The sequence below is a fragment of the Cavia porcellus genome, unplaced genomic scaffold, assembly GCF_034190915.1.
Source record: "Cavia porcellus strain 051 isolate PalLab524CR breed Dunkin Hartley unplaced genomic scaffold, mCavPor4.1 scaffold_25, whole genome shotgun sequence".
In the NCBI taxonomy this organism is placed as follows: Eukaryota; Metazoa; Chordata; class Mammalia; order Rodentia; family Caviidae; genus Cavia; species Cavia porcellus.
Window position 1 is genome coordinate 23,318,048 of NW_026947508.1, and position 144,179 is coordinate 23,462,226.

Here is a 144,179-nt window from a genome sequence, read left to right on the forward strand (position 1 = left end):
AGCCAGTTGCCCACCTTTCCAGGCCTCCAGTTCTCAGCTATAAAAATGTCAACACATGACAAAGTGAGGTGGCAAAGCTCTGTCTCCACCTTGGTTCTCTTCATGGTACAAACCACAGTGTTTGAGGGGGTGGCTGTGTATACACACAGGGTGTGGTGTAGGTGTTGTGTGTGTGTGCACTGGTGTGGATGTTGTGTCTGTATTGTTCATGGTGTGTGTTGTATCTGGTGTCATATGCATGTGAGGTATAGTGTCATATGTATTTTGTGTTTTCTGTGTTTTGTGTGGTATGCTGTGTGTTCTGTGCACTTATTGTGTGCATTGCATATGTGCTGTGTATGTGTTCTTCTTGTGTGAAGCGGGGAGGAGTGGTGTGCTTTTATCTGGATGCCAGCCTATGAGGATGGGAACTATGAGCTCTGTCTCATGCCCAGGCAGTTTCTTGGTCCTCAGCAGATGACCTGGTCTAGAATGGGGCTCAGAATACTGGAGTTAGTGAATGAATTAGCAAATGAATGACTGAATGGATGAATGGATGAGTGAATAGTGAATGGGCATACCACCAGACACCAGCAGGTGCTCAGTCAGCAGTGTCCTTTATCAGCTTCTCCTGATTCCCCAGTCTGTCACCTGCTTCCTGGCCTCTGTCCACTCTGAGGCCCCTGTCCCGCACAGGCCCTGGGAGCAATCACACAATACCTAAGTGGGAACAGGCCATTTCTCCTTATGGAAGCTTCCAAAATTTCATGGGTAGGCACAGGATACCAGGAGGCCAAGTGTGAGGCCCCTCATCACTGCCATCTCCCTCGGCCTCCCCGCCAACTTCCCTCATGGCCTCCTGCACCACGGCTTACTCAGGCAGACCCTGCTCTTATGTTCACATCTGTCTCATCCACGTGTGACACTCATAGTGGGCTGTGTCACACCCAGGCCTTCAGTGTGCAGCCTTAGGAATCTTCACGAATCAGTCCCTCCGCTGCTAAAAGGGAGGTCAAAGGCCTCCTGGGGCTGGGAGCCAGCCACTGTCTCCTTTCTGCCTCCCACCCCACCCCCAGCCATGTCATGTGAAACTGGCTGTTTGTCGCTTAGAGAATGTAAATTTATTCTGCATTTCCAGTGTCACATGCTCGCTTCATCTGCACGTTCCAGTTTCCAGAACAAATATTAGAAGACAAATCTTTGGAGATGTGCTATGTGTTCACAAGTAATTCCTCCAGCAGGACCATCTCAAAACACACCTCACACCTGGGCTCTCCCTTCAAGGCTGGGCAGGGCTGGTGACAGTGGCAGGCAGCCTGGGGCCTGGTGGGCAGGATCCTGTGTCCTCTGGGAATGGCAGGAGAGGGAGGGGGTCTCTGCGAAGCATCTAGTTTAGCAGTTTCCTGAGGTCACAGAATCCACTCAAAGGAAGCAGTCTGGGAGCTCCAAATCCAGCAGCCCAGGACTTCTGACCTGGGCAGCCCAGGTTACCCTGAGGGGTTAACACAGGAATCTCTGGATGCTGAGCGCCCCTCCCCCTCCACGTGGACCCTCTTCCTATTGCTGTGCTGGTGGAAACACTCCTCACATCACAGACCCCACCAGTTCATGCACAGTGACAGTGATTAAATCTGACTTGATTGTAACAGCAACACCTAAGAGGTGAAGGTAACACACGTAGCCACCTGATGACTAACTCAACCCAGAGGTGATGCACGTAGATCTGTGTCACGGCATCACTTGAACTGTCTCCCTGACTTGGAGACTCACTAGCAGCTGCTGAACTCTGAGCAATTAGCAAAGCATTAAAAATCTATAACAGGGTGAACATAACTGGCCACAGTGAGGATGAATTTGACTCTGGCCAAGGGTTAGAGTCCCCACTGAGGCAAGGCTGGGATGGGGGGGAAGGCTGGGATGGAAACACTTGCCTCACAGTCACCCCCAGCTTCCCATAAGAACTCCATCTCAGCAGGTAGGGGCACCCCACCTCTTCCACCAGCAACAAATCCAATCAGACATCTGCCATGGCCCCATCCACCCAGGCAGCCTTAGATCATCGTTCAAGGCCCTTATCCTGCCTCCCCATTCACCTTCCACACACATGGATGGGGCGTGGCCTGAGCACACAAATACTCGGCCTATTTGCAGGGGCTTCCACCCACAACAAACATTTCAGGTCATTTTATGGCTTTGTGCTGATGACCTTTCTGCCACCCCAGGGACGGGGGAGCCCTAGGAGTTTGTCTCGTGGTTCTGATATTCCATCTCCAGAGCCTGGTACCTCTGAGACCACAGAGACATTTTTCTGTCTCCACAGGCATCATTCAGAGACCCGGACCATCCTTATCCAGGGCAGCTCTTTGACCCTAAAACTCTACTTTCCCTTCTCTGTGCCCTCACATAATCTTCCCTGCCCATGGTCTGTATATCCCAGGGGAGGATAGATCTGGATTCCTCAGGTCAAGGCACTCAGGTGACATTAAAAGGCTTCTGGCATGCTAGGTGACGCCGCTGACTAAGACCCAGTAGGCTAGCCCAAACCAGGTCCCAGTGCCTGGCGGTACACCCTCGCAGTGGAGCTTCACTAGGTTGACCTGGAGGGGCAGGCCCAGCATAGGCTGCACAGGTCTGTGTCTCCCTAGTACACTGCAGTGGGTGGGAACACCTCACCAGTGCAATTCAAACAAACTTTAAATGACAAAGAAAAAAACTGGGCCACCTATATACGCTTGCATTGAAGGAACAAAAAGTATAGGAAGAGGGAGCAGCAAGAAAGGGTCTTCAGTCCCCAATCCTGAGAACACTGATCCAGGAAAGGTAAATGCAAAGGAGAATGAGGACAGAAAACACGCAATATCAGGCACGGCACCAATAGACATAAAGTGATATCTCCAGAGCCTCATAGATAAGTTCAAAAGTGAAGTTTTTAACGAAATAAAGCAAGATATAAGTAGAATAGTTAGAGAAATGCTAAGCACCACCCAAGAAAAAACAGATGGTGGAATGGAAGAACAGAAAAAAAAAGGGAGAATTGTTTCATGGGGAAAATAGAGAAAACATAGAATACATGAAGCAGGTTCAAAGAGATTACCAGGAAACTAAAAACTCTATTGAAAGCTGGCATAACAGCTTGAAAGAAACTAAGGACAGATTATCTGAACTGGAGGGCAGATTTGTAATGTGGGAGCATGAAATGAAAAACTTCTTAAAAATAGCAAAAAAACCAAACAGCAATAATACAAAGGCTAGAAGATGATAAGAGGATCTATAACTTAAGAATTAAGAACACAAAAGAAGTAGGGACTCAAACAAATGAACTACAAAAGCTATTCACAGAAATAATCCAGCCGAATTTCCCTAATTTAGCAAAAGGTAAAGATACTCAGATGTATGAGGCATACAGGACCCCAGCCACCTACAACCCAAACAGAGCTACACCCAGGCATATAATAATCAAAATTCCAGAAATCCAATATAAGAACAGAATATTAAAAGCCATCAGAGACAAGAAACAGATCATTTACAAGGGAACACCCATCAGAATTTCAGCAGACTTCTCGGCACAAACGATCAAATCATGAAGAGGGTGGGGGGAAATAATTCAAGCTTTGAAAGATAATAACCTACAGCCAACATTGATATATCCTGCACAACTGTCCCTAGAAATTGATGGAAAAACAAGGTGCTTCCAGGATAATGGAACTAGGGGAATTTGCAGCCACCAATTCAACTCTACAGAGAATACTGCAGGATATTCTAAAAAAGAAAAATACCAAGATCCCAGAAACAGTGGCAGACAGGCCACAATGAATGGAGCAGAAAGCAAAATGAAGAAGACAAACTGACAACTAATGACAGAAAAAGAGCTCAACAGAAATGAGGCAGGGAAGGCTGGATCGTAGGAACAGCTATTTTGGAGAAAACAAGAAATCATAATAGCTAGTGCTGATTTAATATCATCTTGTTTTGAAGTCAATCAAGCTTTTGTTCTTCTGTCTCCAATAGTCTTAACATGTTGTATCTTATTGGATTTTATTATATGTGATAATATAAACAAAAAATTTATAGACAAGGAGATTATACAGAAACCATTGTTCATTTTCTGTTAGTTGATTCTAAATACTCTGTAATACTGTCATTCTCTTGAATGGTTTTACATTGTCTTGATATGTTTGATGCTAGAGTATACAAAGTTATACTCAAAGATTTCAAGGAAAGTGACACTATGGTAACTACTTTTATGTTGGGATATCTTGTGGTGAAACACTATTTTGCTTAAATGGTTGTTTTGACCTATGCTGTTTTGTTGTTATGCCCTCTTCTGTCTCAATCTCCTTTTTTTATTATTTACTTTTCTATCTTTTTAATTAAGGGAAAAATAAATAAAAATAGCAGGATATATTATGGTAACCCACTTTGATTTCCTATTAACTTGATTTGAAACCCTGTATTGCTCTTACCAGCTTGTTTTAACTGATTTTCCTCTATTCTGTTTTGCTTGATAGTACCAAGTTCGAGAGTATAGGCAACAACTGTGAAGACAATAAGATTCTTTATGATGCCCATTCTGCTTGACTATTATCTTCTTACGAAGTGCTGTAATGTCTCCAGTGTTTTGGTTTTATTGGTTTTGTTCTTTACTGTTTTGTTCAATTTTATTATAACTGATGATAAAGGCAATTCTTTTTAAGATAGCAAGAGGCAGTATGGTAACCATTGTTGATCACCTTGTATTTTGTTTTTACATTATGTGTTATGTCCATCCTTTTGATTTGACTGACTCTGTTCTGCTATGTCACATTTGGTTTTACTCTCTTCAAAAAAAGTAATAAGAACTGTGGGAGTAATAAAACCCAAAGTGTGTAATTGTCATTGTACAAAAGAGAGGAAAAGAAAGTGCTCTGAAGGATATAACTGCATGTATATTTAAGTGTATAAGATAGATAACCATATTACTGAGTTTTATTGGATCATTGAACAGAAGTTTGCAGTCTCACTGTTTGAAAGTCCACTTTATATGCTTTAATTTTGTAACTTGAAAAACGATATCTAAGATGACAATATGTAATCTATTAACTAGTGATTTCCTACTGTTTATTTTTTCTGAAATTCTGTATAACTTGTACCCTTTTTCTGTGTTTTTTTTTCTTTTTCTCCTTAAATAAAATTTAAAAAAAAAAAAGAGTTCTGGCATGAAAGCTGAGGCCTGAATGCCACTGTGAGCTCTGTGACAACCTTGTATGTGTCCTTCCCCTCTTTGGGTCTTAGATTTTAATGGTGAGTGAAGGATTTTTAACCTGATATCACAGTATTAAAATTCCGTTATTCTCCGAGGCAGGTGATAGATAACTTTAATGCTTTTGTTATTGATACAGTCCCACTAATTAAGATGACAGTGATGCTGCAGATGAAGATGGAGAGGAGGATGAGGGTTGGTGATGAAGGATGGAGAGGATGATGATGGATAGCCCCACTTGACTGTGGAGCACACACCTTACTTGATGCTGTGGAAGCCACACACACACACACACACACACTTCTCACTGCACATAAACTTGTACAAGACAAGATTTCTCACTCACATTTTATATGAGGAAACTGAGGCACAGAAGTGCCAGATCACCTAGTAGTTCACACAGACCCAACCTTGCAAGCCCAGTTCCTCCCAGGTGGGGTTGTCCCAGCACACTCAGAAATAAAGCTCGGAGCCACCCTCCTCCTTCTTGACTGCTGGGCAGAGTGGAACTCACCATCTGCCCACCCATTTTGAGCTCACCCAAAATGACCTTCCAGACTACAGCGTGCCTGCAGACTGCTTGGGGACCCACCCTTCTCTTGGCCTCAGAGAACTTTCGTGTCACACCTTTTTCATTTGAAAGATTTACTACATTCAGTTAAGGAACCAAACTGTGGACCCAGACAGAAAACTAACAATCGTGAGGGCTCCTAGGACCTCCCTAAAATTTCAGTTCTATATTGGGGTGGCCAGGACTTTAATAGAATTGAAGCCCAGCGGGGAGCCCTGGAAGGCAAGAGGAGGCTTCCTGGGGGGGGCTGACTTACTGTTACTGAGGAGAGAAGAGGGTGGAGGATGCCAACTCCAGCCAGAGGGGGTCAGATGCCAGCTCAGTGCTGTGGAGATGGGACAGAAAGCAGCTCTCCAGGACCTGTGCCCTGCACCCCATGGATGCAGGGTGGTCAGGGAGGGATCTGATCACACCGTGTTCTCTCTGCTGAACCTTCTCTACCAGAGCCCTGTAGTCTGCTCTCTGGACAGTGCCCCGCACAGCAGGCAGCTTCGTAAGTACATGAATTTTATCAATGACAGCTGCCTGGTACAGTAAGATTTCCTCAACTTATTTCTTCCACCTAACTAAAATTCTGTATCTCTTAACCTACATTGCTCCAATCTTACAATATTTAAATGGTTAATTGAAAGTTAACAAATTGGACCAGGGATATAGCTCAGCAGCACAAGCACCTGCTGGCCAGATCGAGGTCTTGAGTTTGATCCTGATTATCAAAAAAAAGCCCAAATCGTTCTATGAAAACAAAGCTGATCATAACAGTGAAAAAGGTGCCCTCCTGTCTTCTCAGAGGACAACTCCAGGTTTATAACTGTCAGCCCCCATTTCCCTATGCGGGCAATGTGCCACCTTCAGCTTTAGTCAAAAGAGGAATGCAACTTTCTCCCTGTGCTAGAGGCTCCAGCAGTGCCCCAAGGTTCAGTCCCTTCCACTGGCGCTAACTCAGGCCCCAAGTCCTGGACTTCCAGCGATTGTTCTTGTCCTTTGTCCCCACATTGGATCCATCAACCACCTCTGAAGCTCTTCTTCCAAAATCCCCCTGGGCCCTGCCCCTTTATGCCTGGCCTGAGCCCCTCAGCTCAGCACAACTTCCCCACGGGTCCCAGGTTTACCCTGACCAGCCCCTTTTTTTCGGACAAGAGGTGAGGTCACATCACCCCTCTGCTTAAAACTTACCCACTGCCTATGACTAAAGATACAAACTCCGGCCCCCTCCCCAGCCCACACTGCCGGAATGAGGTCCTGCCAGCCTTCTGTCCTTTGCCCTGACACTCCGCCACCAGGAGCTTCCTCCCCCTCTGCTCAGGGCCTGATGCCTTCTCAGTGCTGAAGCCACAGGTGTCACTCCAGTGCCATCCCTCCAGCCACCCTCCCTGAGCACTGCAGGCAGGTCACTCCTCCTGAGACTGGAGGCCTTGGTGGGTCCCTCTAGATCCTTCCCAATCCTTACCCGTGTCCTCTGCTCTGTGCTCCAAGGGACCAACCACATGAGCCATACCACGAGACTACTTGCCTCCTGCCTCCAAGGTAGGCTTGGTCAGCAGGAAACCCAAGCAGAGAGGGAAGAGGAGAGGAAATTTGGAGTGTCATCACCCTGGGTTCTGCTCTGAGAAGGCTACCTCTGTCCCCAGGCTGAGGGTGTCAGCAACTGTCAGGTGGCCCCTCTTCCCATAGTCCTTCCTCTAAATCCCAATAACCCTTCTCTGCTGGCCAGTGCAGGCACAGGGCGGTCAAGGAGCCCCTCTACGGCACTCCTCTGGGGGCTCCCTGCTTCTGCCCTCACTGCACGCACAATCTGCTTTCCAAACTGTGCTGGGGCGCCTCGGAGACACTGCCCACCCTGCTGACCTCCGCCTCGACACTCTGCTCAACCCCCTACCAAACTTCATGTTCTCCCAAATTACTGTCCCACCATTTCTAAGCTCCATTGAAGACAAGGAGATTTATAACACATGATGTCATATGCCAGGGGAATAGAGCAGCCACGTGCTCACAACCTCCTAGCAGCCAATTCTGAGAAAGTTCACCCTTAAAGTCACGCTGACTTTTAAATGCCCGAACATGGTATTTCCCAAAGTGGGATCGGGCCACAGTCATCCGGGAGGTGTTAACAGTTGGCAACGCACGCAGACAGATGATGGCGGCCTGATCTTCTGGGTTTCCTGAGTGCCTGTGACAATTTCACCCCACGCTGTCATGACACCAGGTTCTGCCCTGTCCCTGGGCCGGGGAGCCCCGGGGCCCTGCTGGGGCCTGTCCTCCAGGACCCTCTCACCACTGCCCATAAGCCTGCTCCCCCAGCCTCCCTGCCCAGCCCTTAGGCACCACAGCTTGGGATTCTGGCCCAGCTAGTCCTGGACTTGGTATCTCCATGAGCCAATAAAAGTCCAAATAGGACCACAGGTACGATCAAACTCCTGCCTCGTCTTAGCTGACTTAGCTGCAGCCGGTTTCACACCCAGTCTGTGTCAGTTTCCCCAGATGCCCCACTTTTTCTCCTCCCTGGAATTCCTTTCCTGAGCTGGATGGTCTGCTTCCCCCCAAGGGCATCACGGCAGGTGACACTCACTCAGTTCAAGGCTCTGGAGCCATAAGGAGCCATGAGGAGTGATGGGGTGGTCACAGGAGAGCTGGGCAGAGGGCTGCAGACCAGAAAATGCAGCGGGTAAAAAGGCCAAGTGGGTAGCGGTGACTGTCAACAACAGAGCCAACTAGAAGCCAGACAAAGCCCAGCTGAGGGCTGGGAGCAGGCTCTCTCTCTGGTCAGGCTCTCTCGACCCCAGTTCTGCACCTACCATCCACCAGCTCTGTGATCGTGAGCCAGTCACTTAACCTCTCTGTGTCTCAGCCGCCTTGCAAATAACAGAAGTGAAACCATACTCTCTATTCACAGTTCCTAGGAAGGGTAAAGTGAGATAAAAGGCATAAAGTCCCCGGCCAGTGCAGATCATTCACGCACAAAGTCACGGATTCAACACTTGTGCCCTGCCTCTACCTATTTCCTGTGTGTTCCTCAAAGAAAAGCTGTCCCTGGTGCTACACAAAATCACCCCTGCCAAGGATCCCAGTGGTGGGCTCCCAGCACTTCCAGCTGTCGGGCAGTGGTTGGCGGCTAGATGCGGGCTTTCCCAAGAAACTAATCAAAAACATCTCCTTGGGTTCCTTCAGCCCAGTCACAGTGTCACTAATAACACCGTTTTTCATGAGCATAATTTCCACAGGGTCAGGATGAGTTCTGGCCTCACAGGTGAGGGAGAAGGGCTTCAGCAAGGTTGGATCAGGTCCGCTCAGGATGGTGGCAACTACTCAGTGCTGGACTGGGCTACTTATTGCCTCTGAAAGGCACCACTCCTCACATCTGCCATTTGTAGCTCGGCGTTGGAGGACAGAGATGACTTCCCACAGATGTGGCATTGACAGACGCCTGTCTGCGACGAGCGTGGGGCTGCCCTTTCGTGCCTGGCATGAAAGATGTTCATGAACTGCTTCAGAAAGTGGCAAGAATGATGAGATAAACGAGGGGGAGTATTTTGGGAGGAATTAATGGCAATGTGTCTCACACCGTAATGACTTTTTATTTTTAATGTAAACACCATATTTGTTGATTATACCTTGTATAACTCTGCTTCTTTAGAGCTTGCTAAATGCTGGGCATTAGCCTGAATTATTTATAGATACTATTGCCAGCTCTCAAGATAACCTTTGTTGGAGATAATTTATTTTACCAGCTTTTTTGATGTATAATTTATATCCACTGTGCATAATTAAAGTGAAAAATCGCATAACTTTGACCCATGTGTACCCCCATGAAATTATCACAATCTAAATAACAAATATGTGCCTTATCTCCAAAAGTTTTCTCGAGTCCTTAGCAAGCTCCCTTATTCTCTGTCCCCATCCCCAATCACTGATGCACTCTCCATTCCAAGTAGGTTTTAATTCATAAAACAGAATTTCAGTATATTTGATTCTTTCTCTTAACACAATTATTCTGAGGTTCATTCTTGATATCACACACATCACTGGTCCAATCCTTTTTGTTGATGAGTAGTATCCCATTGTGGGCCCTGTCACAATATTTTTACCCACTCACCTGTTAATGGACCCTTGCACTGTGTCTATTTTGGGTCTCTTACAAACGAAGCTGCTGTGAACATTCCTCTCTGGTTCTTTGTAAGGACATAGCTGTACCCATTTGTCTTGGTAAACTCCTAGACACACAATTGCTACACCATCTAATAGGCATATTTTTAACAGTTTAGGAAGCTGACAAACTGTTTTCCAAAGTGATTGTATCATTTTACATCCTCACCAAGAGTGCAAGAGGGCACAATTTCCTCCTGCATTCTTGACAATCAGGGTGCCTTCACTCTTATAATTTTAAACATTCTGATAGGTAAAAAGCACAGAAAGAAAATCTGCTCCTCTAGCTATTTTGAAATATGCAGTGCATTGTTACTATAGTTGGCCTTGATTCTGCAGCACACTAGAAATTATTTACCCAATCTGTACCTGTTAACTTCTTCCTAGCCCCTCCTTTCCCCTACCCTCCCTGGCCTCTGCAGCCAGAATTCTACACCTCTATGAGACCATCCTTTTTACACCCTTTTTTTAAGCCTACACATATGAATGAGAACAAGAAGTATTTGTTTTTCCATACCTGGCTTCTTTTATTTAATATGCTATCTTCCAGGCTCATTCATGTTATTCCAGAGGACATAATTTTTCACCTTTTCTTTTGTTTTTTCTCTTTTTTTCCCACTGTGGCTGATAAATATTCCAGATATGTAAGCATCACATTTGACGGACACTGGCTGATTCCATATCTTAGCTACTGTGAAAAGTGCTGTCAGTGTCTGAGGGGATTCGGTACTCAAACTTCGACTCTGTCCCACTGATTTCTCTGTCTCTCATGATGCTCAGGGTCTTGATTACTGTAACATTTTGAATCAAAACCATGTACTATTATTCCTTCAAGTCTATATTCCTTTTACAACGTTACTGTGGCTTTTGAGGGTCTTGTATCTGCTTGTCAATTTCTACCCAAAAAAAGAAAAATTAAAAAGCCCAAGCAGCATTTTGATTGGAGTCTGTAATAAAGACAGACTGCATAGTTCACTTTGACCTGGTACTTTTCAGATATCTGTCCCCACTTCCCCTTCACCTACATCTGGCAACCTGAGAAGAAAGCCCACTACTCACTTTGCCCCTCGGCACCTGCAAACATCTCAAATTTCTCGGGCCCAGCCCATGCACCAGCGCATCAGCCCAGCTCCTCCTTTTAACAGGAATAAAAATTCAAAGCCACTACTATCACCCTCACTTGCACTTTACTCCAAAACAAACGCAACCCCCAACCCTTGGGAAATTCCTTCTCACTGTTTACCATGGGAATGATGGACTTCATTCACATCCTTTCGTACCTGTGTGATGTTTATCTCAGCACCTATGAATCTCTGTGCAGTGGCTGTCCAGGGCCCAACATGTGAAGCTAGGTTCCTAAATAAACTAGGACTTCATTAAATCTGTGGATAATTGAGGGAAATTTGATATCTTAACACTATGGATCTTCCATGAGCAGGTTACAGTATTTTTCTCCATTTATTTAGGTCTTCTTCAATTTCTCCTAGCAACATTTTATAGTTTTAAGTACTCAGATCTTTCCCATCTCTTGTCAAATTTGTCCCTAAATGTTTCCTGTTTCTATACATTTGAAAAAAATTTTTGTTTCGATTTCTAAGTGTTCAAAGCTACTACATAGAAATACAGTTGATTTTGGTATGATGTTTGTATATCTTGTAATCTTATTAAACTCATTAACTATAATACCTTTTTTTAAAAGCAGATCTCATATTTTTTCATAGACTATCATTCTGTCTATAAGTACAGTTTTACCTCTTCTTTTCCAGTGTGAACACCTCTTTTTTCTTCTTCTTAACCCATTGGATTAGAGTCTCCAGTACAATGTTGAACACAAGTTGTAAGAGAAGTATTAGTGTTCTCTTCCTGATCTTAGAGGGAAGCACTAAGTTCACCACTACACAGAAGGTTAATTGTAGGTTAACTGCAAATGCCATTCATCAAGTGAGAAAATATTTTCCTATCTTACTTTGCTAAGAGTTTTTATCAGAAATGGATGCTAGATATTTTCAAATGCATTTCTGATTCTGTTAAGATGAATATGTAGGAGGTTTTGTTTGTTAATAAAGTGATTACATTGCAAATTGATTATTTTTCAAATCTTCAAATTTTCAAATGTTAAACCAGTCATATACTCTTGTTATAAACTCTACTTAGTCGTGATGATATTATTTTTTGTATTTTTCTTGATTCAATTTGCTCAAATTTTGGCATCAGAAATTTTGTTTCTTTGTTCATGATAGAATCTGCCCTTAAGTTTGCTATATGAGTAATATTCTTTTCTAGTTTGGGTATCAGAGTAATGCTGGTGTATTCTTTATGGTTCTCCTAGAGAAACAGAACCAATAGAACATACATATATGTATAATTATACAAGAAGACATATTAGATGGCAGAGTCCACAACAACTGTCTGTATACTGGAGAGGTGGAGGGCCCAGCTGCTCATCTCAAGAAGACAGAAGCCCCAGAACAAGAGATCAAGGGTGCAGCACCAGACCAAAGTCAAAGACCTGGAATCTCACTAGAGTCCCCAGTACAAGTCTGTGTTGGAACACTGAAGAAACTAGAACCCTGGAAACCTATGTCAAAAGAGCTGGTGAAGACGGGAGCTTTTTCAAAAGTAAAAAACATTTTTTCCCAATTTTACTCCACCCAGGCTATGAGCTCATTGTTGGTGCCGTCATTGTTGGCCCAGCGTGGTCTTCCCCATCAGTGTGCTAGACTACATGTCAATCAACCACAGACACTCTCAGACTATACACTCAGACCTGTGCATTACTAATCTGCTAAGCGTTTCTGAATTCATTCATGTTAAAATATCAGAATAAATGATCACAACTGGCCTCGCTGTTTACATTTAGAAATATTCCCTTCTTTTCATTTACTAGAAGATTTTGTTTAAAATGCACATTGTTCTTTCTTAAATATTTGATGAAAGTCACCAGTGAAGACATCCATGCCTGGAGCGTCCTCTATGAAAGTTTTCAACCATAATTTCAAGTTTTGAAACACACATGGAGCTATTTGGGTTACTTATTTCTCCTTGAGTAAGCTTTGGTAGCTCGTGTCGCTCAAGAAATTTACCCCTTTCTTGACACTATCAAGTTTAATGTTGTAAAATTGTTAATAATATTCATGTAATTATACCTCTAATATCCGGGAATCTGAAGTAACTCCCTCATGCCTGATGTTGGTATTTTTGTCTTCTTTTTCTTCTCTACAATAATGTACATGGCTTTAGGGTTTATCCTTTTCATTAGCTCAGATACTAGACGCCTGGTTTCACTTATTTTCTCCATTGCTTTCCTATGGTTTTTTAATGATATTCAAGTTTGACCTATGTGTGTCTTTATATCTGAAGTCTTGAAAAGCCATTATCTTTGCCTGCCTGCCTTTCCTTCTCCTGCTTCTGGTTTTCATTTAGGAACCTGAACCTGTCCACCTTTCTCTCTGTCCAATGATGCAGATGGGCGCCAGGCTAGCACACACCTAACTGTGGGCTGAATGTAACAGCCTGGCATTGGATGCAGTGCTGGCTCAGAGACAGGCGTGTGACCTGGTAAGCCTCAGAGCAAGCAAGGGGATTGTTGATGGAGGTGGAGATAGACCTTTCTACTTTATAAGTTGATTATCTCAACCTGTGTGTTACAGTACCCACAAGCTAACACCATGTCCTGATCATATTGACTATAAGCCCCACAGAGGTTGGAGAACCTCATCTCTTTCATTCCCTGATGTGTGCTCTATGCCAAAACACTGCCAGCAAAGACCTGTCTCTGAGTTCCTGGATCAAAACAAACCTGAAACTAGCATCTTCTCAGATCATCCAGTTCCACAAGCCAATATATTTCCCTTTTTGAGGCAGCTGGTTTGGGTTGCATTTCTAGACCTGGTGTTCAAAGCTCCTAATGCTGCTGTCTGCCACCAGTACGGGAAGCACCACACATGGCACAGATAGAAGCATTTGTGAAAAGTAAAATAAATAAACTCTGAAAGTCTCTGCCTCCCTGGCCCCTCCATTCACTGCCCTTGGAGGAGGACTGCTGGGCCCAGGAAGGTGGTGGCCTTCCAGTGAAGAATGGAACTCTAGGAGATACATCAGATGCAGACTCAGGGCAGTCAGGTTGGACTGGGCCTGACCCACCTGGGCCAGAGCACACCAGGGTAAAGGGGAATCACATTAATGCTGCCAGGACCCCAGCATTTTACAAGGCACGAGCAGTGAGCCCAGAAGAGAAATCCAGGCCTTAAGCTCATTCTGGCTGCACCCAAATCCCATCTAAAATCTGCTTCTGAACAGCCATGATCTCAGGCCACTGCTATTATTACAAGCTTCATGTGGCAGATGGAATAGGGGATGTAGAAGGTGACAGGACCTTCCCAGGATGATCCACAAGTTTGGAGAGTGCAGTTTGAGACCAGGCTTCTCTGACTCCCAGTCCAGTGCTCCATTGGCTGCATCCTGAGATTTTGGGAAGAGGGTGATGTGCTGTATGGCATCTCCTAGAGGACCAGAGATCCTATGACACACATTCTACATGAAGCCAGTTGCCTGAACATATGTCCCTGCAGCAGGTTCAGGATGCCCAGAAGGACATGATACTGTACATAGGACCCTGAGGGCAGAAGGGAGCCGGGCACACAGTGGCCAGAGCCTTGTCCCCTTTTCTATTTGCATTGGATACTGTGTATTGACAATCACACTAATATCTGCTCATTCATGGACTGATCCAAGAAATACAAAAAAGGATCTGACTTAGCCCCTGCTCTGGAGGACCCACCTCATCATCCCATGAAGCAGGGTGACCTGGAAAAGAAAGGAAACAGCAGAGCAGTCGCCCCACCACCACCTACCCCCATTTTTTTACTGTCCTAATTTAACATGGAGAAAAGAGACATCAAGTGATCGACAAGAGCATACAATTCGGAATGGCAGAGCAAGCTCAGACCCAAGTGTCTGCCACCAGGGTCCTTACTCCTTCCCCTATGCTGCCCTCAGAGCTTGGGAAAAAGAGTTAGGCAAGGAAGAGGCCACGTGGGAGAGGGCACCAGCATGAGGACCCTGCAAAGGGTCCTCAGCTCTCAGGTGTGCAGACCACCAAGACCACTTATCCAGAAAAAGAGTCAAGGTCTTCCTGGGGTAGCTCTAGCCCCAGGACCTCTCCCCAAACTCCAGAGCAGATGGAGCAGTGTCAAGAAAGAAGGTGGCTTCCAGGTAAAGGATGCTGGGCAGGAAGGAGCAGAGCTCCCAGCAGTGTCCTGGTCACTTGGTTTGGGTCAGTTACCCAAATGGGAGCAAGGGGTCAGTGACCTTGTGCTTCTATTGTGAGGAAACCACAGTCTTATGAGTAGTTCTGATGAAGTTATTAGACCATATTGCACCCACCAATCAGCCCCATCAGCCATGCTTACAATTCTACAAAGTATCTCATCAGCTTGAAAACTGCACAGCCTATGTTTTTCCCTGCAATTCCTCTTGTAGATTCCCATATAAGCAGCAACCCTCAAAGGATAGAATCTCCCATTATGCCTAGAGTTGGAGAAATTAGTTCCTTTCTTTTATCTATTCTGCCTCTGAAACCCCTTTCATTATAATGAGGATACAGAAGCGAAACAGTCTCATGTGGGCCACAGCAACTCAATTGCTGGGTGTTCCTGGCATGTGGGTGTGTCTTGGGCCAGGGAAGCTGACACTATTTGGGGAGCCAGATGCCTAGTGGGTGGGGCCACATCCACCTCTGCACAGATCAGCTTTTCCGATGCAACTCAGGAGGCTAAGTCAGCAATTCTTGTACATCTCAGATCCCTTCCCTCCTGCCTGCCCATCCCCGCCTCCCTCCCTGCCATGGATATTTATTGACACCTATAAGGTGCTGACTCTGAGATGGGCACTGGGCTCTGAGACAAGAGTCAGATCTCAGTCCCTGGCAAATCACGTCTTGGAGAGGACACAAATTGAGCAGGCCCCTGCAGTGACAGTACTCGTTTATCGTTAACCATGGCCTTGGCTTCCTGCTCCACCGAGGGCAGTGAAGACTAGGAATGGCTGAGTAGTGGTCCTCCTGGAGAACTGTACAGTGATGGGGCAGAGGGGTTATTCCCCTGGTGAGCACCAGGCCCAGCTCTGTGATAAATAGAGGGTCTTGATAAATTTACTCAACTGCAACTCAGTACATACGACCTTGGAAAGAGTGCCCTGGGGACCCTGATTTGGTACCTACCTATAAATACCAGCTCAGATGTCTTCTCCCCCAGGAGGTTCCTCCTGATCCTTGGTCAGACTTCTGCTTCCACCACAGTGATGGGAGCACTCGTGGGTTGTCGTCAGCTTGGGCCTTTCCCCCTACTCATCCCACTCCCAGAGTCCCCTGAGGGAGCCAGACCCTGGAGAGCAAGCAGGGCTCACACCTTGGTCCCCATCTCCTTCCCCTTCGCTGAAAGGAAGAACTCACAGCTAGGAGGGAAGGGAGCCAGGCTGCAGATGCCGCAGAGGCATCTAGTGAAACTAGCAGAAAAGAAAATTGGCAATTATTAGGTTGTAGGCTGGAAGACATCAGAAAAGATTCAACATTAAACAGGGTGACCTATGGTATTAAGCTTCATCAGGAACAAATCGTTGTGCACCCCAAGCAGATCTGAACACTTTTTGGTGCAGAGTGCTTCTTGCAGGGCTGTTTCATGCTGAACTGGATTGAGGACACAGACAGCAGCAGCCTGGGGAGGCCCCAGCACTACCAGGGAAGAAAGGAGGCTCCATGCCAACAGGTCTAAGCACTGCGCTCCTCTCCACCCTGCAAGCAAAGCAATTTGGACTTCCCCAGCCCTGCCTGGACTCCCTGGGCCTGCTGTGGAGGAGGAGCGCCCAGCTGCAGGAGAGCAGATCAGCTGGGTTTTGTGATCTGCTCCTGGAGAACTCAGGGGTGGTCCCTGGCCTTGGCATCACCTTTCCTCTACTACCCTCATCCTTGAGGGTTGATGTGGCTCCCCTTCTAGAGACAAGAAAGTGTGGAGAAGTTAAGCACAATGTCTGAGGGCAAGCAGCAAGCCAGAGGAAGGTCCAGGTCAGACCTGGGCTGTCATTCTGCCTCCAAAGTTGTCCAGTCCTTGGGGTTCTCTCCCTGGGGGTCAGAGGGTCCTTCCAGGGTGTGCCACAGGACCTTGGCACTAAGACCAGCCAGATCTCCAGGCTCTTCTTCCTGTTGGTCCTGACCCAGCCCTGCTCCATGAGAGTGGCATGGGACCCTGCCTGTTCCTTCACTGCACCTCTCTGAGTCATAGCTCCCTCCCCATAAGACAGGGACAGTGACAGCCTTGTAGGGGTGTGAGGAGCAGTGAATACGGGCCAGCTGGAGCAGCAGCTCCCAGTCAGGCTGCATCTCTGTCCTCTGCAGGAGCCTCCTGCTCCTAAGCCCTCCCCACCCCATCCACCCTCCATATCTGGACTCCTTTCTTATCATCTTTTCTCCCGCATGGCGCTTCTCTCCCCATGTAACTATTCTTCACTTCTCATTTTATCAGCCATGCCCAAGACCTCCATGAAGGCAAGAACCTGGGGTCTCATCCACAGCGGTCCCCTCACTCAGCACAGAGCTCGCCACACTGAAGCCCCTGATGAATCCCCGCTGGGTGAGGGGAAGGATGAGCTGGATCAGCCAGGGTGGGAGGCACAGGCATTGTGTCCAGGCCAAAAAGACCCAGGATGGGCAGTGACTCCTTTTGGTCCCCTCTTGCTCTCCCTCTTGGAAGGTTGTCTTGATGCCAAGACATTCTGGCAAAGGGGGGAACAAAAGGGGCTCTCCACAGAACCACTCCACCCCTTCTCCACGAGGACAGACAGACGGAAAGGAAACCAAGTCTGGCTCAGCAGCTTGCTCTCAGCTGCAGGACCTGAAGACTGGCATGTGTGGGATCAGTATCACCTTAGGTGCACAAGGGTCTTAGAGGTCCTATATCCCATGTGCCAGGTCCCCCAGAGATGAGGAATGGAGCCCCATCTCTGCACAGGTCCTTGCAGGGGGACAGAAAGTGACTGTCAGGCAGTAATCACATTGTCACAGTAGCAGCCATGAATTTGTAACATACTGGCTTCTCAGTCTCAATATTTCTCGCATGAAGTGTTCCACTTGGGCTCATTTCTTCCTTTTTCCTGCAACAAAAGTATGGAGAGCTCTTCCCCGACCTCAGCTCTGTCTGGGAAGTTTGTGTTTCTAATCCCATGGAAAAGTTATTGGAATTCTAGCAAGTTAATTTCCATCTACCACTTTCAGTGCAACCTACAGCAAGAACAAAGAAACTAGGACGTATTCCCAGCTATGGGGAGCCAAGAGGGTCCTAAATCCAGCCAAGATACTGGTTCACCAGAACGAAGGCCTCAACCCAGGATCCAACCTGAATTTTATTAACTCATGAAGAAGGGGTAGTTTGAGCATGAGTGACTCTGTGAAAATGGAAAGAAACACATGATTGCTGTGAGCTGGGCTGGGAAGGTCTGAAGTTACCTCTGCAATATGCAAAGAGAAGGATATGCAGAGAGGCAAATCTACGTAACGCAGTTGAGGTAGCATCTAATGTTTTGGGGACCAGTGCTTCAGTTCTGATATATAAACTTTTCTGCCCTGGAAAGTCTTGGCCTCTTGTCCTGAGGCTCAATCCCTGTTGACAGTGTGGTGGCTCTTCATCCTGCCTGGCTCAACCATGTTTTGGGGGAATCACAGGGCAGAGAAACAGAGAAAATTGAAGGGAGAAGAAGTGGCCTAGCCAGCTCTGCACATATCAGAGCTGTACATGGACATAAGGCCAGTTTTAAACAACATGGAGATAATTGCTCTTTACTCAAGGAGAGTCATCCAGGTGGTCCTCCCCACAAAGTCTTCAGGAAGTCACACAACAAGCAATGAAGGGAAAACACAGGAAACTCTTTTAATTATAGAGGATTCAGTAAACCCTCCTCCAATGCTCACTCCCATAAGCAGAACCAGCAGAAGAAGCTGGGAAGGGCCAGCACAGGAACAGGACTGAGCTGCAGGACTGACAGAAGGCAACCTGCTCTGGTAGAGCACCCATTATGTAGATCTTCTAGGGCTTCAGACTAAGGGCAGGGGGTGCAAGAGGAAATGAGAAGCATTTACACAGGTGCCTTTAAACCAGGTAAGAGGGGTGCCTTGCAGCAGTCCCATCTCTGCAGCCTCCCTCAGCCCATGGGATGAGGGCTCTGCATGGCCAAATGGGAAGGGACCGGCCAGGCTGAGGCCCCTTCAGACTCACCTGGGACCCTGAAATTCTCTACCTATTTGGCCATAGACCAAATGGCCATGAACTACCTCCAGGTACTGCCTCATTCTCTGGCCCAGGCCTTGGTTGATGAGGAAGCCCAAGTGCCTAGGACATCAGTAGCCCAGGTCTGTTCTCTCTACCTCCCCTGGAAACCCTGAGGTGTGCTGAGGGGTGATTATGTGTGGGTCCATCTTTGGAGCTGCTGATGAGGAGGGGTGGGCTGGCATGGCCACACATTTTCCAAACAGGGCCTGAGGACAGATGAGTTAGGGGGACGCAGTATACACTCTGTGCTGAGTCCTCTGGAGTAAGTCTAGGGCCACAGGGGCATTGCCGCCAGTGTGCAACAGTGTGGTATGACCCAGTATGGTGCTGGGAAGTGTGGCTGTTGTACAGTGGGGTGTGGTATGATCTGGGTGTGATGCAGAATGGTGGTGTGGTTGTAGTATGGTGTGCTGTGGTTGGTTGTTACTAGAAGCCTGATCAGATCTGAGTCTTCTAGATGTCTGCACACAAAAGTTGCTGAGAGTAGCTGCCCTCAGGTAAGAACATCTGAGTGTCATCAAATCAATTTCATCTCTCTGTTTCTCTGAAGACCTGGGCCAGAGCCTGCCTAAGCCTTCCAGGCCCCTTTCACCCCTTAGGAGTCTTCAGGCAGGGAGACTTCCTTTGTGTAGACCACATTAGGTCATTAAAAACACACTCAGGAATGAACACCAGGTACAGAGAGACCTGGACCCAAATTCTGGTCCCTTGCAAGCCTCAGATTCCACATCTGCAAAGCAGAAGTGACACCAACCTAGGGCTGAGTGGGGTTACATAAGTCACAGAAACAAGGACCAAAACAGAGGCAACATTGGTCAGAACCGATACAGTGACCTTCCCTTGCCCTGTGACCTCACTTCTATAAACCACAGTTTTCGCATCTGTAAAATGAGGATAATAACATGGCTTTCCTTATAGCTTCATTGTAAGGATGAAGAGAGGTAATTACGTCCTTGATTCCTACAGCTCCCGCCCAGGTCCTTCCTAAGGACACCAGCTGCTGTCATGTCTCCAGGGAAGTGGTGCCCAGGCCCAGTATAAATGGGACCCTCAGCTCTGAGACTGAGGAGTAGGCATAGAGGGTCTCCATGGCCCAGTTCGGTGTAGACAAGTAGTTGGCACAATACTTTACTATCTTCACATCAAGACAAGTGGCCTGTTGCAGAAATATTAGCCTCATCTTGAGTTGCTTTGACATCATTTTAAATGCAGTCATTACCCAAAGGCCCCATAGAAAGCACCACCAGTTTCTGTTCTACCTTGAAGCCCTGAACATATTCCAGGTATTTATTTTAAAACCAAGGGAGTCTCAGCTGTAAGAGGGAGTAGAGACTCAGACACATAAGACAACTAGAAGAGCCTACTACCTGGGAGCTGGACCAGGGATTTAGTTAGAACCCAAGGAATGGCTTAACAGGAGCATTCACCATTGGGTCTGAGTTATGGACAACTCCTTAGCCATCCCTGGGATCTGAGCAACATGATGTGGTTCCAGAAGTCCGCAGAGTAAGTGAGTGGAAACCCTAACATGAAGTTAACAATAGGGCCAGTATTTCTCAAGCACTTACAAAAGACCCTGAGGACTAGGGGCTGGGGATTTAGCTCAGCGGCATAAGCACCTGCCTTGCAAGCAGGCAGTCATGAGTTCGATCCCTGGTACCGATAAAAATGAAAAAGACCAAAAAAAAAAAAAAAAAGACCCTGAGGACTGAAGAGGGCTAGGTTATTGTAAGACTTTCATATTTATTTATCCATTTAATCCTTACTGTAGCCCAGGAAAAGTAGATTCTATTATTGTCCATAGTTAGCTAATGAGGAAGCTGAGGTGAGAAGGCTAAGTCCCTTCTAAATGCTGATGTTGCTAAAGCTATTGCTGAGAGTCTAATCTTCCAAAGAAGATACAAACATTAAACCCCAATATGCAAACATCTCCTCCAGGGACCTTCCAGCCACCAGGACGTAGGTTGACTATATGGTGCTCTTCATCACAGAATGGATACAGAGCCATCCTCACAATAATGGGCACATGTTCTGACCCAGAGTTTTCTTCCCTTGCCATGACTTCTCTTCTATAGTGATCATCCGTGGACTTCCAGAATGCCTTTTCATCACCATGACACCCTTATAACTTTGTTTCTGGTCCATGGGAGTAACTGCTCTTATGATAGTGCCAGAAGTGGCCTAACTGAAATGTGGAGTAACTCAGTTGTGATGCCAATGGAGAGGCCACTCACCAAAAAGATGGTGCTCTTTCTTGAGGTTGCAGAATATGTTTTGATCTTAATACCACTAGATATGATGCTATCCACATCCCAGCCAGAAAACCTGGATCAGGGGACAAGGCCCGGGAAAAGGCACGGCCTCTACCACTGTTACACCTAATGACACACTCACAGTCTTTGTTTCCCATCCTTGCAACATAAGCTCTGGTTTTCTTTCTAGTTGAGCATTTAACCCTTTATGTGGAATGCAAAGAGGTTACAAGGAACACAACAAAATGATTCTACTAAATGAGAAGGTAAAACTGCCACCTTGACATCTGGCACTCGTTATGCCACTAAACCCACAGGTCAGTAAGAAGTTACTCCGGTATCTGGATTGAGTTACCTTGATTACCATGAGAAATTCAGTTTGCTGCTACATAATAGAATTAAGGAGAGTTGTGTACAGAATTCAAGATATTCTTTAGCAAAACTCCAAATGCTTTGTGCCCAATCATAAGGTTAATGGAAACCATTAACAAAAAGAAAGATAAACAAGGATTCAAAACTTTTAGAAATTAATATTTGGGATACATGGGTGGGGGAGCCCTAACCATTATGTTAGTTTTTCATTGTTATGACAAAATACCTGAGATCATCAATTTATACAAAGGAAAGGTTTACTTTGGTCATAGTTTCAGAGGTTTCAGTAAATAGCTCTATCACTATAGAACCATGAAAAGGCAAAACATGGCAGGGAGCAGTAGCTGGTGGAACAGTGCTGCTCACTTCATGGCAGTCAGAAAGCAAAGAGAAATTCCCCTCACCAAAACTCATGAAGCTAATAACCCAACAATGGATTAATCTATTCATGAGGTCAGAGCCCTCATGATCCAATCATTTCTCAAAGGTCTCACTTCTGAACACAACTGCAGTGGGGACTAAGCTTTCAGCACATGAACTCTTACAAGTCTGTCCTGTAAGATTCTGGCTGAGGACAATGGGAAGATGGAATGATCAGTTAAGATGGGAGCCATGGACAACAAATATGGCTTCACTCGCAGTGATGGAATCACAGGAGATAAATGCTTTTGCATATTTTCTCCTGGTGTGTGTGTGTGTGTGTGTGTGTGTGTGTGTGTGTGTGTGCGCGCGCACACACACGTCTTTGTATATATAGTAAATATTTTCTTCTAGCTTTTCCTTCTTCCTCCACTTTTATTTTATATTCAACCTGTTAACTTTACAAATCAGTGACTGGGCCACACAATATTCAAGGGAAACCATCACTCAATTGCAGCACCAATGTGTATAGCCAGGAAAAAACAGAATTACTGCTGGAGGTATACAACTTCTCCACGTGGGAGAGAATTTCCTCCCTCCCAGGAAAGAAGCCAAGGAGAATTTAAGGAGCAGTCCACCGGAGTACAGATGTTCAAACGTGTGTAGAAGTATGCAAAAGCTAAATAACCAAGGGGTGGACTGTGCCAGTTATCAATTTATTGCTTCCACCTCAAGATTTACTCTTAAATAACTGTTCTAAAGATATTAGATGCTTGAAGCATTTATTATTTGCAGTGACCACACTGTTAAAGTTTTTCATTCAAAGGGAATAGAAGGACACCAAAAGAGAAAGGATTTTCTCTTTCTTATCCTGGTTGCTGCATTTTGCTGATCCTTGTTCATGCTGTATAGCTTCTTTATGGCAATACCTAAGTAACCTCAGGATCACTAAGAAACCTCATAGCCCCAGCATATCTCTGGTTGTCACCATGGTGGCCTACTCCCTGACACAGACACCAGTGATCCAGGCCTCATGCTCACAGCACTATAATGACACCCTTTATGCACCTGCCCACCAACCTCAATTTTTCTGGGCCATGAAGTGTTTTGCTTGCTTACTTAGAAAATAAGCAAGCTGCAATTCAGGGCCTTTTAACCTCACCACTTCCAATGAAAATTGAATCCCAGTTTTGGGAAAGGTCCCTCTCCAAGTGTCTGGGGTACCTTTGAGCTCTGGGGTATTTTTACATTTCTCTTTTCAACTTTATAATTGCTGTTTCATTGGAATAAATAATTTCATATTAAACTTTCCTTGTCTAAGTTACTGCATGATTTGTCTCCTGCTTGAAACCATACAGATACAGCTTCCTCCTTCATAGTCCTACAGTGGAGAATGAATGATTTCATTGTCATACAGCAGGAGGCCCATTGACATCATTCTGCAAACATTTGAAATTTTTGCCTTAAACTAGAAAGTCTATTTGCTCATATTTCAGAGTATCTAATGAATTAGAACTTGATTTTTTCCTGTAAGAGAAACTATTGAACAAAACATGTGGCAGGTTTTGAAGTAATTTGACTAAGTATCACAGGGTCTTCTGGAACGGAGCAAACCAGCAGGTCCATTCTTGTTCTTTGAGGTTCAAAGCTCTTAAAACAATCAGAATGATTCTGGTCACTCTGACTAAGGTCCAGAAGCATAAAAGGCAATTAATCCCCTGAAATGACCTCTACTGAGGCAAATCAAGAGGCTAACAATGTTGGCCATGGTGAGCGTGTCAGTGAGGGGTTGGAAAGAAATCCTTGGTCTCACTATGGATAACAGTGTGTGTTCTGAGAGGAGTCTCTAAGTTGTCACATTGGGAGCCTCCCAGGGGTCAAAAACATGTAATATCACCAATGAGAAGAGCACAAAGACAGGCATTGCTCTTCCCTGAGGAACCACTGGTCCAGGAAGACTGGAACCAAAGGCAACGTCTTGTACAATGGCAAGAGATCACTCATGGATGTGTCCCCTAAGGCAGAGATGAGATCCTTTGGATGTTTAGCTCTCAGGAGCTTTCAATTCCATAGTCAAAACCAAAGACCCATGTTGACCCCTTAAAAAATAACCAACTTCTGGCTGTAACCATTTCATAAATCAGAACATGGAATTCCAAGAAAATTAAACAACTGACCAAAGTCCCTGGACAATAGCTGTGACCCCTGGCTCAAGCTCCTCCTTTAAACTTCTGTGCCTGTCAGGCAGGACATCAGGAGACAGGCAGCCTACAGAAGGTCTGTAACTCAGACACCGATGGTGGGGTTCAACCGAGGAAAGTAGCTGGAGAAGCCAAGATAGAGGGGAAAAAAATGAAGAATGTTGTGAAGCATATACAGGAAAATACAGGAAAAGAATAAGAGCCACAATTTCCACTTTACAGATGGGGAAACTGAGAATTCGTTCCCTAAAACATGACAATGGTGTAATTTCTTTGATACTTTTTATTAGTGTTAAAGGGAATAAAGCAGAGTTAAAGGGAATAAAACAGTGACCAACCATACCCTTCATAACCAGGCAGTCCAGGGCACCAAGGCCTTGGAACAATGCCACTTATGTTGTTCATCAGCTTAAATACTGCTCTGTCCTTGACCAGCTGACAACTATAAAAAAGTTAAAATTCTTTTATAAAGAAAGAAAACGATATCAAATGGAAATCTGAATCTACATCAAACACTCTACGCAGGCTCTCTCCGAGACCCAGCTTAGAATCCAGGAATGATGCGAAGGGAGGAATCCTAACCAAGAGGAGATATACCCTGCTGACCCAAGAAGGAACTGGGCTGAGAGAAACCAACTGGGAATGCAATCCTGGTGCTATAACAGGAACAGATAAAGCCTGAGTGTGGAAGCTGGAGCCCGCACCATTGAAAGCCACGATTTGGGTTTCCTGCCACTGCAGATGCATCTGAATCATCTCGGCAGGGAGAAAGAGGAGCAAAAGTGCTGAGAACAGGAATTGGTGAACGGAGTTAAGAGCTGGGCGGGTGAGGAGCCATGCATCGACCTCCAGTGAGTGAGGGAAACTGGGACTCTCCCACGGCCTAGGAGGCGCCAACAGAGGACATTCTGGGACCAGGCAGACTTGCTGGAACAGGGAGCTGTAGTGACTTCAGTCACATATCCCCCTCTCAAGAGGGATTGGTGAGCAGTGCCTAGCCTACATGACGCTGCTGGCTGAGACCCAGTAGGTTAACACAACCCAGATCCCAGCGCCTGAAGGTGCATCCTAGCGGTGAGGCCTTTTGGTAGGTTGACCTGGAGGGGCAGGCCCCACATAGACTGCCTGGTCCGTAACTCCCTAGTGCACTTCAGTGGGCAGGAACACCTAGCTGGTGCAATTCAGTCAGACTGTGGCCGACAGGGAAGGAAGCTGGGCCTCCTCTATATGCTTGCATATATAAGGAACAAAGGATATGAGAAGAGGGAGCAACCAGAAAGGCTCCTCGGTCCCCAATCCTGAGAAACAGGCAATAGCAGACACGCCACCAATAGACATAAAAGACTATCTCCAGAGCCTCATGGAGGAGTTCAGGAATGAAGTTATTAATGACCTGAAGCAAGACATAAGCAGAATAGTCAGAGAAATGCTAAGCACCACCCAAGAAAAAGCAGATGGTGGAATGGAAGAACAAAAAAAGAGGGGAGAATTATTTGATGGAGAAAATAGAGAACATGTAGAATACGTGAAGCAGGTTCAAAGAGATTACCAGGAAACTAAAAACTCTATCAAAAACTGGAATAACAGCTTGAAAGAAACTAAGGACAGATTATCTGAACTGGAGGGCAGATTTGTAATATGGGAGCATGAAATGAAAAACTTCTTAAAAATAAAAAAAACAGCAACAATACAAAAACTAGAAGATGATAAGAGGATCTATAACTTAAGAATTAAGAACATAAGAGAAGAAGTGGATACACAAACAAATGGACTACAAAAGCTATTCACAGAAATAATCCAAGAGAATTCCCTAATTTAGCAAAGATACTCAGATATATGAGGCATACAGGACTCCAGCTACCTACAACCCAAATAAAGCTACACCCAGGCATATAATAATCAAAATTCCAGAAATCCAATATAAGAAAAGAATATTAAAAGCTATCAGAGACAAGAAATAAATCACTTACAAGGGAACACCCACCAGAATTACAGCAGACTTCTTGGCACAAACCATCAAATCACAAAGAGCATGAGGGGAAATAATTCAAGCCAAGATTGAGATATCCTGCACAACTATCCCTGGAAATTGATGGAAAAACAAGGTGCTTTCAGGATAAAGAGGAACTAGGGGAATATGCAACCACCAATTCAACTCTACAGAGAATACTGCAGGATATTCTAAAAAAGAAAAACATGAAGAATCCAGAAATAGTGGCAGAGAAGTCACAATGAATGGAGCAGAAAACAAAATGAAGAAGACAAGCTGACAACTAATGACAGAAAAAGAGCTCAAGAGAAATGAGGCAGAGAAGATTGGATGATAGGAACAGCTATCTTGGAGAAAATGACATCATAATAGGTAGTGCTGATTTGGTATCATCTTATTTTGAAGTCCCATCAAGCTTTTGTTCTTCTGTCTCCATAGGTCTTAACATGTTGTATCTTATTGGATTTTATTATATGTGATAGTATAAACAAAAAACTTTTATAGACAAGGAGATTATACAGAAACCATAGTTCATTATCTCTTAGTTGGTTCTAAATACCCTGTAATACCATCATTCTCTTGAATGGTTATACATTGTGTTGATATATTTGATGCTACAGTATACGAAGTTATACTCAAAGATCTCAAGTAAAGAGACAATATGGTAACTACTTTTATGTCAGGATTATCTTGTGGTGAAACACTAATTTGCTTAAATGGTTATGAATTGATCTGCACTGTTTAGTTGTTATGCCCTCTTTAATCTCAATGTCCATTTTATTATTTACTTTTTTATTTTTATCCTTTTAATTAAAGGAAAAATAAATTTTAAAAAAGCAGGATATATTATAGTAACCCACTTTGATATTCTATTAACTTGATTTGAAACCCTGTACTGCTCTCACCACTTTGGTTTGACTGATGTTCCTCTATTCTGCTTTGCTTAATAGTACCAGGTTCGAAAGTTTAGGCCAACAGCTGTGAAGATAGTGGGATTCATTATGACGCCCATACTGGTTGATTATTATCTACTAGGGGCTGGGGATTTAGCTCAGCGGCATAAGTACCTGCCTTGCAAGCAGGCGGTCGTGAGTTCGATCCCTGGTACCGATAAAAAGGAAAAAGATTATTATCTACTTTTGAAGACCTGTAATGTCTCCAATGTTTTGGTTTTGTTAGTTTCATTCTTTACTGTTTTGTTCAACTTTATTATAACTGATGATATAGGCAATTCTATTTGAGATAGCAGGAGGCATTATGGTAACCATTGTTGATCACCTTGTATTATGTTTTTACATTATCTATTATGTCCACCCTTTTGATTTAACCGATTCTGTTCTGTTAAGTCACATTTGGTTTTACTCTCTTCCAAAAAAAGCAATAAGAACAGTGGGAGCAATAAAACCCAAAATGTGTAATAGTCATTGTACAAAAGAGAGGAAAAGAAAGTGCTCTACTGCATGTAAATTTAAGTGTATAAGATAAACAACGATATTACTGAGTTTTGTTGGATCAATGAACAGAACTGTTTGCAGTCTCGCTGTTTGAATGTCCACTTTATATGCTTTAATCTTGTAACTTGAACAAATATTTCTAAGATGACAATATGTAATCCATTAACTAGTGATTTCCTACTGTTTATTTTTTCTGAAATTCTGTATAACTTGTACCCTTTTGCTGCTTTTTTTTCCTTTTTCTCCTTAAATAAAAAAAATGTTTTTTTCGGGGAACTGTGCAGTTTTCTGACCATTCCACACTGTGTCAGGAATGCAGCGAAGGCAAGCGGCATAGTGTGCAGTAGACTCAAGAGGAAGACCTGCACTGAGTCCTGGTGAGTACGGGGGACTGGGTCCCATGGCTGCTGTGGCTGGCTGGAAGACATCTTGGAATTGGGCAGAGTTCACCACCATGGCAACATCAATAACGCGGAGAGTCTGGTGGAAGACATCTTGAAGTTGGGCAGAGCCCATGGCTCAGTGATATCAGACAGTTGCCCCTGGCATAGAGAGGTCTGGTGGAGGAGATCTTGAAAGTGGGCAGAGCCTGGCGCCATATCGGCATCAGTGACATAGAGAGAACTAGTGGAGGACATCTTGGAATTGGCTAGACCTTCAGCTGCGGTGACATTAGATAGTTGCTCCTGGCACAGAGAGGTCTTGGAAGAGGACAGCTGGGATTTGGGCAGAGCCCTGTGCCACAGTGACATTAGCCACCTGCTCTGGCACAGAGAGAACTGGCAGGATCTGCTGGGGCTGAACCAAGCCTCTGGTTGGGACCCAATAAGCAGATACAAAATAGTCATGACTCTGTGACATTCACAAAGTACAGCCTAATTTGAAGATTGACTGGCACAGAGGCTGGAGGCTAGCCTGCACCATCCCTGCATCCCTGCCTACCCCAGATAACAGCAAATTAGGGAGGACAGCAAAAGCTCAAGTCAACACACTTCTGAAAGGCCCTAAGCAATACGGAGAGGGCCAGAGACCCCCAGAACACTCCAGTCTGAAAGAAACCAGAAACATGACAAGAGATAGAAATTTTAAAAAAATCTCCTGCTGCCCAACATGAGAAAATAAGCCCAGGAGAAGTAAACACTGAAGAGAACAAGCACCGTAACCATCCAATACTGGACACAGCATCAGCCAAAATAAAAAAAGACCTCCATGACCTCATAGATGAATTTAAAGCTGTACTCCTGATCCAAGTGAGGCAAGATATAAAGAGATTAATTAAAGAAATCACAAGCCCCATCCAAGAGAACACAGATGGAAGAACTGAGGAATCAGAAAAGAAAGAGAAACTTCTGAAGAATTTAAACGTAACTTAGAATACATGAAACAGATCCAAAGAGATTATCAGGAAACTAAAAACTCCATTGAACACTGGCAAAATGCCTTGACAGAAACTAAAGTCAGCCTTTTGAAACTTGAAGAGTGATTTATGACATATGATCATGAAAGAAAAAAACCTCTTAAAAATAACAAGGAACCAGAAAGAAACAATTCAAAGGCTAGAAGATGACAAAAGGATACATAACTTAAGAATAAAGAATGTGAGTGAGGAAGCAGGAGCAACCAAAAATGAAATACAAAGAATATTCACAGATATATTAAAGCAAAATTTCCCATGTATAGCAAAAAGAAATGATATCCAGATAAGAGGCATACAGAACACCAGCTACCTACAACCAAAACAGAACTACACCCAGACATATAATAATCAAGATTCCAGAAATCCACCAAAAGAACAGAATATTAAAAGCAGCCAGAGAAAAAAAGCAGATTACCTACAATGAGAAAATTATCAAAATAACAGCAGACTTATCAACACAAACTCTTAAATCAAGAAGGGAATGGGGAGAAATATTCCAAGTCCTGAAAGAAAATAATATGCAACCAAGATTCATATACCCATCAAAACTCTCTCTCTCAAAATTAATGGAGAAATAAGATGTTTCCAAGACAAGGAAGAACTGTGGGAGTTCGTGGCCACCAACCCAACCCTACAGAGAGTGTTGAAGGACATTCCAGAGAAAGAGAGGAAGGGATACCAGGATTCCAGCAACAGTGGCAGAGAGGCCTCAATGAATGGGGCAGACAGTGGAATGAGGGAGTAAGGTGGACAAATTATAGCAGTAAAGTGGAGTAGCAGGCATGAGGCAGAGATGGTAAGCTATAGGCTTTAGTATAGATAGCTTTGATACACTATAAAAAAAGGCAGAGGTCATTGTTAATAGTGTATCAGGATTTAAAATCATAGTAGTCTTATCACCCTGTTTAGTTTGAGTTTAATTTGTTCTGGTCTGTCCACTCATATTGGATTTGAGGGCACAGACATCTGACCCAAAAATAGCAGGTTATACCATGGTAACTATCCTTAATTTCCTACTAACTTAAGCTGAAATCCTGTACTACTTATATTGTCTTACTATGACTGATCTTATTTGAATCCGATTCATAAGACCACGGTTTTGCCTTGGCTGATTTTATTTGAACTTGATATGCTTGATAGTATCAACCCTAAAAGTAGAGGCAACTACTCTGAAGATGACAAGATGTAAAAGATATCCATACCGGTATTAATTATTAACAGCTCTCAAGGCCTACAATGTTTTCAAAGTTGTGCTAGTATAAAAATAGCTAGGTAATATTTTGTTCAACTATATTAAGCCCCATGATGTGTACAAGTGTATTGAAAATAACAAGAGAAAGCATAGTAACTACAGTAGCTCACCTAATATTGTGGTCTTATGTGTCTTTTTCACTGCATCTTTTTCTAGGAATTTGTTTTGCTGTCTTGTTATGATTTGTTTTTCCCTATAATACAGAGAGGATAGATATACATGTAGAAATTCACACATGAGAAGATTTTTTTAAAAAATCTATTTACGGGAACAGATTATATAATACAATATGTAATGAACAGATACTCTGAAGAAGAAGAGACACTAAGAAACCCAATGCTAATTTTGTAGCATTATGATATTAAACCTAGCAATACTATTATTCACTGATCAGAGTGATATTAGTCTAGTCTCTTAAGTTCAATTTCAGCATATATAAAGATAAAGACAGCTACTACAAAGAGAATGAGAAATGTGATGGTAGTTATTATTGACTTCCCCAATGTCAGATCTTGAAGACCTAAAAAGCCTTCATCATCCTGTAATGATTTGATTAGTTCTGTAATATACAGTATGTATTTAATGTGTGTGAAGATGGGGACAACTATTTGGAAGAAACTAGAGACAATTAGACAATGAAGATCTCCAGTGGACTTGCTTTGAAATCTGTATTTCCTTAAATTGTTTTTTTTTAACTGTTTTGTTCTGTTTTGATATGTTTAATCTTACCCTCTTTAAGATATAAAACAAGTGTGTAGGACTGATAACCATATTACTAAGTGTTTGTTGGATCATTGAGCAGAACTGTTGGCAGTGTCACTATTTGAATGTCACTTTACATACTTTAATTTTGTAACCTGAACAGCTATTTCTAAGATGACAATATGTAACTTATCAACTGGAGATTTCTTACCATTTATTTTTCTGTAATTCTGTATTATTTCTACCCTTTTTTATCTCCATGTATTTTTGTTTCTTTCTCTTTAAATAATGAAAAATAAAAAATAATCTTTTTTTCCTTTTCAAAATGACTTTAAAACATAATCAAGTAGCTAAAGAAAACATGATAATAATTTATTTTAAGGTTTGTATCACATAGAAAAGTAAAATATATAACCAAAGCAGCAATAAGTTAAGAGAAAGGAAAATGAAAATACAATTCATCAAGATCTTTATTATGGGAGAAGTGACTTATTATCTGAAAACAGATGAAACTGTATAATGTAAACTCTAGGGCAATAAAAATTTTTAAAAGATATAATTTATAAATGAGAAATGAGATAAAATTGAACCACAAAAACTATCCAATTAATCCAAACAAAGGCAGAGAGGAAAAAAAGCAAATAAAATAAGAAGCAAACCATTAGATGCTATTTTTAAATCCAACTATGTCAAGTCACAGTAGATGTAAATGGTCTATGCACACTTCTAATTAAAAAGCAGAGACCGTTAGAGTAACTTTTAAAAACAATCAACTATACAGACTGTCTTATTCTCCCCTATATCCCTACTTGAATATTACATGAAATGTGGTAGATATCAATAAGTGTTTGTGAAATAAATAATAAATGAACTTCAGTAGTTGGCCTCTTGCTGATTTTGAAAAGACGTCTGCTTCCCATACGTCATGGTTCCTAGGGAGATGACCTTGCCCCAAAACCATTGTAATTGAACTCCTACAGAAGCCCCTTTCCCTCCATTTTGGCTCAGTTTCCTCATTTGTGAAAGACATTGGACCATCAGCTTTCCTGTTGGTTCTTGTACTTGAGGACTTAAAAAACACCAAGCTTGGGCCAATGAGGTAACTCAGCACAGCTAGGAGAACCCAAGAACCTTGTTTACTAGGAGAATTCATACAGGGGTGTGAGAAAGCTCTGAGTGCATACGATGAGAATTAAACTGAATTCACAAACTCCTCTAACACTGTACTCTGAGAAGAGCCTTCTAAAACTCTGGCCTTTCTAGATATTGAAATGAATTTTGTTCTCATGGGCCATATTAAAAGATTTGCCTTTAAAAATTCAATAAAATCTGATTAAATCAAGTCAATCTTAGTTCTGGTCATCTTTGCATTATCTAGAAAAAATGCTTTGCTAAACCTCTTAAGAATGTAAACAGGACAGGAAGCGTCAATATTTACCTTACTTAAGTGAGCAAATCATTTTCAGGCCTTTAATTTGGAAATTCTCCAACCCAGAAGGACTTCAGTGATCATCTGACTGACCTCCACCCTTTGCTGTGCGTGCCCAAATGAACTTTCAGAAACACAACAAGAGCACCTTCTATGTGCCAGGATCTGAAGCAGGCACTGCACATAGATTATATTTTTAATTCTCACTACAGGACCGTGATTCTATTACCCACCTCATCTTACAGGTCAAGGAACTGAGGTGCTGTAAGGTGGAGTAACCTCTACAAAGTTATAATTAACAGTTGGCTTGGGATCAAACCCAGAAAGCTGTCCTACATAGCGCATTCTTGATTCATTTCCTGTGCAATCTCCCATTTCAGAGGTAGCCATTGCTTCTCCTCCATAAAAAGCCTTTAAGACATCCTTCAGAAAACTTCATCTCAGTCAGTGCATTTACCGTGCCCGTATTCAGAAGTCTCTGCTCCAAAGTTCACAAGTCTATCTCCCTCCCACCAAGCCAGTCTCTTGGTCTCCTGTTAAACCTTGCTGTCCCTCCACCCATACCCACCACCAGCCCACAGCTCCCAGGCCCACTTCTTTCAGCTGTCCTTGGGTTGTTTGCCTGAGACACATCCTTGCAGTCTAAAGCCAATCTGTTATTGTTGACTGATTAATTAGCTGTCTACTCCTCTGGAATGCTCCAGCAGGGTATAATTCATGGCTGTAATGTTAGGCTCTAGAACAGTAATTGACATACAGCCAGTGCAGGATATCTATTGGATGGATGGATGGATGGATGGATAGCTGAATGAAATAATAAGTGAATTAACTCCTTTATTCCACAGCCAGCATAGCACCTGAACTACGTGGTCTACTTTCCATACAGGAAGAATAACAATCTCAGAAAGTACCACAGACCAGGCATAAAATTAATTTTGGGTCTGTTCATGAAATAAGTTTTGCTAAACTATTAGAGATGCAGAGAGTTAAGGGGATGTTTGCCCTGTTCAGGAAAGATACGGTTTTCTGGCCATTTCTATTCATGAATTCATTGGCCTAGAAGCAGTGATGGTGGTTGTATAGAACAATGGCCTCCTTTATTAGATGAGAAAACTGAGACTCAGGGTAAGGTGAAAAACTCAGTCAAGATTGTATGTTGAGTTACAAATAGACCGGATGCAAGAGGCCACTTCCCTTACTCTTTCATATTTATTTCTGAGGCTGTCAGGAACTAATGGCATAATCTGTTTATGAGTACATAAATCATTACTGCTCTTCTTGACAGTATAATTACAGAAACAATAATAGTTTTAAAACAATAATAATAGCTGCTAATTTAGGATGCTAAACACTTTAAACCCTCACAACAATTGTAGAGTACTATTATTATTCCCATTTTACAGATGAGGAAACTGAGATGCAAAGAGGTGAAATATTTTGTCCAAAATCATATAGTTATTCTGGTAAAGCAATGAGTATTAAAAGTATTCAGTTTGATAGGCTCACTTCTTGGAAGTCCCCCTAAGAAGAAGACTATGATGAAGAATTACACCAACATGCTTAAAATCAATGACAGAGTGTCTGAGGAAACAGAGACACTCCATTGACACTGGTCAAAAAGTGAATGGATGGATGAATATCTGAATTAATTTCATGCCTGGTTTGTGGTGCTTTCTGAGATTCTTGTTCTTCCTGTATGGAAAGTAAACCATGTAGCTCAGGTGCTAGGCTGGCTGTGGGGTATAGGAATTCAGTCACTTATTCTTTCATTCAGCTATTCATCCATCCATCCAATTTTTGACCAGTGCCACCAACCCGTAGATATCTGCTCCTGGTCCCCTCTCCCAGTGTGAGCATCACCACCATGGTTTGCCTCTTGCTTTGACATTGAACATTTAGTCTTTTACTTCTTGTGGTCAGGGCCAAAGACTCCCTCTCTCAGCCCTGCCTATTCTTGGCCTCAGGGTGATTTGAAACCTCCCCACTGTGTGTCAGAAATGAGAGGCAGATGCTCAGCCATGGAAGGAAGGTCGGCAGGAAAAGACACATTTCTTTGGCCAAAAAGCTGTTTTGCAGGCAGGCAATGGTGACAGAGGGACAGCCAGCAGGGTTGAAATGGCACCAAGGCTTGTGAATAAATGTGATGGCCTCTGTGCTTAATATGGATGGGGGTTGACAGACAAGGTGGACAGAGGATAAAATTCCTGCTCCTGCCTACTTCCTGGGACAGGGACACAAGAGCCCACTGCTCAGGGGCAGTGCTGGCACAGGTGCCACTTTCTCTCTTCACCTGGTCTCATTTTGCCAGCTACTAAGGAGACTCTATGAATTTCCTGGAATCTCTCCATCCTTTGGTTTCCACTGAACGTTATATCTCTCTCAAATTGGTATATTTTTTTCCTTCTTTGCTCTCACCTGAAATGTCAAGTATCTCCTTTCCAAAAGCACTGAAGTGAGATAAAAAGGATTAGGGGATATTTTTATCCTGTTCAAAGATCACCTAGAGTGACTGAGAGTAAACAGATCCCTTTAGAGGCTACCATACCCTTCCACTACACCCTCCTGGTCCCTCCTGCCCAATCCCCAGTGGTTGCCTCACCAAGTTTATCAGGGCTGCCTTGCAGAAATCAGTTCCCACATGAACCCTAATCCAAGGCACATGACCAATAAAAAGCTCTGATTTCACAGAATCTGGAGAGAAGGCAGAGGCTGCTTCTGCCTTGGAATGAGATTCCAGTAAAATCTACTCTGTGGCCACCTTTGGAAACCACAGGTCCCTGGGGCTACATAAGAAGAAGCTTGGTTTTAAATGGGTCAACAGCAGGAGGTAAAATCAGCTGAAAAGAGCTCAATAGAAACTTATTAACTTTTAATGATGAACAGCCAAGGGTGCTTAAATATTTAGCAGTACATTTCATCACTTGAAAGGCCAGTTATGGCTGCAGAGAAATGCGAGGCTTCTGGGATCTTTACACCTGGGATTTTAGCTATTGCTGCATCTTGCAGAAACCTGTGAACCATGTAATTTTTTTAATAAAACTTTCCACTTACTGAACATCTATTAATGTGCCAGATGCTATAAGAGGAGCTGTCTTACTTTTCCCATTGCTGAGACAAAATATTCAACACTTACAAGTTAAAGGATGAAAAATTGTTTAGCTCACAGTTTATAGAGGTTTCAGTCCACAATCGGCTGCCTTCGAGGCAGAGTGGAATGGTAGAGGAGCATAACAGAAGAGAAACAGCTCATGGCAGACAGAAGGCAGCAAAACACGCAAGTAAGGGACAAGACGAGACTCTTTCTGTACCTTATATTGGATACTGGGGTGAAGGCAGTGCCAACCAATCAACGGATCGATTTAGTAATCACCCCACCCTTAATCCTAGCACCCTTAACCCTAGCATTGTGCCATGAATCACACTCTTTAGATTCACCCACCTCTGAGAAAGCTCCACCTATGATCACCTGAGGCTTCTGGGGACACCTAAACACAAACCATAACGTTTCACCTTCCCCTCCCGACAAAGACTCATGCATATCCCTTTATGCATAAGGCATTTAGTGCATCTCCAAGTTATTAAAGTTCTAACAATTTCAGCATTGCTGAAAAGTCCAAGTCCAAAGTCTCCTCTGAGATTTAAGGCAAACTCTTAGCTGCAAGCCCTTGCACCAATGAAAAGAAAGTTAAACACTTCCAACATTCAAGGGCACAAGACAGACATTCCAAAAAATACAAAGATGGAGATAGAAAGGAATGGGACCTAAGCAAGTCCAAAATCCAGCAGGCAAACTGTAGTTCCATGTGTATCATGTGAGGTAATATGAAGCAAAGATATGAACTCCAAAAGACTTAGGTGGCTCTACCCTTACTGCACTTCTAGCGATTGTCTCTCACATGGCTTCTCTCATGGGCCAGCTCTGCTCCCTCCTTGCAGGTTTCCTCAGACAATTTACATTCCTGGCTTCTCCAAACTTCTGAGGCACCTTTGGCTTCATACTCATAAGTTCATACACTGTCCTCTTGGGGGCACACTGACTGGCCTCCAAAACCGGCTTCTAAAATCTGGGTGGAAGCCTTCCTGACCCCTAAACTCTTGCATTCTGCATGCACCTAAAACTAGCACTACATGGATAGTGCCAAGGTCTGCCTGGAGCAGTAGCCAGGTTTCATTCTCTCTTGGCTGTAAGGGTAGATTGTCTGTGAATCAAATCCCCAAGAATAACTTCCCTAGGCCACCATCATTCTAGAACATTGTACTCTGGGATCCTCAAAGCAAAATCTTTCACCTTTGTAACTTTGAGACTGCAAAGGCTGAAGCTCTAGTGTGTTTGGGGGTCACAAATTCACAATGGCTAATTTTGCATATTTCCCTATGAGATAAAAGGGACATTTGGAATTAATTATTGGTATCACCCATTTGAGACTTTCCATTGACTCTTCTAAGCAAAAGATCATCTACATCTTTTTGATTCATCCCAGGATTGCACTGCAGGACCTTTCTCAGCATATGATCATCTACACTTTCTTGAGTCTGCATCTTTTGATGAATTTTAACCATGTACTAGCCCTACCTAGTATATACCTAATAAATGGGAGTGGAAATTGGGAGTGGAAAAAGTCAGATCCAGAGAACACTGACTTCCTAGTCATGGATGCAATACTGTAATTGTCTCTGTTTTTTACTTTTACTAGACATATTCTTAGGACAGACAATAAGAACTCTTGGACAGGCTCACAATGCTGCCGGTTCTTGTGAAGCCCTCAGGCCATCTTTTGTTGTCTTCTAAAATACTTGGCTTTTGCTTTCCACTCTTTTCCATGACCAATTTCTCCTCTTTTCCATCTTTTCAGGCCCCAACTTTACTGGAGGTTTCTTTCTGGCCAAACAAAGAACATTTAAAATCATTCTGCTGGGCTCTTTGCTCTTGATTCTCACCATAAATCCTGTTAAAAACCCCAGCACTAAACATGCTACTGCCCCAACATTAGGCTGTTTTGAAATTTCTTCTTCCAGATTAATTAGTTCACCCCCTTACTCTCAGTTTCATGCAAAGTCTCTATAAATGAGCAAAGTTCAAACAAACTTTCTGCCAAGCCATAACATGCATCATCTGGAGTCCAAAAACTAATGCAATCCTTCTTCTCAGCAGCCCTGAGCCTAGTCTTTATTGGCATCACTTCAGTCAGCATTCTGGTCTTCTGAGCCCTGACCAGAATCTCCCATCAAGTACAAACTAAGACATTCCAGCTCTACTTTTTCAACTGACACCTCCAACCATTTCCTAAGTCCTCCTTCCCACAAGCCAGCTCCAAAGGCTCCTAAACCATATAAGGTCAGGTACATTGAAACAACAAACCCACTTCTCTGGTACCAAATTCTGCCTTAGTTAATTTTCACATTGCTGAGACAAAATAACCAACAATCATGAGTTAAGAGTGGAAAGGTTTAATTTGGCTCACAGTTTGCAGAGGTTTCAGTCCATTGTTGGCAGGATGGTGTGGCAGAGGGCCATCACAGAAGAAAAACAGTTCATGACAGGCAGAAGGTAGCAAAAGTTTGCAAGGGACAAGACAAGCCTCTTCCTGTTCCTTATATGGTATCTAGCTATTAGGATGATGGCAGTACCAAACCAATAGTGAGTTGATTTAGTGATCACCCATACCTAATCCTAACACTCTTTATCCTACCATTGCACTGTGACTCAGTCACACACACTAGATTCACTTACCTCTGAGAAAGCCCCACCCATTACTGAATGAAGCTTTAGGGGTGCATCTAGACACAACTCATAACAAGAACTTTATACTGATGCTATTACAAAATAACTCTCAGAAGTCAACCATTTTACATATGTAAGTAAATAAATATACACAAAAATGAGGTTTCAGAGATGTGTCCATCAGTCACACAGATAATAACTCACAGTCAGAACCTAAAGTCAAGTGTGTTAGACTCAAAGATCCACACTTTTTGCTTTTTCATTGATCATGACAGAATGAGTAGTATCATATATGCCTCATCACTACCCTGTAAACAAATGAAAAAATAATCAAAACACATAAAAGAGTTAAACTGAATTATCAATTTGATTGGCTTGAGAGTCATGTAAGTTAGTAAAGCACACTTCTGGGTACATCTCGGTGGGTCATGCAGATGTGATTTTGGGGTCCGTATCTGGTACCTCGTCCCTTCTTCTCTACCACTGCTCCCCTACCCTGCTTTCCAGCTGCCATGAACCAGATAAACAATTTTGCACCACTGTGTTCTTCTGCCATGATTTTCCTGCTTTGGAGCCAGTTCACCATAACTAAATCCACCGGAACCACGAGTCAAACAAATCTCTCTTCCTTTAGTTGAGGGTGTAAAATACTACATCCAACAGCAGGAAAGCTGATTGATACAGCATGTGCAACAGTTAGTTTAAATATTGGACAGCAAGCAGAAAAAAAACCTATTAATGATTTTTAAAAATGAATAAGGTGAGTCCAGTGATCAATCAGGAGACACTTTTCAGACCACAGCACAGGAAGCTGTCACAGACGTAGAACATGCCTGTTTCACTGAGTTAAGGAAGCAGACCTGAGTTTGGAGGAGCAGAGTTTCCTAGAATCTCTAAAAAAAGAATAGAAAAGAAGATGTAGCTGCACATAAACATGCAACGCAGGACAGCGTATGGAGGGCTGGTGACACAGGCAGTAAAAAAATTCATTAACAGTCAAGAAATATAGAAAATACAAGGGTTCATTCAGATTAGAGTACACTGCCAATAGTGAATGCAGGCAAGCTTCCAAGAGAGGAATTGTGCAGTCAGGGTGAGAGGCTGAGGTGTTTAAAAGAGATTGAAGATGTGGCGAGGAGCTCAGTTAGCAAATTTAGGTATCTCAGAAATGTTTCTCTCAGGGCTCCTGTTTCTGCTGATGCTTTCAAAACATCTTCACTGTTTTTAAAGTTGTACACTAAAATTGAAAACTGTCAAGACCTTTCACTTAGTCCTCAGCAAAAAAAAAACTCTTCAGACTTAGATAAGGATGTCTGTACAATTTGACACCTTTTTTGGGAAAGATGGGGTATTAGATCATTGAAAAGAAAGAATGGTTTTTCTTTTTTTTTCTCAAGCTGTTTGTAGTCAGCATTACTGACGTACACAGGAGGCTGGATTGTATGACTGGAGAAATTTGGGTGCTGAGAATTTTAATCCTTTTGTCACCACAAAACCTGGACACAGGTCCCCCTGAGTGTGTTGCTGCGTATAAAACCATACGTGTGTGTGATGAAAGTCCATGAGGCCCCACAAGAAAAACTGAACAGTAAAACTCTCAGAATTCATATGGGGTTGTGCAACTCTTGAATTCTGATCATCTGGAGTGAAGAGATCTTACTGAATACTTGAGGTAGTAACAGCAACCTTTCAGGATCCTACCCCAGCAGTGCAGCTCTAGTAAGAAGGTTGCGTTAGACTCCTCCCATCAAAACTGGAAAACAAGCTCAGATGCATGGAACTGACCACTAAGTAACCCAACTTCTTGCCAAAACAAATTTCAGTACTCCTTAGAAGAAGACCACAAAATCCAGAGACTCAAAAATAAAACACTGAATCATGAATAAGCAGGTATGAAAGTGTTATCCAAACTGGGAATGGGAGGAATCAACATAAACCAACAGTCATATATGGATATGAAGGAATTGGCAGCCTATCATACTACATATCTTATTTGTATTTGCAGGCTTTAGTAAGTAAAGCATGTATATAATAGAGAAATACAATTATTAAGAAGATCACACAGAACTGAAATGGGAAACACACTAGGGGGAGCTATTAACAAAACAGGCACTGCAGAAGAAAAGTTTCGTAAACAGAAAGACATAGCAAATAAAAATCACTCACACTAAAGCACCTAGAAAAGAAGCCTTTAACACTTACTAGAGCATCGGTAACCTATGGGACTGTACATGTGAAATTAGAGGGACAACACAGGGAGAGAAGTACAGAAAAACTATTTAAATGGTCAGATATTGTCCAAATGTTATGAAAACTACAAATGCATAGATGTACAGATCTTGATAAACCATGAACAGGAATTTTTAACAATGCCAGGATATCGGAGACCCTGCATGAGCCCCAGTCTCCTGCCAGGTATTATGGCACATGGCCAGAAAGAAAAAAGAAAGAGACAAAGTGGCAGTACAGTGGGCATCAGGGATGACTAGTTGTTCATGAGGAGCAAAAGGCCACGAGGCAGCCAGAGCAATTCAATTGGCAAACAAAAGCCTTCATCAAAATTTTGCTTCCAATGGCAAATTAGGCACAAACATGACCAAGACCATCTTCCCCACATAGACACAAATGTGACCATCTTCCCCAAAATAGTAAAACAGATTAAGCTTGTAAGTGGCAGTATGATGGTAAGTAAGTGTGTGAATAAGTTTAGCTCTTCTCCTTTTTGTCAAGATTTCTTTAGGACAAAGGCACTTAGAAACAAAATAATGACAGTGAATCATATGTTTCTAACACATGTGGAAGTAAAAGATTTAAAAACAGCAGCACAAAGGATGAAACAAGAAATAAACATGCACTGTAGTAAAGCTCTTGTATCACATACAATATGGTGTAATATTTGAATATAAGCTTGTGTTAAGATCATATGGTGTAGGTGTAGAAGATTTTCTAAACATAAACTGTAAAAAAGTATAACCAATGTGATAATAAGGTACAAGAGATGAAAAACACACTATTCAAAAGTGGAAAGAAGGGTCTCGGGATTTAGCTCAGCAGCATAAGCACCTGCCTTGCAAGCAGGCAGTCGTGAGTTCGATCCCCGGTACTGATAGAAAAAAAAAAAAAAACCAAAAGTGGAAAGAAAAGAAAAAATGAAGTAAAAATAAATAGCACTTAATAGAATTGATAAATTTAAATCTAATCATGTTATTATTACATACAAATAACCTAAACATTCACATTAAAAAACAGAAATTGTCATACTAGGTAAAAATTTTTTAAAACTCTACATTGTTTATAAGAAAACCATTTTATATATGAAAGTAAAAATTAGTTAAAAAGAAAAAGATGAGAAAATATATACCGTGCAAACAGTAATTATAAAAAAAGAAAAGCTATTATGTTAGTATCAGCAATGTAGGCATCAGGACAAGGATGTTAAAAGAGACCTTAAAGGACATTTTATGATGAAAGGTTCAATTCAGGTAATGATATATAACATTTCTGAAGATGCATATGCATCAAATTACTAAGTGACAGAGCTTCAAAATACAGGGACCAGGAACTAAGAAAACCAAAGGTGAAACATGTGAGTCTCTGATTGAATCAATAAAATGATAGACTCACAGGACACCATTTGAGCTTCACTGACATTTACAGAACATTTGACTCAGCAACAGGAAGATACAGATGCTCTGGAAGCTTACGTAGAACATGCACCAAGACAGAGTGTGTGCTGAACCACATGCTATTTTATTTTAGGGATTGAGAATTGAACCTGAGACCTCATTATCGGAGGCAAAAACTCTACCACCAAGCTACCTCTGCAGCTCAAGGCATTTGAAAGGGTTAAAATCCTATTGATTTTGACCACAACATAACATCAATAACCAACAAATATCGCAAGTAAAAATTTTTAAATATTTTAAAGTGAATGGCAACAAAAAGACAACACACCAGGTTTGTGGATTCTGTATGTAATAAATATTAATTTCAGGAAAATTTAGTCTAATTACCTAGGAAAGAATAAAATAATAATTTATTATTTTTCTTCTAGCATTTTGGTGAGTAAATCCTCAAATAAGAAGGACATATATAATAAGTATGAGCTTGGAAATCATTTTCTGATAAAGATAATTTATAGAGAAAAATCTAAAAATACAGAAACAGATTCTTTGAAAAGACTAATAAAATCAATAAAACTTTAGGAAAAGTGATTTTAAAAAGGACATGTTTCAAATCACAAGCATTGAAATTTTAAAAAGAATATTACTACAGATCCTGTCAAAATATAAAGAATATTAAGAAAAATTATTAATAATACATCAATAAATTCAACAACTTAGACAAAATAGTCAAATTCTCTTAAAGACAAAAATCACCAAAACTAAGGCAGTAAGAAACAGAAATTCTGGTAACAGTGTATCTAACATACAAATTTAATCCTCATTAAAAACCTTTTCACAGGGAAAACTCCAGACCAGATTGGCTCAGTGGCAAATTCTACTCACCATTTAGGGTTTTAAAAAAATAGCAATCTTACACACACGCTTTTGGCAAACAGAGGGAACCATTCTCACCCATTCCTTGATAGTAAATTCAAAGGAATTTCTAAAAAAAAGTAAACTAGAGACTATAATGCTTCTCATAAATTTGTCCACGACAAAATCTTTTAAAAATACGGGACTGAGTATGGTGGCATACACCTATAATCTCAGCACTTGGGAGGCTGAGGCAGGAAGATCATTTCAAGTTCAAGGCCAGCAAGAACTACAAACTGAATTCAAAGCCAGTCTGAACTATACAGTGAAACCCTGTCTCTCACACACACACACACACACACACACACACAAATCCAGCACTGTGTACCAACAATCATCATCCAGTGGATGACAGGCAGAAGGATAAAGTTGCTGTCACGTGTAACCAATTTCCCTCAGCCAGCTATGCTCCTGATCACATTGATACAAGGGAATGAAACTCCCAACCTCCTATGTCTGGTACCAGTTCATGTTCTCTAAAACCGAAGAGTGAATTTTAGGAACAATGGAGATTAAGAGCAGAATATATTGGTTGAGAGAGAGAAAGCTTCTGTCTGAGAGAGACAGGAGTCCTGAGTGGGTTGCCAAAGACCCTGTCTTTTCCAGGGACTTTCATAGAGTAAAATTATGGGGTGAGACAGATTCAAGGTGGGGAAAACTGGGAACTCACAAGGCAGATGGGCATAGGGCGGGACAGAACTATAGTTAGCCAATAAGATTAATTGTTCGGGTAAAACTGATTAAATTGGGGACAAATGGGGAAGCGAGTCACACAGAAAGCAGGCATTCTTAGAGAGCAGTGACTCTTCCTGTAGGGGTTGGAATGGTGACTCCTGACTTCCTCAGGGTGATAGGGAACTATTTAGAATATCTGTCCTTAGGATATGGATGCATTTGTTTGATATTTTGTCTTGAGGCCTGGTCCCCAGCAGGAAGTGTCTGTCTCCCCATAGTTGCAAGGTATCTGGGCTTCTGCACTGGCTCCGAGGACCCAGCCCTGTCTCACTACCTGTAGTATTTCTAGCTAACTCAGCTGCCTGCAACAACATTGTTCCATTACTCCCGATGTCTCCTTCTGTCACCCGCTCTTCTTGTTCACTCCACAGAGGTTTGTTGAAGATCTACAGTGGCCAGACAGAACTAGGCAACAGATGCACAGGCCACCATGGCTTTCCTGAGGTCCTTCATCATGCAGTGTAGACACCCGACACACAAGAAAATGAATATAAGAAGAAAGTGGCCAAGAGAAATGGCTCATGCCTGTAATTCCTGCATTCCAGGAGCCTGACGCAGAAAGATCACAAGTTTGAGTCCTGTCTGGCCAATTCAGTGAGACTTTGTCTCAAACTAAAAACTAAAAAATGATTGAGGATATAGCTCAGTGGAAAGGCCCTGGGTTCATTCTCCAGTGTGGGAGAGAGTGAGTGTGGGAACAAGGTGCTTTGGAAAGACTTGGAGACAGAGGGGACTGAATGCCTGGAATGGAGCTTGTGATGATATATTAATAAATATATCTCAGGTCATGGCCAGCAAGAACTTAGACTGTTGGCAGCCAAGATATAGACTGGAGGAGACCAATGTCCTTTATCTGGTCTTCTAGATTCAGAGCTGTGTCCCACTGTGTGGAGAGCCCTAGAGGCCAGGAGGCCACAGAACGGAAGATGCGTTGACTGCTGATTTGAATCCCACCACCCTCTGAACATTCCTGTATCCCTTCAAAAGCCAGTGCCATGCCAGGACAGAGCAGATGGTCACTAGGGACAGAGAACCAACTTTGGACATGATTCGTCCTATCACTGAGGGTAGCTCAGTCTCCACAGGTGGGCCCAGGATCTAAGAGCTGATTAAGGACAACGCTTTCATTCTGTGAGGCCCAGACCCTTCCCTGCTGCCTCCTTACCCACTGACCCTGGGCATTGTGCCCGAGGACAGGATGCTGACTCAGGCCTGGGCAGCTACCTAAGCTCTCATTCACTGCAAGAGACCACAGGCCTCCTAACAGGGAACTTACCACACCTGGAAATGTCTTTAACAATAGTCTACTTACTGATGACTCCCACTGGGTCTCCAAGCCAAAGATGAAACAGCAAAAAGCATCAATTTCCCAGGATGGAGCTAGGACACCAAGCCCAAAGCTAGAGTGGGGGATATGTGGTATGAGAAGGTAGATTTCACCATGAAATTGTGGCTCCTTTCTGGTGGCAGTTCTTCCCTGCTGAAGACAGCCCTCTAAGTAACGAAAACATATTTTTTTGACGACTTGTTAGGCAAAAGATCAATGATGCTTCACCAAACCTCTGAAGACTCCAGGGCAGATGAGCTGGGCAAGAAGGCTGCAGGATCCAGCTAAAATCAGGTAGCAGACACACACTGGATGCACAATTGAGTTCCAAAATAAGCCTTCACCCAAAGAACCTAATTGGCTTGTGTTCTTTATGATAAGAGGTCTTTTGTTATGAAGCTGTTCCCTCCAGGGTAATGGAGCTACTAAGGGACAAGCTGGGGATTTGCCAAGAGGTGGGGTGAAGTATGTTGATCAGTAATGGAGACTTCTGCGGTCTAAACATTCATGGTGGCCTGGACTTTAGTCTCCAGCTCTGGAGTCAGTCCCTAAGGAAATGCCAAGTGAACACACCGAGCTGCTCACCAGGGCAGGGCTCTCAGGTATCAACCTCTTTGGCCTCCTGTGAAAAGAGTGTAATAGTGGAGCTTGTGAGATTCCTTTGTGCAGAGGAGGACCTGGCACAAGGGATCCAGCACTGACGCAGAAGGCGATCACCCTCTGTTCTGAGTCCCCACTGCATACCCACCACTGCCTGTGTGTCTGCCATCCCTCAGCTCCTTCTGTTCCCAAACTGCCTCTCCAAGTATAATTTCCATATCAAGGATGAATCACAGCCAGCGAGGCTCAGTTAGCTAAGCAAAAACACTAAATGGGCTAGGAGATAATAGTGTAAGTTTCAAGCCTAGCCTAGGTGAAAGACTCAAAGTGTGATCACTAGTCTAGCAACACAGGCATGTCCTAGGACCTTCATAGAAATACAGAGTTGCCTGCCAAGACACTGGGAGCAAAGCTGTGGTTTAACAAGGTTTCAGGGTTTCCTGTACTCCTTCCTTTCTGAGCAGCCTGGCATACCTCTTCCTCCCACTTCCACCCAATCAGGCCTCCTCCATCCATCCACTGGAGCCTTCTCCCCTCTGCCTGACCAGCTACCATCCCTTCCTGCTTCTGCCCTCGTGGCCTGCCATGTGCCTCTCTGTCCAGGGTAGCATGCCTCCTGGACTTAGCCATAGTTCCCTGGGTTATGATGACCTGTGACACTGTCTGCTCTCAATGGTTCATCCAGCCTTGTAGCTTTTCTGGTAGTTTTAGAGACACACTGACTTGGGCAGAGGTGGACCAACCTAAGAGCTGAGCAGAGTGACTGCAAGCCTAACATTTCCAAGTTGAGATCTTGGCAAGGCATTCAGGTGCTCTGAGCCTTGGTCTCAGGGTAATTCTACCTTCCAAGACTACTGGGATTATACCGGATGGGACAGGGGCCAGAAGAGACACACTCATTCTTCAAGAAATTGCGAGCAACTGAGAATGGGCCAAAATGTAGAAGCTGGAGACAGGAAGAGGTAGGGTATATTTGGCAGTATTTTCAAAAGTTTCATGGACCCTCTGGGGCCTAGAGTAGAGAAAGCTGCTTATCCCATTGGCAGCCCAAAAGCAGTGTATGAAGCATCACGCCAGGTCCTGTTATCCATATCTTGTGACCAGGCCCCACTTCCAATACTTGGCTCTGAACTCATCCATAGATTATTCTACTGCTGAGTGCAGCACCCTCTGTGATCCAATAACCTGATAAAAGTACAACCTCTGAACCCATAAGGCCTTTGGGGGACCTTTAGATTCTAGACTAAACCATAATACTGCCTCCAAAGAATTTATAGTCTACTGGGAAAATAAGTTGTTAGAGAATCAAGTGCATTCATAAACAATCTGTGCCAAGAAGTCACAAGCAGAGCCTAACCTTGGGGTTAGTAGCACTGTACTCTGGGACCACATAACCTGCATCAACTCCCGGCTCCTTGCTGACAGCAGTCACCTGGAGCAAGCATGTAGCCCCTCTGTGCCTCGATTTCCTCATCTATAAACTAGGGAAGACACGCTGGCCTCACAGGTGTGTTGTGAAACTGGTACCAGTGAATGCAAAGCCCACAGGGCAGTGTCCTGACACCGCAAGAGCTTAAAATCACAGTTTCTGCTGTTATTTCTGGTGTTGTCAATCGTGTAACTGTTGACTGTTAAAAGCTTAAGTTTGATTGCCCACATAATTGACTTGGAGGAAGTCTATAACCCAAAATCATGTCACCAACAAGGATGCAACAGTTAACTACTATAAAAAGATTATTTCAAAAATGTTACCCCAGAGATCAATGACTTTAAACAATAATCCAAGTTTGAGACCATATATCTCCCATTCACCTGCCACCTCACTACCCACTGGCCACATTCCTCTCTCTCACAGGCACATCCTAAGCCCCGGTCCCATTAGTCAGAGCAGGCCACATGACTGAGCCCAAGGACAAAAATGGAGGAAATGCCCTTTTCCCAGGACACTGGGAGGACTGCAAATTTATATCACAAAAGGCACAGATGCCAGGGGGTGTGGTAGCACTTCCCTTACTATAGTGAAATACCTGAGGCTCAGTTTTGTTAAGAGATTCAGCTCAGTTCTAGATGTTTCAGGCCACCACACCTGGCTTAGCTCAGCCTCAGTGAGGCTGACCTTCTGGCCACATCAGATGACACATGGCATCGCAATGGTGAAAGACACAAACTAGAAATGGAGAAGGGCCAACAATGACTTCTCAGGAGGCTCCACCTCTTAAAGGTCCCTCCGCCCCTTCACACTTAGGACCAAGCCTCGGATTTTGGGAACACATTCAAACCATGGGGGTAAAGATCACATGCAATAACTAATCACAGGAGGGGAAAATTCAGAACTGGCAAGGAAGCCAGGCGTGAGGGCTGCATACCTGTAATCCCAGCACTCTACAAGAGCATCAAAAGTTTGAGCCCAACCTGGACAACTTACTGACTTAGCAAGACTGTCACACACAGTGTTAAAGGCAATACCTCAGCGGACCAATTGCCACGCTCAGGAAAACAAAGCTAACTGTGAAAGGTCAGGATCTATCAGCATTCAGTCAGTACTAATTTACATGTACACCTGACAGGGTACACAAAGTAAGCCACAAAAGTCTTTTAGAGTCACAATTATTTTTATGGCCTTACAAATTTGATAAATTGAAATAAAAACAATCTCCATTCCACATCCCATCTTTTCTCCCTCAATTCAAGATGAAGTCTATTCTTCTCAAGGCTGTGCTTAAAGAGTCCACGTTTCCTAAGCCCTAAGTCATCTTTCACTATCCGTGGGCTCCGTTTCCCACACAAAACTCCAGCTTCAGCTTCGATCTTCATTAGCGTTGTCAAGAGCACAGCCAGGAACTGAGCGAAGAGCTGGTTTTCCCTATCACGTTGATCTTCTTAGATGTCATTTCCCCTGCGTTTCTAAAGATGGGTTGCAGAAGTGAAGATGTTTCCAGGCTTCGGTTTAACAGTGGTGATGGAGAAGAAAGGACAGCGACAAGACGAGAAGGCTGACGGAAGACTGTAGAGCGCTGACACTACTGGGCTTGCTGCCAGCAGCAGCAGGACCAGCCGCTAATGTGGTGTTGTTGGCATCCAGTTGCAGAGGCAGAAACACAGCCAGGAGCAGCAGCCCCAGGCCTAGCCTGAGCATCATGCTTCCTTCCATGCCTTGGCACGCGTCGGGTTCCCCGCTCCTTGCTCCAGGTGTTGGAGGCCAAAAGTGAATGCCAGATGCAGGCGAAGTGGTGAACCTGCGCGCGCAGCGGGTTTTTATTAGCAAAGGCGTCACAATGCGGTGACGTCACAGAGCCGTCAGCACGCGCGTGCGCCCTCCTGCAGAGGCTTGGGGAGGGGGGGGAGGGACGCTGCACCAGGCACCAGGTCACAGCCACGATGCTTCATACTAGGACCAAACATGCAAAGCTTTCAATGTTCACAGCGCCCCATAACTTAGAAGTATAAATAAGGTTTCCAGTGTCTCTGTTTCTAGTGACTTGTCTTTGAAAGTTGGTTGACAAGCAGTTTATACCCAGCAGTTATCACTGTTCGTGTTTGGCATGCTTTTTCTTTTTCAGTGCACAGACACCTTAGACTATACAGAGAGACTTATTTTGTATTTTCAGGAACTCATTTTTAAAGGAACGCATGCATTTCCTTGAAAGAGTGCATGCAAAACTGTGCTGTTTTACCCTCACTGTAAGTTGTAAAAATTCATAGAATTATAGTGAAAAGGAAAATGAGATTTCTGTATTTTTTTCAAGTTTTCTACACTTATTATACATATATAGAGATCAAACTAGTAATTTTGGAGTGGAGAGAGGGAATATTTTGTTTTCCAGGCGTGAGGTCGGTGGCATTGAAATTAGAATAAACTAAGGTGAAATTGTTCTTTAAAAGTTAGAAAAAGTTGACACTGAAAAGTAAATAATGACATGGTTCATGGTTAATAATGAGTACTTAAAGCCTGAATAGCAAGTGATCTCTTTGGAAGGACCAGAATGAATAAAAAGCAATATGTTTCCTGATGCTTAAAAATTGGAATATGACTTTAATAAGAAATTCAATAGAAGTTTTTAAACCTTTGCCTGCATTTCTGCATGGCATGAGAAGATGCCTTAAAGTTCCTCACTATCCTGTCATTTGTTTTCCAGTATGTAAATATTTTCTTTGTATTGCAGAAAATGAAAACCTACTTTCTCTTTGCTTACTCCTAATTGAATTTCCTCTTTAGGAATCCATCTCTTCCTGAGCGTTTAGGGATTGCTGACGAAGTCTCAAATTTTTTGCTACTTGGGAACTGATCTCATACTAGCTAGGTCCCCTCCTGTATATGGATTATTTTTTTCAGAAAGAGATAGGAAGTGGAGGCAGGAACCTTCCTGGGGATGGACCCCAGAGGCCACCCACTGGGGTAGGTACCTGCCTCCAGTCTACACCATAGTCAGAGATGAAAGCCACAAACTGATTCCTTTGCCAGAGTGTTTCAGTGGCAAAGATCCTGTTGGCTGTATCTTTTGTTTTTTCAGTATCTTTTTAACAAATACTTGAAATCCACCTGCCTGGCCCCAGTCTCCTCTATTTCTCTGACCACACAGAAAACCATGATGCATGTTTTGGGTAAGGTTAGAACTTGGTGTTACTTGCTTTCTCTGTCCCAGGAAACAGAGACACTGACCAATCGACAAATAGGAGCTTTCCCCTCTACCATCTTGCATTTTGACCTGCACTTCTCAAATGTCCTCCTTCACAATGGGGAATAAGCGCACGGTGCCCATGGTCACCCAGCAACAGAAATTTTTTCCCATTGTCACCAGGTAGCTTATAAATGGGTGCTTGGTTTTTGTGATAACAGAAATTAAAACTAAAATGGCAGAGTGACCCTGCAGTCAACCTTGACCTTCACCTTACCCATTAGGTGGGGCCTCCACTCTGCCTTATCTTGACTGATACAAAGTTTATAAATCCCTGTGAGCTGCCCACCTGCTGTGGGCTGCATGGGTATTGATCCCCTGGATCACTGGGCTTACCAGGGTTTCTCTCTTTCAAAGTCAGCCTCAGTGCTTCCCTCCTCCTCCAATAGCCTAAGATCCCTGAGAACAAACTTCATATTTGGTTGATAGTGGACTCTCAGTTTCTAGTCTAGCACGTAGGAGGTGCACCCTAATGAGATGGATAAGAGCTACTTTTCATTAAGCTTCCACTATGTAGCAGGCATTGTTTAATTTGTCCCCTCCCCAGCATCCCCATGATGTAGGTACTAACATGATCCCTATTTGTGGTAACAAGTGAGGGTCTTGCCTGGGTAATTAACCCAGAGTCCCCCAGCTAATCTGTGAAAGAGCTCGGTTTCTTGTTCATGTCACTTAACCATGTACTGCTACTGAAAAGTTGCTTTAAATCTTATGCTTATATGACAAAAAGGCCACTATCCTGCATCACAATTGTCCCTTCAAGTACCTGCCTCTGTCACCAGGCTGTGAGGCCCTGAAGGTAGATACCTGATTTGTATCCCCCTTCCCACCCCAGCTGAGGTCTAAGTGCTCAATACAGGAGAGGTAAGGATGGACTGGGGTCCTGCCTCATTTATGCCTGATGGGCCTGGATCCCAGCTGGGCTGTGACTGACAAAGGGGCATAAAAAACCTCAAGAAGGGCAGGAAGCCCCCCAGGGCCTCAACTCAGGTAGTAAGTGGACCAAGGCCATCCCAGGGCAGACTGAACTTTAAGGCACATTTCCACCAGCACAGGGACCCAGCCTTGTGTTCAGACACTGACATTCAGCAGTACCCACGGGTCCATGTCCAGGTGCTCATAAAGACCCAGCAAAGAGCAGAGATGACATCCCAGCTGCCCATTCTCAGCCTCTCCAGAGCCACCACTGTTGGCTGGTCAAGAGAATCCAGGGGAGTGTGCACGCAGCCAAATCACATGGGAATGAACTTTTGTCTCCTTCAAAACCCCTCTTGTGCTTTGTACACAGAGCAGCCGCAGATCAGAGCCTCCCATGCCTCCCTCAGACATCCTGCTAAATCTATAGATAATAGAAGCTGGGGTTAGGGAACAAACCAGGGTGAACCAGAGCAGCAGGAAGACACCTAGCAAATGGATCATGAACCCCAAAGCTTCCGGGTAGGGCCACGGTGGAACATGGGTCAGTAAGCATCCTGGAACAGGCAACCCTTCCCTATGGTGAGCAGCGTGTGACCATCAGACACAGATGTAGATAAGTGCCTTTGCTGGCTTTTATAAGTCCCACTGGGTAGGCACTCTATATGGGATGACCTGTAGGCTGGTCATGCCCAAGGAACAGATCCCTAGCAGGTCTACTAACCCTGTGCTCACGTGACCACAAGGCTTCTATCCTGCAACACAACTGTCCAGGCACCTGCTTCTGTCACCAGGCTGTGAGGTCCTAAAGGTGGGCACCTGATCTGTATCCCAGTGCCGACTCCCCGATCAAGCCTGAGGGCTGAATACCAGAGAGAATTGCTACCTGCTCTGCCATCTCTAGAGAGAAAGTAGATGAGTCTGTCACCTCTCTGGGTCTCCATCTCCACAACTGGGGACTGCAGCGAGGCTGGAAGGACTTGTATAGAAGCTGAGCCTCTGTGATTTTAGGAATTCCTGGTCCTTAGATGCAGCCTTTGCCTTAGCATTAGTGAGGCCCTGAGGAGCTCTAAGTAGCAGGGGGACAGGAGGGTTTTACATTTCCAGTAGTTCACTAAGGACCTTTATCTCAGGCCCTCTGTGTGTTGTGAGAACAAAACAACATGAAAAGCTTGGACCAGTGAGAGCTCAGAGCTGCTTCTAGCAAATGCCATCAGGGTGGAGGGGGACAGAGTGTCTTAGCAGCCCAGAGGTCCTGACAGATGCCGCTGCATCATAGCTGCAGTCACGCCCACATCAGCAGTCCCACCCATTGCAGTGGGGGGATCTGAGACTTGCTTGAGAGAAGCAGAGCTGGGCACACACATCCCCTCACAGTGTCCTCACAGCATCTGGTGACGCAGGTGTTATCGCCACCCCATTCTGAAGAAGGAGAAACCTGAAACTTGAGAGGGTTGCTGACTTATTAGATCATCCAGTCCTAGATTGGGAAAAAAACTCTGAAACAGTACTCCCTTTCCATTACACAGAGAGGAAAACTGAGGCCCAGAAAAGGCAGTGGCTTTCCAGGAGAAAAATATCCGTTAAACAAGTAGTTTGATGCAGTAACCAAGCAAAACCCATTCATGGTACCTGCATGTACCAAACAAATATCCATCACCTCCACTGTTCCCCTGGCACTTCCAAGGCCCCTGGCACAGAGTCCTGGCTGGAAGAGTCTGTCCAACATCATTGGGACCTCACTGAAATTGGGAATAGACAATTCTGTAGGAACTCTCAGCCCCTGGGGCCACCGTCTACCCAGAGTATGCAGGGAGACTCCTACTGATTTACAGCCCACCCGCCCAGTTCCTGGTTCCCAGGGCCTGTTGCCTTTCAAGGCCTCTGAAAAAGAAGCCCGGGCTGAAGGGCTGAGGATCTAAAGATCCTCTGTCAGGCCCAGGACCCAGGTCCCAAATAGGGCACCAAGTGTTACCTTCAGCTGAGAAGAGTGGGAAGCCTTGCTGGGAAGGAGGAGAGTTTCCAGCTCCCAGGGTACACAGGGAACCCAACATTCTCACTTCCACAAGCGAGTGCAAAGAAGAGGAGGGTGGCCAGGTCCTTGGGACCGTGTCATGTAGGGCCAAGCTGAAAAGACTATGGCTTAAAACAGGGAGGCCTTCACGGAGCTGCCCAGAAGGCAGCTGAGACAGCAGCGAGGACTCAGATTCACAGCATGGTTTCCCTAGATCTAACTCTGGTGAGCAGACCCGATTGCTCACAGTGCTGGATAGAAAGCCCACCATCAAGGCACCGACAGATTTGGTATCTAAGGAAGGCTGTTTCCTCTATTTCCAAGGTGTCTTCTTGCAATGTCTTCACCTGACAGGAGGCAGAAAGGCAAAAGCGACCAACTCTCTTTCTCAAACCCTTTTGTAAGGACTTTCAACCTGCTCACCAGGGCAGGCCCCTCATGACCCGGTCACCTCCCAGAGATGCCACCTCTTGCTGTCACAGCATAAGATAAGCAAGCATTTCGACATGAATTCTGGAGGAACACAAGCATGCATGTCATAGAACATCCCCACTTCAGAATGCTCAGGGATACCTGCCTCCTTTACCCCAGAAACTTAGGAAAGCTCTGCTTCTGGGATCACTCTGGACCTGAAATCGTACCATCTCTGCTTAAGTGACAAGCTGGGGTTTGGAGAGTTCAGGGCTTTCTGGAATGAATGGGGGCCTCCAGGTGTGCCATCCTCCTGCTATAGCAAGAAGAATTCATCCTAAACACTTCACCTAGAGTCTGAAATGAGGCTGCTTTTTAAATCAAACTAAACTGAGAACTCCTCTATGGATGCACTCAGTGCTTACCCAGGAAAGTATCACCTCAAAATGCCAAGGCCCTGAGAGCTTATCCCAGGAATCGGCCTTTATAACAGACAGCTGAGCCTCAACAATCCCAGCAGGTGGACCAGTAGGTCACAAGTGGCCAGCTGTTCATAGCTGCTCAGGTGAGGCAGACCCTGGGCTGTAACCGCTCCAGCCAGGCCCTCCCCCTCACTTCTCTGTCCTGAAAGGCATTCCTCTTTTCTGTCTGTAAATGTCATCCAGCCCCCCTGGTTGCCTCAGGATCTTTCTGCACCTGTTCTGATCTGAAGCTTCCTGATTTGCAAACTGTTCTTTGTTCAGTTAAACTCTTAAATTTAGTTGATTTCAAGTTTTTCTTTTTTGCACCCCTTAGAATCCTCACCCTATCCCTCTTCTCCCTGGGCCCCATTTCAGATGCAGATCCCGCAGTGGTCTCCTCTAAAAGTGTCCTAACCACAGGCACACCAAGGAGATCTTTGGACACTGCACCCTAGAGACAGACTGGGCCTGAGTCCAAGGACAGGACCTCTACAGCCATCTGGTCACCCCACTACCCCTTATTCTCCGGGTAAACAGACTCCTGGAGGAGAAGTGACTCCTCCATATTCACCCACAACTTAAAGGCAAGATGTCTCCTTTCCTTCCCTTCTCTTGCCATTTCTTTACCCATTTCCTTCTCCTCAGCTGTTTTTTTTTTTTTTTTCTGCTTTGTTTGTGTACGTGTATGTTTGTTTGTTTTGCTATCATTTTCTTTTTGCATCTTTTGCTCCAGGTCTCATAGCAAGGGCAGGAGAGCTCTACCCTGTGATAATCACAGGGCCTTGGGAGTGACGCAGACTTGGGTTCAAATTTCAGCCCTGACTCTTTCTGATCACTTTATCCTACAGGAATCTCTGAGCTTGTGGCAGCCTAGACCCCTGCCGGGAAAACTGGGCTGGTCTGAGAGCCTGCCTGAGAAGATTCTGGGGAGGATTAAATGAGGTAATTCAGGGAAAGGGCTTAGCACGATGCCTGATCTGCATTGATGCCTTTACAGAGGGGCCAAGGGTGGGGATGGGCAGGCAGAGACACACAGACAACCACGAGCAGAGTTGGAGCTTGGTCCCAAGTCCTCCTCCCCAGCCACTGTGGTGAAGGACAACTTCTGTATTGGCTGTTCCGTGTGTCTGAACAATGAGTAAAGGTTTTAGTTACTTTCTTTGGCTCAAGGGAAAGACAATGGGCTCATTGACCCTACATCAGTGTCAAGGTGATTGCAGTACCTGTCTGTAGAGAAGCAGAAGCAGCCTTCTGTGCTCTCCTCTGTGCCTCCAGGCTGGCCTTTATTGGGAACAAATCCCTTACTGATTTCAGGTGGCTCTGAGGGGCCTTCACTGCTCAGAACAAGAAGAGGATGGCCCTTCATCAGCCACTGGATCCTGTGAAGCGCAGACAGCTGACCTCGCCACAGCTCCTGCCTCTCCTCGTTGTGTCCTGTAGAGCAAAGGGATGAAGGAGGAAGAGAAGAGGGACTACTTTGTCTTGGGTGGTCAAGAAAACCCTCCTGAGGAGGTGGGCTGGGGGGTCTGTGTCCATGCAAAGAACCCAAAGCTCACCTGCAAGGGCAGAAGCTGCCCACCTCCAGCCCACAGCCCAGGCTACACCCCGCATAGCCAGACCTCCCAACGTCCAAGAAAAGATCAGTTTTTTATATGCAGTAATCCAGTTTCTAAACATGCACCGCGCCCTCCATCCCCTTGTTCTCTGCTGTTTCTTTTCTTCCCTTCTATGAGCAATGTTTATTTTCAGAATCCTTCCCCAGTCCCTGACATTTGCACATTGGAATTAGAATATTTTCTATTTTTCTTCCCAGAATGAGGCTGCTGGATACAATTTCCTTAGAGTTTGTTCCTCTTTGCTTGATGGAGATGGAGAGCCAGGAGCAGCCCGGGCTTTCACGAACCAGTTACAGCAACCAGCATTTGTGAGCACCTACTGTGCACCGGGCCCTTGTCGCTTCTGCACGGGCCACATGAACAGCAGAGGCTGGGGCAGTTTAGGGTCTGTGCTGCACTGTAGGCTGAGGTGGAGCTGGTACAGAGCAGCGAGACAGGAGGCCCATGTGAGGTGCAATTCAGACTCCCCGAGTCATGTAGCCTGTGCTGGAGGGACAAGTAGTGGGTGCCCTGTAAGGGCTTGTGGATAGCTGGCCACTGGCTCTGCAAGGGCCATCATGTCTGGCTCGTCCTCCTCCTTTCCAGAAGAATGAGTCCAGCTGTACAAGTCACCATCCTCTGCTGGGGTGAGATGACCCCTGGTCTGGCTGCGCAGAGGCTGCTGTGACCATGACGGAGGGTGTATTTTCATCATCCTTCCTAAGTACTCTGTTTCCAGGAATTTCTGAAGGGTTAGGCCCTCAAGGATCAGAAAGAGCCACTGACCAGTGATATCCCTTTCCTAGATTTAGAGAAGCCCCCAAAAGACCAGCTCAGCCTCACTGCTGGTCTTAGATATTTTTATCCCATCTTCTCAGATAAAAACCCACAGACGATATCAAAACATCAAACCATGTGCTTATCAGTAAAGTCAGAAAAAATAATCCAACAGCCCCCACCTCTCTCACATCCACCTTTGCCAACTGGGCACTGGCTGGTACTGAGAGACTGATTTGCAGGCAGCCTCCACAGATGCCCAGCTCCAACACGGACCTGAGCTAGCAAGCAGGGAGACAGGGAACAGGAAGGGAGGGAGGCAGGGAGGTGACAAAGGAAGCCTCACTCCCATGCCCCAGCCAGCACTTGCTTTTCCCTCTTCCCCAAGCCTCAGATTCTTCTGCTTGCCCAGGCAGAGGGGAAAGAGAGTGGAGAGGACACACCTGCTTCCTAATCACCGTGACCACTCCTCCCAGCTCACTAGTGAGAACCAGTCACATGGCCCCACCTACATGCAAGTTGTGCTTGAAATGTAGTCCCCGCCCGGGTGGACCCTTCTCCCCAGAATCTCAGCACCAGCCCTCTCATCTGTCACTACCTTGGCATCATCATCATCGTCATCCCCATGTGACCAGCAGCACCAGGGCTACATCAGGCACCATGGTTCCCTGTACACTGCGGAGCCCTGGAGGAGGGCAGGCAGTGGGCAGAACTGAGATCAAATTCTGGCTCTGCATCTTACCAGGAGGATGGGGTTGGCAGATCCCATCACCTCCAGAGCCTCAGTTTCGTATTTGTAACAGACACCCCGCTGTCCACCCCGAGCAGCTGCTGTGAGGCTCTAATATGGCCCTTCCTGGATAGCGTTCAACTCAGGACCTGGCCCTTAGTGATTTTCCCCACGTAGAAGTGGCAGTTGTAGAAGCAGACCCAGCCCACCATGGCGGGGCGGGGAGCAGGAAGGCACTGAGGAAAAAGCCTGGCTTAGGAAACCACATCTCCAGGTGGTCTTCCATATTGCAGTGATGATTTTGTTTCAACAATAAGGAGAAAGAGCCCACTGAAAGGGGAACATGTTATGACAGCTGGCGCAGCAAGAGAACAGAAACTGCACTCTTTCCAGACATGGTTTGTGTTACACTCAAAATGAAATCTCCTAATGCAAACTGTGTGTCGATCAACTTATAAATGGACAAAGTACAGATGTAATATGGAATATTAGTCTGCCATAACAAGGAATGATGGTCTGATATGTGATGCACTCTGAAGGGACCCTGAAAACATCATGCTAAATTAAAGCAGCCACTCATCAAAGACCCAGTGTTACATCTGATTTCATTTACATGAAATGTCCACTGCAGGCAAGTTATGTAGAGACAGAAAGCCAATTCATGATTGCCTGAGCTGGTCGATATGGAGGACTTTCCGTTGAAGGTGTTAAAAAGATGCCTGGTTGCTTTGTAATGATTGCTGCATCTGAAAACCATTGAGTTGCACACCTTAAGTGAGCAAAGTACAGTTAATTATATCTAATAAGGCTATTACTCAAAAAGCCTAGGAAAAATAATCCAACACCCAGTGAGACAAGACAGATGAAAGCATGCTGAGTCTCCAGGTGAGAAATGCCACCAGTAATGCCATCTCTCACAAGCTTGGCTACCTGTGCTGCGTCCCTGCTGAGAACCAGGCTGCATGAGGGCCTGGAGCGGTGCTCACCTCCACCCTTCCCACTGTGATCCATTTTCTTCCATGAGGGGATAGAATATGACACAGAGAGGATGTGAGTGGCTGAGCCCCAGAGTGTCCGTGGAAGTGACAAAAAAATTGATTCTGTGTCTGAACTGTCACTGCCACTGCCAGGGCCATGCACAGTGGTAGGTAAAGGTGGGAATTCTTCCGGGCAGGAAGTGAAGAGTCACACCAATGTCAGGTTCTCGGAAGACACAGGGGAAAAGGCAAACAAAGTGAACAAAGCAGATTCATCTCCTTCCTCCTCTCACTACCAAACCCCACTCAGTCTCCAGAAACACTCCCCGAGTTTCCATTGAATCTCCGTCAATGTATTCATCTCACAGAACCTCAAGTTCCATGGCTACAAAAAGTAAAGGACTACATTTCCCAGCTTCCTTTGCTGCAAGATGAGGTCACGTGACCATGCACTGTGTGTGAGTGTGTCTGTTTGTGTGATATCTTTGAAGGGCCCCCCCATGTCCTCACATTCCCACTTCCTTCTTACTGAAATGTGGCTGCAGGGGTGAGGTATATCGTATAAAACAGGAGGGCTCTGTGCCTCTGCATGGGCACACCAGCCAGCAGCAATCTGGTCTCTGTACAGTGAGGCCCTCATGTGAGTCCTGATGGTCAGACTAGGATTTGCATAATACAGAAACGTAGTTCTTTGTTGGTTAAGCCACGGATATGGTGAGTACGATTAACCATATCTTAATGTCATACCGAACAAGACATATGGCAGCTATGCTCTCTGAGGAAAAGCTATGCAAAAGTTTTGTGTATCTGTTACTTATTACTGCACAAGTAAACACCCTAGTTCACAGTGTCAACAAGCACTCTTTCCTTTAGTTTGCATTTCTGAGAGTCAGTCATCTAAACTGGGCTTTGCTGGGCAGCTCTTCCTATCTCTACCAAAGTTCCCCACGTATCTGAAGTCAGTTACAGGTAGACAGGTAAGTGGGGCTCAACCTGGGACCAGAGGGTTCCCTGTCTCTTCCTCTAGCAGGCTGCTGGGCTTGCCCTCAAAGTGCAAGCCAGGGCCAACAGAGGGTAGCCGTGCATGTGGCACATGGGTTCAGGCACGTTATTATTTCCACTGCCTTGTGTTAGCCAAAGCAAGTCCCACTCAAGGGCTGGGGTGGGAACTCCACCTGCTGATGGAGGAAGCAAGACTTGTGTTCCTCCCTATGCCCTACCTGTGCCCAGCTTCTCACCGACCCTCTGAATAGACTTGGGAGAGAGTGGATGAGGAGCTGAGAAAATGGTGGCACAAGCTTTGGTACACGACACCCTCGCACCAGGCACAGACAGCGATGCCCAGACAAGGGTCCGAGTCGTCTTCTCACACACAGGCTCTTTCTGCCTGTGCCTGTCCTATGCTATACCCTCTGCCAGGTGCTGTGGGAAGAGACAGATATGGTCCCTGTTCCAGGACAAAACTGGCAGCTGGCTAACCACCAGCCTGGCTGCAGCGACCTTGGCAGGCAGATGGCATTGAATGTACACTCGTCCTTGCTCATCCAGCTGGTCCTTGCTGTGGGGACTACAGGCTGGCCTTGGGCAGAGGTGTGTATTTGTGAGGAGTGGGTGAGAATCCATGCAGGGAGCTCATGGCCAGGCCTGGATGAGGGAGCACTGCCTGTGTTAGTTTTCACTGGTGTAAACAAGGACACCCTGTCCTGCATGTGCTCAACCAGCCAGGAGTCTTCACCTCATAGCTGTGAAATAGTCCCCTCCCCCACCCCCCGGGAATCAGGGTCTCCTTGGAACCGCCCCTCCCAGATAATACGATGGAGAGTTCTCTGCCTGGGCTTAGCCACAGCTGCCTCAGGATGGGGCACTGTCAGCACACAGGACAGGGGAGGGCAGAAGGGGAAGAGGAGGTAGGGGGCAGTGGGTGGGGAAGATGGCTCTGAGCGGCCCACTCACACATCACTTGGAGCTACCTGGCCAATGCTCAGGGACCCAGTGCTCTGAGCACACACTGCCTCCCCACCAGGTCTCGTGGAGCCATCAAATAAATATACCACTTAGACAAGCACAGCCTGCAGAGGACACTTTCCTGAGATGCAGAGGTAATGAAAGAGAAAAATGGGCCGGCTCCATCCAGATTATCACCGTGAGAGAAGTAATTACACTGCTGCTGTCTGAGCCAGGGCGCTGGTGGCAGAGGCACCTTCCCAGGTGATCTATCTGCAAAGATTTATGGATCCCTCATGAGCTCCCTGTGTATACCCCCATCTACATTGCTCAGGACACCTCCATCAGATTTCATCAGAACTGTCTTCCCCACCGCCATCCCCAGTGGCACAATTGGACAGTGATTTGCTGCCAATGATAGGGGGAAAAACAGTCTCAAGTGAACCAGCTGCTCAAGACCTCCCCAGGGCCTTGATTTCTCCATGAGATGTTAGGCCTCAGGCAATAGAGGGTCCAACTACACATCCATAGGAAATCATTTCTGCACGTTGTTGAACGAGCAGGAACAGCAAGAGAAAGTAGAAAGTATCTTGAGACAAGGGAAAATAAAAGCAGAACTAGCTGGGTGTGGTGCACACACCTATAATCCCAGAATTTGGGAGGCTGAGGCAGGAGGATCATTTCAAGTTCGAGACCAGCTTGGGCTACAAAGTGAGCTCAAGCCCAGCCTGAACTACACAGTGAATTGCTTTCTCGAAAGACAAAAAAAAAAAAAAAAAAGCATTCCAAAATTTATGGAATGCAACACAAAGCAGTTCTGAGAAGTTTATAGCTATAAATATATTTAAAAAGAAAGATCTCAAATTAAAAACCTAACTTTATATCTTCAAGAGAAGAAAATAAGGGCAGAAGGAAGAAAATAAAGATTGGAGCAAAGATAAATGAAATAGAGAATAAGAAAACAAGAAAAATGACGACGCTCCCTGGTGGTCTAGTGGTTAGGATTCGAAGCACCTGCCTTGGAAGAAAACAAGAAAAATGAATAAATCTAGGAGCTGTCTTTTTAAGATCAACAAAAATGTCAAATAGCTAGATTAAGAAAAAAGAGAGAAGAACCAAATAACTAAAATCAGATATAAAATAGGGGACATTATAGCTAATGCCACAGAGATAGAAAAATTATAGAAGGATAGTTACAGTTAACTATACATTAGCAAATTGGATAACCTAAGAGTGATGTATCAGTGTTTAGAACCATAGCTTACCAAGACTGAGACATGAAGAGATAAAAAAACTTTGAAGGAAAAAATGTGAAGACTAGTAAGATGATTGAATCTGTAATAAATAACATCACAACAAAGAAAAGTCCAGGGCCAGATGTTTTACTGGAGAATTCTATCAAATAATTAAAGAAGAAGTCACACCAATTCTCCTCAATATCTTCCCCTTCTCCCCCCCCAAAAAATAACAAGAGGAATAAACACTTCCATGTTCAGCTATATGTCAAGATTACCCTATTACTAAAGCCCAAAATGCTTGGAAATGGAAACCTGGAAACCAGAGTCTCCAGGAAAGTAGCAGGTGTTGACAAGTGTCGTGGACAAACCGGAACCCTTGTGCACTGCTGGTGGAGTTGTAAAATGCTGCGGCCACTACAGAACATTGAATGAGCGTTCCTATAAAAATTAAAGCTAGAATTGCTAGAAGATCCGGCGATCTGAGCTCTGGGTATATATGCAGAAGAATTGGAAGCACAAGCTTGAATAGATAGCTTCACACCCATGCTCATGGCAGCATTTTCCACGGGAGCCAAAAGGTAGAAGCAGTTCAAGTAAATGTCTATTCAGGGATGGATGGATGAAGGTAAGACGGTAGAGATGCATGCAGGAATGTGACTCAGCTTTTAGGAGGAAGGAAATGCTAACACGGGCTACATGGGTGAACCTTGAATGTTATAGTGCTACACAAAACAAGCCAGTTACAAAAAGTCAAATACCATAATAAGAGCCCACTTGTATGAGATCTCTAAAGGAGGCAAATTATAGAAATGAAAACTAGAATGGTGGTTACCATAGATGAGGATTTATTGTCTAGTGGGAGGTTTCAGTCTAGGAAGATGAAAAAGTTCTGGAGATGGATGGTGGTGATGAATACACAACAGTATGAATATATTTAATGCCTCTGATCTGCACATGATTAAAGTGGGAAGTATTATGTTAGGCGTATTCTACCATAATAAATTTCAAAAAATAAAAACAATCAATGGAGCACACCATTTTGACTTGACAGGCTAGAGAAAATGCATATGAGCACCTCAACAGATACAGAAACAAAGCATTAGAAAAAAATTCAGCGTCCATTCATAATGAAACTGTGCAAATTAGGGAACAGAAGGAGACTTCCCACACCTGATAAACAATGTCTGCAGAAGCTCCTACCACCACACTGCAGAATAAAGACCATTTCTTCCTAGAGTCAGGAACAAGGAATGTTCCCCTGCACGTCAGGTTACTTTTAGTGTCCTCTCATCCATCCATCTCAACTTCACTCACGGCTCTGGGACCCAAATCCACTCTCCCCTGTGGGAAAAATAGTTAAAGGAAATTTCTGCATCCTGCCCCAACAACCACATCCCCCAACAGCAGATGCGAAAATAGGCTGTCTGACTTTGGAGACAGAATACACCACAAGGACTATGCCTCGGAGGCAGAGGGACACCAAGACTTCCAAAGGTGCCTTCCTTCTTCACCTGTCTTCTCTGAGTGTCCTTGAAACTTTGCTGTTGCAGGCTTCCTCTAATGGATTTGGGTGGTTACTTCAAAAGCCATTTCTATTATATTATATTGTCTTGTTACTTTTGCTTTGTTTTGTTTGAAAAAAAGTGCCACGTTTGGAGAACTTAAGTAACAATGAGGGAAAGTGAAACAGGCAATATATTGTCCCTTCTCCTCCAGGTCACCCTCTGCCTATTGCACACCTGTGAGGGCTCCACCTGGCACCGCAGAGCTGCCTCTGCCACCAGATGGGTTTGCAGACAATGCTGAGAGGTTTTGCAGAGTCGCTCCATGAACAAGGTCCCAGAATGTTCTTCTGTGAGAGCTGCCTCTGCGGCAGATTCACAGCGTGCATCCCCTCTGAACACGGGGCTCACTCATCTTTGTTTCCCCCACCGAGCCAACCACAAGGACCAGCATTAACTGGAAACTGGGAAAATGCTATTCAATTGAACAGAACTTGACACAGAAATTGAACATGCTTCTAAGGTTACATCAGTGCAAGAAGAGAAAATGTTTGAAAATGAAAATCCTTTTCTGTTGATCCCTGGAGAGCACAGCACTTCAAGGAGGGCTTTGTCAAATCCATTTGTAAAGTGCACAAGTGTGGCATTCTTTCATGCGGTAAACACGCCTCACTGGCGACACCAAGTTTATGTGTGTATACATTTAAATAATATTAATGCTGCATGCATAATATAGTAATTATGCATGATATTAATAATAATAGTTAAATAGTAAATAAAGCATACAGTGATACAGGAAATCTCTCTGATTATCTCTCTGGCCCCTCCCACTCCACTACTGAATTTGGGATTTAATTTAGAAACTGCTCAGATAGAAAATATCTCATTCTCTCAGGATCAGATAAAAACTGGTAATTTATTACAAGGCAAAAAATTCAGGAAACCAAGTTTCAGAACTGTGCCCAAAGGGTTCTTGCGTCCTTCTATTTCCAAGAAAATGCATTGCTCAAAATCTGCAACTGTTAACCTGCTGTCCCCACCCGCAGGCCGCAGGAGGTGCTATCTGTTAAGTGGCTGGGCTGAAGCCCAGAGCTGCTCAAGGCACCTGACAGCGGGGGAGGAGAGGCAGGGGAGGCAGCTGTCTTCAGCTGATCTCTGCTTGCAATATTTGGGCTCCCCAGAAATGGGGACCTACTGTGGTTTACATCAAGATGTCCTCTCAAAACCTTATGTGCTCAGGTGGGACTTTGGGAATCACTGGATTGTGGGTGTGTGATGCTTATCAGTGGATTAGTCCAACTGCTGACTTTACAGCTAGATGTGGTGTTGAGAAGTGGGCCTGCTCAGAGGAGGTGGGGGGTCACTGAGGAAATAGCCTGGAAGAGTCTCCCTCCCTCCTCTGTTCCTCCCTCCACACTGCTTCCTGGATGCCATGCCACGAGCTGTTCTCCTCTACGTGAACTTCTGTCATGCCATCATGCCCACTATGGACCAAAAGGTGTCCCACAGCAAAGCTTTCCTCATTTAAGTTGTGGGTGTTGTGTATTATGTCCCAGAAACAAGAGACTGAGAGAGGACCTCGTTCACCTCTGCTCACAGGTCTCTCCTCTGGACACTGAGGGGAAAGACTTATTTTGTCTGCTATCCTTGAGAGAAGACACTTAGAACTGTACAGAGCTTTGCATGAGAATAACAAACATGGTCTGTGGCAGTTTTAAAACTCCCTCCACACTCTGCTTCTTGGATGCCAGTCCAAAAATGGCTGATATTCCTCCCACTGAGAAATGAGGTCTATGTTCCTCTGCTGGGATCCAGGTAGACCTCTGGTTACTGCACCCAGCAAGTGATGCATCCTTCCCGCAGGTGGAATGTTCCCACCCCTCTCTCCTGACCCTGCAAAAGGCTCCTCCTTGAATACGTGCTCAGGCTCAAAGACCAGGACGTCATTACTAAGCCAGGTCCAGAAGAGTTGAGAAGAGGATATATGTAGCAGGAGGAGGCTGGACCCCAGTGAGGCTGTGAGATAGGGATTTGACTTGAGTCAGGATCAGGGCTGGCATTGACCTGGATCCTGCTGAGTGAGGACAGTGTGCCAGGGACGGAGGAGGAGAACACAGCATAGAACAGGAACTGTCAGTACAAAGTAATGCAGTGAGATAGGACTGTACAGCAAGGCTACTCACATTGAAGCATGCCTGTTTCAGGATTATTCAGCCTCATGTTATCTTCACCACCAGCAGCTGTCCCTGCAGGCCAGGTCTAATACCTGGGCTCTTGCACTGATCCTGACTGAAGTCAAATCCGCATCTCACACCCTCACTGGGGTCCCAGCCCCCTCCTGCTATGTACCCTCTTCCCAACTCTTCTGGAGATTCCCCGAAAGCAGGCCCTGTGACTGGGAGTTGAGGGTGGGTGGTTTATTTGGGAGGCAGCCTCAGTAATAGTATTAGTCGGCCCAGAGCAGCTGGGGAAAGGAGTTGGTAAAGTGCATCCTCCTGGAGCAGGATGTAGGAAGCCCTGGCAGCAAAGAGAACAGAACCTCGAGGTCCCGCCTGGGGGTGAGTAAGCAGCAGTGTTTACCTGTACCTGCCAGTCTGCACCCCTGAGTGCCACTCACTGGGCACTGGGTATCAGTCCCACTCCAGGGCACCCAGCCTGCCCTGCAGTAGCCAGAGGGCCACAGGGCACCTGCAGTGGGGGGCCTTCAGCACATCTGTGACGGGGACCACGGAGAACCATGGAGCACACACAGTCCCTTCTTCACAGCCCAGTCTGACGACCTCAGGACTTCTGAATGCAGAGCTACACAAAGAATACTGCTTTCTGTCCCAGACCTGTGTCCCTGGGCTCCCTTGAAAGTTGTCAGACCCTCCTGGTGCCACCTCCCCCCCACCCAGGCACCATGAGGATGGAGCTGCTTCTGTCTGCAGGGCACACCTGCCTGCTCCTGTGGCTGGGCAGCTGGCCTGACTCACCCTGCCATCTTGGTTGTCTGTAGATTATACAAACAGCGGGCTCAGTGTCTCATCCCTTGTACCTGGGGAGACAAGTCCCTCCCTCGAAGCCTGTCTACTCACTTTAGCAGGACCTCCTTTACATCCTGTCTTTCCAAATCTGTTCCACCTCCAGCTCTCCTCATCTGCTCCCCAGAAGCAGAGGTCTCCCTCATTCCATCAGCAGGGAGAGGTGGGGGCTGGAAGCCAGGCAGTCCATTGCCGGCCCACTCCAGTTCAACACAGCATCTGCACCACGGACCCAAGTCAGCGGCCACCAACTGACCCAGCATCTGTCAGGAACCAGAGTGCTGCTGCAACTGCCATGGACCTGCCCAGGACCCCAGAGCCACCCTGTGATTCAGGTTTCATCAGCTCTGACTTCCAGCAGGGAAACTGAGGAGCTGAGAGGTAAAGTCACCCACCTGATCCTTGGGAACCCTGTGGGAGGAGCAAGGGACACACACATCCCCTCCTTCCATTGCCCTGCCTGCAGAGAAGTGGTTTTCTGTGACCACCAAGTGCATCCCCAGCAGTGGCCCCCTCACAGATCCCTCATGCTGATGTTCACCGAGAATCACCCCATCAGTGCTGCCAAGTAAATGTCAGTCTGTCTCCTGGAACCAAAGAGTTGGCCAGCAGTCACTGCCTGGAACCCACAGTCCTGTTCCCAGGAGGCTTGTGTGATGACAGTCACAGTGTACTGTCTCTGAAGAGAGGCCTGCTCTAGGATGGCTTGTTATGGCGGTGAAAAGGCCTCCGATGAAGACTTCAGCCCTCATACTGCTGGATTCAGCCAGCTATGTTCACTGGCAGATAGATGTTTGGATAATACAAAACAATGATTGTGAAATCTTAATTCTGCACCTATTTATATTGAATAACAGAGCATGTATTCCCCCTCTGGGTATTTTCCCAGAAAAATTGAAAACATCATACCACAGTGATGTTTATAGCAGCACAATTTGTAATAGCTAAATCTTGGAAACAACCAAAATGCCCATCAACCGCAGAATGGATAAAAAAAAAGATGTATTTTTATACAATGGAATATTACTCAGCTATAAAAAAGTATGGTCGAGGCTTTATAGGTAAATGGAGGCAACTTGAGACCATATTTACAAGTGAAATAAATTAAATTCATATGTATAAGTATCATATTGTCTCCCTAATATAAAAAACACAAGGCTGAAAGAGTAGTAAGATCCAAAATGTATGATAGACATTGTTATAATGAAAGGAAAAGAATGTGCTCAAAAGGAAAGAACAGTGGGATGGAGAAAGGAGAAAAGGAAGAAAGGAAAATATTATATGCATGTTGGTAAACATATGTAAATGTGTGTATGTCTATGTGCCCAAGACAGATGACTACACCACCAATCTCGGTTAGCTCATCACAAAGAACAGTTTGTGCTGTCATTGTTTGGTTATTTTTGTGCTTAGATCTTGTAGCCTGAACAGCTACTTCTAAGATAACAATATGCAATATATTAACTAGTGTTAATTTCCTACTTTTTTTGAAATTCTATATAATTTCTATCCTTTCTTTTCTGTTTAGCTTTTTAAAATAAAAAATACAGGGGCTGGGGATTTAGTTCAGTGACATAAGCACCTGCTTTGCAAGCAGGCTCTTGAGTTCTATCCTTGGTACCGATAAAAAACAAATAAATAAAATTAAAAATACAAAAATATTTTTAAATGAATAACTGGCGTGGGGTTAACTTGCACTGACTCTGTTTCTCTGCCTGAAACACAGGGACCGTGGCTCCCCCAGTGTAGAAGTATCACACATTTCTCCTTGCCCACAAGCCTGGTAAGGACAACCCCTCCAACCCCACAGCCTCACGGGCTGAAAATTAAAACCATTCTGGAAAGTTCAGTTTAAAACACAGAAACAAAGTCAAATAACTAGAGGAAACAGACTAGAGCTACCAAAAGGCAGGACTGAGCCTGACTTGTTCACCATCGTGTCCCAGCACCCAGCACCCAATAAGCAAGACCTCAGGTACATGCTTGCCAAATAAAAGCATGAACAAGGTGACCTGCAATAGTCCTTATTTCTCGATGTGTGATTGGTGGACCAGCAGCAGCATCATCCATGAGGTTGTCAGGCGTGTGACATCTCAAGACCCCTCCAGCTCCTGGACCAGCTCCTGCCCTGTGCAAGACTCTGGGGCCAGTTTGTTTTGGGGTCCCACATTCCCTAAAGTCTTCACTTCCCTCCCGGGCCTCCTCCACAGACATTTGTCAAGCATCTCCCTGAGGCTGCACCCTCTCTTCTTGTCCCTAAAAAAAAATACACCATGAAACCTCTGCAGAAACCTCTAAGGCTTCCAGGAAGCCTCTCTTGTCTGTTCCCACCAGCCCTAACACCACCTCAACTTACCTCCACTCTCTAGCCAGGACCAACCCTGGACATCGTGACACATCCAGGGGAGACCAAAAGAGCACATCTGTAATGGCCAGTCTGAATCCAGTGACCCTGGAGGAGTCAAGGAAGCCCAGAAGTCACCTTGGTGGGATGGAGGTCAGTGAGAGTTTGGGATGGAAGGGAGTGAGCTCCACAAACCCCAGCATGCATCTTAAGTGCCTCGTTGACTGTAGTCATAGCCCTGGGGAGGCCTGATCTGTTTTCCCCTGGTCATTTTTCTGCAGCTGGCAAATGTTCACCTTATAGTGTGCCAGGCCCCTCTATGGTCAAAAGGGGTGAGCTAGAGAGGTACATGGAGTGGAGGGTCTGAGTGGCCAGTGGAAACCAAGCAGGACTGACCCATCCAGCTCCTTACCTACCCTTGTGGCTGGAGACAAGCTGGGGATGGGAGAGTGTGGTAGGATTCTTGTTCTGACATTGGAGTTGTCCTGTGTTACCTCGAAGTCTCTCCAGCCCCAAATGGCATATTCTTGTCCTCTGTCCTCCAGCTGGGGGCCTTTCCCTTCATGGGGCAGTGGGAAGGCAGGCTCAGCACCTCCCAGCACACGCAGGGCAGGGCAGGTAACTGAGTCTGGGCTTGTTGGCCCTAGTGCAATGCTCTGTGCACTTATTCCCGAGTGAACGGGATGGGCGCCTTCCTCGGATGAGTACTGGGCATGCATGTGGTCCTGCAGAGGTGTGGATTGCCATCACCATTTGCTTATGCGAAAGCTGAAATTCAGAGAAGTTTCTTTAAAGGGAACATGCTCAAGAGTCAATGCCCCACCAGTTCCCTCCTGAGCTGTGGGCTCCCTCACTAACAAGTCCCCAAGTTTCCCCCATTATAGGTAACCATTATAGGTAACTGGGGTTTTCTCTCTTCCCCACCTTGGAATTTATGAATCCCAGCTTGGGCTGGTTTGGGGTCAGGTCTGATTTAATTCCAACTTATGGGTTGGTTTTGAAGGGACCCAAACACTCTGACAAGAGGACACTCTACTTCCCACCCCGCTTTGTTTCTCCTCTTAGTATTAATCTGATGCTATCAATTAGGAATCAATTTGCTTACTGTCCAGTCTCTTTCTGCAGACTGTGAGCTTAATAGGGCCAGGGGCATGCGGCCAAGCCACATGGTTACCCTGAAGCCAAGGGCAGAGCATTCCAGAGGCAAAGCAGAAGGAGGGACTGGGCAGACACTGTGTCGGTTTTAAGAGGTGCCGCCTTCAGGAGGTCACTAGGTCATGAGGGTGCAATGACAACCTTAAGTACAACAGGCCATGGGGGGATCATTTGTCCCTTTGTTGCATGAAGATGCAGTGAAAAGTTACCAGCTATGTGGAACAGACCCTCAGCAGACATCAAATTTGCTGGCACCTCCATCTGGGGCTTCCCAGACTCCAGAACTAGGAGCAATAAATTTGTGTTCTTTATAAATTATCTGCCTGCCATTATTTTGCTGCTTGAACAGACAGAGGAGGAGGGGGAAGTCTCGTGACCAGCGAGAATTTGTTGGTCAGCTCTCTGTCATTGTGACAAACACCTGAGATAAACAACTGAAAAGGGGAAAGGTTTATTTTGGCTTATGATTTCGAAGTCTTCTGATTCCATTACTCTTAGACTGTAGCAAGGCAGAAGTGTCATGGTGGAAGGCTGGGACACAGGAAAGCTGCTCACCTCAGAGCATCCCAGAAGCAGGGAGAGGAAGGCGTGGGAACCGGTCAAGCCTCCGGTTCATCCAGCTAGATCCCCACCTCCTAACAGCCCAGTCGTCTACCCATTGGCGGTTTAGTCCATTGATGAAGTTAGCATCCCATGATCCAATCATCTTCTCAAACACCTACTTTTGAACACATGAGTCTTTGTGGAGAGCACCCCAGGAGTTACCAAGGAGTGGAATCCCTATGGTCTTGATCTGAGCCATAAGTGGTTGATCGCATGGTATTTGCTAGAGACCTGACAGATGTAAGGGCAAAACTCAGGCAGAGGGAAAGTGAGTGTAAAGGCCCTGAGGCAGCTGTGTACAGTCAGGAGCCAGGGTGCTGGAGAGAGGAGATGGGAGACGAACTCAGGCAGGGAGCCCAAGACAGGGAGCAGCAGGAGGCCATCCAGGGCTGCGTGAGGGCTTTGAGTAAGCAAGACAAGAACCCAGCAAGGGATCTGAGCATGGAAAGAACACTGATGGTTATAAATAACACCCATAATAATAGCAAACCGCTCTCTATATGTCTCATGGGCAAGGGCCTTCTCTTAAGTCCGTTAGATAAACATAATAAACGTGAATCCTCACAACCCCTCAAGGAGGCTGGTACTATTCTCCCCACACAGCACAGAAAAGGTACTCAAGCTCGACAGTCACGCAGCCAGCTCCAGGTGAAGTGGCCCGTGAGCAGCAGAGCTGGGTTGTGAACGCAGGCAGCCCTTTCCCAGGCCTCGCCCCTTACTGTTCAGTGGAAGACTGATGATCCCTATTTTACAGAGGAAGAAACTGAGCCTCAGAAGTGATCTGCACACAGTAGCAGGGCTGGAATTTGAACCCCAGTCTGCAGTTTCAGAGCATAAACCAACTGAATCTGAGCCCTGGCTGGGACTTGCTCCATCTTAGACCTGGAGGTCCTGGCCACCCCACCCACCCCAGTGGGCCCCAGCCTACTCCCCAACCCCATGTGGAGACTAGACGTGGGGTTGGTTCCCTGTGGTCTCTCCATGACCTTGAGTCCCACCCTGCCTGCCAGCCTCAGCATCTAGGCAAATTGGTCTGCTCTGTCCATGTCGGTCCCACCAAGACTGGGACTGGCTGTCAACCAAAGGCCCGGGACCATCTGTGCCTCCCAGATGCCCACTGTGGTCACAGGTTAAGTCTCAGTCTCAGGTCCCTGACCTGTAGCAGCTCTTGGCAGCACTGTGGTTTGAATATCAAAGCCCTCCCAGGAGAAGGACAGCCTTTTTAGGGAACTGTCCACGAGAACTGAGAGAGAAGCAACCTTCAGAGACTCAGGGACATCAGTCAAGCCTCTGCGTGGGCCAGCAATGGGGCAGCTGGCCCAGAAAGCTGAAAGCCACCAATTCAACAGTATCAATGAAGAGATACAGCACAGAAGCCGCAGAAGGGCCCCTTGCCTCCTGCAGAGGTTTGGATCAAGAGGTGCCACAGCCATGCAGGCCTTCATGATATTAACAGATATTAGCACGAGGTGCCCAGAGTTAGGTGGTGACACACTAAGGGGTATGGTCACAGAGGTGACGTGTGCCAGTTGTCACTAACATGACCTCACTACACATGGTATGAGGGTGGTGTCTAGGGCTCATCTTCCCCAAATCTCCAGTCCTGGTACCAAATGGGAACAGTCACCCTGGTAAATGCTGACTACTATCCAGATGCACGGAGCCTCCTCCATAGGTCCTTTTTTGAGGAGGGACCACGTTGCTTCTCTTGTTTCTGGTGAGACATTTCCACATGGCCATGTTCCCTAGGGAGGGTGTCCTGCACCTTTTTGCCCAGGGCCCTGGTGCTAGCTCCTTAGAGAGGGGGCCCAAGACAGGGAGGAAGAGGATGGGAGAGGTCAAAGGAAGAGTGGGACCCTCCCCACCTCTCAAATACTGCCTCTCCCAGAAAGGAACAGAGCTGAAGTGGGGATATGAGCAGGAAATATCATGTCACACAATGACACGGTGACGCCTTCCACAGCAGCCCCTGATGAGGAGGCCCTGCAGGAAAGATGAGCCCAGCACGGGCAGCCCTTGCGCATCCTCCCGTCCTTGGGGACACACTGCTGCCCTGTGTCTCTCCTAGGGCAGGATCCAAGTATGTTGTTTTTTTCTGCTTGATAAAGTGTGATTCATTTAAGGCTCTCTGATGGCTATTTCATGTCTCCAAAGCATACTTTGCAGGAGAAGATCAATTCCAAGAAAACACTTAAAGTCTGTGGAACTCAGATTCATTAGCAAGTGCTAAGTGGCCCATCACTCACCAAGGGGCCTTTGCCAAAGACCCAGAAATGATATAACTCTGCCTGGCTGCTCCACAGGGAGCCCTGGAGCCACATTTACAAGCAGGTTTACAAGTCTTAATTATTTTTCCTCCAGCTGAAGTTAAATTTCATGTCTGAGCCCAAGATGGGTGATAAAAGGAGGCTGGAGTCGTGAATCAGCCCCGTGGACAGCGCTGTGGACAGAGATGCCCCTCCCACTTCACAGAGGTCTCTGGTCCCTAAACCTCCCAAATCTGCATCTGCTAGAACAGCTTCTGGTTCCTGCAGTCTCTGTGCTTTCCAGAACCCCACATTCACCTTTCATACTCAGGGGCAAGAGAAGAAACCTAAACCCACCTCCACATGCAGTCCACCTGACGGGGAGGCTGGCCAGGACAGGGCCATTTTGAGAAGACCGGGGAGGACTTGGGGGAAGAAGGAAATATTCTAGTTCTGACACTCTAAAGAGCCATCACTTCCAGAGACTGAGTGCTGGAAGTGGGCAGGACACAGGACCTCATTCAATGCCTAAATCCCCTTCGTAAATGAGCCCAGGTCTGGACAGTAACATTGTCCTTGGCATTCATTCGCTGGATGCTTATGTGTGTCCGGCCCTAATTTAGTGCTTTGCATGTTTTATCTCATTTAAACATCATAAGAACCCAATGCAACAGTAATAATCGTTGTACTCACTTTACAGGTGAGGACACCGTAGTTGACAGACTTAAAGTCATTCACTCTGAACGTCATCTTGCACATCAAAGCTGGATCTAACACTAAGGCTGAGGCACTTTATTTCACTGTTGTGCCTCCCTCTAACTCTGCTCATATACTCCAAGGGATGGAGCACTCACTACCCCTCCAGGAAACCCTTTCCTTCTCTGAGCCACTGTAACTGTTGGAAATCTTTCTTTCAGGGCTCACAAGGCATCTATTCCCTCTCCCACATGACAGCCCTTTGTGCATCCAAAGGCCACTCTCTCCTTCTCAGAAATGTTTTATCCTGACTTCCACAATCCAGCCCTGCCTTACTCACTACGCAGAGGACAGCACATGTGCCCAGACATGGGTGATCCCAGATGTGAACTCTCTGCTCCTCCACCTGCCCCTCTGAGCCTTGTTAGAAATCTTCACTCACTAGAGAAGCTACAAGACTGAACAATGAGATTTGAAACCGCTCATGGGAGACCAATAGCAAAACTGGCCACAGTTCTCCACTCGTCCCTCTGTGCCCTTTGCAACCCTTCTCATCAAGAGGTAAAATCTAGTTCCTTGCTCCTTAATCTGAGCTTTCCTGTCACCTGTTTGGGTCCACTTAATGCAGCAGAAGTGACATTGTGCCATTTGTGAGCCTCCAGAAGTCTTGTGTACTCATAGTCTGTTTTGTAACCCACCTTCACCTTGAATAGGAAACAGGGCTAGTTTCTGGGTCCAAGAGAATCCATGCAACAAAGACATGACATTGAGCTGAGACCATTCTGAACCAGCCAGCTACCAGCCAACACAGGAACCATCCTGAAATGCTGACAATTTCAGTCAAGGACAGCCTAGCCTAGTTCAGAGGAGCAGGACCACCCAGGAGACCTAGGAATTCCTAAACCAGGTAAATGCTTTCTGTTTTAGGCCATTGAGTTTTAAGATAGTTTGTTATACAGCATTAGCTAACTGATACACCATATCTTGGTAACAGTTGTGCTCAGTTATCTCTCAGTGTTGCACCTAGCACTTGACTCTCCCTTTAATATCACATTCACTCATTTAAAAACCACAGCAATGCCTCACATGTCTAGAAAGACCATATACCTTCCTCAGTCATTCCTTCATTCAGACATTCAACAAATTTACCATGAACTTGTTATTTGTGCTAGGAATTTGGTCCCTGCCTTCCCAAAACATACAGAGGATACTAGCCCTAAACAAACACTTGCAAAAAGAAAATAAATAGAATTTAGCTCAGCGTTACCATGAAGTACCCAAGCCTGAAATTAAGTTGCAACTTCAATGCACAGAGCCCAATGAGCAAAAGAAGCGGTATTCACAGGAAAGGGAGCTCAGAGTTGTGAGAGAGTAGTGTGGCCCCCCTGCATAGTGGGAACACTGTGTCTAAATCTCAGAAATCTACAGGGCCTGCCTGGCTCCCACAGACCATGCTGGCACATGCTGGCATCTCTAGTAAGATAGGGAAGAGTTCTTTGAGTCCTCATGTCTCTCCTTGGACACAACCTAACTTGGAGTCAAGGCAAGGGGAGAGAGGAGCCAGCAATCAGAGGTCCTCAGGGAAAACAAACACTGTCTAGCTGACCTGTGAGGCGAGAGGCAGCAGGATGGGTGGGGAAGGCTTGGCATAGAATCTGGACCCTGGATACAGAGTCTAGCTCTGCCCTCTGAGTGGCACGGCCCTGGGCAGCTATCTAGGCACTGTAGGCCTCTCTACCTCACTAGACATATGGTGACACTAATCCCAGATCCTTTGCAGGGCTTTCAAAAATAAGGATCAAATCAGATCATAAATGCAGAAAAGTGGACCAAGTCCTCACTCAGGGTTAATGAATGCTTGTTAATAAATTCATAGAAGACAGTGTGTGTATGCACCAAGAGAAGACAGGAGAAATCTGAATTTCCATCGTTTTCTCTTATCTCCGCCCTGGGTCATGCCCTAGCTGTCTGCCTTCATATAGGATGCTCTGCTGTCCCCAGAGAAGCCTCTATGTCTACTAGCTCCCTCCCAAAATCTTCCTAGGGGCATCGCCACTGGTTTTGCATCCAGAACCTTCGTTTTCTCTACACACATGGTTCTGGATTCTCCGTAGTGCAATTTACAGTGACACCTCAGCTCACAAACTTAATTCTTTCCACAACTCGGAACACAAACCTAATTGGATGAGAACCAAATCAAATTTCCCCCGTGAGCTCAACATTGAGCCTAACCACTAACCAGAGTCAGACCAACCCAGGTTCAAATCTCAATTTTTCCACTTACAAAGGTGACCTGGGGTGTTTCCTTTAATGTCTCTGAGACTCAGTTTCCTATATTCATGCCAAGCAAAAAACACCTACCTGGCTTTCCACCAGGCTTCCACATCGAGGCACGTCCAGCACACCCTCTGCTCTCATTCTGGTGCTCCCCTCTTAGAAGCAAGGTCGCATGAAGGTCCCATCCTGTGTGTCCTGATGAACAGGAAACAACATTCCCAGAGCAATGAAGGCTCAGGAGCAGGCTCGCTCCTCGTCCCCTTCATGCTTGCCTCTCTTCCTCCACTGCAGGTAGCACAATAGCTGAGCCATTTGTAGAGCTCCTGATGGCAACCGCTGGGTCCCTTTGAGGACTATTGTGTCTTCTCTATTACCATGTTTGTTAGTCTGCCTGACATCGAGACTGCACTCAGGTTAATACGTTTGACTTAATGAGGTATTTATTTTCAGTTAGAAAACTCCTGAAGAAGCATGTTTTCTCCTGGTGAGCTCTGTTGATTAAATAGATTAATCTTAGACTAAGAAAATAAAGCTAACTTGCCTCTTGATTCTTCAGTTATGTCTGGCCCTGAATTAATTTGCATTAACCTGCTTATTCCTTATGGGAACAAGCAAGAAGTTCCCTGCCTGGCTCTGTGCTTTGGTCTCCATTCATCTGGTGTTTTCCTGCTCTGAGAAAATTTTTTAAACATTTGAAAATTAACACCAGTGTATGCTGGGAGAGAAAGAGGGCATAGGACTAAGCAATGAAAGAGGCCAGAGTGTGAACCAGAAGCTATTGCGTGACCATAGTGGCCAGAGCAGAGAGTATGTGGCTAGTCCCTGTCATTTCCAGCTCTGTGCGTTTCACTGCTACAGTCCCTGAGGCCACCCTGAGTAGACACCCATAGGGCTTGTTGTATGAGCAAAGAAGATGGTGATTCACCATCTTCGTGGATTCTGTGGTGTGCAGAGAGAGAAAACGCCTGACATTCCAGAACCATCTTAGAGATGAACTAGTTGTCTGCAACTGCTGGTTCAGGGGCCAAAGATGACCCAAAGGCCAATTTTCTCTGATGACTTAGCAAATGACTATGTCTGTGTGTGTGTGTGTGTGTGTGTGTGTGTGTGTGTGTGTGTGCTGCCTCTGAAAGCCTCTGATGGCTCTGCACCATGCCAATCAGGTCCCATTTCCCTTCCCTGCAGAAATGGGCTTCCAGGCCAGGCCAATCAGTGCCTTCCCCTGCCCAAAACTCAGACAGCACAGTCTGCACCTACCTTGCAGGGCAGAGACCAATCCTCCCTCTGGTGGCAAGGCTAGCACTGCTTTTTATTGAAGGGCAAGGGACAAGACAGACAGTTGGTTTCAGTCTCAAATATGCCACCTGCCAGTGGAGAACTTCAGGCAAGTCTACTCACTGTGAAGTTCCATACCCTCAGTTTAAAATGGAAATGGTTCTTTCATTCTTAGGTTGCTAAAATGATTAAATGAAACCAGACATATAAATTGACCTATGCAATGAGTGTTCAGTGACCATGTCACTGTATTTTAATGAAATTTAAATGGGGCATTGGCATCCTCAAGCATCCTGGGTATGTTTACACTTACTGCCCCTCTGCCTCACCTCTCTATTGGATGCACTTCAAACTGATCCTCCTGCCCTTGAGAAACAGAAGAAAGAGAGCTGGCTTTGGTGCCCTTCATGCCAATCTACCCCCAACCTGGGTTAGAACCAGGCTTCACGTCCTCTCCACACACTATTTAAGAACTCCATGGAATCACGTGCTTCTGTCTTGTTTCCCAATGGTACTTAATGGGCTGCTAGTGTCAGGAGAGGGGTGCTTTTAGTCTGGAGGAAGTCCTTCCTCCTCTCCTTGGCTTTGACTGCTCTGTGGAAGGTCCTGACTCAGAGTTTCCTTCAGCACCATGGACAGCAGTCCCGCCTGACTGGAGAAAGAGCTATGAGCCAGCCCCCTTCTCTTGTGTTTTACCATTCCAGGTGTACTAAGTAGACTAGCAGGATAGAAAGGGGCCTCAGAGAGCCTCTCTGTTCAATGACATCTCTCTTAATTTTTTAAAATGGGAACCACTGATCAATTCAACATTCCTAGGACCTGTTCACTTTGAAAGCTATGAGTCTTTCAATACCAGAAGCCTGGGTCAGCTGTGTGACTTTGAATATGGCCAATATGAAACATGGCACCCCCAAATCCTGATTCTAGATGCGTGCTTTGAGACACTGAAGATAAGCCATCAGTCTTTATGAGTTTTGCTTATGGGGAAAACCATTCTCTCTGCCCTCTAAAATCCATAGAGAAAGTCTCTCTGCCCTCAAAAGTATCCTGTGCTCAGAGGTTAACCTGCTGAACTTTCCCAAGTTAACCCCTTTCCCCTGTGGTCTTTTCTCTCATTGGGATTTTAACTGGGTGTAATCACATCAACCAGTTACTATCTTCACATAAACAATGGATTGCATATTTTTTTTGGTGTCAAACTGACAACCAGTTTAGATCAGAAAGTCTGACAGCTGAAAAGGTCACTCTCTCTGTCTCTGTCTCTGTCTGTCTCTGTCTCTGTCTCTGTCTGTGTGCGTGTGCGTGTGTGTGTGTGTGTGTGTGTGTGTGTGTGTGTCCATCCCTACATGTGCCCGTGTATATAGTTTTTTAAAATGGTCAATGCCTGTAATTCCAACACTCAGGGAGGCAGAGGCAAGACAGCCACAAGTCTGAGCCCAGCCAGGTCAATTCAGCAATTTAGTGAGACTCTGTCTTAAAATAAAAACAGCTAAGGAGGTAAGTCAGTGTAAAAATCCTGGGTTCGATCCCTGTTACTAAGGGGTGAGGAGGGACCAAGAAAGCAAAAAAAGAAAGGGAAAAGAAAAATAGCCCTAGAGTAGTGTAACCATTCAAAAGCAACGATCCAGTGTGTGGGGTTTTATTTTTGACAAAAAGATCTAGAAAGAATTTTCAGTCCAGGTTGGCTGAGTCCAGCAAAGCAGGAAAATAGACCTGGAGCTGGAACCCTTGGTCTACACTGTGGGACTTCTCCTCGGCCTGGCAGGTAGATCTAAATCTGTTTCCTCCTGTCTGGGCCTCAGTTGCCCTAGTGTACCAAAGAGAGAGATGGACTGCCTGGACTCTAACATTCTTTCCTCCAAACTCCTAAGGTTATAAATGAGTCCGAGGTGAAGGAAGGTAACTGGGGATGAAGTGAGAAGAAGCAGGACCTTACGACCTCAAAGAATAGAAGTGAAAGAAAATGCCACCCTCGGGGAAAACGAGGTGACCCGTCCCAGTGAGTGAGGCAGCAGAGCTCAGGGACTGTCCATTCTGGTTTCATGGAGGTGTCACCCGAGTCATAGAGGTACAAGGCCTGCCCAGGCTCAGGCTGCAAGTGAGTCACCTACTAGAGCTGGAGTTCAGCCCTCACTCCAAATTGCGGGTCCTTTTTCTATTCGAGATGCCTCTGTTCGGAATTTTTTTAAAAAGAACACAAAAGAAGGTTCTAGGCTGGTCTGCCCCCTCCTGAGCTGCCCCTGACCCCGGGGCTGAGATGGATGGTGAAGGCAGAGGCCCTGCCCCTTTGCCAGTTAGAACCTAAAGGTGAAACAGACTCTCAGCTTTGTACCTGGTGTCACGTAGCTGGAGACCACAGACCTTTCTCGCTCCTCCCTCCAGGTCTAGGAGGACCCTTAGGGAGACAGTGCTTTCAGAGAGATTAATCTTAGATTAAGGGCATAAAGCTAACTTGCCTCTTGACTCCTCACTTATGGCTGGCCTTGAATTAATTTGCATTAACCTGCTTGTTCCTTATGGGAATGAACAGGAAGTTCCCTGCCTGGTCAGGTCTCCATTCTTCCAGTGTTTTCCTGCTCTGAGAAAATTTTTTAAAAATTTGAAAACTAATACCAGTGTATGCTGGGAGAGAAAGAGGGCATGGGACTGAACAGTGAAAGAGGCCAGAGTGTGAACAGGAAGCTCTTGGATGGCCATAATGGCCAGAGCAGGGGACCAGCCACAGGAGCAGGTACCCAGAAAAGACCCTAGACCTGCCCATAGGCCATAATCCCTGGTCCACACACCAGGGAGGGGCAGGAGCGCAGGCACACACCACCGGGGGGCCAAGTTCCAGACTCACCCACAGAACCTATTTCTGTCTGATCCTGTTGTCCCAAACCCTCTCGCACACGCTCCAGATGTCCCTGGGAAATGGAGCAGCTCAGCAGGAAGGCAGTGAGATTCACCTTTGGCCAAACATTTTTGGAACCAAAAACAGACTCAAAGTGCAGCATGGACTGGGAGATGTAGCTCAGTGGTAGAGCACTTGCCTAGCGTGTGTAATGGCTTGGGTTTGAGCTTCAGGACCTCAGAAGAAAGGGAGGGAGGGAATAGAGGGAAGAAAGGAGGAGGGGAGGGACGAGGAAAGGGAGGGAAGATGGAGAAATCACGGGAACAATCGCTGGGAGGTGTTCAAAATAACCATACCATCTCCCTTTGGCTTGACTATTCCTGCTCTCTCCCAGGAATGGAGATACAGTGAGAGGTGGACACAGAAGGAAAAGTGGATCCTGCTTTCCCCAGAGAGGGAGGCAGAGGCAAGCCTTGTCCCAAGCCCTTTCCAGCCAGCTCTGCATTTTCATTGCCACGGGGCTCCTCTTGGGGTGTTGTTAAAACCTCAAACACAGAATGTCCCAAGACAAATGCATCTTCCCTGATTCCAACCTGCAGCTCACTCATGTTCTCAGTCTCCAAGATACGGGAACAACTCCCCTGTGCACTCAGGCTTGGTACCTCAGTGCCAGTCCACTACACTCTGACAAAGGACTGACTTAAAAAAATCGCCCGGGAGCACTTTCTGCTGGAGGTAGGAACAAGCAACAGACGTAGTTTAGGAGTAAATATATGTTTGGTAAACTAATAAAGAAATAAATGAATAAGACCTTGCATGAACAAAAGAACAATGGATAGTCATGCATGAGAGAGAACATGCCTAGGAGATGTTCAGTAAAAATTCTAGGAGGTCATGTTTTAGACAAGGGCCATGCATTGGGCCTTTAATGAGATTAAAAATCAAATTGGAATCACCCACGCCAAAATCTCTATCACCAAACTGAAACTGAGCTACTTATCCGACCTTCCAAGAAACCAAAAGAAAGGAGAAGCAGCAGTGTCCCAAACAGGTCAGTTTCAGTTAGCATGGTGATGAGATTTCCTCTGCCTTTACAGTATTTCATCCTTACCAAAAGGAAGGAGAAGTACTCTGCTGTTCACCAGTTATTTCGCTATTGTTATGTCTCTCTGTCCCAGCTTCACAAAGAGGTAACCTAGAAATGATAACACATTTCTGTTCTTTAATTTCTGCTTTTTTTCGCCCTTTCTATCCAGCTTCCGCTCAGCCCATGGGGGTGTTATGGGACGGAGATTCTTAGAGCAGATTAACAGCAAAAGGTGCCTGCCATGCATGGCTTGGGCCAGGAAGAGGAGCTCACAGCCCAGATGGGGGCAACCACTGGGTCGCTGGAGCCTCATAGGAGGCCCTATACCAGGATTGACAGGGGCCATGGCCCAAGGGGTGCCGGACTCCACCCACCTGCCAGGAGGGCCAGTTTTGATCACACCAAGATTTTAGAGACAACATCATCACAGCTGAAGCCCTGGGAAGGAGAGTCAAGTCACAGTGCAAAGGACGCGATGCAGGCCCAGGTGTGCACTTTCAGGCTGGCTATGCCAGCTGGCCGGGAGGTGGGGCACGGTGATGGCTATCTGGCGGTTTCCTGATGCTTTGCTCTGCCTGAGTCCTTGAATAGTGAATGAATGAATGAGCTAATTATAGAAGGAATGAGCGAGCAAACAAAAGGAAGGAAGGAATGGCTGGAAATATATAGTATAATATAAATATAAATATAAGACCAAAAACATGTGTGAACCAGTTTTGGAAGGACAGAATACATGCACACATGAATGGATACAAAAATAATTTTCTTTTTCAATACCGGGGATTGAACCCAGAGCCTGGGCATTGAGGCACATCTTTAGCCCCCCTTTTTTTTTAATTTTAAAACAGCATTTCTATAAATTGCTAAGTTGCCCAGGCCAGGCTCAAACTTCCTGCCTCAGCCTCCAGCATAGATGATAAATCATATGCCCCTGTGTTCACCTAAAGAAATAATTTTTAAACAGCTTTTGACAGCAATTCAAGAGGTAAATGTATGAATGAATAAGTGAATGGATAGAAGTAACAGGACAAGAAATGACCAGGGGACAAGTGACTGAACAGACACACATGGAAGTGGTCAGGGGACGGGAGAAGGACAGCAGCTGAGCCAGGCAGGACACTGCCCAGCCTCACAGAATCCATGACTCCTGGGGCTGCCATCCAGGCACCCCAGCTTCACTCCTCCCAGAAAAGACTTCAAAAGTGACTTTGGTTCAAATTTAATAGGATATTATTAAACAGATATCAGCAGAAGGCAGCTGCTCCCCAGGATTAATTCTGGGATCAGTGGGTAGGGCTAAACAGAATTGACTACATTGTTGTTCTGTTGCAGATAATTGCCCATTATGTACCAAACCCCCAGCATGAGCTTAATAATCACTATTAAAATAATGACTTCAATGCCTCCGCCTCCTCACAATTAACTCTGGAGATGTAATCAATGTCAGCCTCGGGAGGTTTGCGGTGTGGCCAGAGAATGAGGACCAGGTTTGAAGCTACCACTGTAATCACCCTTTGGACCCTTTGGACCTTACTAGGAGAGCCAGTAGGACAGCAAGGAGCACGAGGCTGATGGCTGGGGACTCAGAAGTGTTCCTGGACGGTCATTCAGGATGGAGTCCTGGGTGGTAGGCTCTTGCTCTGTATCCTGTGCTCCATCGAGGGCACCCCTCTCACAGGCTGAGAACAGGGTCCTCTCCACATGCTCTCACTGCGTCAGGATGCCCAGCAACTCTTCAGCATCCAGTGTGAGCCCGGTGCATGGCAGGAACTCAGTGGGCACTGGCAGAGGGAATGAAGGTCTCAAGGCTCCAAGCTTGTTTCAGGAGCTGCCTCAAAATTTGTGTGAACAGATACCGTGCACTTCACCTCACAGTGCTGTCTTCTGATGCCCCTCCAGGCTGTCGCCTGCACCCTGTATCCCATCAGCACCCCTGTGTCATGCCTGAGTTGCCTGCCATGGGGTCCACTGATGTCTGGGCTGGAGAAACAGGAGCCACACTGGCCCACTGCATGCATCACTGAGGGCAAGTGAGGCTCAGGGCTCCACCCTGAATGACCATCCAGAAACTCAAGACACATCTCAAGTCCCCATGTAGTCCTGAAATGAAATCAGTGGGGCAGTTTGACTCGCATGAGGACCACAAGGGGCAGAGATTTGCCCAAATCCTCCAGGGAGTGCCGAGAAGAGATGGGGGACCCCAGACCTTTGACAATGACTTCACTGATGATGGCCCCATTGTCCTGTCTCACAACACTGGATGCTGACCCTATCATTTGTCGTTGTGAAACTTCTCCCTCCTTCTAGAGGTCTGGTTTCCCAATTACCCCTGCTCACCCGAGCTGTCCTTTCAGCCTCCAAGCCTGGGTGCCCTGTGTGCTTAGGTGACACTTCACAGTATAAGCCCCATCTGAGCAGCCTCAATCCAGTGGCAGCCGGTAGCTACAAGGGAACCAGACGGAAATGACCATGTGGTGGAGAGGGCCAGTCTAAGTGACGGAAGACTGGATTTTTCAAAGGGATACTCATTGACTCTGAGGGGAACAGATGTGCTCAGCCTGGTCTGGAATTTCAGCTCTACACTCATGATGCACCTTCCCGTGCCCGGCCTGGCTGGGTTCTGGGAACAGACAGGCCGAGGTGGATGCTTTGAGTGTGTCACATCCCTTTTACTGATAGTAAAAGGACAGTGTCCCTGAGGCAGTGCATTCTTCCACGCTTTCACAAATGTGTGTTCAGAGCCTATTCATGCCCACAAGCAGCCCATTGTCAGGGGAGCAGTCCTTAAACAAACCCCATCCAATGTTGGGGTGTCAGGGTGCAAACACAGACACTGAGCACAGAGGGGCAAAGGATGGGTATGGGCATTTTACCTGATGGGCAGGTGGGGAAGGAGGGCACGCTGGGAAGAGGGTAGTGTTTGTGAAAAAATGAGGAGCAGGTGAGAGACTGGGGTGTTTAGCGGACCATATAAGCAGCGGAAAGGTCTAGCTGGTGTGAGTGTGTGTGTGTGTGTGTGTGTGTGTGTGTGTGTGTGTGTGTTTGTGTATGTGTGTGTGTGTAGGCATAAGAAGACAGAGTCCAGGTCAGTCACAAAAGGCCTGGATGTCCATGCACAGGGCATGAAATTCATCCCACTGGGAGTGGACAGTTTCCACAGGAGAAACCGCACAGCCTGCTCCACACGGCCAGCCTATCCCTCCAGTGGACTGGTGATCTGAGACACACAAGGAGATCAGAGGCCTGGCTGGGCCCCCGAGTACTCCCGGGTCGTGTGCCCATGGGTTACCATGGGGCCTCTTCTCTGAAGGCCCTCCGTCCTGCCACTTTTAAGACCTGACTGTCTCCCCACCTTGGCCAACAGCAGCAGACACAGAGATCCAGCGACTGTCCCCATCAGTCACCCACACGTGCTCTGCCCATCTGGCCGATCTGACTTGGACTCTTCCCTGCCCTGCTGCAGTGTGTCGAGGCTCGAGGCCACCTAGCACACTCCCCAGAAAGATGTACTGGCACACACATCAGAAGGTCCGGGAGAAGGAGCCAAAGACCCACAGGCTTCAGGGTCAGGCAGCCTGGGTTTGCATCTCAGCTCAGCCATGTCCCCTGGCAGATGTCACCTCATTTTTCAAAGCTCTATCACCTCACTTCCAAGTTGGGATGGCACCTGTCTTGCAGGTATAAATGAAGGAACATGAGAAAAACAGCACAGCCTCTGGAGACCTGACACACAGGCAAATAACACTCAAAACATGGTCTCACTACATGAAAAGTCAAGATAAAGTAGGAATTATCTTGGAAAAGACACTTCTTTGTCCCTTTGGAAATCCTTGATGGTTGCTTGAGCCACTTTGATGATCTCTCATTCCTCTGATGAAACAAAGGTTGGCTGAAAAAGTTTTATCATTAAGGAAAGAAAAAAAGGACACACATTGTGATTTCCAAAAATAAAACCCAATTCTTATACATGACACTGTGGGCAGAGAGACAAAGGACAGCCCCTCACCCTAGCTTGTGTCATCTTGCACTGTGGACCAGGCAACATCTCAGCTCCAGGAAGACATCATCCTCCCATTATACAGGTGGGGAAACTGAGACTCATAGCAATGATACCATAAGTCTTTCCCAAAGTCACACACAGATGTGAATGCCGAAATTTTCTTACTTTCAACTTTTGTCTGCTGCCTTTTTCATTCTTTTTTTCTTCTAGGAGGAGGAGGTTTTATTTTCTCCTATATATCATATTGGTCAAACTTTCATTCCCTTTTTCTCTAATGGTTTGGAAATTGTACATTTTGTTCCTCTTCTTTAATGGTTAATTGTTCCATTTTAATAAGCACGCTTGCTTAATACAATAGTCTAAAGAAAGATATAACCACTCCTCCCTGTGAACAATATGCAAAATTGAAAACTCATTAATCCTTGGCTTCCCCCGCCATTGTATGATTACACTTCTTTATACCCCAGATTAGTTGCATCACTTCTAGTGCTGGCAGCTCTACCCTGTCATGCATTCCATGCGAGTTCACCTATTTCTCTGCTTAACACAGTATCTTGGGTCCACGCTGTCCTTTTCCTGGCCACGTCCTCCATGATGTATATCATTTGTCTATTCTTTTAGCCAGATCTATGAAGGATACTGTCCCTCAGATTGGCTGAAAATATATGTGTCTCTTTCTGCTGCAATTTCAAATGGTAGTTTAGTTGATCCCAGAATTTCACTTTGAGCATACTTGCCTGTCAGTGAAAATGCTATTCCATAGCTAGAGCCAAGCATGGTGGTGCACACCTGTCGTTCCAGTATTTAGGAAGTTGAGGCAGGAGGATAGCCATGAATCTGAGGCCAGCCTGGCTACAAAGTGAGTTAGTGAGTTCTAGGCCAGCCTGAACTACACAGCAAGACCTCTGCCTCAAAAACAAAAACAACTGAGGGGAGGAACAAAGATGGTGGGTAGATAACAGCTGGCTACAGAGGCTCCCTGAGATAGTCAACTTAGAATTCAACATGATACAGTGAGGAGCCCCAAACAGAGGGAGATGAATTCTCTCCTCCCAGGAAGAAATTAAAGTGACTTGTCGACCATCCAAGATCCCACCATGACTTGCCAAGGTCCCACTGTGACTTACCAAGCCATTTGAGGTCCCGCTGCTTCGAGATTGAGTTTGGGGGTCAGTGAGCCAAAAAGAGAGCTGAGTTGGCAGGGTGCCTACATTGACCTGTGTTGAGTGATGGGAGTGGAGCCATTCCATAAATAGGGGGACCCCAGCGGACGACATTCTGGGACCGGGCAGGACTGGCAAGTACAAGGGGCAGTAGTAATTTCAGTCAATTGTTCCCTTCCCCAACGGGATTGGTGAAGTGATCTAGACCTGGGTCATGTGACCCAGCTGAGACCCAATAGGTTATCCAAAATCAAGTCCCTACAGCAGTGGTGCACTCTAACCACACTAATCTCATGAAACTCCAGAAATTTGACTGACAGTGCAGGCCACAATAGCTTGACTGATCCCTGCACCACCGCCTCCAGCACCTCTGGGCCACCAGTGAGACCTCCAAGGGCCTGCCAGAGGCTGGAGGAGCGAATTGGCACCCACTGGCTGCCCCTGCCCCTGCCCCCACTGCTGCCACTGATACAGAAGGGAGGTGGTGCAAAGTCCACCGCCACTGTTACTGCCACCACCACCCAGAGGGGAGGCAGTGCAAAGTAACATGGTACAGGCCACAGCAGCTTGACTGATCCAGAGGAGAGGGGCCAGCATACACTGTCCCTGTCTGCAACTCACTATCACACAGTGGGAAGGGTCATCTAGCCAGCACACTTCAGAAGAATTGTAACCAACAAAGAAAGAAACTGGGGCCTCCTGGAAGAAGCAAAAAAGATGGGAAGAGGAAGCAACAATAAAAAGCCCCCAGGCCCCAACCCTGAGAACATTGACCCAGGACAGGTAAATACAAAGGAGAATGAGAACAGCAAACATGCAATATCAGACACAGCACCAGTGGACATAAAGAGATACATTTGGGACCTCATAGACGAGTTCAAAAGTGAAATATTTAGCCAAAAAAAGCAAGATATAAGAAGATTAATAAAAGAGATACTAAGCACCCCTCAAGCAGACACAGATGGAAAAAGGGAGGAACTCAAACAAAGGAGAGAACCATTTGATGAAGAATATAAGAAAAAACATAGAATACATGAAGCAGATTCAAAGAGATCACCAGGAAATCAAAAACTCTAGGGAAAGATGGCAAATCAGCTTGAAAGAAACTAAAGAAACTGGAGGACAGTTTTGCCATGCAGGAGTATGAAAGGGAAAATTTTAAAAAAATAACAAGGAAACAAGCAGTAACAATACAAAGGCTAGAAGACAACAAAAGGATCTATAACTTGAGAATAAAGAATGTGAATGAAGAAGCTGGGGTACAAACAAAGGAACTACAAAGTTTATTCACAGAAATAATTAAGGAAAACTTCCCAAACATAGGAAAAGGAAATGATATTCTGATATATGAGGCATACAGAACTCCAGCCACCTACAACCAAAACAGAGCTACACTCAGGCATATAATAATCAAAATCCCAGAAATTCAATATAAGAACAGAATATTAAAAGCTGTTAGAGATAAGAAACAGATAACCTATAGAGGAAGACCCATCAGAATAATGTCAGACTTCTCGACACAAACCATCAAGTCAAGAAGAGCCTGGAGTGAAATATTCCAAGCCCTGGAAGAAAATAACCTCCATCCCAGATTGATATACCCTGATAAACTGTCTCTAGAAATTAATGGAGAGACAAGATACTTCCGAGACAAAGAGAAACTTGGGAAATTCGCAACCACCAATCTGACTCTACAGAGAATACTGCAGGGCATTCTAGAGAGAGAGAAAAGTACTAGGATTCCAGGAACAGTGGCAGAGAGGCCTCAATGAATGGAGCAGAAAACAGAATGAAAAAGATAAGCAGATAACTGATGGCAAAAAAAGAGCATAGCAGAAATGAGGCAGAGAAGATTTTGTTTAAAACTGATGTGATTGATAGTATCAAGTCTGAAAATATAGGCACTGAAATATATACACTGAAAGTATATACACTGAAGATGACAAGACTCTTCAATACACATTCTGGTTTGATTAACTGCTGGTTTTTGAAGTTCTATACTATATACAAAGTTGTGCTTTTATTAATACTGTTATGCACTGATATATTCAATTATACTATGTCTGATGATATAGCCAATTCTATTGGAGATAACAAGAGACAACACAGGTATCATCATAGAACTCTTTGTACAACAGTCTTATATGTTTTTTTCATTTCATGCCTTTATAGGAATACGTTTTGTTTTGTCTTGCTTTGTTTTGTTTCTCCCTCTAACACAGAAAGGATAGAAATACGTGTTAAGACTCATGCATGTGTAGAATCTATAAACAGTTTATCAGAACTGATCTTATGACACATGATGAAATGAACAGATACTTTGAAGAAAAAGAGACACTGAAATACCCAGTGCTGATCCTGGAGTGTCATAATGTGAAACCCAGCAACAGTATTATTCTTTATTCAGAGTGATATTAGCCTACTTGGGTTTATTCAATCTCAACATAGTTGAAGATATGGATAACTTTATGTATGTTTAAGTGTATAGGATTGAAAACCATATTTCTAAGTTTTGTTGGATAGTTGAACAGAACTGGTTGCAATCTCACTGTTTGAATCCCCACTTTATATACTCCAGTTTAGTATTTTGAATAACTATTTGTAAGAAGACAATCTGCAATCATCAACTAGTGATCTCTGTTTATTTTTTCTTTGAAATTATGTATTATTTCTACCTGTTTTCTGTTTTGTTTAGTCTTTCTTTAAATTAAATTTTTAAAAAAAGACACTACAGTACCCAGTGCTGATCACTGAGTGTCATGATGTGAAATCCAGCAATACTATTATTTTTGTTCAGAATGATTTTAACCTGCTTTATTTTGTTTAATCTAAACATAAATGAAGATATGGGTAACTGCATGTATGTTTAAGTGTATAGGATCGTCAACCATGTTACTAAGTTTTTGTTGGATAGTTGAACACAACTGTTTGCAGTCTCGCTGTTTGAATTCCCACTTTACATGTTCCATTTTTGTACCTTGAACAACTATTTGTAAAACAACAATATGTAAACATCAACTAGTGTTTTCTTCCTGTTTATTTTTTCTCTGAACATATGTATTATTTCTACCTATTTTCTGTTTTGTTTAGTCTTTCTTTAAATAAAAATTTTAAAAAGAAAAAAAGAAAATGCTATTCCATTGTTTTCTGGCTTATTTTGCTACTGCTCAGAAGTCTGTTGTCAACCGAATGTTGGTCCTGAGTAGTTCGTTAGAACTTTCTCTAGATCCTTTTATCAGTGCAAACATTTTGATGTGTAACACATAGACAGAAAAATGCCGAGAATGTTCAGCTGGATGACTTTCACAAACTAAGCACAAAGCACTACCAATAAGCCCACTCATAATCCCTCAGAAGCTGCACCCCAGCAGTGCACCTGCATGCCTGCCGCCCTGACTTCTAACAGCACTGCTTGGTCTAGCCTGTTTTTGAACTTTATAAAGTAAAATAGTAGTCTGTTTGTTCTCTTTTATGTCTAGTGTCTTTCTGTCAAATATCACCCTTGTGATGTTTACCTGTGTCATTTATAGTTTTGTGCACTCTCTCTGCTCAAGTTCTATGAAAACATGGTATTTATAGATCCATCCTGATACTGAGGGACACATAGCTAACTTGAAGTTTGATGCTTTTATGAATAGTGCTACTATTAACACTCTTATGCATTTCTTTTGGTAAATGTATTGTAGAATTTGTGTGTTCTTGGATGAGTAGAATTTCCTGAGTCAAGGAATATTGATCGTTTTCTAATTTAGACCCCAGAAGCTTAGATTTTTTTAGATCTTCTTTCTAGTTTGTGTGTATATACTGCTGTAAATATGACCTTAAATACTACTTTCTTTGCATCCTGTAAAATTTAAAAAGTTGTGTTGTTTTTATTCAGTTCAGATTTTTTAATCTTCTCTAGAAACTCTCTCTTTGGCTTATATTTTATATTTGCTTAGTTACTAACTATTGAGGAGTTTCTCCACTTTTCTGTTAATTTCTGACTTAATTCCACAGTGATCTAAGAATATACTTGGTAGTATTTCTTTTTTAAGGTGTGTTTTATGCCCAAGAATCTGATCTACTATTCCACATGAGTTTGAAGAGAATGGGCATTCTATCGGTATTGAGTGGTTCTATAAATGTCAATTAGATCAAGTTGATTGATAGTGGAATATTCTGAAGTCTGCCATACCTGAAATCAATACAGCTAGTACAGTATTCTTTTGACTAGTATTAGCACTATACATCTTTTTTTTTTTGCACTGCTGGGCGTTTAATGCAGACAATGCTATCAACACCATATACTTTTATCTATCCCTTTACTTTTGTTATCAATCTTTATTCTTTTCATTTTTTATTTTAAAGAGAATTAAAAACAAGCAAAATAAAGTAGAACAAAACCAATCATAACAAACCAGTATAAGTAACACAGAACTTCAAAACAACACGAAATCAACAATGGTAATCATAATGCTTCTTCTTGTCTTCAAAACAGCTGGCGATACATTCAGACATAGTAGATATCAAACAGAACAGAACAGAGTACAATCAATAAAAGCAAAACAATGAATGCAATAAAGGACTTCAAAACAAGACAACAGTAAATCCAAAACGGCCACCCTTTATATATAATACATAGCTACCCATGCCATCAGATATAACAAAATTAAACAAAACCAAACAGAATAAAACCCAACCCAACAAAACAATGAAAATGATAGGACTTCAAAATAAGATATAGGGAGTTAATAATGGCTACCACCTTTAGAAGAAGATCCTCCCAAACACCAAACATCAAAGGCACCCAATTGCATTTCACTTTAATAGCTATGATCGCAGCCTGTGTCTCTCCGGTTCAGTAGTCTGCTTGGAGGTAGGCGGTTGGCTCTTTTGTTTCCCAGCGCATACACCAGAAGGGGCTAGGATCCGGCTGTCCCCCAGGTGGTGGCAACCCACACGTGGCTCTGGTTCATGGCAGGGGCCTTGCTTCTCCCAGTTTTAATATTTAAAGTGAGCTTCTTGTAAAAAACATATAATTAAACATTACCTTTAGTATTCATATGATGATTTCTATCTTTCTATTGGTGTAATTAGACCAAATAATATTGAAAATGGTTGTTGATATAGTTACTTTATATTCACTGTTTGTAACTACTGTCTATTTATTGCCAGAATTTTCTGCCTTCTCTAGTTTTAATTAAGCATTTTTACTACTCCATCTGATCTTCACTGGGTGGACCCATTAGGCTTATTTTCAAAAGAAATATTGGTAGCTTTCCAAAAGTTTATAATACAGACTTTAATCTTGGACTATCTCCAAATAATGCAATTACACTTTACATGTAGCACAAGTGTCTTAACACTAGTATTCCAGACTCATCCCTCGTGCTTCTTTCATTTCAATTATCTGCATGTTATAATCACTCAAGATGTGATTACTAACATTATTTTGAATTATTAAAAATTGCTCTCAATAACAAAATGATTTATCTTCACTAATTTTTTTCTCCAATGATATTTTTTGCAATCCAAGATTTTACTATATTATGTTTTATTTTTCCTAAAGATAGTATTTTATATTTCCTGAAAAGTTTGGGCACCTCCAAGACTGTGGCGCCCAAAGGGTCTCCCCACCTTTACATAAGTTCACACTCAGCCTCCATCACATCAACGTTATAACTTGTGTTCTTGTCAGTAGGTGAGTCTAGCAGCTTCTGCTCTGCCCATGTAAATGTCAGCTGTCACTCCTGGGACTCACTCGCCCTCCAGATTTCATGGTGATGTTTCCTCTGCAGCCTCCCATTTCTGGGGGAATCAAGAAGAGTTGCTGGTTTTCAATTTTTCCAACTTCTTGTTGTAAGAATGGGAGTGATATTTATCAAGCACTTCTGAAACAAAAAATACCATGCTTTATTGGTATCGCACCCTCGTCTTAAAACTATGAATTCAAGTCAAAAAGTCCTGGTGCTTATAAATGTTTGTCAGATTTTTCCATCCTCTATTTCAAGTGTTGGTGACTCCTCCATACCTTCCTTCTTCATTGTTTTTGTAATGCATTCAGGGTGTGTAATTCACCTTTCTGTCACGTGACAAAATACCTGAAAAAAAAAAAAAAAACAACTTTAAAGGAGGAAAGGTTTATTTGGCTTGTGTTTGCAGAGGCTTCAGTCCATGATCACCTGGCTCCATTGTGGTGATCCTGAGGTGAGGCAGAATATAACAAAACAAAAAATTTCCCTCTTGGCAGGAAGAAACAGAAAGAAAGGGAAAGAGAAACAGCAAGGGATAAGTGACATGCCAGGCCTCAGACACATACCCTGGGGACCGACTCCCTGCAGTTGGCCCTGTCTCTTAAGAACCCCTTCACCTATGAATTTTGACTGGATTATCTACTAATCGTGACAGTACCTCGCAATCCAATTGCTTCTCTGGTCCCCATGTCTGAACATTGGTGCATTAGGGATCAAACCCTCAATACATTAGTCTTTGGGGGAACACTTCGTATTTAAACCACAACATAAGACAATTTTCTCTTGCATACATTTCATTACTGTATTCTTCCCACAGTTCTACTTAATCTATTTAGTCTGCCTTTGAGGTTTTTTAGACATTCTTTTTTTTTCTAATCCACTTGCTTTTTATAGTGTCATTTAAATTCCTATGATATTTTTCTTTTTGTGTTTTTAATCGCTTTAAATACATTTGCTTTATGGTTTCTCTCAGAATTATTCCATTATGTGAGGTTTTCTGGACTTTCATCTTCCTGATTTTCATGGATACTAACTTTAACTCTGAGTAAGTTGTGTTCTCATTTGTCTTGTAATTTACAACTTTGAGTTAATCTTCAGTCCTGCTTTAATTGTGAGAATTCAGAGTGGCTCAGAGAAAGACATTCCCCTCTTGAACCATTTCTAGATTTGCTGCTGACAGGTGCCACAAATACAGCACAGCCTGGCATCAATTATAAGTTCTGGGGGAGTCACAAATAATATCTTCTCATACCCATGAGAAACCTATAGCATTATAACCCAAGGACCAAGCAGTGACTAACAAACTCCTCTATTGTTTGCCGGTTCTAGGGAATGGATTTTTTTTTTGCATACTCTCTCACTGTAGTTCAGCCCTTTGAGTGTCCCAGTTGTGTGTACCTCCATGCTTTGTGCCCAAGACATCATCTCCTGTCCCTGGAAGGCGTTAAACCCAGCCCTTCAGCTGAGGACCAGGAGTGTTAAGCTTCTGGTCTTCTGCTATGTCATAGCAGAAGTACCAGCCGCTCTGCCCTTTCACATACCTGCTCTCATTCGGCTTGTCAGGCCCTCCCCGTCCCCAGGGGATCTCCTTTCCCATTTTGCTATGTTGGGTGAAACATTTCTAGGATTTATAAAGGGGATGTTTCCAGGACCATCAGTTAGAACCCTATCTCTGAGTCAAATCTGTCCTTTTCCACCATGCAGAGATGCCCTGAGGAAAGTGTTGGAGCTTTACTGGGACAAAAATTGAGCGAATTCCCTGGAGATCTGTTCCCAGTATCACTTTGGAGGTCTAGGCCCCACTTAGAGAGGAACTGTAGGCTCTCCAGACCAGCTCTAAAACTCCGAGTTGAGGAGCTGAGCTCCTACCACAGAAGGCTGGACTTCCAGATGTGAGGATCCCTTTGATTACTTTTTAATGAAAAACACATTTGCATCCAGACTGAAATTATATTGTCAGCAGTTAATTATCACTTGTCAAACAAGTGTGTGCCCAGATTGCGGGTTTAATTTCCATATACATTTGCAGAAGCCTTGTTCCTCTTATTTGATGAGGCCTCTGAGTAAAAGACACTCATTGTCGGGGTTGGGAGTTTTTTAGCAGATGTTTGTTGTCGCTATTGTTGCTGTTGTTGTGGTTTGGTTTGGGTTTTTTTCTTTTTTTAATAAGCAGTTCTCTTTAGCATCTGAGTCAGGGTTCTTTGCAAATAATAGAAAAATATTCAATGATGTAAGTTAGGCAAAGAAAAACCGAGGGATGGGAAAACCAAGTTCCAAAGGGACACCTATGGGATGCATGGGCCTGAGCTAGGCCTGGAACGTGGTCCTAAACTCCCCACCAGCCACCCCATCCCTCAGCGGCTCCTGGTCTCTCATCTCAGTTTCTCCTGCCCTTCTTTTTGGTACCGGGGATCGAACTCATGGCTGCGCACTTACAAGGTAGGCGCTTATGCTGCTGAGCTAAATCCCAACTCTCTCTTGTCCATTTTTATGGATTAAACAACACCATACAAGTGCTTTGCCCCGTATAGTTACATGGTGCTTCTTCAAGGAAGGGTAACCATGGCTGCGTCTGCTGAGCAGAGTGGAAGCCCTTCACTGGGGAGACAGAGATGGATAACACATCTTACTGTTTGACTCTACTATTTGGGTCTGTGCTGAGTCAGGAGCCTCAGTTTCCCTAACTGCAGAATGGGTATAGTAACGTCTACCACACAGCATCAGAACATGATAATGGCATCTCACATGAACAAATGCTCAAAAATCCACCTTTGCTTTCCAGCTTGTGACATGAACCATGGAAAGGACCCCAAGAATGGAAGAAGAAAGAAGAATAAATCAATATTTTTCAAATGGAGCAAGGAGGCACATCGCAGCTCACTGAGAACCCTCTTTGCAGACTGGGCTTGGAAGCTAGAATGTGTTGTAATTTAATTTATTTGTTCTTAGACTGATGAGTGTTTTCTCCAGTGAAGCTACAGGATCCCAAGAACTGAGGTTCTGTTCCTGATTCTCTCCTCAGATGCGGCACACAGGACACATCACAGATACGCTGAATGAGTGAGTGAACCACGCGATGCCTGGGCATCCTGAACTCAGCACAGGAGCCGGGTGCTCTCAACGAACGGTACCCACTGTGATCCTGAACCGCCTAGAGGTCTCCATGACTGGGCAGGATGTTCTGGGGGAAGAGGCTGAGGACGGCAGGACAAGGCCGAGGAGCTTGGCTGGCTGCCGTGCTAGGGAAGGAGAGGGAGGCTGGGGAGACCCAAGACAAGCTCCCGTGTGCAGAGTTAACGGAGGAAGCAGCTCGGCCAGCCGCCAGCCTCACCGTCCCTCTCACACTGGGCTTCCACCTATCTCCGTGGCCAGGTGGCCTCTAGTCCCTGGGAGGTGTGCCCACCATCCCTGTGTCTCCTGCCTCCACCCTCGGCAGGAAGTGGAACCTGGAGCGCAGCAAGCCAAAGTGGCGTGGCACAGTTCTGATTCCCTGGCCAACGCAGTCAGCCCAGGACTCATTCAGAGGTAGGTTGTTACGTAACCTGAGCCAGTCCGAAGGAAACCTGGTACTTGAGCATTCTGACTGAGATGAATGATGTCCTCTATTAAATGTGAAGGAGGAAACGCAAGGCCCAAACTGATGTCACAACCATCGGACTGAAGATGAACTTGGTACCGTGGGAGGCACAGCAGGCTGGTCTCACAACCGAGATGCAAGGTCAGTCCTTGCCTGAGACCTAACTTCCTACAGGTGTGTAGCTTAAACCAGTGTGTGGTGGATGTTCTGTGCCCGTTCTAGGCCGCAGCTCCCACTTCTGTAGGAGGAAAGTGCTATTATCTGTGGCTCCACGGCAGTGAAATGACATCAGGATCCTTTGAGTTAGCAGAACGCCACACACCTGAACAGAAAACTTGCAAGTGAAGCTCAGGGAGTAGAATCAGGTGTCAGTGAAGAGTCCATTCGCTCTTTTGTTTATTCATTCAAACCATAGAGGTTAAGCATTTGCCGTGTCCCAAGACCTGTGCAAGGTTCAGGGCTAAACTTGGAGGGAAATAAGATGAAGAAAAGAAAGTCAAATAATAAAGAAAAAAATCAGGATGAGAGCCACCAGCAACTCCTGGGATCCGCACCATGTTGGATCTTGGCGCTGGGAAACCAAGCAACCAGCTCGCCTCCCTGCTAAGTGGTGGTGAGCCTATCGGGGCACGGGCTGTGAATCAAACATCCCACCTCTGCCCTCCCATTAGCAAATAGGAGCCAGAGATCTGAGCAGCTCTTGGGAGGTTGACCATGTGCAATGTAGCAATAAGGGGGATTTCTTTCTACCATCTCTTTAAAAAGCAAATATTTTTACCACTGTTTTGCTTTATTCTGATTAATGGTATTGCTCTATTCAATATTCTGTTTTGATAAGTTCTACAATGTTCTGTAATTCATTTTATTTTGCTATACTTGACCGAAAGAACAACTATTGTGAAGATAAGGAGACATACTGTGGTACCTGTAACCTGTTGTGACGTTCTGTACCAATTTCACTACACTGTCTAAACTGGCTTTGTCCCATCTTGTTCTGTTATATTTTACTACCTTCAAAATAATTTTTAAAAATTTAAAAAGAAAATAAATAAGAAAATCAGTAAATGAACAAGACAGTTTCAGAAGGTGCTAATCACTTGAAGAAAATTAAATAGGACATTAAGGTAGTAACCCAGATGTTGGGAGAGATACTACTTTGTCTTGGAGGCCAGAGAGGGCCTGATGGATCAGGTAATAGTTGGGCTGAAACCTGAGTGATAACTAAGGCAGTCATGCCAAGATCTGAAACAAAATATCTTCCACAAAGAAGAACAGCAAGTGCAAAAGCCCTGAGACAGAAATAACTTTATTGAGTTAGAGGAAAGAAAAACGGACTATGAATCCAACTTGTGTTCAATTTAATCAAGCCTGCAGACTCCTTATTATAGAGTAGTCACCAATCTACATACTTTGCTTGTATTAACAAACTTCCCCTTATCAACAAACCCATGAAATATACGTAAATATCATTACTCCTATTTTACAGACCCAGAACAGGAAGAGCATGTCAAGCAACAAGAATGGCGTGTGCAAAGGATCTGAGTTATCAGAGAACACAGTGTGGCTGTGGCACAATAAGAAACTCAGTGTGGTCGAAACCCTGAAGGAGGGAAGGGAAGTGGTGGGAGGGGGTCCTAAGTATCAGATGACCAGGGATTGGAGGACATGAGCGGATGAGAATTTCATTCTCAGGAAAGAGAGAAAGGGAAAAGAAAAGTCAGACACAGTACAGCGGGTATCTGAAGCCCAGAACCCAGCAGAGCCCGGCCAACTCCAGGCCAGACCCCCAAACAGGTTCCTCAAGCTCATGCCACATTCCCTTGCCCAGAGAGGGCTCCATGCCTCACCTCCAACCCCACAGAAATTAGCAAAGATGCTCTCATTTCCAGTCACTTCTGGCAGTTTGCAAAATTGTCTCTTAGCTTCCTGCAAAGGGGCTGCAGAGCCCACTCTGCACATCTCTCTGAAAGAGTTACAGCAGAGAACACTGTTGTATCTCGAAGCAAAAATCCTAAGGCATCAGTTGGGAGGAGAAACAGACAGAAGAAAGGTAACAGAGAGCAAGAACATAAGCACAGGAGGGCAAGAGTCCTGGCCTCTTCCTACGGCACCTACCCTGCCACCCCAGGTGATCGCGGGTTGGTAAGGGGCCATTGCGACCTACTTACTCATAACAAAGCCCTGGAGGCCAACCCTACTCTCTGCTAGAGCACCTGAAGATGGGCTGTCTCTGGTTCCATCAGGCAGCTGTGAACAGAGCAGGCGGACACTGTTTATGTCCTTCTACCAGCACGGATTTGTCCCACTCTGGCTCATCTCCTGGACAGGAACCGCATAGCCTGGGTTCCCAGTATGCATAAGCCCTGGCCATACTATATACAGAGTGTGATGCAGCATGTGGAGACCAGTCTAGGTCCTGGGTCTCCAGTCAAACAGCACCCACTGATGTCTAAGCAATAACCGCACAGAGAGCCTGATTCAACAGGGTGAAGGTCAAGGGGACCTGCCCACACTGAGACAAGGCACCTCCTTAGTGAGGGTTCCTGGGTGTCTGGGATGAGCCAGCCTCTCCCTGCTGACCCAGTGGACTTATAGCAAAAGTGAGAAGTAGTCTTTGCTATTCGGGATGAGGGTGTTTTTTATATCAGATCCTAGCTTATCCTAATTGTCACACGTAATTGAAACAGAGCAGTTCTAAAACTATGTGATTGTATGTGCAGAGAAAAAGGAAGAAGAGAAGTAATATACAAAATTACTATTAACGATATTGTAGTTTAAAGGTAGAATGCCAGGAGATTTAAGTACTCTTTTACATAAACGTGTGCGCTTTCCAAATGCTGTACTTAGGAATGTTAAGGAAAAGTCTTGCTGTTGTTAACAACAACAGGCTGTCCTCAACCCAGCTGTGTTTTCTCTCTGGGCTCCTGGAACCCTGAGTCTCTGTCCCACCCAGTTAGCTCTTTATTACAGAGTGCTCTGCTCTCTAATTGTCCATCCTGCATAATTTAGTGTGGCCATACATGGTCTTGTTCCCAAACATTGAATTTAGCCTCTGGCCTCAGTGTCTTCATCTTTGAATGCAGTGGTGGCAGAAGGGAGGCTTTGAGAGGCCCTTGTCCTCAGGGCTGGGAATAAGAAAAGCTTAATCCAATGTTGATCCTAGGGGTGCGACTCCAAGGCAGAGAGGTGGGGGAATTTGCCCAAAGTCACACCCTCAAGTGAGCCCTTGGCTTCAAGCTGAGCCTGGGACACCCTCTGCAGCAAACACGCCATGGTGGGACCCTCACAGTAACCTTAAGGGGTCAACACTACTGTGCCCATTCCACAGAGGGGAAAGCTGCAGGGTAACTCATGAGTGCCACACATGGAGTGACTGCTAGAGGCACAATCAGAGCCTAAGTCTGTGGGGTCTGCCCATCCCTCCTCACTGCTTTGATAGTGATAGGCCTGGAGCACCAGTGCCGTTCAGATGCAGAAGGACCTGCCTACCTGGGCTTGTGCACCCCTGACACATGACAGCAATGACAACGGTGGTCTGCTGAGCATGGGGCATGCATATCTCACATAATTGTGTCCCCCACCAGTAAGGTAGATGCTTAGGGTCAAATCGCTGTGAGAGAACTAAGCTCCAGGAGGTAAGCAGGTCCTCAATGTCTCCCAGCAGGAAGTGGCAGAACAGACTGTGGTCCAACCCCTGGAGCCCACTGCCTCTCCTTCACCTGGGACTGGACATTCAGCCCCTGAGGCCCCTCTAGAGCTGCCATTAGAATTAGTTGGGGGCTGCAAAATAAAGGTTCAAGGGGGCCCTAGAGCAAGACGTGTCGGACTCTGCTACACTGCCCTGTACCTTATTCTCCTACAGTCTGAACCCCAGAATGAGCTCAGTCTTGAAGAATGGCCTGTGGTCCTCTCAGAGCACTAGAGTGGCTTTCTTAGGCACAGGTGCAGGCTGTTATACACTAACAAAAAGAGCTTCCTTATGTTTGTGTTATGCCCAAGTTATATGACCAAAGTACCTGTAGCACCATCATATTGTTCTGAATGAGCCATTTTCCTGGATGACCTAATTGATATGTTAATCATTGCTCCCCTCTGCAAAGGACTGTAAATTCCTGGGAATCTGACCTAATTGATATGTTAACCATTGCTGCTCTCTGCAAACCACAGATGTTATCTAAAATTGAGTGCTAAAATAAGTTGACAAAGGATTCTAAATTCCTGTGAGACTTCTCTGTCCTCTGCAAAAGGAAACAAAGGTCTTCCTCATTCCTTAGCAGATCAAGGATTTTCTCAATTCCTGATCCACACCTATAACCTCTTACTTTGTAAATCGTGCTTTCTACAAAAAGTCTGGAAAGTTTGGAGGGGGACACACAACTTTTGCAAACTCCAACTGCACTGCGTCACTGGGCCCAGGATCAAATAAGTCAGCATTGCTTTTTTAAAAAACATGTCTTGTCCCATTTTTGGATTCCAAGTTTGGGGAATCTGGGGGGCTCATTTTGGGGCTACAAGACAGGCTGTCAGCTGTTTAACCACAGCAGGGCACCTACCTGCTCCCCAACCCAATAACCCCACTGTCCACATTGCCATCTTGTCCCTGCCACTTGGGGCCATCTTTTTGGACAGGGACTATAGGAACTAACCCTTTTGCTGACCTTGCCTTGGCTCCTTCCCTAAGTAACAATCACCTGGCTCTAAAGAGAGCTGGTGTCCACACTGTTTTCTGTCTCCTTACCAACTGTATCCTACTTTCTCTCCCTTCCCATGTCTGCTTCATTTCTGTGAGAAACAACTCTAGTGTGTCCCTTTGAATCCAAAACAATTACTGTGACTTTGACTATTTGGAGACTCATTTCCTTATACTGATACATAAAAAGGTGGCCAGGGTATTTCCTTCTCTTCAGTTAACTCTGAGCATGGCAAACAAGGCCAGCCCAGGTGCTAATGTGCAGCCATCACAGATGAGAGAGACAACTCCAGTGACTCCTTTTGGATCCAAAACAATTGCTGTGACTTTGATTACTTGGGGACTCGTTTCCTTATACTGATATGTGAAAGGCTGGCTAGGATATTTCCTTCTCTCTTCAATTGGCTCTAAGCATTGCAAATAAGGCTTGCTGAGGTCTTGGTGTGCAAAGTCTAGCCATCAGACAGTTCTGTTTCCTCACATGGTACTCTCCACATTATAAGATTGAGCGGGCGACACAGAGGGGTTTGCCCCGGGAATGTCAACTGGGTAGGAGCCTCAAGATAAGAGGCTGTGCCTCCCCAGGGCACAAGAGTTTGCATATCCAAAACTGAAGCATTAGCCCCCCAAAACAATTCTACTGCTACCTTAATCAGGTTATGTAAATTGATCTTTCTGCATGTCTTTATCTCTGCAAATTACAGAGATGCCATCCTTGCACCTGGCCAAGCCAGCTCAAGTTACTCACTAATCCCCGACATCCTGACTATCACTCATCCATGAGCAACCCCTCCCTTTCTTCACAAGATAATAAATGCCAGGAGAGGCCTAGGATCGAGGCCTTTGTCCACATGTCCTCATGGGAAATGGACTTAGGACCCCTTGGCTGTCCTTAACTTGGAATATGCCTTTGTGTTTTTACTCTCACTGTGGATTGCACTGGTGGTGGTAGATTGGAATTGACCGGCTGGGATAACGTCTCAATGGGACTACAAATATAACTTTTTGGGTTATGAGGAAGACTAGAAAGATGGTTACAATACTTGGGTGACTGAACTCTATTTTGGGGTTTACAATAATTTCCTGTTGCATCCCAGCATGTAGTAAGTGCTTAATTAGATATCTGTTGCATGGATGAGGGAATGGAGCTTTAGAGGCAGAAAGGATGACACGGTGGGCTTGAACAAAGAGACAGGAGTGGCACACATCACCCTGTGGGCCCTGCGCCTCATTCCCTGGCTGTGGTAAAGCCTTCATTTAGCCATATCACATTCGATTCATTCTTTCAGGACTCCCACCCAGAAGTGGAGAGCTGGTGAAGTGGAGCGAGGTGAGGCTTTATCCTGGGGACCTCAAACAGTGGATAAGGAGTTGGATTTTAATAGCAGGCAATAAGGGAGCTGTTGCATGTGCCAGAGTGGGGCTGGGCCAAGCAATCTGATGAGGACAGAACCCCCGGGAGATGCATGTTGGAAATGCAGCTGTCAGCTCATCAGTCTCAGGAGATGGTACCTGGGAGTCTCCATTGTCTAAAGCTTCCAGAGGACCCTGACGAAGCTGCATCTCTGGTCCACATTTGGGAGATGTTACTGTGGAGGCTTCCTCCAAATTCTGTTTGGAATCATCTCACCTAGGGAGGGATTGGAAGGAAAGGGAGGGCTAGAGAGAGAGATAAGGCAGATTCCTCACTGAAAGCATAGCTTTAATAAGGTAAAAGCAACCTGGTCACTGTTGGTGGTCAAAAAAATATATATAGTACTTCTCATCAACTGAAATTACTGTCTCTAAATGTCAGAATGACTAGTAGCAGCAATCTTATGGGGTGATTCAACCAGATATGTCCATTTCTGCTGTTGCTAAATTTGCATTTGCTGAAAAGGTCAGAAAATGTAGTGCATCAGGCCCTGGAAACCAGCTCCCTCTGATGGGGCCCTTTCTGAATGACAGAATCCCTCTGAGATGACTTAGTCTGTGCTGCCTCCACCACTCCTTGGTCCCCAGTACCAGGTCACAGCCTCTGCCTACCCTAGACTCTCTATTCCTCCCATGCAAAGCAGCTGGCCCTCACTCCTCAAAATATGCAGCTCAGCTTTCCTGACTCAACCATGAGCCAGATTTCTGCTCTTACCCACTCATCCATCCCCTCCAGATCATCCTTCCCTGAACCTCCAACTGTCACACGAGTCACACTGGTGCCTCCTGCCTCGGGGCCTTTACATGTGCTCTTCCTTCTGCCTGGATCCCCCTTGCAACTAGACCACCCCTCTGCAAAGCCAAGAAGGCTAGGTAGGCTGCACAAGCAGGGCAGTAAAGGCTTCAGATCTGTGCAGGGAGCAGCAAAGGCAAAGGCCAAGGCCTCCTGGGCAGGCTGGATGGCACCTAAGCTCACATCTCAGTGCCGACGAGGAGCCCCAGGGCAGGTACTGAATTGCAGCAAGCTATAGAGCTATAATTTTGAGACATAGGTTTGGGTATTTTGAAACATCTATAAATATGGAGTGTAATTATGCGCCATTAGCATATCCTTGTATTCTGCACAAGTGCTGCTGCTTCTCAAAAAAGCACCAGCAGGACACAGTGGCACAACCTAGCCACCATGACCCCACCTTAATGATGAGAAACCAGGCTTGTATAAAGACAACATGGCCTGGAATTTATTTATTGCCTAGGTATAGGCAGACAAAGGGTAAAAAGGCCATCTGTAGGGAGCAAAGAGAAGCAGGTTTTTATACAGGGCTTGAAAGGAGAGAAGGGACATTAGGCGGGAAGATTCCAGGAAACATTGGTAAGTCTAAGTTCTCGGGATGTATCATGCCTCAGTATGCAAAGTCCTTGAGCCATCTAGTGTAAACATTTGGGTGTTTTCAGATGTCCAGGTGTTTGGAAGATTCCATGCTCCATTTTATCTTTTACAACATCCTGTGTTTGCCAAGGACCCCAGCGCTGGGCTGAGAGGGGTGCTCTGCTGGCATACAGGTTGGGTACTAGGAGAGTCGTGACCTAATCAGCCTTGCATGTTCATGTTCCTAGGGAGAAAGGGTGATGCTCTCCACACCTCAGGCAGGTTCTGGGGCTGTGGAGCTCTGCAAGCAGGGTAGAAAGCAGGGCTGGGAGAGGTCAGCCAGCCACCAACCTGGACCTGAGTGACCATCATCAGAGCAGGCAGGGGTTACCCGGGTACCTGCCAGTACCAGCTCCACTCAGGGCTCTGCAATGATTGAGAGCCCACTGGCTGGAATCTGACCACCCTGCAACCTCGCCTGCCCTCCCTGACCCAGGGCCACCTTCCTGGCCTTGGCTTCTTACCTGTGAGGTGGGGATGAGAACAACTCTTCCTCCTGGGAAGGAGGACCACATGAACACACACAGTCAGGGCCCAGCAGGCAGGAAGTGTTCACATGCACCATCTCATGGTCCTGCCTGTGCAGCCCAGGATGGCGACAGAGTGGGCACCAGGGACCATTTCACAGATGGCCTGAGTGCTGCCTCCGTGGACACTGTGAACTCCGCGTGCACCAGGTACCTGCACAGGACCCCAGGTGACCTTCACGGCCTCCCTGTGTGGCAGTTACTGTTATGGCCCCCACCTCAGATCAAGAACATCCTCCAATCACACTGTGCTTGGGGAGCAGGGGCTCAAAGTAAGGTTCTCTGTTGCTGTGGCCCCAGCTCAGCCACCAGCCCACTCATCGGTGACCACTGATAAGAAGGTGATGGGCACACGTGCTCATCCCTTCTCCTGCCACTCATAGAGCCTGACCTGCAGCAAGAGGCTCAGGGCAGAGGGGCTTCCTGCCCTGGAGTGGAGCAAACCTGACACCCATCACCCTCCTCTGAATTGTTCCAGGGATAGGACGGTGACTCTGACCTATGTACTGGACTGGGGGAATCTACCCATGGGAGAAAGCCACTCCAGGAAATATTCTTTCCTCCCGATGCCTCACCCTTTCTTCCTGATAAGAGTACTGTCAGGAAAATATATGATGTCTGGTTGTGGCAGCCACTATGTAACAATGAGGCAAAAATCTCAGGGTGAAACACAGCAAAGCATGTGAAAAGGAAGAAGACTTTGTTAACATCACTAATGTGACCAAGATGCAGTCACTTCCCCCTAGAACTGGGATCAGCAAATGTGTTCCTTAAAAGGGAAGTTGGCAAATACTTTTGGTTTTGTGTGCCAACAGGCAAAATCAGGATAATCCGTAAGTACTTCACAGGAGAGAAAACAAATTCGCATAAAGCTTTGAGTGATGAAATTCAAAACATAAAAAACAAGTATATTTTTATTTTTATAATACATGTCTACTCAGAATAAGGACATCTGGGGCTGGGGAGTTAGCTCAGTGGCACAATCACCTGCCTGGCAAACCCAAGATCTTGAGTTCAATCCCTGGTACAAAAAAAAAAAAAGGACATTCTTTCTAACAGCTTTGAGATTCAAAGGTAGTTTGCCCTGTCATCAGATTGACCACAAACATGTCTGTAGAAACTATCCTTAATGTATGAAAACAGAGACTGGCCCAGACTAGCCCACACTGGCCCAAACTGGCCCACAGTGGCAGGGGGCTGCAGGCTGCCGAGTCCCACTCCAAGGATCTGGTTATGTAAATATGTTTCATGTCATCATTGCCTGAGCTCTGGTTAGCTGGTTTTTGGTCACATACTGCCCAGTTTCCCAATCAGTGAAAGCCTCCTACACACCCAGCACCTGTCTCCTGTAAGAGTCTTGGCCTCTGCCTGCTTGCAACATCCTCAACAAAACCATGGCATTCTGGGGGGAAGGGCTGTGTCTGCAGGTTTCTGCGACCCTAGAGCTTTGTGGAGATCATATCAGAGTTCAAAAACATGAAATCACGAATAAATGAAGCAATGTATGAATACAAAGAGAATTTTGCACACTCCGGTGTGCTGGGCCAAGATGCAGGATGAAAGTCTGGCAGGGGGACAGACCTGAGGGGCAGAAAAGGACCATAGTGGCGAGCCTGGATAGCAAAGACCAGTCCTTTTGTCCCTCCTGCAACCCTCAGTCAGCCCTCTCCCCGGCTCCTGCAATCTCAGGAACGCACGGCACAGCCTCCTCCTTCCCCACACAGTCACTGACACACAAGGCTACGTGTGCTGTCATTTCTCAAAGAAAAACTGTCATGAGAAACCAAATAGTTATCATTACACCAGCTGCAATCTCTGCTACATTATTTTATAAACGACAGAGGACAGGGCACCAAAGAGAGGAGACAGCAGGGGTAGAGAGAGGAAGCTATTCAGGATGAGCTGGCTCACACTTGTCAGCTTCAGGTTTCACAGAGAGCCTGGATTAAGCATCATTGCAAATGAATTTTGCCATGAGAGTGAGAGTTCTGTTGCCTCCAAAATGCTTTACTTTGACATTTGGCTTCAGGGGAGTTGGCAAAACTCATTTTTCCAGCAGACAAGAAAGATCAAGGTACCAAACAAAGCACATCCCACTCTGAGAACTCTGTTAAGAGTTGTATTTCACCGGAGTTCAGTGTTTGGCCTCGTTCCTCCCCCTTCTTTCCTAAACACGCTTCCCTTCCCCTCCCTCTCTCCTTCCCTCTCTTCCTGCCCTCTTTTCCTGAATCTGGTGGAAGCCCTCATGGGGTCACTGTCCTGGGAGGGAACAGCTGTGTGAATGATCCCCCTCCCTCTTCTGCTGCATCCCAGCAAGCTGTACCTAAGACGACAGGTACACAAAGTCCACAGGTTGGGACAAAGGCTCAGAGGGTCATAGCAAGGTGACAGGACAGAGCACACCTGGCAGCAGAGGTGGGATTACTGCGGTCAGCAGGAAGGCCTCTCAGAGGGACAACTCTCAGCGTGGACATGTGGCCATCCTGGATAACTCTAGGGTAAAGCGTTCAGAGGTGAGAAAGCCCTCACCTCCTGGAGACAGGAGGTCTGAGCTGGTGCAAAGGCCTCGAGAGAGGAAGATCTGTCAGCTCAATGAGCCTAGAAGGCTTCCTGCAGGAGGTGTGGGGAGAGGCTTGATGGATGCCTGGGGGAAGGTGGGTCAGCGAGGAGGATTGCTTCACACAGAGCATCCGGTTCGATTGAGTACATGGCATGCTGGCAGGGCAGCAAGTGGCCTAGGGAAACTGCCACTCAAGACTACAAGGAAAAGGTGGAGATAAAAGCTGGAAAGACAACTAGAGACAAACAGCTAGGGGGCCAGAAATGCAGGGCTGGAGAATTAAGAGCTTATCAAACAGCTCTTTTGTTTGATGTGGCATGTGCGTTTTAGAGAGCAGGAGAGGCAGAGCCTGAAGCCTGTTTGCTGAGCATGTAACATACACCAGGCCCAGCAAGCACCTCGCAGACGTCTGCAGTTCTTCACGGTGAGAGAAACTGAGAGTGATGAGAGGTGGGGCCAGGAAAGGGACCAAGTCTCTGATCCCAAAGCCCTGCTCCAAAGAGAGGACCATGGGAGCAGAGAGGACAGAAGGACCTCAGAAGCCAGGGGTCACCAGGTGACTGCCTAGATGTCCAAGGGGACAGGAGCAAGACACAGACACAGCAGAGACAGGAGGAGGACAGCAGGTGAAAAGTGAGGTTTTCAGTGAGCCATCGAGCCAAGGGGACCTCAGGGGAGTGGGACTGGGACCAGGCAGTTGGGGAGGGGCCAGTGCACCAGAGCATCTTCTAATAAACAAAGGTCTAACCCCCAGACAGCAGGTGCCACCTGGCTTCCAGGTAAGAGGCAGGAGGAAGAAGCTGGAGCCATGGGGATAGACCCACCCTGGTCAAGCTACTCCTTGCTGTGCTGACAGGTATAAACAAAGTCGCAGAATGTACATGACACGTGGGTAAACAGTGAGGAGGCCAGGGACTTTCACAGGAAACCTGGCTCCCTGCGGGACTGGTCCAGTGGCCCATGAGAAAGACAGAGACTTTGGAATCTTGCAGATCTGGACTTGGGTCCTGGGTGCAGTCAGTTACTAGCTCTGCACCTCCTGTGGAAAGCAGCCCCACAGATCCTGACGTCTCCTTCCAAGCTAAGAAAGAGTGCCAGGGACCTGTGCACCCAAGGGACCTCACTGACCTGGAGCAGGTGCTCAGCAGACCAGTCTCCTTCACGCCTCCCTGACTCTACCGCATCCCCTCTCTATCCCAGCACAGGGTGACAGACCCCACTGCTGCTCTTACCAGGCTTCTCGCAGGCACAGATCTTTCCTCTCTTGTGCCCTCCACCGATCTGCTAGAGATTCTGCAGTCTCTATTTTATAGATGAGGACACTGAAGGCCAGAGGATGAAGAACCTGGCTGGATGTTTCCACACACAGCCTCATCCAGCCTCATGCTCCCGCCTGCCCACAGCCCTTTCCTGAGCAGCAGCCAGAGAGAGTGGCTCGCTGCAGAACCCTACACAGGCCTCCCTCCTCCCTCTGTCACGGCTCCCCAGGTCTCCCAGGATGGAAGCAAAGCAGATGCCAAGCCACAGAGCCAGCCCACACCTCCTCTACCCAGGAGGCTCCTCCACTCCTCTCTGTTCTCCTGAGCCAAGTCCCATTTCCTGCACTCACTGGGTACTATGATGACCACAGAGTGCCTGTCCAGCAAGATCCCCACATCACAGGAAACCCCGGAAGTCCTGCACGTGTGCCCCTCACCATCACCAGTGAGACCCTTCTCTCTCCCTTCTGAAGACTGGCAGTTCCCTGTCCCCAGTCCTGGGAATATTGCTTATTTATCTCAAGGACACACGCTATTGGGTCAGATGGTGTCTATCTCTGATGACCAGGTGCTAGGAAGCTATTCAAATCCCAGAAAAGCTGAAAAATGAGGAGAAACTCAGATAAAAAGCAGAGCAAGCAAAGAGGAAACAGAGATAGATGTGTCAGGAAAATTAATCTGTCACTCAAACATGAAAGAAACATGTTCGATTATTTTGTATTGCATTTCATTGAAATGTACACCTCGTACTTAACTGCCTGCAAGCTTTGGATTACCCAGAATGAAAGCACAATGAGAGACAAGGGAGAATAAAAATGCAGGTACAAATGTTCCCCAAACCGAGATTATTTAGAGACAAATAAAAAGCTTGTTTGAGACAAAGGAGCCTCTTGGCACCAAGGCCCTTAGCACTGATTCCAGATCCCACAGCCAGAATCACCAAAGCCAGCATGCTCAGGCTGCCACTAATGTGTTGTGTGACTTTGGCCAGGTCACTGACTGCACACACACACACACTCACACACATACACACCATCTGTGTCTGAGGAGCTCCTCGATAGCAGCACTGTGACACTTGGGGCTGGACGATTCCTTGTGGAAGAGGACTGTTAGGGACACTGGCCGATGCTGATCAGCCTTACAGGCTCCCACCTGCTAGATGGGTTCCCACCACCATCACTCCAGGTGTGATCACCCGAAAGGTCTTCAGGCTTTGCCAAATGGCCCCTGAGGAAAAAACTTGCCCTGAGTGGGGAAAGAGATACCCTCTGAGTTCATGTGGGAGATGACCAAGCAAGAGAAGGTCATAGGAAGCCATAGCCCAAGGCAAAGACAGACCCCAGAGACATCTATTATGGCTTTGTGATCCTCAATAGTGCCTGTAGATGAATCTAGAATAAGGAACCTAAGGCATCCACGCAGCCATGTTGAGACCAGTGACAGGGAGCATACGTAGATCTTAGCATCTCCTTCCATTCCTTCCAGCACTCACCTTTACCCTGGAAGCCCAGCCTCAGAAACCCACCCACCCACTGCAACATGACTGACCAAGAAAGGAGAGGCAGGCATCTTCCAGTTTCAGAGAAAGGGTCTTGGATCTTGGAGGGAAGGGTTCAGGAAGTCTCCAGCTTCATTCTGCCTTCCTACAATTCAGAAACTCAGGGCAAATCATCAGGCTGAGAAACAGGGGAGGAGCTGATTAATGTCTACTGCTATTTGCATGAGAGTCTAGCATTGGAGGCTGAGGCAGAGAGACATTATGGGGGAGCAGAGGCAAGAGCACTCACATGCAACCCCATGAAGAGGGAACTATGGGAAATCACAACTTTAGCAAGCAAATCAGCCAAGGCAAAGCCCAGAAATACTGGCATTTAGAAAGATACATAAGGTAAGAGAAATAACATACGTGGTCACCAAACAAAGAGTAGTTTAGTGGGAAAGTGGAACTTCCCCACCCTCAGACAGAGAGAGAAAATCTCTGTAGTCTCATGCATGCTGACATGGTTGATACAGGACAGGTTTATAGCCTGAGCAGATAGGTGCCTTGAGCTCTGCAGAGTGATACAGAATAGGACCCTCCCTGGGGAACCATCTTAGAAACCCTCTTTCTTTGCCTCAGTGGACTACACAGGAGATGGATCTAGACAGATCCAGTACAGGGGGCCATTTCTGTAACTGCCTTTGTCTCAGCATTGGCAGGAAAGAAATGAAAAACCCACATTTTTTGTATCTCCAGAACACAATAGACACTTCTCTCCAGGGAGGCAGAGGGCACCTTCTCTAGGAGTCAGCTGGGGCTCAGGACAGTGGCAAGAATGACACAGAAAAACTGAAATCACAGGGTAGGAGAAAATGTCCCAGCAGCTGAGTTGCAGGAGACTTGATTCCAGGCTGGGAGATTCTTGGAATAATAAGCAGAGGAAGTCAAATCACCCAGCAATGAGCACATTCATTGTGTTAGTTACTTTTCTTTCATTGCTCAGACAAAGTATCCAACACCCAAAATTAAAGAGAAAAAGGTTTATTTAGCTGGCAGTTTTTAGAGGTTTCAGTCAATAATCAGCTGGCTCCAGGGGAGGGTAGCTTTGCAGAGGAGAACAGTTCATGGCAGACAGAAGACGGCAAAATCAACAACCAACCTTAACAACATCTTTCTGCCTCTTGTATACTCTAGGCTACTGCAGTCAGGATGGTGTTAAACCAATCAGCTAACTGATCACACACCCTTAATACCAGCATCACACACTCTAGCTGAAAAACCCACCCCTCACCCATGACTGCATGAGGTTTGTGGGGGACAGCTAGACCTAAACCAAAACATTCAGCCAGGTGAAAGAAAACACACACCAGGAGGAAGAGGAGGAAAAGGCAAAAGAGAAGACAAAGATGAAGATGAAGAAAGGAGAAGGAGGCAGAGAAAAACAGTCGTTTGAACAGTGACAGGAAAAGAGTTAAGCTGTCAAGGTTTTGCTGGGAAAGAGCGTCTGAGCCATGCAGAGAGCAGCAGAAGAAGCCTGGAGGATCCCACTGATAGAGATCACTACCAAGTGGCTCTGAGCAGGATTTAAAATTCATCAATTGGCTCTCTATGTTTACTTGTGAGTCTGTCCCCAGCCTAAGCTCTTTGTCTGGAGATGGCAGCAGATTCATAGTAAATGAACCTCCATGACTCACTGGTCCTGGCTGAGGCCTGCAGTGGCCTGCGATGCCAGCGATGCCTCAAAGGACAAGATAAGGCCACAGCAGAGACACCTGGCTCCAATCCCAATTAACTAGATGGAGCCTGCAGCTGCAGGCACCTCACTCCTGTTGTCTCAGTCCTGTCATAAATGTCAGCCTGGAGATAAGACAGTTCTCCTAAATTAGCATAACTTACTACTTAGAAAAGTCTTTGAACTGACTGCCCTAAGTCCTGCTGGTTCCCCACATTTCCCTCAGAAACCCCTCACTTTGTTTGCAAACCAAATAAACACAGGCCGCCCTGATAAGTTCTTTGTCTCAGCCCCAAGAATCTTAAACTCTGCAGAGGGTTTTGATCCTCCTAGACCCCTAAATCATGCCACTTGTCTCATTTATTTAAGCCTTCGCCAACCACTCATTTGGGAGATTGCAGGCCTAATCAGTCCATGATATCCCACCACTCAGCCATTGCAGTCACAGGGCACCAGCAAACTCTGCCCTTCCAACAGGCATTCAGAGCAAATGCAGCAGCACACAGACACTGGCCAGTCTGTCCCGTGATTTGTGGAACTCTGGCCACAACCCAGACCTGTCCACAGACTACATGAGGGAGACGCTGAGCAGATAACCCAAAATTTCCCTGCATACTCATTCCCAGGTAAGGAAAAAATTGAGAAATCAGGTGTGGGTGATGCAGTCTCTCCCACACTGGCAATTCTATCCTAGCACTCAGCTATAACCAGGGAGGGGCTTCTCTTACCTGAACAGATCTGGACAGAGACTGAAAAGGAAAACTCTGGGTTCCAGGCAGCTGAGTTAGTCAGAAATAGGCAGTGAGGCAGGGCTAGGTTCTCAAAGAGCCGGTGCAGAAGCCCGGATAGTTTGCAACTGTGGGGAGAGACAGACTCCTCCTGCTGTGGGCCAGGCCTCAAGACAAAGGATCAAACAAATGCATCCTAAATTCTGATACTATCACCCTGGAGTCACTACCCCATCCCCCTAGGGGAAAGGTCACAGCTCCAAGAATGCCCCCTTCCAACATGACTTGCTTTCCCATTTGTCCCCAATTTAATCAATTTTACCTGAACTATTGATCTTATTGGGTAACTACAGTTATGTCCCACCTTATGCCCATCTGCCTTATGAGCTTCCAGTCTTTCCTCGCCTTCAACCTGATAAGATTTTGGGCACGATTAAAGAGAGAGAATATAAAGTAAAAATGGCCTTCTTTTTTTTTTTTTTTTTTTTTTTTTTTGTCTTTTTCGTTTTTATCGGTACCAGGGATCGAACTCACGACTGCCTGCTTGCAAGGCAGGTGCTTATGCCGCTGAGCTAAATCACCAGCCCCTAAAATGGCCTTTATTCTAAGGACACAGAGAGAAACTCCATGACTGTGGGGTCCTGGCTTTTTCACGGGACTCATGGTGTGGGGGCACATATATAGCTTTGGTCTGGGATGGTGCCTAAAGGGGGCATTACGTAAGCAGCCACATTTCATGCCACAGGTAAATTGCCTAGGGACAGGGAAAATGACCTCAAGGCAAACATCCCTTGTCCTGCCTCCCACTGCTATAGTGTCCTATCTAGGGCAAAATCCTCTCAGAACCATAGTCTTACTCCATAAAAGTCCCTGGAGAAGACAGAGTCCTTGGCAACCCGCTCAGGACCCCTTCTGTCTCTCAGATAGAAGCTTTCTTTCTCTCAATGAATATATTCTACTCTTCACCTGTGCTATTCCTAAAATTCATTTTTCAGTTTTAGAGAACATGAACTCGCAGACATAGTAGATTGAGTGTTTCATTCCACTGTATCATCTGCAGCAAAAAAGATTTTCACACTTTTCATAACAGGCAGCATTCAAAGATAGATGTCTTGGAGGAAAACTGTCCCCATTGTAAAGATGTCACAATATTGGACCTGCCTGTGTTCCGGGTTTTGGTTTTGTCTAGAGCCTCTGTGTGCATGTGTGTGGGGGGGGGGGTTGTGTTTGCTTCTGTACTGTTTTATTTTATCATGGTTTCTCACATCAAAGGTTTTTTCAGAGGGTTTTTAAATTTTGTGGTTCTATTAGTTCATTAATTAGATTTGATCTCTTGATCCCTTCTCTCACTTTTCATCTGTGTTTCCTTCCCTTCTTTCTTCTCTTCTCCTCTCATACTCTGTTCTTCCTCCCCACTTCTTTTCTTGTATACAAATGTCATTAATGTCCCTTTTTCTTGTAGCCTATCCAAAGTTATTACTCTACCGTTGTTTTCAGGGCTAGTAAAATAGCTTATTAAATAGCTTATTAAAATAGTTTATTAAATAGTTTAAGCTTAAAATTATATGTTAACATATTATTGGTTGTTTAGCTTTCAATTTTAATGGTAACTATTCTACCCTCAGAAAAGCAGTGCTAGGGGTTGAACTTAATTCTTTGACTAGGCTGTGGGTATGATTTGTGTCATACCCACAGCCTATGGCACATCATGAAAAAGAAAGCCACATACTAAAAAAACCTCCACACAGTAGTAGTAAAGATATCCATCCAACTGGTTTGCAAAACTCCATGCAAAAACACAAGAAAATGAGAGAATAAGGCAATAAAATGGCTCCAAAAATTCCCCAAAAATGATTCCACAGATACTTAAATGAATGGAATTCCAGAAAAAGAAATTTAAAATCTGACAGCCAAAATGATCAGTGAACTCAAAACAATATAACAATAAGTAAGTGAATGAATTAAGGAAGATGACACAGGATGTGAAAACCACTTCAGTAAGGAGGTAGAAAAGACCCAAACAGAAACCCTGAAAGTGAAAATCTCAATTAGCAAAATTTAAAAAACCTCAATGGGCAGTCTCAGCAGTAGGCTGAATGAATCAAAATAAAAAATAACAGTACCAGAAGATAAAAGGTGGATATACTAGAACTTCCAAGCAGTAATAAAAGAAAAGAGTAAGAATCAATGAACAGGAGCTGGGGACTTAGCTCAGTGGCATAAGCACCTGCCTTGCAAGCGTATGGTCATGAGTTCGATCCCTGGTACCAAAAAAGCATCAATGAACAGAATACACAAGCATCCTTGGACAACGAAAAAAGACCAAATTTAACAGTCATTGACCTCAAGGAAGGTGGAGAAGTACAGGCTAATGGCATGGAAAACCTATTCACTGAAATTATAGCAGATTCCAAATCTGGAGAACTAGGTAGATATCCAGTACGGAGGAATTTAGAAACCCAAACATGACCATAAAAGAACCTCTCTGAGATCTATCATTGTCAGAGTGCCAAAAATTTGGAACAAAGAAAAAATATCAAAAGCTGTTAGAGAAAAATGTCAAATCACTTATAACAGTAATCCCATCACAATAACAGCAGGTTTCTCAACAGAAATTCTAAAGGCCAGAGGGGAGAATTATGTATTTCAAGCTCTGAAGGAAAATAATTGGAATCTAGATTACAATATCATGCAAAAATATCCTTCAAAAGCAGGAGAGAAATAAAGACCTTCCATGATAAATGTAAACTAAAGAAATTCATGAAAACTAAGACAGTCTTACAAAAAGTACTTAAGGTAATCCTGTGCACAGGGGAGAAAAGCAGTCACAACTCTGAGACCATGGGGAAAAAAATAAATCTCATTAGAAGGATATATGAACAAATAAGAATCAAGAACAGCTCAAATACTGGAAAAAACAATGAAAAGGCAGGAATTGGCACATACCTTTCAATAACAATGCTTAATATAAATTTTCCTAATTCTAAATAAAAAGACACAAATTCTGGGGTGCTGGTTTCCTCTTCACGGTACAATAATGGGGTCACTTCATCTCTAGTGCTTAAAGTGGACATGGAAAACCTGGAGCCCCCTACTCTTGTCCATATGACGTAGGGCCGGGCCCCTGACTGCTGCCCAGGCAGTGCGCATGGGGGGAAAGTCCATGGATGCATCCACAACAGCTGACCACAGGCCCAGCAAGGGGCTGCGAACACTGCCCCTTTTGCATTGTACTGTCCCTTTTTGTCATGGTGTCAACCCTGTTCCCATTTCACAGAGGAGCAAACTGAGACCCAGGGAAGCTGAGGCCCATGTCCAGGACCAAGCAAACGAACCTTGCTGCCACAGTTAGTTTTGTACCTGATGTGTGTCCCTGTCACAGGCCCCGTGTCTCCCACCATGTGACAAGTGCTGTTCCACTCCTGCTCCACACCCAGCTAATCGCCCCCATCATCCCGAAGGAAATCGCTTCTCCCATTTCACAGGCACTGAGGGCCATGCCGTCCTGGAGTCAGCTGAGTCCCCTACTCAGTGGATGGAGGAATCTCACAGAGCCTGGGCTGCCTGCCTAAACCCACAGCTAAGGTAGGTCCATTTTTAATTCCTTGTTCTCAGGGTCTGTGGGAGTGGGGAGAACAGGGCCACTGGGGGAGGTCACAGCAGGAACAGTGGCCAGCAGGCTTGAGGGACAGGTGGACAGGCTGGGCAGCGCTTCCATTCTGAAGGCTGGGAGACTCATATAGGCTTTGAGACTCCGGGAACCTAAGAGAGGAGGTAAGAAATCTTATTTCTCTCCAATTCTTCTTGGCGTTTGCAGAGCTGTGTAACTGCATTAAAAGTAGATGTTACCTCTTTAATGGCCTCAAAATGAAACTCACAAAGATGGATTTTTCTTAACCTCATTACCGTTCCCTCCCTGGGGTCGGAGGTCACATCAATAACCTGACTCTGCAGTGAGGCTGCAAACCTGGTTTTGCTGTAAATCCACCTCCCTTCCCCCCAGAAATCAATAGGCATCCCAGTTGCTAAATCCACCCAAATCCAGTGCTTCATAAATCAAACTCCTCTTCCAGGGTTGTGTGGGCCGACATCTACGAAGTGTCCTGTGCCAGGATCTGGAGACAGAATAATGAATGAGACAAAGAGAAGTCCCTGTAAGGAGCCATGACCAGGGCAGATGGCAGGCCAAGGAGGGCCACAGAAGGCCCCTCAGCTGTATGCAGACAGAGAAGGAGACGCCCACAAAGAGGGAGAGACACTGGGTGACAGCCATCCCATTCCACTGATGAGGAAACTGAGGATGTCAGAACACAAGGAAATACCCAAGGTCACACAGTAAGCAGTGGAGCCCCAGCCCATTGTGCCACAAAGTCAGTGCCCTAAGTCCCCCAAGACTCTGCTCATCCTGCAGCCTGAGCCCCCAGGAGAATGGAATACCCAGGCCAGGGCCCAAAGAATGTAGGTGGTCTACCCAGCTCCCAGCCCTTGAGTATGGGCATCCAGGACTGCAGCCTCCAAGCCCCCCAGTAGTAAACCACTCCAGCAATGAGGATATTTGCTGAGGAATTAGGACACAGTAAACAATGGCCAGAGTAATTAGACCCTCATGGGGACATCTCAGGGTTCTCAGTAGTCACCATCTCTCCTATGGGGTCATGAGACGCTGCCTGTGACTGTCAGGCTGAGCAACTGAGAAGTAGAAAATCAAATAAGCCTGGAGAGAAACAGAGCATTCTGGAAGTCACTGCATAGGACCCCTTGAAGGGCACAGGCCGGGAAAGTGAGGCCGGGGGAGAAGGAAAACCCTGGACACGTGGGAGTGAGAGACAGGCCTGGAGCCTCAGTCCCAAATGCAGGTCAGATCAGCCAAGCAGAGGTCAAAGTTGGCTAAGCAGAGGTCAAAGTCATCTTGAAGGAAGGATCCCAGGAGTGACAGTCAAAAGAGCACAGGTGACAATGATTCAGAATCTGAGTACATCCATTCGCTCATTCATTCATACCCCCTGTCTGTGCACACCTATGGAACACCGGGTGCTGGGCTCCGGTGATGGAACAATGGACAGTGGAGTCAAGGTCCCAGTAACATGGACCCATGGGTGAGCCCAGCAGTCAGGAGGCCCAATGGGACCTAGGGAAGGGCCAGGAAGGAGGGGGTTCTGGGATCCATCCAAATTCCCCAGGGGAAGGATCAGATTCCAGAGCAGTATCTGCCCATGTGGCTCAGGACCCCTTCTGCACCTTCCCAGTCTATAGGGGTGGAGAACAGCAGCTGGGGGAGCACAACACAGATCCAGAGACCCTGCAGTCCCAACCACAACGACAGGGCCACAGGGAGCCACACCTCACAGAACGAGCCCATGAGTCACCACAGATGGGCCAGGGAAGCAAGAGGACTTGTCATCCAGGAGCAGCACAAGACGGGCTCCCAGTTATCTCACTGGCGTGGGCTCAAACCCCAGGCCTTCCGTTACTTTCTGTGTGACCCTAGGCAAGTTACAGATCTCTCTGAGCCCCCTATTGTCTCATCTACAAAAACGTTTGAACTGATGATTCTTAAAGCCATGATCTTCTGTGACCTCTGAGCAGCAGCCCTGGAGCAGGAGAATTCCAGATGTGAGGCACAGCAGGCTCTGCGTGTTGTACATGGACAAAGCCAGACAGTGTGAGGGCACTTCCTGTGCCTCTTACCATCCACCTGTCCAAACAGCCCCAAGGCTGGACTTTGCTTTCTGCAGAAGCATCCAGCCCCTTCCCCATCCATCATCTCCAGTGTCTCCTGTTGATCCACTTAGACTAGATACCTGACCCTCAGTCAAAAGCCTAGATTCTAACATGGCCTCTGCCTCTTTCTCACTGTGTGAGTCGGAGTCTAATGCCTCAGTCTCCCCACCAGTGTGATGAGTGCTCATTTTGGAGATCTAGAAGGACCTTTCCTTTTCTCCCATCGTGGATTAGTGTGAACTGGCTACTGCCTGCTGTGTGACTATGGAAGAATCACCTGAAGTCTCTGGGCTGGACCTGGCTGCTCTGCCAGCATCCCTGCATCTGGAGCCACAATGCCTTCCTTGCCTACCTCCATTTACACTGAGGGCCGGAGTATGGGCAGAGATTCCAGCCGTACTCCTGGGTGCCTCAAGGTACCAAGGAGATGCAGGGGGCCTCCTCCTGGCCCATCTCTCAGGACAAAGAAACAAAGACACATCTGTACTCCAGAACTGATGTGTCCGGAGCCCCAAGGCCCACACGACTGTTGGGGGTGAGGAGGGAGGCGTCCCCCTGAACCGCCTGGGAAGCCAGCCCCAGGGACAGGGAGGCTGAGTCAGGCCTCTGCTCAGGGGATGGGAGTGGGGAAGCTAAGGGTCAAATTTAGAATATTTCCAAAGCAATCCCAAAATTTACTTTTTTGGTTTGCGTCCACTATGAAGCAGCATCTCAGCCGCCTCAAACAGATCTGATGGGAACAGAAATCAGCCAAGCCCTAGCGGACAGTTTGGCCATACTGGTTCCAGTTAAAAGACAGGCCCATGCCCAGGAATGCAGCCCACAGAAGCAGACATTAAGAGATCAGAAAGTGTACACCCAGGAATGTTCCTGTCAGCACTGTTTGTAAAAGCAGGGGAAAACTGGAAGCTCCCCCAAATGCCCAGGAGTGGGGGACTGGCTAACAAAGCTTGGTCGTCATGCAATGCAATGGCATGGAACTGTGTTTTACAGTGAGGGGGATCTGCACGTGCTCCCACAGACACACCAGACAAGTCAGAATGGCAGGAAAGCTGAGAAACTATGAAATACGACCCTGTGTTTATAAAATGAAAAACCACAGACATCTGAAAACCAACCTCCATTCTAGACAGGAGAAGGAGTGTCAGAGGAGTTGGGGTGTTTACTTTCTACCCTGGGTTTTTGGGTCTTCACACTTGACCTATATTCCCAGCTTTTCTTTCCTTTTTTTTTTAACTGGGTCTCGGTAAATTGTCTAGGCTGGGCTCCAATTTACAATCTTCCTGTTTCTGCCTCCCAGAGTGCTGGGATTAGAGGTGTTCAGCTATAGTCTACGCTGGGTTTTTCTAAGATATTCAAAAGCATCTCTGAGTCTGAAAAACAGTAATGCTGGTCATTCTTACTTTAAAGTTAAATCAGTGCACTGTGCTAACAAAAAAAAATAAATGTTCCCCATTGTTTTATTTTTTTCAATGTGTATTCGCTACATCCCAAAGTGCATTTTTGACATTTAACTACAGTTCTTTTGGTATTTTCAAATCAGTTTTTCAGACATGGTTATTATTGATCTGCATGTATAATTTAACATCCTAGGAGTTTTATAAACCCTCATATTATAGCATTAAGCATTTCCCATGTAGTGTAAGGGTAAACAATGTTTTCATTGCCTGCAGAATATTCTGGGTAGTTCATGGTTAGTTGGGATTATTCCTTTCTTTTTCTACTTCTGAATATCTCTGTAAATATAGTTATATATAAAACATTTTTCTATTTTTTATTTTAAAGAAAATAAAGCAAACAATAAAATCAGAACAGAGCAATGCAAGTGATACAGAACTTCAAAACAAGATAACAGGAAATCAACGACTACCCTAATGTCTTTTGTTTTCTTCAAAATAGCTGTTCATACCTTCACACATAATAAAATCAAGCAAAACAAAACAGAGTAAAACCAATCAAAGCAAAAGAATGAAAGCATTATAAAACTTCAAAACAAGATAATAGGAAATCAACAATGGTCACCATAATACATAGCTTCAAAATAGCTGCCCATACCGTTAGACACTGTAAAATCTAGCAAAACAAGACAGAATAAAACCAAACCTAACAAAATTATGAAAATGATACAAGAATTCAAAACAATATAATAGAAAATTAACAGTGGTTATCACTTTCTTTTTATGTGTTTCCTCCCCCATCACTTTCATAATATCTATTGTGCTTTTTGGATCCCACTAACTCCTGTTTTTTGTGCTAGGGAGATAACTTGGTGTTCCCCTGTATGAGTCCAAACTATTTCACCCGTAACTATGACCTCCAGTTGCATTCATTTACCTATGAGAGCTTCAAGATTATCCTGAGGCTGAGTAGCTTTCCATTCTGTGAGAATACCGTGTCTTTTTATCCATTCTGCAGTTAGACAAGTTACCTTTGCTTTTTTCTGTTTCCCATGGTGTGGAACAATTGTTTTCTCTTCTTTGACTTTCACTCTATGAATTCCTTTCAAGTTAAAGGTGTCTCTTTCTTGTACACATTCTATCGATGGATCTTGTTTCTTGAACCACTCTCCGTGTTTCTTTTTATTGCTGTATTGAGACCATCTGCATTAATGGTTACAACTGGCATGCATTGGTTCATCTCTGTCATGCTGTCCTGCTGTTGACCCTCCACATTTCCCCTTCATTCCATTGCTAGTCCTGTTTGTTTATCCTCCTCTGCTGCTGTTCCTGGAACCGTGGTCATCTTTATCTCTCTCTAGAATATCCTTCAACACTCTCTGTAGGGTTGGTTCGGTGGTCATGAATTCCTTGTTGTTCTTTATCATGGAAGTATCTTATTTTTCCATCAACTTTAAAAGATAGTTCTTCAGGGTCAATCAGTCTGTGTTGGAAGATGTTTTCTTTCAGGATCTGAAACACTTCACTCCAAACTCTTCTTGACTTGATTTGTGCTGACAAATCTGCCATGATTATGGTGGGTTTTCCTTTATAGGTGATCTGCTCCTTTTCTCTAACAGCTTCTAATATTCTGTTCTTGTGCTGTATATCTTGGATCTTGATTACTATACATCTGATTTATATGTAGATGTATTTTGGCTATTGCTAGTTGGGGTCCTATATGCCTTGCTTCTCTCTATGCCAGATCCTCTTCCCATGTTTGGGAAGTTTTCTGCTGTTGTTTCTGTAAATAGTTTTTTATTTCATTTGTGTTGACTCCCCCTCCCTACTTCTTCACTAACGCCTATCATTCTTAAATTATTTTTCTTTGCATTGTCTTGCAGCCATTGAATTGTTACTTTCTGGTCCCTTGTTATTTTCAAGAGATCTTTCCTTTCACAATCACTAGCTGTGATCCTGTCTCCAGGGTCTGAAAGTCTATCTTCAGTCTCTTTCAAGCAGTTTTGTCAGCTTTTGATTGACCTTTTAATTTCCTGAAATCCCTTTGAATCTGTTGCATGCATTGTAATTCCTTCCTATATTGTTCTTTCAAGGTTCCCATCATTTTCCCATGATCCTCTGTTTTATCTGTTTTCTTTAGATATGCTCAGTAATTCTTTCATTATGTTTGTAATTTCTTCTTTTACCTGAGACATTATTTCTGATTTGATTGCTTTTACAAGCTCATGAGGTTGTTTCCTTACTTCAGTGGCTGTCCTCTCAGAGATTTCAGGTGTGTGACTTCCATTTTCTTCTATGACTGTATCTCTCAGACCTGTTCTGTGTGGGCTGAAGGTTGCCTTTTGTCCTTTGGCTTGACATTCTCCTGGGTTTCTCCCAACAAGTCAGTTGTGCAGTCCTGAGCATTCCACACCTTGGCTGCTCCTCTGTGGTGCAGGGGAACAGGGCAAGCACCTGGGTTTCTTTGAACACAGGTTCCCAGGGAGGTATCAGGGCATGGGGCAGGCTTCTCCAGACCTGTGCAGCTGCACTGAGCTTCTCACAAATGGCCAAGGGTGCACGGCAGTGGGCTGCTTCTCCTCTCATCCTCTCAGCCTGTGTGTCTACACTGGGACTCTCCCAATGGCAGCAGGCATGCAAGGGATGTTTGTCTGATTCCCCCAGAGAAATACACTACACATATATATACATATATATATATATATATGTATGTATATATGTATATATATATATATATGTATATATGTATATATATATATATATATCCAGTGGAAAGTGGTATACAAAGTGGAATATACTATACAAATATATATACATATAACCAGTTTACTGAATGGGTTGAACTTGATGGAGACACAAACAGAAATGACATAAATACTCTCCACTCTGCCTTCACAGAAGCTCTGCCTCACACCCCCAGCTCCCCTCAAGGACATCCAGTTGTGTCCCATACCCTTGTTCCTGCTCCAGCTCAGGCCAGACCCCAGCTGCGAAGGGGCGGAAAGGTGTCAAGAAGTGCGCTGTCTCTTGCCTCTGACCTCCCTGCTTCCAGCCCTATCAGGAGCCTGCAACAATGAATTCAATGCAAGCTGTCAAGTTCAAATCCACGTTCTCAGTCACTGAGCCCCACTGGACAGAGGCGAGAAGGAAGGAGAGATGTGATGATCCAAGGGACACTTCCACAGCCACCGCTGGAAACATTACGCAGGCCCAGGACACACAGGCATCCTCTTTACAGGCCCTTCACACCCCCTCCTGCAGGTGAACGCAGATCCCACCCTCTGACCATTCTACTGGAAAAGTCTAAGACTGTCATGAGTGCTTACTTCTCTAACCCCTGAGGTCTTTATCATGAACATTTATTTGTTCAAGGATGACACTTTTGAAATAGAAACCAATATTTTCTTCTGTTATTCCCCTTGACCCTATTTTGGGCCACAGTTAGGTCTCTGGTCTCACTGATTCAAAAAAAGGGGCGGGGCTTGTAACAAGAGACTGAGTAAAAACTGAACTTCTTTGAACTTTCAAAAGTAAAAATCTAGGCCCCCTAGCTGTCAACAACAGATGTGAGAGGACACTCAGGGGTTCTGAGCAAGCTCTTCCACCTCCCTGGAAGGGAGAGGAGGCACCTAGAGCAAAGATGCTCTGCCCACTGCTGCCACCGTGGGCTACCAAGCCGCCAGTGCCTTTGCTCTGATGGCTGCTGCGCCCTCCTAACTGGCCTCTCTGTATCAGCCCTTACTGCCCTGTAATCTCCATCCACCCTCCAGCCACGGTGAACCTGAAATCCTCGGCCAGACCCTATCAGTCCTCCCATGACTCATTCCTGACTCGGTCAGAGCTAAATCCAGACTGGGGTCTACAAGAACTGTCTCTGTCCAGCAGGAACTCACCGCCTTCTCGTTAGTCAGCAACTGCAAAGCCCTTCGCCAGGTCTTGAAGCCACCCAAAATTCTCCAGCCCCAGGTACTTTTTCCTGACTATTTTCCCCACCTGAAACATTCTTCTAGACTTCTGCAGAGCTTATTCCTTACCTGTTCCCAGCCTTTGTTTCATGTCACCTTCTCAATGAAGCCTCCCTGGCCACAGCCTTTAAATTGAATATTTCTAGCCCCTTGAGCCAGCACTCCAGCCTTATTATCCTGCACTAAATTTTGACTGCACTCTCTGTCTGCCCGGCACCCTGTGGCTTTCCTTTCATTCTATTCCTGGTCTGTCTGCTCCCAGAAGACTGTACCATGTGAGGCAGGGGCTTCTTTTGTTTTACCTTCCCCAAGACAGGTGTTCAGGGAGCACCTGTAGCATGCGCAATGGATTGCTTCTGTGGCCTCTTGGAGCTGGGCCTAGGAAGGAGAAACCACACACCTGTCAGACACGTGCAGAAGAAGAGAGCAGAGAAATCCCGAACAACTTCCTCTGTGGAGCACCAGAGGGACAAGATGACCCCAGAGGAGAGTGATGTAAGATGTCCAGGGCCGTGGCTGCAGGTGGCTTCACAGGAGTCCTTATGAGGACTGGATCAAGCATATCCTGCAAGAGTTCAGCCTGGCTCCCTTCTGTCTCTCGGCTGGGAACAGGGGAGAGCTGCCATGTCAGTCCACGTCTGCTGACAATCAATGGCAGAGGCTGGCAAGCTGGAGGCGCAGGGAAAGGTGGCGGGTGTCTACTGGCAGAATTCCTTCTCACTTGGAAGAAGTCAGTCTTTGTTCAGTGTAGGCCTCCAGTGATGACAGACAGGCTCTGGAATCAGACATGATCTGAAGAAAGAAGTAAAGATTCCAGGCAGAGAAACTGAGGCTGCCCCTCTAGACCTTACTTCTGATGCTGTGAACAGAGGTTTGCACCATCAGTGTGCAGGTTCTTCCATCGCCCTAGGACTCAAACGGGGAATAGCAGTACAGGCTCAGGGGCACTGGCAATGCCTTCACACTTGTCCAAAAGAGAAAGAAGGGAGAGAGTCTACGTGTGGCACAGGGGCTGTGATCCAAAGCTGATCATCTAAAGCACAGTGGTGATTGGTTTTATGGGCAAATTGGTCTGGGCCAGAAATTTGGTCAGATATTGTTCTAGATGCTTCTGTGAGCATATTTTTGGGGTGAGATTAACATTTAAATTGAAGGACTCTGAATGAAGGAGATTGCCCCCATCACACGGGCAGACTTCAGGCTGGGGATTTAGCTCAGCGGCTTAAGCACCTGCCTTGCAAGTGTGTGGTCATGAGTTTGATCCCTGGTACCGATAAAAAACAAAAAGACAAAAAAAACATCAGGACACACGGGCAGACCTCAACCAACCAGTTAAAGGCCATTCTGTAAGATATGCATGTTCATCTTAATATGGAAATACGTGTATCATTCTATCAGTTAAACTACTTAGCATGTCCTTCCCAGTGCCTCCACCAAGCAACAGGTTTGGTTCAAGCCGCAGTCTGTGTCGTCCCCCAGAGCCACGCCCATCCCCGCCCTCACCAAGGATGACTTTGTGCTCTCCCACCTCCCAAGCTGCCCCTCCCTGCCTTCTCTGTAGGTCCTTCTTCTCCTGCCTGCCCTTCAGTTATGATCCTTCTGCTTTAACTCATGCATCAGGCCTTCAAGACCCATTGCCACCCAATCCTGGTACCCTCTTCCAACCTCACTCTGCCCATGGAAGCACTGGACCTTAAACCGCATCCACTCCCCCAGTCATTGAGTTAAGCTGCAAATGCTTATCCAGTGCCTATGGGATGGGATCCTGTGTCACTTGTCTTTTCCAGAAGACACTACACATTTTCTCAGCTCCATGTGTCATCTTCCCCCTACTGCTGTCTTCCCAGGAGCCACTCTGTCTCTCTTCCCCCGCCACCACCTTCTTCACTTGGCAAATTCCCCTACATCTTTCAAAGCCCAGCTCAAAATTTCCACTTGAACTTCTGTTCCTGCCGGTGTTGTTAAACCAGATAGTGTAAACAACTCTTTCCATGCAAACAACCTCGAGGCTGGATAGAATTCTTTTTAATCTTTCCAAAGGCATCAGTGAACTGGCATAAAATTATGAAATCCTAAGCAGCCAGAAACAAAGAGATAGCAGGATTCCTAGGAGGCAAGAAGCAACCCTACCTCAAAACTTCACAGAACACTGGAGACTTGACAGGAAGGAGATAACGCCTAGAGCTATGGAAGCACAAAGCAATAGGTCTGACAGGAGATTCCAGCGTAAGGATAAGCCCCCCACAAAGGACAACCCCATTAGCAAATGACTGAATAATAGATAACCAATAATAGATAACTTGCTGCAAGAGAGGACCACAGATGTGTCTTGAAACCAGTGCCATGGGAGGGAAAGTATGGTAGGAAAAATTATAATTCTCCTCATGTGGATGTGGAGTCAAACTTCTGACATGCATGGTCCAGACCACTTCAGGTGGATCATTTTTAAAAAGTAGATCAGAGCTGATGGTGGCTCCAGATGCTGGGCAGGAACAAACACAAATGCAAATTGAAAATAATGCAACATCTCTTGAGCACGAGTTCCCAGAACACACAAGAAACCAAAGCAGTAAGATATTAGGCTACAGAAACCGCAGCTCCCAGAAGAAAGTCAGAATTGTTAGCCGGGAGCTATGACAGAGCCATAGGTATAACACAATGAGAGAGAGCTTTAAACTATGAACAAAGAGCCGGAAGCTACTCAAGGAAAACAAAACAAAGGAAGATTTTAGAAAGAACATGGAAATGTTCCATTTAGAAATAACTAAAGAGAATATCGGGGAACTGTATGAAAGCTTGCAAAACACAAAGGGATGAAAATACGAAGGAGAGGTTAAGAGACACAGGCGGTGAGGAGAGGACTGAATATGTAATCCAATTTGTGCTCCGAGAAAAATAATAGAAATAATGACGACAATGAAATACTTGAAGAAAATTGCCCTGGATAGTTGGAAAACAAGAATTTTCCCACAAAGACCATTAAATGAGGTAAATAAAAAGAAACAATATTACATACATTTCCAAGTGTCAAGGGAGAGAGGGGGAAGAACATTAAAAACAGCCAGATGAGAAAAGATAAATGCCTACAAATAAGGATGGCTCACTTCTCAACAGCAATGATGGAAGCTGGAAAAACACAGAGGAATACTATTGTTGGCTGAGAAAAATTAACTGTCAGCAGAGAAGGCCAGCAAACCTCTTTCAAGAAGGACGGCAAAATAAAGACATTTTCAGACAAATGGAAATAAAGAGTGTTATCAGCAGGAGGGAACTTCTTAAACAAGCCTCTTTCAGACGAAAGGCAAATTATTCCAGGCAGAGACAAGCTGTAAAGGATGTGGGTCAGGCAAAAGGAAAGTGGATCCCAGTATAAGGAGCAAGAGACAGAATGGGATAGGCAGGAAAAATGTGACAGTCACACAGGGAAACCTAAATTAACCACAACACTGACATCTAATGTTTTGTATTGTATTTATCCTTTTTCCTCTTCCTCTTATGTATGTCACACGTAAGAAAGGCATTCACGATGGAGAATTGATAGGTATAGGTATTCCATCTTGATTCCTTTTATTACCCCTTTGGAAGGCTAAAATATAAATATTAATATAGGGGAATGAAACTCCCAACCTACTATATGTCCAGTACGAGTTTGTGTTTCTAAAATCGAAGAACGAATTTTAGGGACAACAGAGGTTAAGAGTGGAATATATTTGTTGAGAGAAAGAAAGCTTCTGTTCTAGAGACAGAAGGGGTTCCGAGTGGGTTGCCAAGGACTCTGTCTTTTCTAGGGACTTTTATATAGAGTAAAATTATGGGGTTAGATGGGTCAAAGGTGGGGAAAAATGGGAATTTGCAAGGTGGGCATAAGGCAGGACAGAACTGTGGTTAACCAAGATGATTAATTGCTCAAGTCAAGTTGATTAAATTAGGAGCAAATGAGGGAGCCAGTCATGTACTAAGCAGGGCGCACGCTTAACAGCCCTGACTCTTCCTCTTCCTGTAGCAGGGTGGGATGCTGACTCCTGACTTCCCAAGGGTAATAGAGAGGTATTTGGACTGTGGATCCTCAGGATGTGGTTGTATTTGCTTTCTTTTGTCTTGAGATCTAGCCCACGGCAGGTAATTGTCTCTTCCAAGGCTGCAAGGTATTGGAACTTCTGCTCTGGCTCCTGTGAGGACCCAGCCCTGTCTGATTGCCTGTAATATTTCTAACTAGCACAGCTGCCTGTAACAATATGACTATAAGACCACATAAGAATGCCAGATAAGGTGAGAGGAGGTGATCAGAGCACCCAGGCCTTCTGGATTGCTTGAAAAAGTATAAAAATGCTGACATTAAACATTAAAGCTTATCAAATTAAATCAACACAATTAAAGCAGCTAGGGCAACCACCAGAACCAAAGAAGTAGACTAAAGGCTTCACCACAGTCCAGAGCATGAGAAAGCAGAGGCCACCAACTTCAAAAGATTGGTGCACACACCTCAGGTCACAAAGCAAGTAGGCTAGAACTCAATGACAAAAGTGAGAAGCACCTGTATGCCTAGAAATTAAACCATATTTCCAAATACTTCAAAACTAAAAATGAAACAGTAAGGGAATTTTAAATATACAAAAAATATAATGATACCACAATATATGAAACTTTGTTGGGTGCAGTAAAAGAGGTGTCCTAAATGTTTACATTACAAAAGAAAAGCTCTCGTTAATGAGCTAAGTATCCAGATTTAGAAAAGGAACAGCAGCTAAACCTAAAGAAATTCAAGAAAGGAAGTGAAGTGGAGGAGGGTCAGAGAAAGGGAGAGATCAATAAAAACAAAAATGAAAGCAGACATGCATTAAGCAGCTGCCATGTGCCAAGCACAGTTCTGGTGTGCGTTATCAGCCCAATCTATTCACGACAGGCAGTGGGATGTGTAACTCTGCTATCTCTACTTTTAAAGAAGGGGAAACTGAGGTATGGAGTAGGTAATGCAACCATATGGTCAGGAGAAGCAACAATCCAGAATTGGTTCCTGAAAAAGATTTAAGAAGAGAGAAGCCTCAGGCATGATGGAAATCAAAAAAGGAAAAAGTAAGCAGAGAAAGAGGGCTCGCATACACAGCATTAATTATAGAAGCGCGATCTCACCATAGACACTACGGGGTAAATGGGTAAATAAATACCACTCTGTGATACTGGCTTTGAAAACAGATGACAGGGAGGCACTCATATAAGTACACAGTTGATGAAAATTAACTCAAAGAGGCATTTTTAAAATTGCAAGCCATGTAACCGTTAAAGACGCCAGATCAGGAGAGGATATCTTTCCACAAAGACAGTGGGCCCAGAAGGTTTTAAAATATACCTTCTATAACCTTCCAGACAGAAATAAATGTGATCTTCCAAAAGCATTTCCAGTTCATGAGGCAAATAGCCCTTGACACAAACCAGACGACAACAACATGAGAATAAAGTAACACACCAAGTTCATGGTAATGCAAAAGACTTAAACATAATGTTAATATACAGAATCCAGCAAGGTGAACACAGCCAGACCAAGCTGGGTCATTGCAGGAATGCAAGGTTGGTTTAACACTAGGGAACTAATTTGTTTTGCTCTTCCCCTTAAGAGGTTAAAAGAGAAAAACAACATGAATACTTCAATTGGTGTAAATAAAATTCAGTATCATGCCATGAATAAATGCCAAACTAAGTATAATAGGGCACTTTTCACCTGGATGAAGAGTACCTATAAATGAACTGTGGTAAGCTAACGGCACTGGCACATGCCTGTAATTCCAGCTACTCAGGAGATAGAGGCAGGAGGATCACAGACACATGGCCTGTTTGTGCAATGTTGTGAAATCTTGTCATAAGATTTTTAAAAAATTTTTCAGAAAAGGACTGAAGTGGTAGCTCAAGACAGAGCACTACTAGGTTCAAGCTGAGTCTCTAGTAGCATCAAGGGGAAAAAAACCTACTGTAAACAGCATACATTATAATGAAATGCTCAAAGCTTTCCCTTTGAAATCAGGAACAAAACAAGGAAAACCGCAAGCCCTGCATTCAGTATGGTTGCAAAGAAAGAGAGATTGGTGAGAAAGGAAGAGAGTGAACTATCATTATCTGCAAATGTGATCAACTGTGTGGAAAATGTAAAAGAATATACAGATAAGGAAATAGATTTGCCAGGTATGGCGGCACCTAACTATGATCCCAGCACTTGGGAGGCTGAGGCAGGAGGCTCACTGTGAGGCCAGCCTGAGCTACCTAAGCAAGTTCAAGGCCAGGCTGCACTACTTTCCAAGACCCCGTCTCCACTAAAAAAAAAAAATTAATAAAGAAATTTTATAATTTTATTAGATCCAAAATATATATGCTATATGATATATATTCTATATAATATAGACTGTGTTTATTATATATACTAATTATGTTTCATACAAGTAAGTGAAAAAAGGATACTATTTTCAACCAAAAATAAATAATAAATAAAATTAGCAGTAAATCTAATGAAAGTTGCGGAGACCCTGTCTAGAGAAAACTAACATATTTAGCCTATTTTTTAGGGGAAAAAGGAAGAAATTTCTTTTTTTATTCTATGAAAAACTTTCAGAACAAAATAATAAAATAACAATAGTTAATACACTGTGTATCATAATCTTAAAAGTAGTTACTCAGAGTATATGACATAGACAAAAAGGTGCCCTCTCACTAAGAAGAAACAAACGGATAATAACGCAGAGCTTTCTTTTCAATGAACTAAGAGGAACTAGTAGTATAGGAAAGAAATTAGCTTATATATCAAAATATTATTGAAACAACAGAATGGGTAATTTGTGGGATTATTAGAACTTTTCCCTACTCGCTAGTTCCCTGACTTCTGCTTGGCTCCTAACCTGTAATACAGTCCATGTCTTAAATTTCCCATATGAGAGAAGCCATGCAATATTGAAGCTTGTGTGTTTGACTTATTTCAGAACTCAGCACACTGCAGTTCCCAAGGGATGTACCTTTCTTTTTCTACTCCCCTACAGTTCATGTATTTGTTCCTCTTCAACTAAAAGGAAACAAAACCAATCTGTTAGGACAATTTCTATTCATTGAGTCTCACTCACCTATTGCCTTAAGTAAAAACTTAACATTTGTGTGATGTTTTTGAGTTTCCTCAACAATATTATGCTCGCTACCTTTCACAGTAGACAACTGGGGGCATCTGAGGAAACTGAGGCTCAGATAAGTAACTGAAGTGGGATGTAACTCGGCAGGCAGGATCGGAATCCAGGTCTATCTGAACCTGGGCCCAGAGTTGAGCTGTTCCCAGCACACTGTTGCCCACAAAGCAGGGGTCCCTCAGTGGCTGGTGCCACCATGGTAGAAGCTGGAAGCAATAGTGGGCACGATGGACATGAACTTGCTTTCCCAGAGCTAGGGAGTGTAGGCCTGATCCTAAGGAAAGGTGAGGAACCACTGTTGGGGCTTTAACAAAAGGAGTGAAGTGTTCCATCTGAGCTTTGGAAGGCAGAGCAAACCGGGCATAAGAAGAGACCCTAAGTCAGAAAGCTGGATCAGAAGACCCTTGTCCTCAGCCCACCTGCAGAAAGCCCATCTGGAGCCTGCATGCATGCCTGAGGCCACTCCCAGTACTGGTCAGGACTGTGGGCCAGGGTGACACTGCTGCATGGGACAGTGGAGGATCTTAGAAAGGAAAGACACAGCCTTAGGAATAGCTGGAGAGGAGACTTTCATAGTCAGAGCTATAAAAAGAATGACCAGGATTAAACTGCAAATTAAGCCTCAGTTTCTCTCAGTGTGCCTGTGCATGTCCCATGAGGCCTGGGAAGCTGACCAAAAGCATCCATTCTCAACTCCATGATTCCAGAGGCAGAGGACTGCTTCTCCCATCGCCCACCTGAGCCAGGGAGTGAGGCTTAGGAACGCAGTCCTCTGACTGGCCAAGCCTATGCCACATTTCATTCATGTTTACACACGAAGGAAGAGCTGTAACTGACAGAACAAAGCACAAGGCTGCAGCATTACAGGTGCAGGGGAGGCCTCGCAAGAGGCTAAAAACAACCAACGAATAGTCAACAAGCGGACACATGCAAAACAGGCAAATGGTCTAAGCATATATAGTCGCAGGTTCTGCAAGCCACTGCTGCTGCTCATTTAACACCGCTGACAAGAGCTCCTTAGACCACCCCCTCAACACTGTCAGAAAGCCCCTTGGGTCCCCAGTCCTGGTCACAGCCCTGGTCACAGCCCTGGTCAGCTGGTACCGATGTGTCTCCCCACCAGACTGCACATCCTGAGGACAGGGCCCCTCTGATGCACAGGCCTGGACAGAGGAAGGGCTGCAGATGGTTGTTAGTGGAGCAGTTTTTCACACCTCTCCCCCAGGCTTCCCAGAAACAGGCTAACCACTCCCCAAAGCGCTGGTCAACCTCAACCAGTCTGTCCAACCACCAGTCAGTAGCAGGGGGAGGAAGGCAGGGGCCAAAAAATGTGTGGGCCCCTGCAGGGCTCTTCCAACAATTCTACTCACATAGCCAGAAAATTAGAGCTGGCCTTGGCAGTGTCACAGGAGCAGTCCAAGAACATGGCCACAGAAAGTGGGACTCTAGGCAAAGGCCAAACCTTCTGCAGTCGCCCCTGAAGATGCCTGCAGCAGGCACCCTTTTAAGACCCACAGCCCAGATCTATCCCAGATCCCTGGCATCTCAGTCAAGACCTGGCTTGGCAAAACCTTCAGCTCAGCAATGCCACTGTGGAGGAGGGGATGCTCATCACATCTAGGGTAAATCTGCCTCCGTCCCCAGTGAGGCAGGCAGGGCAGTCACAGCAGTGCGGCTCATACAGTAAAAACCAGAATCTAAATCTCTGTCAATGGGGAAGTGGTTTTCACAAAGATGACCCATCCATGCCACAGAACATCACACATGGCCTTGCTATAAAAAGTGAGGTGGCTCTATCTGTACCCCCCTAAGAAAGATGCCTGAGGTGTTACTGATGGAAAAAAGAGAGACTCACAAACACGCATATGACATGATATCTTTTATGTTTTAAAACGTGTGCACATGTGTGTATGTGTGATGCAGCAATGGGTCTGTAAAAATTATGTGCCACCCTGATAATAGCAGTTATTACTGAGAAGGGATTCAAATGCGGAGGTGAGTTATGGGGGAGATGGAGCCAAGAAACTCTTTATCAAAACTGTCCAACTGTATGACAAAGAGAATATATGCAGATAGCATTTGCATAATTAAGATTTGGATTTGGAAAAAGTAGGGAGGTTATGGGAAGTGTAGCATTGCCAGGAATAGCAGAAAACTCAAAAACAGCTGAAAAAACCAACAAAACAAATTTCCGTGCCTATGACAAAAGGCCACTGGGCAGCTATTGAGGAAAATGGACAGATCCAAGTGGGGAAGTATCCTCAAATAAAAATAACAGCTGCAACACGATGCTTAGGGTATGGACCTGTGTTTGTCAAAGAAGGATAGTTTTTTATACACCTAGGGAAAAAATATCTGCCAAACACTGTGGATGGGGAGGGGCGTAGGGGCCCCCTCGGAGTTGCACAGATCTGAGTTCAGTTCCTGCTCTGGAGTCCGCTGAGTGGCCTTGGGTGTCACTCCAACATCCTGAGCCCCTTTCACTACTCTTGAAACAGGACTTAAGGCACAGTGTTGATAGCAGCATGAAAGAGAGAGGAAATCCAAAGGTCCACCCCGCAGACACAACACAGCCAGTGTACAGAGATTAGTACCTGCCGGGTCTCATGGGGAAGTGGGGCTTGGGCGAGGATGGGACTTGCGAAATCTTCATGCATTTCTTCAACACTTGAACTTAACAGTGAACTCCCATCACATTTACACTGCAAAAAACCTAACACTGAGTGACAGTGTAGTTCAGTAGTACAGGACTTGTCCAGCATAAGCCTCTGGATTTGATCCCTAGCAGTGCAAAATAAATAAATAATAAAAATCAGAAGTTGAAAAATTAGTGGAAGTTAAAAGAAGACAAGCCAGCACGGCAGCTGCCTGTGATGTGTCCATCTGGTACTGATGTGTCCATGCCAGGTACTGCGCCTGGCATGTGCACCTGGGGCTGGCACCAGGGCCACCGCCGGCTCTCACCTCGAGAACGCTGCTTGAAGTCCCGAGACTGTGATTATGATAAAGTGCAGATTAAATGAGTCAGGCTTTCCAATCACAATGATCCCTCCCCTCGCTGGCTCAGGACCAGAGGGACAGGCAGAGGTGGGTGACAAGTGTTCTCCTGTTACCTGCCTGAGTCCTACAATTTAATATAGTTTTGACATTTCTCCAGCTGAGTGGCAGCCAGGACTCCAGTTGCATGAAATCAGGCAGATAAAAGCCGGAGCAGAGGGCACTGAGACCTTGGCTCCCTGTCATTTTGCCACCCCCTCTCCCAGAGACAAGCTGGCACGTTAAGCCGCTAAAGTCAGTAACAAAATGAATCAGGGATGTGGGTAAAAGAGACTGAGAATCCCACAAAATTGCTTCTACTTTGAGAGTCACATGGGTCCCTTGTGAGCAGAGACATCAGGGGGCTCCATGCTGCTGTGCAGAGGAGGCCCTGGCTGCTAACTGAAGGCTCCAGTCCCAGGCACTGAGCACCTACACTGTACAAGCCCAGGGCAGGTCCCAGGGAGGCCACAGTGCATACAACAGGTGAGGCTTCAGGCCCCAAGGACAGTCATCATTATAAACTAAGATAATTACACCATCATCCCTTCGTGGTCTAGTAATGCCCAGCTCCGTGCTGAATTCTCCATATGCATTTTTTTCCCTTTAATGCTCAATAATACTGCATGAAATCGAATTTTACAAGAAGAGAAACTGAGGCTCAGAGAAGTTAGGAACATCATCCACTGTGAAGCACTTCGTAAAAAGGCATCACCTTGGTCTGAATTCAGATCTTCTCTGCCTCCAGAGCCCTCACCCCACACCCCACAGGGACAGTGTTTCAGCTCCAGATCTGCCCTGGGGACTCAGGGCCCTAAGTGCTGATCCCAGTTAAGCTCTGTGTCACAGTCATTAACCTTGGTGTGACCGGCTCCACAGGCCTGCCTTGGGCCCATCCCTGGTGAGAGCTGAGAAAAAGTGAAAGGGGCCTCGTGTTAATTCATCTGTCCACTGCCGCCTTGGTGGTCCCTTGAGCTTGGGGACCTGCGAAAGGCAATCAGATGGGGGCCCTGTCCTCAGGGGTTACACCAGAGACTGGGGAAACTGAGTCACTATCCTGCACAACCAAAGGGGCTGACACCACAGCCCAGCCCTCCGCAGCTTGGAAGGTCACTCATGAAGACATTGTCACTGCTGTTATTTGTTGTCTGTTTGTTTTTCTCTCTTATTGTTATTAGAAGGATTGATGTATTGAGGGTAGATAGTACTGGGGTTTGATGGGATGCTTCAATACATGCAGACAGTTTGTGTTGATCAAATCCAGCCGCCCTTTTCCCAGCCTCCCCTACCTGCTTCCTGACCTCTAGCAATCACTGTCTTCCATTCAGGCCAACTTCATGTCTTTTCCCTTAGGAGACAGAACGTGCAGTACTCATCATCTGTGTCTGGCTCATGTTACTTAACACAGTCCTCCAGTCCCATTCATTTTGCTGCAAATGACAGGATTTCATTCTTCTTTGTGGCTGAATAATACTCCATGGTGCATACATACAATATCTTCCTCATCTATTCATCCCTTGATGGACACCTAGGCTGGTTCTGTATCTTAGGTATTCTGACAGTGCTGCAGGAAACATGGGCATGCAGGGATCTCTTTGGTTGACAGCTTTCCTGTGTCGATGTCCTTTGCAGAAAAGCAAGTGGATTCCCAGGGAGGAAACCAGGAACAAAAACCATCTCCACTTCTCCCAGTACAAGTTAAACCTTTCACCTTCTCTGTCTCCCTGCAAAGCGACAGTTTCATAACATTTTACCTTTAGAACGTTCTAGGTCTCCAGTGCAGACTAAGAATCTGGCTGAGTGACACTTTGCCAGGTTGGGGTTCTTGCTATGACTTTTGGTATTTTTCTTTCCGGCCACCTGCCATGACATCACATCAGTACGTCTAGAGTTCAGAGGTGGAGCTCCTTCCCTCCCGTCTCTCCCCTCCATCCATCTGCCTCTTACAGGCCCCGGATGCAGCCCACAGTCTGAGCCCTCGCCCCAGCCTCTATGGTGAACAAACACTACCCAGACCACCCACAGCTTCTGGCCTTCCCCTCACCTCACTGCTTCCTCCTGGGGGACCACAGCTCAGTCACAATTGGCGAGCCTCTGCCCCAGCCCTGGCCTCAGCTTCCCCATTTGTAAAATGAGGTCCAGACAGACAGCCACCTAAACACCCACGCCCTCCAACACTCACTGTTAAGTTTCCAGCTCCCTGACTTGAGAGGTAGGACCCTGTGTCCTTCATCTCCACATCACCAGCTCAGGGCCCAGCACACAGCGGGACAGCATGGTGTGGGGTTCTGAGCCACATGGTTCAGCCACCTTACAGCTTAAGGTCCTAGTCCCTCCTCCAGGGATCGAGCACCATCACGTCCTGAGAAGTGGTCATGAGGATCCCAAAGCACCAGGTGGGAGCTGCAGCCAGGCCGGCACATGCTGTGCACCCTTGAAGCTCACTGTGTTTATCCGTGTCAACAGCTCAGCTCAGACCCTGAGCTGGGACTGTGCTGCCCCCTCCTTGTTGAGGCGTCTGCTCCCCTAGCAGGTAGCAAAGGGACTATTGGCCTTCCCTCCTCCCTCCCTCTGTACTTCTTTCCTTTCCTCCTTCCCCCCTTTCCACATGGCCATCTGGGACCTTCTGTGGCAGTCTGTCCCTCCTGTGGCTGATATTCCTGCAGGAGGAGCAGGGATAACCCAGGAGCCCCATAAACAAGTTAAACCATTAGAGGTTGTGACCAGGAAATCCAAGGAAAAATAGAGCACTGTAAAGGAGACTACTTCTCCAAGAAAGCTCATTCTATTGTCTGTGAGAATGGAAACGGAACCAAATGGGCCCAGCATCTGGCAGGGTAGCTCCTTTGTCAGCTGTGCCCCACCCCTTCCGATCCCTGTCCCGGCACAGTGGTGCCTCCAGCACCGTGCTATCCCCTCCCCTACTTCTCACCTCCAGCTCCTGGTCACCTCCAGCTCCTGCCCCGGCCCCACCTCTCTCTTGCAGAGCAGCCTCCCTCACCCACTGGACCCATCGATGGCCCTAGATAACCATGTTGGTTCTGTGTGGCCATGTGTGTGCCTGTAGCTCATTGGACTGGGGGGTGGAGGGAGGTGGCCAAGGCAGACCAATCAGATTTGGAGTTGGGCTTCAGATCCAGACCCTGCCCTCATCTCCAGGATGGACCAAGCAGAGGGAAGAAGGGAGCAGGGGCAAGGAGCTGGAATGGGAGGAGCGGGCCCAGCAGTCTGTACCTCAGAACCGCTGCCCTTCCCCTTCCTCATCCATGGGATCAGCTCCCAGCTTCGACTAAAGTCAGCACTGCGGCTCCCCCTGTCTAAGCAGAGCACCCAGTTCACGTCACCTGCCATCCCTTCCCCTAGTCCCCAGCAATGCTCTGCTCCCCACTACCCACCTCTGCATTCTCTGAGCCTCTACTGGCTGCAGGAGGAAGTGGGGAGCCAAGGAGGAACCTAAGGTTTTAGCTTGAGTCACAGGAAGGATGAGGTTTCCGCTCCCAAGATAGGGCAGCCATGTGGGAGCTGGGGCCACAGGAATGGGCTCGGCTTGGGACATCTACTGTGAAAAGCCCTGATAGACCACCTAGAAGAAATGCAGGATCCCGGCTGGAGGACACATGGCCATGTCTGCTATTATCAAAACCCCTCTTTTCTCCTGCACTTGACATACTCATGGATCCAGCAAAATCCAGGTCAGAGCCTTCCGTTCTGCCAAGCCTCCCTGCCTCCTTCCGTAAACCTGGCTTCTGCTTCTGAGGCGAGCAGCTTTCTCCATGGAGGGTCCTCTTGCCCTCCCTGACTGTGATTTAGCCATGTGGCCAGGTGGCAGGACTTACTCTGGCGGGAGACTGACAGATGACCTCCAGGGCTCGGGACCTCAGCACACACCAGGCCTATCCCTATCTGTGTCTTCTACTCCTATCCCACAGCCAGAGATGCAGGGGCTAAGTCCAGGTCCCATTTCACTGGGCCTTACTGGAAAGTTCTGGAAGCATGAGGACTGGCTGTCTTTTCCCAGCAGCTTCCCCAGACCTCTGGGGTACATTCAGTGGGGCATCTCCTTCAGGCACCTCCAGGAACTCCCCAAATAGAGACCAGTGACAGCCAGGAAAACAGCAGAGTCTCCACCTGGTAATGTAACAGACAGGCTATGAACCCGCATGAGACACCCCAGGAACCCTCATCTGGAGGCTTGGCAAGAAATGACTGCCTCCCTGTGTGCAGGAGATTGAGCTCTGAGGGATCCCCCTGACCCTATGTCCTGCCACCTCACCTCATCTCATCCAGTGACATCTTGTGCAATCTGCTGTCCAGCCTGGTCCCCTTCAGTGCCTCACAAGAGCTGCTATATCCAAGAATCAGGTCCAAGGCAGGAGGGAAACTCAGCCCATTTGAGATAAGAAGCCCCAATGTCACCATCCCCAGGGTCCCCCAGCCCAGCCCAGCCCTGGAGCCATCAGGGCTTGTGATGGAATGGAAGGCCTGGACACTCAGCACAGAGACACACACTCCTTACCCAGGCCTGTGTAGGGACACCAGGAGTTCACGGTGCACACTTGATTTTTTCTTCTGCCAAACCAGTACAATTGTGCTGGAGCTGAGCAGCGTGGTGAATTCAGTGTGTGCAGACATCCAAGGTATAAAAACTGACCTCCAATCTGACTCTGCAGGTTTATGGGCCTCCCCTGTTCACCTGCTGCCCTGGGGTCACCCGGACACTGGTGTTAGCTCTCAAAGTCCTGGGCTTCATACCCAGCACAGACAGTGAACGTCTCTCTTCTCTTTTCTTTTTTCCCCTCCTCCTTCTCTTGCTTTCCCCTCATTCTCTCTGTCATGTCTGGGAACAGAGAAGCAAGATCTCAGAATTGTACCGCTTTCATTTAATCAGGACCTACTCCTTCATCACAGAGCTAAGAGATGGAGACTGCCAAAGGAGAAAGACCACGAAGAGACTAACCATAATTAACATTTCTCTGCTTCCCAGCAAACAGGAATTCGTCCAGGATGTGGGTTGCTTTTTTATGGAGCTTTAACATAGAAGACACTGGGAGCCCATTCCCTGGATTAGCAGAACCTCCCTCTGGACCAAGCAGGAATTCAGAGGCATGGGGGTGCTGCCAGGAGGAGAGACAAGACATGAGCCTGGCAGCAGGACCAGGGAGATGCCAGGCAGGGGTTGGCGCCAGTCTGGATACCTCTGTCAGAACAGTTAGATGCCCTGAGCTAGAGGATGAGGGAGGGGTCTTTCCAGTGAGCCATTGGGGGGGGGGGACTCTAACTGTGTGGATTGCAGAGTCTTGCTCTTTTGTGTTCCAAGTCATAAAACATCTCAGTAAAACTAGGGCTCTATTCTCTGAAAGCCACCAGATGTAAAGCCTTCTCCCAGCCCAGGTCACAGGGATGCTTAGACACCTTGCAATGGTAAAAGCCAGGCAGAGAGCAAGCAGCCTGGCTCATGTCACTCTGAAACTACTGAGAGGCAGCTGTAGCTCGTCTTTCAGGAAATAGAGGTAGGCAGCTATGGGGCTCCCAGAGCCGTGAAACTGGGCCTTAAATCTCCATTCCCAGCTCCTTTTGGGGGAACGAAAGTGATCAGTTGGTTTGGTTTGGTTTGGTTTGGTTTGGTTTGGTTTGGTTTGGTTTGGTTTGGTTTGGCTTGGTTTGGTTTGGGGTGCTAGAGATTGAACTCAAGTCTTCATTCCTACCAAGCACATACTCAGCCACTGAGCTTCACTCCCAGCCCTGACACATGCTTGCCTCCTGTCCAGGCCAGAGTACCTCCCAGGGCCTGGGCTGTCTGCCCACAGCTAGAGAAAGGCTGGGCGGCAGAGTGCAAAAGTGGACGAGTGCAGGAAGCATAGAAGAACAAGTAAACTATTTATGAATGAATGAAGAAATGGGTGACAGCAAGAGTGAATGAATGCACTGAGGGAATGAATGGTAACATGAACTCCAGGGGCGAAGAAAGCAAGTCTGCCTGAGAGAACAAGGCTTCGCCCGTGATCTTGGCCTCATAGGAGAAGAAACTGAGGCACAGAGAGCTTAGAAACTCATCCAAAGCCACATGGAGCAAGGGGGCAGAGCTGGGACCACACTTGGCAGTCTGGTGCAGGAGCCATCCTTCCATTCCGCCTTGGGCTGGCGCCATGGCCCAGGCTCACAGAAGGCCAGGCCTTCCCACCAAACCCCACCCTGCCCAGAGCTGACGTTTTAAACACCGACAAACTCAGCTCTTCCAGTCAGAATGTGCTCAATTTCGTTCCCACTCTTTCCATGGTGTTGGGACTGGAGACAGAGCCTGCTGGTCCAGATGATGGTTTCCAGCGGTTCTTAACTTGTTCCACTTCCTGTCTCCGGAGGGCTGGAGGCACCACACTGGCTGGGCTGGCTGGAGAGGCCTTGCTGTGTCCCAGGTAGGGTCCCAAGGCAGAGGGAACTTCCCCCTGGGAAGTGTCACGGCCCTCACCTGCCATCACTCCCGTGGCAGAAAGTCACTGTTTTTGGCCAGGAGATAATTTAGTCTCTGGTGTCCACGTTGCTAGTTCTATGTAAGAGAGACAACCTTGGAGTCAGCTGGGGACAGATCTAGACATAGTACCAAGAGTCAAAACCGTTCAATAATAAAACAGGTTGCTCAGGCAGGTGATAAGCTTCCTGTCCCTAGAAGTGTTCAAGCTATTGCAGCACAGTTAAGAGAATGACTGTGTCACCAGAGGAAGGTGGAGCATGGCCATTGACTGTGCAAACAGCCTGATTGGGAGGTTTCTATTTCAACGCTTAAGTTTCTCTGAATGATTCTATGTTGTTTCAAGTCTTCTGTAGCGATTCCAAGAGATTTTGTCAAGATCCGAAGACTCCGTGGGCTTCTCCCTCCTCGAAGGCATCTGTGATCTTGCAATTCTAGGATTCTGAATAAAGACAAGATGCTCACACCCTGCCACTCAAAGGTTCTATAAAATCATCTTTCGAGTGTAGGAAAGATGTTCTAACTCCCAGAGTCTGTGTACTGTGGGAGCCGTGAGTGGCACCAATGCCTGGAAATGCGCCCCCACCCCCACCCCGTGAGAGGAAAGCGAGCGTGGGAGGCAGAGTCAGCAGCCCGGAAAGCAAGTAGATCAGCGGCTCCAGGACCTCCCAGTGTGGCCATGTGGAGCCCCCGGGACCCCCTATCTGGGCACTGAGTGACATCTTCAGGAAACCAGCAAGAGCTGGTGCCAGCGACAGCAGGAGTCACTGTGGGAGGATCAAGGAGGGACCCTGAGCCTGAGCCACAGCAGACCCTCCAGGCTACAGCTGGGCCCAGAGACAGCTGGTTTATGCCCACCGGGGCCCTCTTGGCCAGTGAGAAAGAGGGAGCCAGGGACTCCCAATGCCTACTCTACTGGGCACAGGCTTCACCTCAGATACCCCCTGCATAGCCCCCATCAGCCAGTCTGGAGAGGGCATGACCAGACTGATTAGGAGAGGAGAGAGGAAGCTGCTCAGAGTCAGGACAGGGCCACCCAGGGCACGGCTGGCTATGTGTCTCTCAGTTAGCTTCTCTGGCCGACCATGAGCAGAGGGTCTCCTCACACGGCCCTGGCTCACACGGGACAGGCCTCTGGCCCAGACTCGAGGCTCAGACAGCAGCAGCAGCCTCAGGGTGGGGACTGTGCCCTACACAGGCAGAGCCACCAGGAGGTACAGCCTCATTAAGCCCTGGCTGTCTTCCTTCCCACCAGAGCTGTGGTGGCTGCTATAGTAACCACATAGAGGGAGGGGACAAAGGTGGCTCCCAGACAGGGCTGAGGGTGCAGCCTCTGGCCCCTGAGTCTGAGAGCCAGGGGACCAGGGAGAGCAACTCAGGCCTGGAGGGCTGAGGAAGCGTGTCCTGGGAGAGGTGCTTGCTTTGAGCTCCACTCCCCAACCCGTTAGCAACGCACCCTCTTAAGGAATCCTCCCTCCTGACTGCCCTGGGACTTCTGTTAACATCCCCATTTCTCAGACTAGAAAACTGAGTGTCAGAGGGGCTGCAGTGTGCCCAAGTCACTAGCTTCTTACTGGCTCTTGATTTCTTTGAACCTCAATCACCACACAAATAAAATAATCAACAATCACAGGCCTCATCAGGCTCCAGGACTGAGAAGTGCCCGGGGCCACAAGTGGGAAACCTGAGGCTCAAACTGCGGTACTGCATTTCGCAGAAATGTAGCCCCAGGACCCCTAGTCTCTACTTCCTTGTCATACAGCAGGAAGGATGGAAGTCAGTCTGTTCCAAATCAGTCATCACTGGTCATCTCCACATATCCCTCTTCCCCCAAAGGTCCTCATCGAGACCAGTGACCTCTGCACTGGCTCAGCCACCAGGCACCTTCGGCACAGGCTCAGCCTCTGCACAGCACCCAGATTATGTGCTGCTCCTCCTCTCCCCCCCGCCCCCCGTCCAGCCCTCCTCCCCAGGGTCCATCGCTCCGTGGGGCTCCGGTCAGCTACACGTTTGTGATAACCCCAAACCTCCACCCAAGCACTCAGGACCTGCTCCTGCCAGCCCCAGCACACAGGAGTCCCCAGCACAGCCACACAGCACCCCATCTCCAGGCCCAAGCCTGTTTTCTGGGTGGACAACTTATAAGGCACCCCAGCTGCCACCCTCCCACAAGCCTCAGCTGGCTGACTACTGACGTGAGACCAGAGCAGAGAAACCTTAGGATCCCCAAATCCTCACTCCCAGGGACCTGCCAGCATCTTAGAGGAAGCCTGGGACTCCAGTCACCTCCACCATGCAGGCGTTTCCCATCTCAACACTGTCCTCTCTCCTCAATAGCCAGAAGGACATTTAGACCCTAATCTGCTGGTGTCCCTCTTAGCACAGCAACTACTGTCCTTGGATGAAATTCTACTTTCTTTCCTTCCACCCTCCAGACCCCTGTTACCAAGTATCTGGGGTTCCAGCCTGGCTATTCAGTCACCCATGAGCTCCTTCTAATACCACGGGTCCCAGCTCAGGGACCCCTTCCTTCAAGCAGGCTTCTGTGGCACAGAAGCCTGTGCTCCCCGCTCCAGCTGTCCCCACACTTCCTGGTGACATGTACCTAACACCACATTCTCTGCTCCACCAAAGCACTATGAAGGTGAAGGTCATAGATGTCTTCTCTAGCACTCTCTGTCCCACCATATCTGGTATGTAGTAAGACACTTAACTGCCATTTAGTGGGTGGGTAGATGGACAGATAAATGGATGGATGGGTGGATGGGTGGATGGGTGGATATACAGATAGATGGATTGATGTTGGATAAATGATGAATGGATGCACAGATAGATGGATGAATGGATTAATGGATGGATAAATTGGTGGACAATGAACAGGAGGGTGGATGAGTGGACAGATGGGGGTGGATGATGGATGAATGGTGGATAGATGATGGATGGATACAAAGATGATGAATGATGGATGAATGAGTGAATGAATGGATAGGTTGGTAGATGATGAATGAAGGGTGGATGGATGATGGATGGATGGATGGATGGATGGATGGATGGATGGATGGATAGATGGATGATGGATTGGACAGGGGCTACACATCTAACATTCACAATTGGTTTGGATCCCCAGTGATCACACTAAACTTCTACCCAACCAACCAACAGATCTTCACCACTCATCCAGAATAAAGAAAACCTTAATACATTTCAGGGAGCAAACTGTCTTTGCTTGATGCACCTCATAGAAAGGACCTGTAAAGTGGGCCTTGTGGCTTCAACCTATAGTCAAGGACATGGCCACTGTAAAAGCTAAAACCCTGCCCAGTGAATGGCCCAGTGGGCCCCACACCCAGGATGTGACGTGCAAGAAGGACGCCTTTGTGGGAGCTGCTCTGGTGAGGAGGGGGATAAAGGACTCTGGGACACTTACCTGCTGAAAGCCTCAGGTCACTAGACTCAGAATGAAGCCCCTGATGGTGACAATGGCACTAACGGGTAATGGTAACGACACAGTCCCTGCTGCCACAGCAGGGCCACCCCATGCTGAGCTCCCACCAGCTTTCCACCCTCCTCTCTCACTTGACCCTTGCCACACCCTATGAGCTGCTGTCACTCATTCCTGGGTGACAGATGGGGAGACTGAGGCTTATGGAGATGTAGTAGTCTGCCCAGGGCCCCTCAGCAGAGCCAGGCTGGGCCTGGGCATCTGACTCTGGGCGCTGGACTTTGTCTCCCAGGCTCCAGCAGCTGCCCTGATCCTGTCCACACCCCCAGCTTACACAGCGCTGACTCCATTGCCCCCTCTAACCTCATGGGAAATGGGCTCCCTTTTCTACTGCCTCAGCCAGAGCAATCACGGCAGTGAACCTGAGGGCTCGGTGTGCTAATTGCTTGTGGTTTTTTCCTGATACCTATTAAAGTAAGTACCAGACTGATAATATATGAAATAGAAAATGTTGGTCCACGCCTGGCCCGAGGTCACCTCTCATGTCCCCAGTAAGCACTGCAGCTGCTGCACACCCTAGTGGAAGTGAGAAGGCCTAGAAAAGTGTAGAAAGGACAGGACAGGACAGGACAAGGGAGGGGGAAGAAGGGGAAGGGAGGGAGCAGAGGGGCAGGGGAGGGAGGAAGGGAGCTGCAGGAGATGGCAGAGGTTGCATCCCCGCAGATGGACATAGCCTGGCTTCTCCCAGGTCAGTCCAGCCAGAACAGTACCATCCTTCCCCTCCGGTCCCACCCTGCTGCTGGAGGCTACTGCAGGCCAGAGGACGGCTCTGGTGGCCCCTAAAGATAGATGCATGGGCTGCCCTGGCCACATGGCCCCTGAAGGAAGCCCAGGCATGGGACAGAACTGCCCCTCTGTGCCGCCCACAGAACAGAGACTGGGAAGCACTCCCTAACCACTGACTCCTGGCAGGATGGAAGGCAGGAAAGTGCAAGGGAAAATCTGAGACACAGGAGAGGGAAAATCCTCACCAAGGGGCAGCCACATGCCCAGGCAGCAGCCGTGCCAGCTGTAGAGGAGCAGGGCACCAGCAGAGGGGCCTGGGCAGGAGCCAGGCTACAGCCCCACGAGCCTGTTCCAGCCGGATCTGTGGGCAGGACGCAGCCACACTCAGCAAGACCAGAGACAAAACCAGCAAGGACCAACCCCAACTTGGAGCCCCAGAGAGCACCCAAGCAAACAAAGATGGAGGCTCAAGGGCCTCATGGGCCAGACAGACTGGGGTTCAAATCCTACATTTACCTCTGGGCCTTGTCACTCCCCCTCCCATACACACCACACGGGATACTGACCCCCAAAATAGCAGTGAATGCTAAATGAGGTTAGCACTGGCTCAGCGCAATGCTCAGCTCACAGAAAGTACACAAGCATGTTATCTATTTATAAATTTACATTTACTAATGCTATTTATAGAAATATAATCTACTAGGAGTGTACTATTATGGAGTAATATGTATTATGCTTATTTCTATTTCTAGTTATATTATTTGTAGTTATTTTTGTTTATATAGTTTATATATAAATATATAATGATATATACATTATAAAATGCGACAAGTCAGTTTATAGACCATGCACTATTATTACCTCTGAGAAGCCGTGGGAAACAGCTCATTCTGTCACTCATTTGGCCAATGCAGGGAGGCAGAGCTGACTCAGTGTGGGGACTTGCTGAGCACGTCACAGCCCCTCAGAGAGCTCCCCCTCCCCGGCTGGTGCTGGATTTTGAGTTCAGTCACAAGAACAAAACCTCACCCTGCGTGCTGGCACAGCTTCAGGCACCCTCGCTCAGTGAGGTGAGGTCCCCAGAGGGGAGGCGATTTGCCACGGTCACATAGGAGCTAAGCTCACACACAGGTGTAGGCACAGGCAGGGTGGGCCCTCAGAACTCCTGGAGAGGCTTTGACGTGCTGGTCACAGGGCTGTGTCATGCCACGGGTGCCATGGCCTGCTCTTCAAGGGCCCTCCGGGCAGCAGTCTGTGCCCAGCTCTCCTCCAACATCAAGAGTCCTCTCTGAGCCGCTCTCCCTCCCTGCAAAGCCTCCAGACACCAAGCTGTGGCCAGACCGGGACCTTCACAAGCAAAAGACAGGAAAACCCAGCCACACTGGATACTACCACGGTCCCACCAAAGAGGTCACACACACCCTACCCTGCAAGACTGTGTGTGCTGGGAAAGGGATGGGGACTAGGGGGTAAAGGTTAGATGCCACAGGTGCCACAGCGGCAGGAATGCACCCAGCTCACAGCAGCCACACTGAGC